Source organism: Ostrea edulis, chromosome 7, assembly GCF_947568905.1.
Source record: "Ostrea edulis chromosome 7, xbOstEdul1.1, whole genome shotgun sequence".
Classification (NCBI taxonomy): domain Eukaryota; kingdom Metazoa; phylum Mollusca; class Bivalvia; order Ostreida; family Ostreidae; genus Ostrea; species Ostrea edulis.
Genome location: NC_079170.1, coordinates 14,071,085 through 14,215,263, shown reverse-complemented (window position 1 = coordinate 14,215,263; position 144,179 = coordinate 14,071,085). Strand labels below are relative to the sequence as shown.

General features: G+C 35.0%; 13 protein-coding genes and 1 pseudogene across 19 annotated transcripts; 11 read left to right on the top strand and 3 right to left on the bottom strand.

Annotated features, from left to right (window-relative positions):
* Nucleotides 1-5,418: 5,418 nt before the first annotated feature.
* LOC125653600 (uncharacterized) lies at nucleotides 5,419-7,177 on the top strand. The gene is made up of 3 exons (XM_048883167.2): nucleotides 5,419-5,834; nucleotides 5,968-6,195; nucleotides 6,773-7,177. Exons 1-3 carry the CDS (start codon nucleotides 5,612-5,614, stop codon nucleotides 7,015-7,017), a joined length of 696 nt encoding a protein of 231 aa, XP_048739124.2. The 5' UTR covers nucleotides 5,419-5,611; the 3' UTR covers nucleotides 7,018-7,177.
* Nucleotides 7,178-12,010: 4,833 nt separating this feature from the next.
* LOC125653602 (uncharacterized) lies at nucleotides 12,011-13,541 on the top strand. The gene is made up of 3 exons (XM_048883169.2): nucleotides 12,011-12,282; nucleotides 12,403-12,630; nucleotides 13,174-13,541. The coding sequence occupies exons 1-3, from the start codon at nucleotides 12,060-12,062 to the stop codon at nucleotides 13,416-13,418; spliced, it is 696 nt and encodes a 231-aa protein (XP_048739126.2). The 5' UTR covers nucleotides 12,011-12,059; the 3' UTR covers nucleotides 13,419-13,541.
* A 4,136-nt stretch (nucleotides 13,542-17,677) lies between these two features.
* LOC125653603 (uncharacterized) lies at nucleotides 17,678-19,279 on the top strand. The gene is made up of 3 exons (XM_048883171.2): nucleotides 17,678-17,949; nucleotides 18,083-18,310; nucleotides 18,879-19,279. The coding sequence occupies exons 1-3, from the start codon at nucleotides 17,727-17,729 to the stop codon at nucleotides 19,121-19,123; spliced, it is 696 nt and encodes a 231-aa protein (XP_048739128.2). The 5' UTR covers nucleotides 17,678-17,726; the 3' UTR covers nucleotides 19,124-19,279.
* Nucleotides 19,280-23,878: 4,599 nt separating this feature from the next.
* LOC125653609 (uncharacterized) lies at nucleotides 23,879-25,298 on the top strand. The gene is made up of 3 exons (XM_056143419.1): nucleotides 23,879-24,101; nucleotides 24,237-24,464; nucleotides 24,949-25,298. Exons 1-3 carry the CDS (start codon nucleotides 23,879-23,881, stop codon nucleotides 25,191-25,193), a joined length of 696 nt encoding a protein of 231 aa, XP_055999394.1. The 3' UTR covers nucleotides 25,194-25,298.
* A 5,111-nt stretch (nucleotides 25,299-30,409) lies between these two features.
* LOC125653604 (uncharacterized) lies at nucleotides 30,410-31,832 on the top strand. Its single transcript, XM_056143418.1, has 3 exons — nucleotides 30,410-30,632; nucleotides 30,757-30,984; nucleotides 31,559-31,832. Exons 1-3 carry the CDS (start codon nucleotides 30,410-30,412, stop codon nucleotides 31,801-31,803), a joined length of 696 nt encoding a protein of 231 aa, XP_055999393.1. The 3' UTR covers nucleotides 31,804-31,832.
* A 7,451-nt stretch (nucleotides 31,833-39,283) lies between these two features.
* On the top strand, nucleotides 39,284-41,101 carry LOC125656705 (uncharacterized; annotated as a pseudogene).
* A 5,943-nt stretch (nucleotides 41,102-47,044) lies between these two features.
* Nucleotides 47,045-48,426, top strand: LOC125653596 (short-chain collagen C4-like). Its single transcript, XM_048883164.2, has 3 exons — nucleotides 47,045-47,474; nucleotides 47,707-47,775; nucleotides 47,942-48,426. Exons 1-3 carry the CDS (start codon nucleotides 47,201-47,203, stop codon nucleotides 48,409-48,411), a joined length of 813 nt encoding a protein of 270 aa, XP_048739121.1. The 5' UTR covers nucleotides 47,045-47,200; the 3' UTR covers nucleotides 48,412-48,426.
* Nucleotides 48,427-52,584: 4,158 nt separating this feature from the next.
* On the top strand, nucleotides 52,585-60,378 carry LOC130047823 (uncharacterized). Its single transcript, XM_056143417.1, has 3 exons — nucleotides 52,585-52,868; nucleotides 59,364-59,432; nucleotides 59,887-60,378. The coding sequence occupies exons 1-3, from the start codon at nucleotides 52,631-52,633 to the stop codon at nucleotides 60,351-60,353; spliced, it is 774 nt and encodes a 257-aa protein (XP_055999392.1). The 5' UTR covers nucleotides 52,585-52,630; the 3' UTR covers nucleotides 60,354-60,378.
* Nucleotides 60,379-63,837: 3,459 nt separating this feature from the next.
* LOC125653606 (uncharacterized) lies at nucleotides 63,838-66,613 on the bottom strand. The gene is made up of 3 exons (XM_048883173.2): nucleotides 66,139-66,613; nucleotides 65,338-65,562; nucleotides 63,838-64,807 (listed from the first exon to the last, which is right to left on the bottom strand). The coding sequence occupies exons 1-3, from the start codon at nucleotides 66,374-66,376 to the stop codon at nucleotides 64,572-64,574; spliced, it is 699 nt and encodes a 232-aa protein (XP_048739130.2). The 5' UTR covers nucleotides 66,377-66,613; the 3' UTR covers nucleotides 63,838-64,571.
* A 1,229-nt stretch (nucleotides 66,614-67,842) lies between these two features.
* On the top strand, nucleotides 67,843-69,667 carry LOC125653605 (complement C1q-like protein 4). Its single transcript, XM_056143416.1, has 2 exons — nucleotides 67,843-68,175; nucleotides 69,130-69,667. Exons 1-2 carry the CDS (start codon nucleotides 67,875-67,877, stop codon nucleotides 69,561-69,563), a joined length of 735 nt encoding a protein of 244 aa, XP_055999391.1. The 5' UTR covers nucleotides 67,843-67,874; the 3' UTR covers nucleotides 69,564-69,667.
* Nucleotides 69,668-81,816: 12,149 nt separating this feature from the next.
* Nucleotides 81,817-93,144, top strand: LOC125653597 (uncharacterized). Its single transcript, XM_048883165.2, has 3 exons — nucleotides 81,817-82,827; nucleotides 90,359-90,589; nucleotides 91,941-93,144. Exons 1-3 carry the CDS (start codon nucleotides 82,599-82,601, stop codon nucleotides 92,204-92,206), a joined length of 726 nt encoding a protein of 241 aa, XP_048739122.2. The 5' UTR covers nucleotides 81,817-82,598; the 3' UTR covers nucleotides 92,207-93,144.
* A 2,194-nt stretch (nucleotides 93,145-95,338) lies between these two features.
* On the top strand, nucleotides 95,339-108,438 carry LOC125654229 (serine/threonine-protein phosphatase 6 regulatory ankyrin repeat subunit A-like). Of its 6 annotated transcripts, none has more exons than XM_048884064.2 (8): nucleotides 95,339-95,420; nucleotides 97,968-98,185; nucleotides 100,705-100,812; nucleotides 101,054-101,126; nucleotides 102,882-103,099; nucleotides 103,999-104,064; nucleotides 104,504-104,551; nucleotides 106,350-108,438. In XM_048884064.2, the coding sequence occupies exons 2-8, from the start codon at nucleotides 97,969-97,971 to the stop codon at nucleotides 107,918-107,920; spliced, it is 2,301 nt and encodes a 766-aa protein (XP_048740021.2). In that variant the 5' UTR covers nucleotides 95,339-95,420; nucleotide 97,968; the 3' UTR covers nucleotides 107,921-108,438. The 6 variants fall into 6 exon arrangements, with proteins under 6 accessions (XP_048740021.2, XP_055999390.1, XP_048740025.2 ...); XM_048884065.2 differs by having other exon boundaries at nucleotides 95,355-95,420; nucleotides 98,029-98,185; XM_048884068.2 differs by lacking the exon at nucleotides 97,968-98,185 and having other exon boundaries at nucleotides 95,351-95,420.
* On the bottom strand, nucleotides 108,362-131,650 carry LOC125654228 (coatomer subunit gamma-2-like). The gene is made up of 24 exons (XM_056143413.1): nucleotides 131,481-131,650; nucleotides 127,961-128,010; nucleotides 127,721-127,801; nucleotides 125,419-125,490; nucleotides 125,134-125,213; nucleotides 124,934-125,009; nucleotides 124,679-124,771; nucleotides 122,083-122,169; nucleotides 121,584-121,700; nucleotides 121,292-121,332; nucleotides 120,411-120,612; nucleotides 119,526-119,636; nucleotides 118,912-119,012; nucleotides 118,498-118,570; nucleotides 115,304-115,382; nucleotides 115,017-115,181; nucleotides 114,747-114,822; nucleotides 114,520-114,623; nucleotides 114,108-114,233; nucleotides 113,796-113,870; nucleotides 112,594-112,736; nucleotides 112,175-112,343; nucleotides 110,917-111,153; nucleotides 108,362-108,795 (listed from the first exon to the last, which is right to left on the bottom strand). Exons 1-24 carry the CDS (start codon nucleotides 131,518-131,520, stop codon nucleotides 108,563-108,565), a joined length of 2,631 nt encoding a protein of 876 aa, XP_055999388.1. The 5' UTR covers nucleotides 131,521-131,650; the 3' UTR covers nucleotides 108,362-108,562.
* Nucleotides 131,651-138,203: 6,553 nt separating this feature from the next.
* LOC125654923 (uncharacterized) lies at nucleotides 138,204-142,375 on the bottom strand. Of its 2 annotated transcripts, XM_048885031.2 has the most exons (3): nucleotides 141,984-142,375; nucleotides 141,639-141,854; nucleotides 138,204-140,483 (listed from the first exon to the last, which is right to left on the bottom strand). In XM_048885031.2, the coding sequence occupies exons 1-3, from the start codon at nucleotides 142,282-142,284 to the stop codon at nucleotides 140,245-140,247; spliced, it is 756 nt and encodes a 251-aa protein (XP_048740988.2). In that variant the 5' UTR covers nucleotides 142,285-142,375; the 3' UTR covers nucleotides 138,204-140,244. The 2 variants fall into 2 exon arrangements, with proteins under 2 accessions (XP_048740988.2, XP_048740989.2); XM_048885032.2 differs by lacking the exon at nucleotides 141,639-141,854 and having other exon boundaries at nucleotides 141,984-142,361.
* Between the last annotated feature and the right edge of the window lie 1,804 nt (nucleotides 142,376-144,179).

The window sequence follows — 144,179 nt, the reverse complement described above, 5'->3', positions numbered from 1 at the left end:
GTGCCAAACAATCAGAGAAGATCCATGCTAAGCTTCGGAACGAAGCTTCCCTGAGCGTAGGAAGTGTAGCGAACAGTATGTAAGGAATTTCTACTGCTTCGCTAGAGAGCTACATGCAGTGTTTCTATTGATATGGTAATGTTTCTCTAAGCAACGGTGAGCGTGTTCAGATCACTGTACGTTACAATATTATTATAGTACAACTGTTAAGATTTAAACCACCTGAACTTCTTTCATTTATCTGACAATTATTAAAAAATGAAACAGTTTTGCAGACATACATACATTGTAGATGAAAATCTTAACTCGATCATATAACATTGATTCATGTTCAAACTTTACAAAAAGTCATCGCAACATCGGATGTACATGTCAGTTTATTATGCAGGAGGTTTACGTTTTCTTTTATCATAAAATGTGAAGTTGTTATACGAGTTTATTCAATCAAACACAGGTACAACACAGTGCGTGCTAATCGTACCGACAATTTGGAATTACATATGCATCTGCACTAATGCAGATCTGTAGCTCTCTTGGAAAATATTTGATCATACTAGAGAGCTACAAATCCACCCCTTATACAAACCTTCGATTTACGGCGCAGGTCGCTGTATTCTGGCATCATAATATCAAAACATTCCTTGCATATTTTCCTAGTATATTTTTGTCCAAAATCAAAATCAAATTCTCATGTGAACCGAATAGTCGCAACTTCGTTCTTAAAGATAGCCATGTTACGTAGCAGTCAATTCGAACCCCGTTGATTTTTATATCTATTCATTCTATCCAATATGAAGTACATATTCGGTCTTCATTTATAATAAACACGAATATTGGACGTAAATATTGAAAAGTAATCCTAGTACATTATGAAAGCCATCAGTATGGCCCCTGTACCCGATGCATTTTTTCAATACTGACATATAAAAACAGAACTGAGCGGAGATGGAGATGGAATTATTTCACCTAAAATATTTAACTAACAAGAGGCCCACAGCATAGCATTAAAGAAGATCTATGCTATCAATAACATTTTAAAAGACATTCAAAAATGGTTTACACATAAACATTATATATACCAAGTTTGGCCCCACCCTGGAGTCAGTACGTTTACCCCGGAGATAATTTACAATTCCGGTAGAGGCCTAGATCTTTATTACATATGTGAGGTTGTAGAGAAGATGCTTTAACATTGATCAATTTTTGTTCCATCCTTAAGGCTTGGGAGGTGCAGGATTGATTGATTGATTGAATATTGTTTAACGTCCCTCGAGAGAAAACGTCACCATTGCCGGTAAAGACCTGCAAAATTTAGGCCTATGCTCGGCGCTTAGTTTATGGCCTTTGAGCAGGGACGGATATTTCTCGTACCACACCTGCTTCGACATGGGGCCTCGGTTTTTGCGGTCTCATCCTATTTAACCGCCTTCTACGACAAGCAAGGAGTACTGAGGAACTATTCTAACCCGGATCCCCATGGGAGCGAGGGTGCAGGAGGAATATATGGGGATATTAGGTCACATAGACTTTACTGTAACAGAAATACTACAAACACTCAGCGTTTTAATTAAATATCTATAATTAAAAAAAAATCATCTTCCTGTAAACATAATATTCACAAGGTATATCACGCCGCCATCTTGGTTTTCTGTTTTACCAGCTACATCGCTTGAAAATTTCGGCGAAAAGTTAATATGATAATTAGACCCCTACCGTTTAGAGGCAACTGTGTCAAGGTCCTACCTCTCGCATCGCCATGGTGAACTGGAAATAAAATCCATTTATCGGCTAAAATCAACTGTCAAATATTCTCTACTGCTTCTCAAACGCCTCTGAGAAATAGTACGAATATGGAAAGGAACCGGAACAACTCGATACTCTTTGGACAACTAACATTTCTGTAGATTGCCTCGGTTCATCGTTTATTCGTGTATGTACAAATATGTCACGAAAAGGTTTTCGTATATTAAGCTTGTGTCAAAGTCAGCCGTAAATTGTAAAAGTCAGCCCTTCTCGCAAAAGTCCATTATTCGTTATCTTCACCTTTCATATGTGACTTATTGCTTGGTAAATTTGTATATTTAGTGAATTCCAAAGTGTTTCCCGGAGGAAAGAGGTGGTTTTCTTTCAATGACCAGTAGTCAAAATCCAGAAAAGCAGATACACGAGTGTCTCAAAGGACTTGACAAATGTACGTAATGTGTTATGCCATTTACATTTTATGTTTCTTAAATTATAGCCTTCACCAGATATCATATAGTACATGTATATTCCATTAATGAATACATTTCACAGTAGCCGTGTGGTTATGTCGATCAGCTAGCTAAATGAGTGTTCGATTCTTGATCGCGGCATTTTGTTAAATCTAAAATGTTAAAGCTGTATGGTCCGAATTACAATATTTTTTTCCATCTCGTAAAAACGCTATTAAATCATCGCACATATGTAGTTATGAGACTGTACGACATATCATAAATTATTTCACCTGTTTTAACCCAAATAATTTGATTTTAAATCGATGTTTACAAATAACCGCGTCACTCTGCCATTTCAAGAGACAGTCACATGACCAGTTCAAACTTTCAGATCATCAGTGGTCTTATCTGTGTAAAGCTGTGTATTTTGTTATAACAGTACTGTACCATAAGTTTAATAGAAATAAAAATATCAAATACCTCTTAGTAATTCGTTGTTTTACGCTCTTTCAGCCTTAAAACTAGACAGTTGCGTATGAGTTAATCCATCATGTTGGGATTCCCCTGACGCGCGTGGGTATATTTATAGACATCTATTATGGGGCGATTTATATATGTAGCCACTATATTTACTTTCTAAATAATATTCGCACTGTTTTCATTTACATGCAGATGTTTTCAAGCATGTAATTAGGGGAAAGTTAAGAACTTTATAAAGTAATTAATCAGCTTTAAAGTAATTATTTACAAAAATAATACATGAACATCGGGTCATACAGCTTTAAACGTAGGTTGTGACAGTTTCTTTGCCATGATTAGAGGTGAAGGTCACAGGTCTTTCTGATATGACCTTCAAAATTAAGATCCGAGACACACACAGATTTAATACGATAAATCGATAAATGAAAGTATCATATCTTTTGGATATGACCTTCAAAATGAGAATTCGTGTCACAGAATGCGTTTGCACGATCATGAAGCTTCATTACGTCAACTAGAGCGCCATTCATAAGTAAAACATTATTGCACATTACGTAAAGCTGGTAGCATTTCTGTAGGAGTTAAACAATAGGAAATGTTCTACTAAAAAATGAGTATCAATTAAATTTTCTTCGTATGTTGTAGGAAATTTTCTGCTCCAGTGTGTATTTTATATGAACGGACAGTACATTTACTTAAGTTTGCATTTAATGTAAACAATAATGACTGTGAATTTAGCAATTCTAATTAAATTTCCAATTGTCCGATATCCAGCAGTGGGTGGTAACCAGTAAATTGCAATAGCTACTTTTTGTTTGCATTTAACGAAACCTCTATAAAGTCAGTGGGTCAGGTGCCAAGGTACTCTTTAGTTTGTTTACAAAGTTTAAAGAAAGTATCCTTTCTCATCCGAAAGTTTTCGTACCAGTCATTTTCATCAAAGCCTTTGAGGATGGTGCTGTCATATTTTTCACTACAACGATATTTTCTACGAACAGATCTTGTTCTGGAACTTGATTTACTTGACTTAATTCCTTCTCTCCTCGTGGAAAATAGGGCCATGAACAAGTTCTCTCCATTTACTTCTGTCTTGGGCTGATCTTGCTGCCTCTGTCCATGACCCAAAACCTAGTTCTTTCCTCTCTCTTTCTATTGTTCTTCTCCACGTTTCCGTCGGTCTTCGTCTCTTTCTTTTTTCTTCTGGTGTCCAACTAAGGGCTACATATGGGTGTGTTCTTTTATCCATCCGTAGCAAATGTCCAATCCACTGCCATCTGCGTGTTTTTATCATAGTGCTGATCTTTGCTACTTGTTCTGGAACATCCTATAGTAATCCCTGCGCCTAGATGATTTGGAAATTCCGAATCGATTTATCTCTATTATACAAGTGAGTTTGATGAGGAATTATTTAGGATATCAAAACTTCGACTGAACTCGTAGCAAATATACTTATTACTTATTCAAGGTGAAGATAACTAAGAGTGATCAATCTCATAACTCCTACAAGCAATACAAAATAGATAGTTGGGTAAACGGACCCCTGGACACACCAGAGATGGGATCAGGTGCCTAGGAGGAGTATTCATCCCCTGTTGACCAGTCACACCTGCCGTGAGCCCCATATCCTGATCAGGTAAACGGAGTTATCCGCAGTCAAAATCAGTGTGACAAGAACGGCTTAACAATCGGTATGAAACACGTCAGACAGCATTTGACCCAATGCGAGGTTGTATTGACGAACTAGATCGTTATAACGACCATAGAATTTACGAAATGCTGACTTCAATCGAGACTGTTGAAATCCCTGTACCATCAACTTGTTTGTCAGTAGCTTACCTCGATTTAAAAACTGACTATACCCAGAACAAGCTCTTGCATATCGAATCAGTTGAGATATATAAACACCATATGCAGGTGATAATGGAATATTGCTACATAAATGTGGGAAGTTGACGATGGAGAGGCTGAAATCATCCCGTGTGTCATACAGTTGAGTTGTTAGTTTCCCTTTAATGTCTACTTTCAATCAAATATCTAAGTATGAAGCAGAAGTTCATTACATAATTTCTGAAGCCATCACTGCATTATGCTATATTACACACACACACACACACACACACACACACACACACACACACACACACACACACACATATATGTATATATATATATATATATAAAATGTAAAGTATTGTTGGAAGTGTTATACGAAATAATTCAAGGATACTTACACAACATATATGAAAAAGGCTTCTATATATTGTTTGCATTAATTTGAATGCTATTAGTAAAACCAGAAAATTCCTAAAACAAATATTAAGAAATTATATCATATAAAATTCTCACATTTCAACCACCAATTTGGAAATGATTAAGAAATAATAGGAGAAATTACATTCCATATGGTAAATCGTATTCGTGTTATTGATAAAAACAAACAAATGTTAATTTTCATTTGCATCCATTTTAAGAGAACAATTTGTTTGTAGAATGTGTCGTCAAGTGATAATGAATTTTTAACAATTTAGAGTTTGTACCTCTATCAATTGTCATTGCGTTTCTCATTGATGTAAACGTTATCTTCATTTGGATGTCAACGTGCCAATGTAAGTAATACACCTTGCATTCCAAAAATGGTAATGAAGACGTGTGTTACCCGTCCTCAGTATATCGATTTCTGATGTGATGAATGAAAATGGGAAAGTTACTCTAGCATTTCATCATGTTCTAGAAGATTCACTTCTGATTCACTCCTTGTTTAAAAATGGCGAACTGTTTGCTAACCACACACCTACAGTGTAAACTGACTTGAATCGTAGGATGGAACATCTTATAAATGGAGTTACAGAGTCTTTGCTGAATAAGTAATACGAAACAACTTCACGTTACGACTTACATTATCTTCTGCTCTGACTGACGTTTTAGAACCAATAATCATGAACACCGTTTTACTATCTGCACTTTGTGTTTCTTTATTCTGCTTTGCAGAGTCCGCTGTACTGCATAAAACAGACACAAATTTCAGGGTGGACCCAGATGATTGTTCCACCTTCTACATTCTTAACGAGGGGAGGGAAGTTTCGTTCAAGTGCCCGGATGAGTTCGTGGTAAATGCAGCGGCTCGATCGTGTGTTCCTAAAGGATCGCTTCTCGACACATGTAAGTTCTAAAAGTCACGTTCTTCATATATCTACTTTTCACTTTGAATACACGTGATGAAATGCCTATATCTTTATCATTGTTTTTAAAATTGTTTGTAAATTAATAGAAATATAACTATATACATTGACAGGCGTAAAAATACTCCAGTCTACTGAAGGAAACTGCACATTTCCATCCGACAAAAAGTTAGAATATGCTGGAAACTGTGCCAGATATTACGACTGTGAAAACAAAAATTCTGAGGGAACACCAAAGCTAACGGAATGTCAATTTCCACTATTATTTGATGTCAAAGCCCAGCGATGTGATCATTTCAGCATGGTGCAATGTGGAAGTCGATATGAACCAAAAGATGCCTGTAAGTTTTTTATTGTCACGAAGTCAATATACATTATATAATAAGAAAATTCATTTGAAGTGAATGATTATTACCTAGAATTAGGATACAAAGCAATTCAAAATGAAGAATAATATCAAAGTTACCCACTACACCTTGAGTTTATCAAGTCAGTTTGGAATTACACAAGCGTGAAAGATATGACATCTGTGAAGGTTATGTGTCAAATGACAAAAACGATGCAATGTTAGATAAAAATCTTTAGTTCAAAAAATATTGCAATGGAGATAAACAAGAAGACCCCGGCGGGTTTGAAATTGAGATATGTTGTTAAGTCACGTGTAACCGATGCTTTATCCTCTTAGCTTTGTTGATAGTAAAAATTCATTAATATGAACAATCTTACAATTACAATACATTTCAATCAACATCTTCAGAAGTAGTGTCATAAAAATATAAGTCTTGGTGTAATGATCTATTTTGAACATGGTAGTTTTTTGTTAGTCAGTATAAGCATCGGGTGCACCTGTAAACTCTATATGAACACACATTGTATTATAACGAAGGACTGCTAAATAAAACGTTGTTTTCGATACAGGTGACTATGAAGGCAACCACTGTAGATCTGCTCACTGTATTCCATGTCACGTCCGCTTCCCAAGCTGTAAAGGATCACCAGACGGCCTTAACCCCTGGAAAGGTCGAGAGAGGTCACCATATTTTGTCGTCTGTAAGGATGAGAGGATGGTATTCCAAGGAAAATGTCCATATGCAGTGGACGACAAACCAAGAATATTCCATCCTGTGCACAATATGTGTGTTGAATATGAACAAGATGACTAATATTTCGAATGTCTTTCCAGTTTTGCATGAAATCACATCATCCTTTTACTGATGACTTACTGCAATGCCTGTATTTATTTGTTTTATTTATTTGTTATGTTATTGCAAATTTTATACATATTTGTTTTTTATACACATTTTGAATAAAATTATAAATTAATTGTATTGTATTTTTGCCAATGGAGAAACAACCAATGCATCCGTCGTGTATATGATAGATATAATTAGTCGTACATAAATTCTACGTGCTAAATTCGGTAATGAGTCTAAAGCAAACAATATCATTAAGCAATGACATTGAAAGTCATTGTACAACTAAGTGTAGCGGGAGTGTATAACCCCGATATTGTTAAAGATTATAATTGATGGATGACAGTGAAGGTGTTATTCTGTAAGATAATGCATGTATAGGGTTGATGCAAATGCAAAGAAATTTCTATCATGCAACTAATATTATTTCTTTTTGCGTTTTACAATGAAAATGTCATTTACTGCATGTATTGAGAGAACTCGCCCATGTAAATAAATGATGGTATTAAAATCAATATTCTCATGGTTATCAAAATTTCTCTTAAAATTTCAAATCGTAAAGGACCACAGGTGTTGCGTTCATACATATTTCTAATCACTTAGAACCCAGTTACATCGCTTTGCACAATGCAGAACAACATTAAGCATTGTTTGTGCATCGGAATTCCTATGTCTACTGTGATTGATTGATTAAAGTCCCGCTCGAGAATATTTCACTCATATGCTGACGTCACCATTGCCGGTGAAGGGCTGCAAAATTTAGGCCAATGCTCAGCGCTTATGGTCATTGAGCAGGGAGGGATCTTTATCATGGCACACATGCTGTGATACGGGGCCTCAGTTTTTGCGGTCTTATTCCAAGGACCGCCCCGTTTAGTCGGCTCTTACGACAAGTAATGGAATACTTAGGACGTATAATATGAATAACAGAAACAAAATAGCATTTACTATTTAAATTCTCCCATCCAGGATCCTGGATTCGGTCATCGTTCTGTAAATTATAAATATCATAGATTAGTAGAGTTAATTTTCACCTTTACGGTCGTTGGCAAGTATTTCTGATTTTGAAGTTATGAAGTTCATTCATTCAGGCCATGAACTATTACATGTATTGTCCATGTGTGTGCCCAACTATCTATTTTGTATTGCTTATAGGAGTTATGAGATCGATCACTATTTGTTATTTTCACCTTTCATAAGCCTTTTTAAAACACAAAGACAGAAATATGATATTATATTCTCTGGTAATATTTTCATTTTTATATTCAAATGTCTTATTAAATATAAAATATAAAAAATGACTTTTATTTTTATCAGGGTCTCAATTAAATGGCTTCACATCAGCATACCTTGTATGAAGGTCTATATATATTACTTTTAGAAATTATGGGATTGATCACTGTTCGTTATTTTCGCCTTTCATATGTTAAAGTGACAACTATTTTCAATTAATAATTCCTTATGTGACTTAATGCCTGGTAAATTTCTATCTGTAGAGAATTCAAATTTGTGTCCTAGATCAATGAAGTAATTTTCTTTCAATGATCGGTATTGAAAATCTATGAAAGGCAAATACGCCAATGTCTCAAATGAGTTGACAAATATACGTACTCTCCTATACGATTTATATTTCAGATTTCTTAAATTATTTCATTCACCAGATATAATATACTACACTGTACATGTATATTCCATTGATGAATACCTTTCACGGTAGCCGAGTGGTTTGGTCGATCAGCTAGCAAATGGAGTGTTTGAAAAAGTTTAAAGTGTCCATTTTGATACGAAAGTTTTCGTACGAGTCATTGTCTTCAAAGCCCGTGAGGATAGAATTGTTATTCCATTCGGTAGAACTATCTTTCCCACGAATATTCTTGTCCCCGCGCTTAAATAATATGGAAATTCGAGGGTTTTTGTATGAAAAGCAACACATTTGAATCTATCCCTCTCTATTTTACAAGTGATTTTTATGAGGATCTATTTACGTTATTTAAACTTCAACTGAATGCGTAGCAAAATACTTGTACTTATATGAGTTTAATTACTCATGTGGACATTTATATACATATTTACATATTCGTCGTATGAATGGGGTATTGAATGTGTATTAAGTTGCAGAAAATTTTTACGATTTATTTCAACTGTATATTATAGCTAATTGACTAAAAAAAAAATCAGCGAAAGAATTTACGTTTAGAAATAGCAAATACAAATATAGACATCGCAACGTTTTTGAAATTGATATTATATGTATCGATGAAAACTTATTGATATATATATTGGTGATTGTAGATTAATGGACTCTCCCCGCTTTTGTTTATTTCCTTTTATCACTCCGTGTAAGACATTTGAAAATGATGATTTATTCATAATTTATCTCCTTGTAACACAATGGCATTGCTTGATGTTTCCGTCAAGAAAAAATGGCTATCACTTTAGATATTGCTACGAACACAATTTACCATCAAGGAAGTTAGAAATACAATTGTATATTAGATATATATGTAAGACTCTAAAGTCCGATGGTCGCTCCAAAGTGCGATGGTCTGCGCCAAAGTGTGATGGTTTGTTAACGTTACGGACGCCAAAGTGCGATGGCCACGCCAAAGTCCGATGGTGCGGAGTCCAGTAACGTTTGTGACGTCACGTCATTGTGACGTCATTCTTAACGTCTTTCAAACTAAAACCGAAGAAATGCAACATATACGACAGCAACGGCAAAATTTACACTGCTGAGGATAGTGAGAAAGGCAAAGTACATTTGTTGTTGAATTATCTACTTCGCCCAAACATTCTTTAATTCATTATCATTTATTACTTTGACGTACATGCATTAAATTCCTGGGGGTATGCTATAATACAAAACATTCTATACGATTTTGCGTTGGCTAATTTTGTGTTTAATAACACGATAACTAGATGATAATGAAATAAGTTCTTATTCTTATTTTTTGTGCATGGATTTTGCACTGACATTTTTGTGAAACAACACACGGTTAGTTCAGTCTACCAAAACACCGTGTCCTTTACAAACCAATGGATTTCGGCTAGTCACACCATCGCACTTTGGCGAATCAGACCATCGCACTTTGGAGCATGAGTGTGGAACATCGCACTTTGGCGTGTCACACCATCGGGATTTGGCGCAGACCATCGCACTTTGGCGTGACCATCGCACTTTGGAGTCCCATTGCACTTTAGAGTCTTACATATATATTGATGAATTATACCGTGATGCTAATTGTGGTGTACATATTTAAGTATTCCTCCTACAATTCATTTTATGTAAAATATCCGTATTACCTTTAGATTGTTCACGATACATTTCTCGCTGAACTATCAGAGGATCTTGACCTATTCATTTATATTGAATATCATTACCAATTTCTGAATCACTTTCAGTTTACAAATTGAAGTATGACAAGCTATCTGCTATGCTTAGTTTTATTAATGTACGTCTCTTTACTTAGATTTGATTAATGCACAACTGGTACATTACGTCTACAATCTAGATTGTTTTCAATTCTACGAGAAATTAATGAATGTAAAACTTATACGGTGCCAATTTTGATGCACCGGATGTGCATTTCGACATATAATGTCTCTTCCGTAATGCTCAAGCCGAACTATTGGAAATCCCGAATAACAATAAATTAAAAAAAACAACAACTAAAAACGAGTGCAAAAGACTGGAGTCAAATTCGTCTAAGGATCAGAGCTTTGCATGAGGGAGATAATTCTTAATTTTGGAATGAATTTCTAAATATTATCACAAGAATTGAATATATATCCGTATTTCCAAGCAACTCTACAGTGTGCAATTGCATAGCATAAATTTTTTCAGACTAGTTTCCTCAAATCAATTTTTGTATATATTCGTATCATTCTCTTTTAAACTTAATTTTATTCTGAATTGAGTTTCCCCTTCGAAATAATTTGTGTCGATTCCGAATCGTTTGGTTTTATATTTATGCTGACAAATATAGTTTGAGCAGCCATGCTTCGGTTGGCCCTGCGAACATCGGATTAGCAAATAAGCTAAAACTACACGATTTCTGAAGGTATTAATGCACTAAACCATGTTACATGTACATGTACATGTGTGAATAGAGAAAGTATTTTGATGTATAGAATTATCGAACGGTATATAGTTAGAAAAATCAATTAACATCGTGTATTGATCTGAGGTCGGATGACTTTTTGAATTTATCTAGGGGAAAATCTAATTTAAGAAGTAGAGAGAATATATTGGTGTGCCAATTCATTCATCCCCAAAGGTAGTTTTAAAAACATCATCAAAACATCACATAAATCATTTAAGGACAAAGTAGAAGAAAAGGTTTCTATGTATTGTTTAGTTTCATTTGGATGTAATAAATGTAAATATGAAATTACTAAAACAAATAATAGGGAATTTTATATTTCTTCTCCATTTCTAATTCAAACATTTCGTTCACTATGTCGAAAATAATTGAGAATTCACTGGAGGAAGCTGTATTCCATACGGAAAATTTTGTTCATTGTATTCATGAAAACAAAAACAAAATGCATTTTGTTTGCAAAATATCTAAGAAAAGAGTTTGTTTGTAGAAAATGAAAGTGAATTTGAACGTATCAATTAGCATTGAGTGGGTTATTAATGAGAACGTTATCTTTATTCTGATATCAACGTGCCGATGTAAGAAATACACCTCACATTCCAAAAATGGTAATGAATACACCTGTTTCCCGGCATCGTCCTAAGCACATCGATTTCTTTATCTAATGAATGAAAATTGGAAAGTCACTCTAGCGTTTCATCGTGTCCTAAAATATTCACTTCCGACCCACTCATTGTCTAAAAATGGCCAACAGATTCCTAACCACACACTTACAATGTAAACTGACTTTAAACGTGGGATGGAACATCTTATAAATGCAGCTGTAGAGTCTTTACCGAGTAAGTAGTACAAAGTATTTTAACTTTACAACTTAGGTTGACTTCAACTCTGATATCTTAAGAACCAGGAACCATGGAGGCCGTTTTGCTATCTGCACTTTGTGTTTCTTTATGCTGCTTTGCAGAATCCAAAGTATTATATAAATCAGACACAGATTTCAGGATGGACCCAGAGGATTGTTCCACGTTTTACATTCTTAGAGATGGGAAAGAATTTTCGTTCAAGTGCCCGGATGACTTTGTAGTAAATGCAGCTTCCCGATCGTGTGTTCCTAAAGGATCACCTCTAGACACATGTAAGTTCTAAAAATCACGTTCTTCACATATTTACTTTTCACTTTGAAGACTCTTTATTCTTATGATTGTTTCTCAATAATTATAGAATTCAATAGAATTTGTATTATATATATTGATAGGCATACAAATACTCCAGTCTACTGAAGGAAACTGCACATTTCCATCAGACAAAAAGTTAGAATATGCTGAAAACTGTGCCAGATATTACGACTGTGAAAACAAAATCCTTGAAGGAAATCCAAAGCTAACGGAATGTCCATTTCCACTATTGTTTGATGTCGAATCCCAGAGATGTGATCATTTCAGCATGGTGCAATGTGGAACTCGATATGAACCAAAAGATGCCTGTAAGTTATATATTGTCATAAAGTCAATATACAGTGTACATTATATAATGAGGAAATTCAATTGAAGTGAATAAATATCAGATAAGAGAGCGATACAAAGCATTTCAAAATGAAGAGTCATATGCTGGTAGTTCACTACTCCTTGAATGAGTTTATCAAATCAGCATGGAATTATTCAATTACTAATGATGTGATATTTGTTAAGGTTATGTGTCAAATGACAGAAACAATGAGATTTTGGATAGAAAATGTGATTTTAGAAATATAATTGAATTGGATATAAACAAAAAAAGCTCTGGAATGTTTGTACTTGATATCTGTGAGTAACTTATGTGTAACCAATGCTTTATCCACTAAGCTAAAACGACAAACCAATTGATATAAACGATCTTGCAAAAAATTAAAACAATCGTGTACTTATCTACTTTTTGGAATATGGTATTTTTCTCATTCTGTTTACGCATCAGGTGCACATATACACTCTATACTGAAAACTTTGTAATATCATGAAATGCTGCTAAAGAAACATTTTCTTCATTACAGGTGACTATGAAGACAACCACTGTAGATCTGCTCACTGTATTCCATGTCACGTCCGCTTCCCGAGCTGTAAAGGATCACCAGACGGTCTTAACCCCTGGAGAGGTCGAGAAAGATCACCGTATTTCGTCGTCTGTCAGGATGAGAGAGTGGTATTCCAAGGAAGATGTCCATCTGCAGTGGACGACAAACCAAGAATATTCCATCCTGTACACAATATGTGTGTTGAACATGAAGAAGATGACTAACATTTCGAATGTCTTTCTAGTTTTACATGAAATCGAATTATCCTTCTACTTATGTTTTTATGTCATGCCTGTATTTATTTGTTTTATTTATTTATTCGTTTATTCCATATGCTATACATACTTTTTTAAATACACATTTTGAATAAAATTATACACTTACTGAATTGTATTTTTCGCCACTGGAGAAACAATCAATTATTCTGTTATGAGCACGATAAATATTATAAGTCATATATACATTTTACATGCAAACTTCGCAAAGGATTCTAAATCAAACGGAAATATTAAACATTGACATTAAAGGCATTGTGTAACTAAGTTTAAAACGGACCGCAAAACCATTGCGTCCATACTCATCTCTAATCACCTACAGGTCATTTACATTGCTTTGCATAATGCAGAATAGCGTTAATATATAACATGCCTTATCATCGCAATCCATATTGTACTTTCAATGTGAATGGGACATATCACGTCGGTTCGTCAAGTAAAAAAAGAATAGCATGTACAATTTAAATGTTGCCATCACCAGACCTGTACCCGCCCCCAGTTCTGTTAATCATTATTATTTACTAACAACTTAAATTTAGACAAACGGGATGATTTCAGCATATTTATCATCAACGTTCCATATTTACATTGCAATATTCCATTACCACCTGCATGTGGTGTTTCTATCTCTCAACTGACTCGATACGCAAGAGCTTGTTCTGCATAAGGTCTGTTTTTAAATCAAGGCAGACTACTATGTCCAGGGGTCCGTGTTTGCCCAACAATCTATTTTGTATTGCTCATTGGAGTTATGAGATTGATCAGTATTCGTTATCTTCACCTTTCATATGCGACTTATTGATTTGTAAATCTGTATATGTAGTGAATTCCTTGAGGAATGAAGTGATTTTCTTTCAATCACCGGTAGTCAAAATCCAGAAAAGCATTTACACCAGTGCCTCAAAGGAGTTGACAAATTAACATAATCTGTTATGCCATTTAAATTTCACGTTTCTTAAATCATATCCTTCACCAGATATGTAATTCCATTAATGAATACCTGTCACGGTAGCCGAATGGTTAAGTCAATCAGCTAGCAAAATGAGTGTTCGATTCTTGATCGCAGCAATTTGTCAAAGCTAAAATGTGTAACGTAGGTTGTGACAGTTTCTTTTCAATGATTGGAGGTGAAGATCACGGGTCTTTCTGATATGTAGTTCAAAATTCAGATCCGAGACACACACAGCTTTAATACGATAAATAAAAGTATCATATATTTTGGATATGACATTCACCATGAAGAATCGTATTACAGAATGCGTTTGCACGATCAAGAAGCATCATTACTTCAACTAGAGCGACATTCACAAGTAAAACATTATTGCACATTACTTAAAACTGGTAGCATTTCTATAGGAGTTAAACAATAGGTGTTTTCTACTCGAAAATAAGTATCGATTGAATTTTAATCGTATGTTGTTGCAAATGTTCTGCTCCTGAGTGTTTTTTTTAATGAACGCAGAGTATATTTACTTACATATGCATTTGATGTAAAGAATCATGACAGCAATTTAGCAATAGCAATTAAATTTTCAATTGTCCGATATCCAACAGTGGGGGGTAACCGGTAAATTGCAATAGCTACTTTTTCTTTGCATTTAACGAAACCTCTAAAGTCCGCGGGTCAGGTGCCAAGGTACTCTCTAGTTTGTTGCCAAAGTTTAAAGAAAGTATCCTTTCTCATCCGAAAGTTTCCGTTCCAGTCATTTTCATCAAAGCCTGTGAGGATGGTGCTGTCATTTCATTTACTAGAACGATCTTTTCTACGAACATCTCTCGTTCTGGAACATCCTATGGTAATTCCTGCGCCTTGATGATTTGGAAATTCTGAATCGATTTATGTCTATTAAACAACCTCACATTGGGTCAAATGCTGTCTGACGTGTTTCATACCGATTGTTAAGCCTTTCTTGGCATATTGATTTTGACTGCGAATAACTCCGTTTACCTGGTCAGGATATAGGGCTTACGGCTGGTGTGACCGGTCAACAGGGGATGCTTACTCCTCCTAGGCACCTGATCCCACCTCTGGTGTGTCCAGGGGTCCGTGTTTACCCAACTATTTATTTTGTATTGCTTGTAGGAGTTATGAGATTGATCACTGTTCGTTATCTTCACCTTGCATACAAGTGAGTTTATTAGGGTATCTAAACTTAGACTGAACTCGTAACAAATATACTTTTTACTTATGTGAGTATATTTGCTCTTGTGGAAATTTATATACGTGAGTAAATTTTCATTGTATGAATGAGGAATTACATGTCTATTGGGGTGGAGGAAAATCATACGATACAGTTTAACTGTATATTAACTAATTCACTAAATCCAAATGAACAAAAGAATGTACGTGTAGAAACAGGAAATAAAAAAAGGATATCGAATATTTCTTGAATCTGATATTATGTACATGTATATTAATTTATAGTGATGATGATATATTAAAGGGTTTTGTCCGCTTTAGTTTATTTCTTTTTACCACTCCGTTTAAGACATGTAGAAGGGATAATATATTCTTGAATTATCTCCTTGTAATACAAATATCAATTTTTAAAGTTTCCGTCGAGAAAAAAAATTATGGGACTCTTTAAAATTTGTGATGAAAACAATTTACCGTCAAAGACGTTAGAAATACAATTGTATATTAGATCTATATATTGATGAATTATATTGCAATTATTATTGTGGTATTCATATTCAAGTATTTTTTCTACAACCCAAAGTATGTAAAATATTGTTCATAATACATTTCCTATTGCACTATCAGAAGAGTTTGACCCATATAAATTTAATACATATCATTACCAGTTTATGAATCACTTTTATTTTGCAAATCGCTATTTGACAAGCTATCTGCCATGCTTAGTTTTATCGATATTCTTTTCTTTCCTTACACATGAGTAATTGCACAGCTGAGACAACATGTCTATGATTTTGATGATTGAATTCTTAAAGATATTAGTTAAAAGTGTTGCAAATGCAAACCATAAACTTATTGAGACCAATGTCTTTACATAAAATTTTATAGATATTCGTATTGTCCTGTTTAAGATTTTAATTACATTCTGAGTTGGATTTCCACTTCCAATTCTGACTATTTTGTCGTATATTTATCAATCGTAGCTTGAAGCATTCAGTACCTTGGAATGCTTCGATTGGCACTACAGAAACTGAATGAGCAAATAAACTGAACCCATTTCCGGTATATACATGAGTCCTTCTTGGCACAACTTTCTATTTCATATTCCCTCTAGGAGTTATGAGATTTATCACTCTTCCCTATCATCACCTTTCATTACATAATTTCTGAAGCCATCATTGCACTATGCTGCTACATATATATGTGTAAACGGTAACTTTGATGTAAGATGGTAGGTATAAAAAGCAATGAACATTGGAAAGTCACCTTAAGTCGGATGACTTTATTGAATTTATCCATGGGAAATATTTTATGTCGGAAAAAAGAAAATGTCACGGCACGTCATTTGATTCAATTTCAAAGTATTGATTGAAGTGTTATACGAAATCATTCAAGGACACTTACAAAACATATATAAAATAGGCTTCTATTTACTGTTTGAATTAATTTGAATTATATTGGTAAAAACAGAAAATTCCTAAAACAAATATTAAGAAATTATATAATACCCCTCCCTATATAATTCTCATATTTCAACCACTCATTTGGAAATAATGAGAAATAATAGGATACAATTACATTCCTTATCGTAAATCGTATTCGTGTTTTTGATAAAAACAAACAAATGTTAATTTTCATTTGCAACGTTTTTTTAAGAGAAAAGTTTGTTTGTAGAATGTGTCGTTAAGTGATAGACAATTTTTAATTTTTTTAGTTTGTGCCTCCATCAATTGCCATTGAGTTTCTCATTAATGAAAACGTTATCTTCATTTGGATATCAACGTGCCAATGTAAGTAATACACCTTGCATTCCAAAAATGGTAATGAAGACGTGTGTTACCCGTCCTCAGTATATCGATTTCTGATGTGATGAATGAAAATGGGAAAGTTACTCTAGCATTTCATCATGTTCTAGAAGATTGACTTCTGATTCACTCATTGTTTAGAAATGGCGAACTGTTTGCTAACCACACATCTACAATGTAAACTGACTTGAATCGTAGGATGGAACATCTTATAAATGGAGTTACAGAGTCTTTGCTGAATAAGTAATACGAAACAACTTCACGTTACGACTTACATTATCTTCTGCTCTGACTGATGTTTTAGAACCAATAACCATGAACACCGTTTTACTATCTGCACTTTGTGTTTCTTTATCCTGCTTTGCAGAGTCCGCTGTATTGTATAAAACAGACACAAATTTCAGGGTGGACCCAGAGGATTGTTCCACCGTCTACATTCTTAACGAGGGGAGGGAATTTTCGTTCAAGTGCCCGGATGAGTTCGTGGTAAATGCAGCGGCTCGATCGTGTGTTCCTAAAGGATCACCTCTCAACACATGTAAGTTCTAAAAGTCACGCTCTTCATATATCTACTTTTCACTTTGAATACACTTGATGAAATGCCTATATCTTTATTATTGTTTTTAAAATTATTTGTAAATTAATAGAAATATAATTATATACATTGACAGGCGTAAAAATACTCCAGTCTGCTGAAGGAAACTGCACATTTCCATCCGACAAAAAGTTAGAATATGCTGAAAACTGTGCCAGATATTACGACTGTGAAAACAAAACTTCTGAGGGAACACCAAAGCTAACGGAATGTCAATTTCCACTATTATTTGATGTCAAATCCCAGAGATGTGATCATTTCAGTATGGTGCAATGTGGAACTCGATATGAACCAAAAGATGCCTGTAAGTTTTTTTATTGTCACAAAGTCAATATACATTATATAATAAGAAAATTCAATTGAAGTGGATGATTATTACCTAGAATTAGGATACAAAGCAATTCAAAATGAAGAATAATATCAAAGTTACCCACTACACCTTGATTTTATCAAGTCAGTATGGAATTACACAAGCGTGAAAGATATGATATCTTTGAAGGTTATGTGTCAAATGACAAAAACGATGCAATGTTAGATAAAAATCTTTAGTTCAAAAAATATTGCAATGGAGATAAACAAGAAGACCCCGGCGGGTTTGAAATTGAGATATGTTGTTAAGTCACGTGTAACCGATGCTTTATCCTCTTACCTTCGTTGATAGTAAAAATTCATTAATATGAACAATCTTACAATTACAATACATTTCAATCAACATCTTCAGAAGTAGTGTCATAAAAATATAAGTCTTGGTGTAATGATCTTTTTTGAACATGGTAGTTTTGTTAGTCAGAATAAGCATCGGGTGCACTCTATATGAACACACATTGTATTATAACGAAGGACTGCTAAATAAAACGTTATTTTCGATACAGGTGACTATGAAGGCAACCACTGTATATCTGCTCACTGTATTCCATGTCACGTCCGCTTCCCAAGCTGTAAAGGATCACCAGACGGCCTTAACCCCTGGAAAGGTCGAGAGAGGTCACCGTATTTTGTCGTCTGTCAGGATGAGAGAGTGGTATTCCAAGGAAGATGTCCATCTGCAGTGGACGACAAACCAAGAATATTCCATCCTGTGCACAATATGTGTGTTGAATATGAACAAGATAACTAACATTTCGAATGTCTTTCCAGTTTTGCATGAAATTACATCATCCTTTTACTGATGACTTACTGCAATGCCTGTATTTATTTGTTTTATTTATTTATTATCTTATTGCAAATTTTATACATATTTGTTTTTTTAATACATATTTTGAATAAAATTATAAATTAATTGTATTGTATTTTTGTCAATGGAGAAACAGCCAATGCCTCCGTCGTGTATATGATAGATATAATTAGTCGTACATAAATTTTATGTGCTAAATTCGGTAATGAGTCTAAAGCAAACAATATTATTAAGCAATGACATTAAAAGCCATTGTGTAACTAAGTGTAGTGGGAGTGTATAACCCCGATATTGTTGAAGATTATAATTGATGGATGACAGTGAACGTGTTATTCTGTAAGATAATGCATGTATAGGGTTAATGCAAATGCAAAGAAATCTTTATCATGCCACTAATATTATTTCTGTTTGCGTCTTACTATGAAAATGTCGTTTACTATATGTATTGAGAGAACTCGCTCATGTAAATTAATAATGGTATTAAAATTAATATTCTCATGGTTATCAAAATTTCTCTTAAAATTTCAGATCACAAAGGACCACATGTGTTGCGTTCATACATATTTCTAATCACTTAGAACCCAGTTACATCGCTTTGCACAATGCAGAACAACATTAAACATTATTTGTGCATCGGAATCCCTACGTCTACTGTGATTGATTGATTAAAGTCCCGCTCGAGAATATTTCACTCATATGCTGACGTCACCATTGCCGGTGAAGGGCTGCAAAATTTAGGCCAAGGCTCAGCGCTTATGGTCATTGAGCAGGGAGGGATCTTTATCATGCCACACATGCTGTGATATGGGGCCTCAGTTTTTGCGGTCTTATTGGAAGAATCGCCCCATTTAGTCGCCTCTTACGACAAGAAAGGGAATACTTAGGACGAATAATATGAATAGCAGAAACAAAATAGCATTTACTATTTAAATTTTCCCATCCGGAATCCTGGATTAGGTCCTCGTTCTGTAAATTATAAATATCATAGATCAGTGGAGTTAATCTTCACCTTTACGGTCGTTGGCAAGTATTTCTGATTTTGAAGTTATGAAGTTCATTCATTCTGGCCATGAACTAATAGATGTATTGTCCATGTGTGTGCCCAACTATCTATTTTGCATTGCTTATAGGAGTTATGAGATCGATCACTATTTGTCATTTTCACCTTTCATAAGTCTTTTTAAAAAACAAAGACAGAAATATTATTGGATTAAACATTCTTTTTGAAGAATTTATCGATGTGTAAACTCCGGACATTTTACTCACAAACTGAATAAAAGTGCGAAGCACTTTTATGTTAAGTTTGTGAGTAAAGTGTCCGGAGTTTACACATCGATAAATTCTTCAAAAAGAATGTTTGATTCTTATAATTCCAATTCATTCACTTTATTTACAATTGCAAAAATTTGAATAGTTTCCCCACACTATGTTATTTGTTTTCAGGCGTGTATGAATACATCGCGTTTTCGGATTTATTGATGTATAAACTCTTGTTCAGTTTTATTTTTGTCCAATGAAAACAATTGTAATAAATAACATTGGGATTATGATATTATATTCTCTGGTAATATTTTCATTTTTATATTCAAATGTATTGTCTATGTAAAGCATCAACGATCCCCTAACAATCGAAATTGAGCGGGTGTAGGTGGGGGGAGGAGGATGTGCAGAATGAGAATAAAATGTAATTATAAAATATAAAAAAATGACTTTATTTTTTTCAGGGTCTCAATTAAATGGCTTCACGTCAGCATACCTTTTATGAAGGTGTATACATGTATATATTACTTTTAGAAGTTATGAGATTGATCGCTGTTCGTTATTGTCGCCTTTCACGTGTTAAAGTGACATAAATATTTTCAATTAATAATTCTTTATTTGACTTAATGCCTGGTAAATTTCTATCTTTAGTGAATTCAAATTTGTGTCCTGGAGGAATGAAGTAATTTTCTTTCAATGATCGGTATTGAAAATCTAAAAAAGGCAAATACGTCAATGTCTCAAATGAGTTGACAGATATAGGTACTCTCCTATCCGATTTAGATTTCAGGTTTCTTAAATTATTTCATTCACCAGATATGATATACTACACTGTACATGTATATTTCAATGATGAATACCTTTCAAGGTAGCCGAGTGGTTTGGTCGATCAGCTAGCAAATGGAGTGTTTGAAAAAGTTTAAAGTGTCCATTTTGATACGAAAGTTTTCGTACGAGTCAATGTCATCAAAGCTTGTGAGGATGGTATTGTTTTACTATTCGACAGAACTATCTTTCCTATGAACACCTCTTGTTCCCGCGCTTAGATAATATGGAAATGCAGGGTTTTTGTATGAAAACGGACAGATTTGAGTCGATCCCTATCTATTTCACAAATGACTTTTATTACGATTTATTTACGTTATCTGAACTTCAACTTAACGCGTAGCAAAATACTTTTACTTATATTAGTATATTTAGTCATGTGGAAATTTTAATACATATGTACATATTCGTTGTATGAATGGGCATTAAATGTGTATTAAGTTGCAGAAAAAATATACGATTTATTTCAACTGTATCTTATAGCTAATTGACTAAAGAAATCAAGGAAATGATTTACGTTTAGAAATATCAAATACAAAGATAGACATCGCAAAGTTCTTGAAACTGATATTATATATATCAATGAAAACTTATTGATATATATATTGGTTTTTATATATTAATGGACTTCCCCCGCTTTCGTTTATTTCTTTTTATCACTCCATGTAAGACATATCAAAATGTTGATTTATTCTTAATTTATCTCCTTGAAACACTAAAATATTGCTTAATGTTTCCGTCAAGACAAAAATGCTTGTCACTTTAAATATTGTCACGAACACAATCTACTATCAAGCACGTTAGAAATACAATTGTATATTAGATGTATGTATTGATGAATTATATCGTGATGCTAATTGTGGTGTACATATTTAAGTGTGCTCCTCCTACAATTCATTTTATGTAAAATATCCATATTACGTTTAGATTGTTCACGATACATTTCTCGCTGAACTATCAGAGGATCTTGACCTATTTATTAATATTGAATAGCATTACCGGTTTATGAATCACTTTCAGTTTACAAATTGGAGTATGACAAGCTATCTGCTATCCTTAGGTTTATTAATGTACGTTTCTTTACTTAGATTGGATTAATGCACAACTGGTACATTACGTCTATAATCTAGATTGTTTTCAATTCTACGAGAAATTAATGAATGCAAAACTTATACGGTGCCATTTGTGATGCATTTCGACAAATAATGTATCTCCATTTATGTTCAAGCCGCAGTATTGACAGTCCGGAATAACATTAGAATTGTAAGAACTAAAAAAAGGTGCAAAAGACTGGAGTCAAATTTTCTTTAAGGATCAGAGCTATGCATGAGGGAGATAATCCTTAATTTTGGAAATAATGTCTCAATATTATCACAAGAATTAAATATACATTCGTATTTCCAGGCTAGTAACTCTATAGTGTGCAATTGCAAAGCATAAAATTGTTCAGACTAGTTTCCTCATATCAATTTTTCTGTATATTCATATCAATCTCTTTTAAACTTAATTTGATTATGAATTGAGTTTCCCCATCAAAATACTTTATGTCGATTCCGAATTGTTTGGTTTTATATTGATGGTAACAAATATAGCTTGAGCAGCCATACTTCGGTTGGCACTGCGAAAATCGGATTAGCAAATAAGTTAAAAACACACGATTTCTGAAGATATTAATGCAGTACACCGTGTTACATATACATGTGTGTATAGAGGAAGTATTTTGATGAAGATAATTATCAAATGGTAGATAATAAGAAAAAATAATTAACATCGTGTATTGATCTTAGGTCGGATGACTTATTGAATTTATCTAGGGGAAAATCTAGTTTAAGAAATAGAGAGAATATCTTGGTATGCCAATTCATTCATCGGCAAAGGTAATTTTCAAAACATCATCAAAGCATCACATAAATCATTTAAGGAGAAAGTGGAAGGAAATGTTTCTATGTATTGTTTAGTTTCATGTGGATGTAAAAAATGTAAATATAAAATTGCGAAAACAAATAATAGGGAATTATATATTGCTCCTCCATTCCTAATTTAAACATTTCGCTCACTATTTTGAAAATAATTAAGAAATCGGTGGAGGAAATTGTATTCCATACGGTAAATTTTGTTCATTGTATTCATAAAAAATCATTTTGTTTGTTACATATCTAAGAAAAGGGTTTATTAGTAGAAAATGACATTAAGTGAAAGTCAATTTTAACGTATCAATTAGCACTGAGTGGGTTATTAATGAGAACGTTATCTTTATTCTGATATCAACGTGCCGATGTAAGAAATACACCTCACATTCCAAAAATGGTAACGAAGACCCCTGTTTCCCGGCATCGTCCTAAGCACATCGATTTCTTTATCTAATGAATGAAAATTGGAAAGTCACTCTAGCGTTTCATCGTGTTCTAAAATATTCACTTCCGACCCACTCATTGTCTAAAAATGGCCAACAGATTTCTAACCACACACCTACAATGTAAACTGACTTTAAATGTGGGATGAAACATCTTATAAATGCAGTTTGCAGAGTTTTTACTTAATAAGTAGTACGAAACAACTTAACGTTATAACTTACATTAGGTTCAACTCCGATATTTTAAAAAACCAAGAACCATGAACGCCGTTTTACTATTTGCACTTTGTGTTTCTTTATGCTGCTTTGCAGAGTCCGCTTTATTGTATAAAACAGACACAGATTTCAGGGTGGACCCAGAGAATTGTTCCACTATTTACATTCTTAGAGATGGCAGAGAATTTTCGTTCAAGTGCCCGGATGACTTCGTGGTGAATACAGCTTCCCGATCGTGTGTTCCTAAAGGATCACCTCTCGACACGTGTAAGTTCTAAAAGTCACGTTCTTCATATATCTACTTTTAACTTTGTATACGCCTAAAAGATGCTCATATTTTAATTAATGTTTTTTAAAATTGTTTGTAATTTAATCCAAATCTAATTATATATATATTGACAGGCGTAAAAATATCCCAATCAACTGAAGGAAAATGCACGTTTCCATCTGACAAAAAGTTAGAATATGCTGGAAACTGTGCCAGATATTACGACTGTGAAAACAAAATCACCGAAGGAACACCAAGGCTAACGGAATGTCCATTTCCACTATTGTTTGATGTCAAATCCCAGAGATGTGATCATTTCAGCATGGTGCAATGTGGAACTCGATATGAACCAAAAGATGCCTGTAAGTTATATATTGTAATACAGTCAATATACATTATATAATGAGGAAATTCAATTGAAGTGAATAATTATTATCTAAAATAACGATACAAAGCATTTCAAAATGAAGAGTCACATGCAGGTGGTTCACTACACCTTGAATTAAACCAGCCTAAGATTATCTAAATGTGAAAGATATGATATTTATGACAAATATGTTTCAACAGACAGAAATATCCCAATTTTGGATTAAAAAGTTAATTTCAGAAACATGATTTCAAAAGATATAAACAAAAGAACTGGCATATTTGAACTCAGGGTTTATGGCTCATTCACATGCTACCGATGCTGTATCTACCGAGCTACGATAATAGATTAAAGAAATCTATTGATATAAACCATTTTATAAATCATTTGCATCACCATTTCGTGAAGAAGTGTTTCCAAAAAATAATTCTTGGTGTAATGAACTACCTTTCAGAACATGGCATTTTTCCTAATTCCAGGTGACTATGAAGACAACCACTGTAAATCTGCTCACTGTATTCCATGTCATGTCCGCTTCCCGAGCTGTAAAGGATCACCAGACGGCCTTAACCCCTGGAGAGGTCGAGAAAGGTCACCGTATTTCGTCGTCTGTCAGTATGAGAGAGTGGTATTCCAAGGAAGATGTCCATCTGCAGTGGACGAAAAACCAAGAATATTCCATCCTGTGCACAATATGTGTGTTGAATATGAAGAAAATGACTAACATTCCGAATGTCTTTCCAGCTTTGCATGAAATCTAACAATCCTTTTACCAATGTTTTTTATACAATGCCCGTATTTCTTTGTTTTATTTATTTGTTTATTGTTTTATTCCATATGTTATACATATTGTTTTACACATTTTGAATAAAATCATACACAAATTGAATTGTATTTTTCACAAATGGAGAAATAATCAATTATTCTATTGTGTGCACGATAAATATTCTAAGTCGTACATATATTTTACGTACAAACTTCGCAAAGGATTCTAAATGAAACGAAAATATTAAGCAATGACATTGAAAGTCCTTGAGTAACTAAGTCTAATGGTAATGTATAACCCATGTATTGTTGGAGATAAACGAATATATTTAATAAAGTGAAAAGCAACCCATTATAATTGACGGATGGCTGTCACAAAATTATTCTAGTAAGATAGTATATGTATAGAGTTAATGCACCGTGTTTGAAGCAAAGAAATACCTACCATTCCACAAATATTATTTTCGTTTGCAGCTTACGATGGAAATGTCTTGTACTGAATGTATTCAGAATCTCCCTCATTTCAATCAATATTGGTATTGAAATTAATATTCACATGGTTATTAAGAATTTCTTTTAAAATTTAAGATTATAACGGACCCCAAAACCATTGCGTCCATACTCATATTTAATGACCTATAGGTCATTTAAATCGTTCTGCACAACGCAGAACAGCATTAATATTTAACATGCCTTATCATCGCAATCCATAATGTACGTCCGATCTGAATTGAACACATTGCGTCAATTCGTCAAGTAAAGCAAATAAAATAAAATAGCATGTGCAATTTAAATCTTACTATTTCCAAACATGAACCGACTCCTAGTTCTCTTAGTTATCATTATTAACTAACAACTTAACCTTAAGACAAACGGGGTGTCCATCATCAACATCCATATTTATAAAGGAATATTCCATTATTACCTGCATATGGTGTTTATATCTCTGAACTGAATCGATACGCAAGAGCTTGTTCTGCGTATGGTCTGTTTTTAGATCGAGGCAGACTACTTAAAACAAGTTGTTTGTGCAGGGGTTTCAACAGTTTCGTTTAAATTCAGCATTTCGTAAATTATATGGTCGTTATAACAATCTTGTTTGGCAATACAATCTATCATTGGGTCCAATGCTGTCTGACATGTTTTATATCGATTGTTAGACAATTTTTGGCACTACGGATTATGTTTGCCTGATCAAGATATAGGGATCAGGGTGGGTGTGATCGATCAAAAGGGGATGTTTACTCCTCCTTGACACCTGGTCCCACCTCTGGTATATCTAGGGTCCGTGTTTGCCCACCTTTCTATTTTGCATTGCTTATAGGAGTTATGAGATTGATCACTGTTTGTTATCTTCACCTTTCATTTAGGACTTGTCCCTAGGTAAATCTTTATATGTAGTGAATTCAAGTGTGTTTCTTGGAGGAAAGAGATGATTTGCTTTCAATGACTGGTAGTCAAATTCTAGAAAAGAAGATACAACAGTGTCTCACAGGAGTTGACAAATGTACGTAATCTGTTATGCCATTTGCATTTCAGGTTTCTTAAATTATAGCCTTCACCAGATATCATATAGTGCATGTATATTCCATTAATGAATACATTTCACAGTAGCCGTGTGGTTATGTCGATCAGCTAGCTAAATGAGTGTTCGATTCTTGATCGCGGCGATTTATCAACTATAAAATGTTCATCGTAGGTTGTGACGCGTTCGTTTCCATGATTAGAGTTGAAGGTCACAGGTCTTTCTGATATGACCTTCAAAATTAAGATCCGACACACACACCTACACACGGCTTTGATACGATAAATGAAAGTCTGATATCTTTTGGAGATGACTTTCATAATGAAGATTCGTGTCACAGAATGCGTTTGCACGATCATGAAGCCTCATTACTTCAACTAGAGAGTCATTCAGAAATAAAACATCATTGCACATTTCTTAAAGCTGGTAGCATTTCTATAGGAGTTAAATAATAGGAAATGTTCTGCTCGAAAATTAGTAGAAATTAAATTTTCTTCGTATGTTGTAGCTTTTCTGCTCCTGTGTGTACTTTTTTTATTTGAGCACACAGTACATTTACTTACGTATGCATTTGATGTAAACAATCATGACCGTAATTTTAGCAATATCAATTAAATTTCAAATTGTCCGATATCCAGCAGTGGGCGAGAACCAGTAAATTGCAATAGGTACCCTTTCTTTGCATTTAACGAAACCTCTAAAGTCCGTGGGTCAGGTGTCAAGGTACCATCTAGCTTTTGACAAAGTTTAAAGAAAGTTTTAAGAAATAAGGTATCATTTTAAAATATTTATCGGGATATAAATACGGGTTGGTCACGTGATAAAATTTGATCATGTACCAACCCGTATTCATATCCCGATAAATATTTTAAAATGATACCTCATTACTTATATTTACATTTTTAGTCGGTAACATTGCTAAATTGTGTTAACAACACGTTTCCATACATTTCAAATTGTTGACGTCCACAACGAAGCGTCATAGATGTTCAAAACGATGACAACACAAAACAAAGTTCCATAAAATGAAGAACTGTTTTAATTATTAAGACGCTAGAAAGCAAGTATATCAACATATACTTGTACATTAACTCGGGAGTTTATAATGGAAAACTATTCCATATGTTTAATCTTAGGGGGTGGGGAATTATGATTTAAACAGGGGTGCGCAATGCTACACTTACAGTTGTGATGCGCTTTCACTTTTAAAAAGGGAAGACGTTGAAGACCGACTTTGAAAGATATTCTGTGGATATTACGGAGTTGACAGAAGACTGAGATGGAGGAACATGAAGAACAGGACGACAGTCGCCAGGCGTAGGCAAATCATTTATAGGCAGGACAGAGAACGCAGCTCAGATGAATCTCCGGAAAGAACTGAACATCGCAGAGAATGTGGAACTGCACGAAGGAAGGGACGGTTTTGATTTGGACATGTAATTGTTGACAAAGATGAGCTAACTGAACGCTTCTTTTGACTCGATAAATTTCTGTAATAGGTTTTTAACGACGTCTCGCTTCGATGTCCCGACTAAACTTGGAAGCCGACATCAATCACCAATGGCTGCTGTGGCACGGAAGCAGTGTGGTGTGTAGGTCTTAATGCACTTTGACGACTTATCGGCCATACATCCTGTGAATGACCTTTTTGCTAAAGCCTAATGTCATCATCTCACAGTAGGTACAATTCCGCATCACCGATGACCAGGGTAAAGTTGTAGCAGATGAAATTTTAGACATACAATAGTAAAATATTGTTTACAGGAATGCTTGTATCAATTATGGATGAAAGTCCACTGCTTGGAATACAAATAAAACCGTAAATACATTTTGTGCTGTTGATTTCATCTATTGATAGATTTCTGTAGTAAGTGAGAGTGATTGCTAGATGTGTATTGCCTTAGTAAAAGTAGTACCTGTTACCTACTCTTAACAAATGTTCATAAGCATAGCATAGTCTGTTGACCCCGTAGTGGATTTATGCAGGGATAAATACGTATTGCTCGTAATAGTGTTATGTAGGAGAATACATTTGCATATATATATATATATATATATATATATATATATATATATATATATGAATTGTACCGCAATGATTATTTGTGGTCTACATATTTAAGTATTCCTCCTACAACCCAATGTATGTAAAATATCCATATTACCTTTAGATTGTCCATATTACATTTCCTGTTGCACTGTCAGAAGATTTGAATCCGTATAAACTTAATACATATCATTACCAGTTTATGAATCACTTTTATTTTACAAATCGCAGTTTGACAAGTTATTTGCCAAGCTTAGTTTTATCGATATACTTCTCTTTCCTTAGACATGAGTAATTGCACAACTGGCGCAACACGTTTACAATTTTGAGTAATCAATTCTTGGAGAAATCAATTAAAAGTGTGCAATTGCAAATCATAAAATCATTCAGCGCAGTTTCCTGATATCAATTTCTAGATATATTCGTATTGTCCCGTTTTAGATTCACTTTAATTCTGAGTTGGATACCCTTTTTTAAAGACTTTGTGCCAATTCTGACTATTTTTGTCGTATATTTATGTTAACAGTCATAGCTTGAAACCGTCAGTACCTAGTTATGCTTCGATTGTTACTACAGAAATCGAATGAGCAATTTAACTTAACCCACTTCTGGTATATCTAGGGTCCTTATTTGCTTAACTTTCTATTTTACATTTCTGCAGCCATCATTGTACTACGCTATATTACATATTGTATATGCGTGTACAGAGAAATAACTTTGATGTAAGATGTTAGATAATAAAAAAAACCAATGGTCATTGGAAAGTCATCTTACGTCGGATGACTTTATTGAATTTAGATATATGGAGAGCAATCTTATGTCAGAGATAGAGATGATATCATGGTACGCCATTTGATTCATATCCAAAGTATTTTCAAAATTATCATACGAGATCATTCATGAAGACGTACACAAAATAGCTGTTAGTTTTTCTATATACCGTTTAGATTGATTTGGATGGATAAATATAAAATTCCTAAAACAATATTAAGAAATTATATATTATATCCCTCTCTATCGTATTTTCAAATTCGAACCACTAATTTGGAAATAATTGAGAAAACCTAGGAGTAAATTACATTCCGTATGCTAAAATGTATTAATGTTACTCATAAAAAAATCTACATTTGCATCGTTTTTGAAAACAAACTTTTGTAGAAAGTGTCATTCAACTTTTAACAATTTTAAGTGTGTGCCTTTATCAATTGCCATTGGGTTTCTCATTAATGAAAACGTTATCTTCATTTGAATATCAACGTGCTGATGTAAGTAATACACCTTGCATTCCAAAAATGGTAATGAAGACGTGTGTTACCCGTCCTCAGTATATCGATTTCTGATGTGATGAATGAAAATGGGAAAGTTACTCTAGCATTTCATCATGTTCTAGAAGATTCACTTCTGATTCACTCCTTGTTTAAAAATGGCGAACTGTTTGCTAACCACACATCTACAATGTAAACTGACTTGAATCGTAGGATGGAATATCTTATAAATGCAGTTACAGAGTCTTTGCTGAATGAGTAGTACGAAATAACTTAACGTTACAACTAAGGCTAGCTTCTCCTATGACTGCTATTTTTAGAACCAAGAACCAAGAGCCATGAACGCCGTCTTACTATCTGCACTTTGTGTTTCATTATGTTGCTTTGTAGAGTCCAAAGTATTATATAAAACAGACACAGATTTCAGGGTGGACCCAGAGGATTGTTCCACGTTCTATATTCTGAAAGAGGGGAATGAATTTTCGTTTAAGTGCCCGGATGACTTCGTGGTAAATACAGTAGCCCGATTATGTGTTCCTAAAGGGTCACCTCTTGACACTTGTAAGTTCTATAAATCATGTTCTTTATGTATTTAGGTTTGGCTTTGAAGACTCTTTGTTCTTATCATTGTTTTTTTGGACAATTATGTAGTTTAATATAAATAGAATTTCATATATATTGACAGGCGTAAAAATACCCCAATCTATTGAAGGAAACTGCACATTTCCATCTGACAAAAAGTTAGAATATGCTGGAAACTGTGCAAGATATTACGATTGTGAAAACAAAATATCCGAAGGAAGACCGAAGTTAAAGGAATGTCCATTTCCACTATTGTTTGATGTCAAATCCCAGAGATGTGATCATTTCAGCATGGTACAATGTGGAACTCGATATGAACCAAAAGATGCCTGTAAGTTTTTTATTGTCACAAAGTCAATATATATTATGTAATGAGGAAATTCAATTGAGATGAATAATTATTACGTAAAATAACGATACAAAACATGAAAATGAAGAGTCACATGGAGGTGGTCCACTATATCTTGAATGAGTTTATCAAATTAGTATGGAGTCATTCAATTATGAAAGGTGTGGCAATTGTTAAGTGTATGTGTCAAATGACAGCGACGATGCAATTTTACATAGAAAAGGTGATTTCAAAAATATTATTGCAATGGATATGTATAAAAAGACTATGGTGGGTTTGGACTCGAGATATGTGGGTAACTTATGTGTAACCGATGCTTCATTCACTGAATTACGATGATAGACAAATCGTTTGATATAAACAATTTTACAATACATTTCAATCAACATCTTGTGAAGTATTGTCATAAAACAAATTAAGTCTAGTCGTAATGATCAACGTTTTAGAAACTCATGTGTTTTAGTTGATTTCAGTATCGGGTGCATTTGTTCACCCTATATTGAAAATCATGTAATATTATGAAAGACTCTTAAAGGAAACATTTTGTTCATTACAGGTGACTATGAAGACAACCACTGTAAATCTGCTCACTGTATTCCATGTCACGTTCGCTTCCCGAGCTGTAAAGGATCACCAGACGGCCTTAACCCCTGGAGAGGTCAAGAAAGGTCACCGTATTTCGTCGTCTGTCAGAATGAAAGAGTAGCATTCCAAGGAAGATGTCCATCTGCAGGGGAGGACAAACCAAGAATATTCCATCCTGTGCACAATATGTGTGTTGAATATGATCAAGATGACTAATATTTTGAACCACTGATGATTTTATGCAATATCCGTATTTATTTGTTTTATTTATTTATTATTTTATTTCATATGTTATACATATTTGTTTTTACACATTTTAAATAAAATAATACACTATTTGTATTACATTTCTGCCAGTAAAGGAACACACAATGCCTCTCTCGCTCGAAGAGTATTTGGTAGGTCGTAAATACTTTCTAAGTGCCAAGTTCGGTGATTATTTTAAATTAAACGAAAAGACTAAGTAATACCTTTGACAGTCATTATGTAAGTATGTTTAGTAGTAAAGTATAACCCATGTGGTCTTGAAAATATATAAGTATGTTTAAGTTATAGATACAGCATGCGATTGTTACTGTTTATTGACTCTAAACATGTTATGCTAATTAGATAAAACATGCACTGCTGGGTTTAGTGCAAAAGTTTTCGACAAAATCACGAGTCACCGTCATCACACGTATACTCTTTCGATTTGTTTTGTGCTGAATGTATTGAGAACTATTTATCATGAAAAGTAGCGATAACGAACAGTAATCATGAAAGGTGAAGATAACGAACAGTAAGCAATCTCATAACTTCTACAAGCAATACAAAATAGAGAGTTTAGAAAATACAGACCCCTTGATATACCAGAATTGGGATCAGGTGCCTAGGATGATTTATAATCCCCTGTCGACCGGTCACACCCGCCGTGAGCCCTATATCTCGATCAGGTTAACGGAGTTATCCGTAGTCAAAATCAGTGTGTCAAGAACGGCCTAACAATTGGTACGAGAGCATTTGACCCAATGCTAGGTTGCATTGGCAAACTAGATCGTTATAACTTTAAACGAGACTGTCGGAACCCCTGCATCATCATCTTGTTTGTCAGTAGCCTGCTTGGATTTAAAAAACAAACTGTCCAGAAGTAGAACAAACTGTCTTGGGTATAAAATCAATTTGGATATATCAAAACCATATGCAGGTGATAACGGTATATAGCTACATAAATATGGGAAGTTAACGATGGAGAAGCTCTTATAAGCAATACAAAATAAAGTGCTGGTCACACACTGACGCCTGGACACACCATAGGTGGGATTAGATGCCTAGGAAGAGTAACAATCCCCTGTCGACCGGTCACATCCACCTAAAGCCCTATATCACGATCACGTAAATGGGGTTATCCGTAGTCAAAATCAATGTGTCAAGAACGGTCTAACAATCGGTATGAAACACGTCAGACAGTATTTTTCATAAAATAATAAAATTGAGGTGGTCAGGATTATATACCTCAATTAGAATTTCAGATTATAAAAGACCATGAAACCTTTGTGTATATGTACATTTCTTATCAATTATACGTAACATACTTAGCTTTTTACAATGCACTGCAACATTAAGAATCATATTCCCATCGTAATCCATAGTATACATCTAAAGTAAATGAGGCAAATTGTTTGACTTCGTCAAGTGAAATAAATAACATATTGCAACGGGCATGTCTGTCCGTTGTTTGGACAGATGCTAATATAAGAACAACAGACAGGTTTAATCTTTTCTTGTTTTATTGTTGTCATACATTCATAAAAACAATGTTTACCGGCAAATACATATTGACTATAGTCTAGATTATGCGACTGTCTATCACTCTCAATCTGGACACAGTGAATATTTCAACCTCTTCAATTTCTACTAACTTTACACTCTCGGCAACAATGTCCCCCTCTCTCTTTTCTCGTACACAGCATTCTACATGTAACATGAAATAGACGGAAGGGTTACCCCGAGCTGTGGCATATTGTGACGTAAGCACGTACAAAAATGATGTTATGACATTGATCCCGAGAATATGAGTATAATAGAATACACTATGTATAAATTAAAGCATAACAATTCATGAAGTGCATCGCAATAGGGTACTTGTTCACCATACATAACATATATTCAACATTCATACACATTTGCTCATATATTAAATGTCAACCATCACAACATGTTGTACAATTTAAATTTCTTCCTCCCCAATCCTCGATCCGCTCATTGTTTTGTGAAATGTGAAGATAACGAACAGTGATCAATCTCACAACTCCTATAAGCAATACGAAATAGAGAGTTGGACAGACACTGTCCACGGATATACCAGGGGTGGGATCAAGTGCCTAGGAGGAAGTAAGCATCAATACCCCCTGTCGACCGCCGTGAGCCCTATATCTTAATCAGATAAATGGAGTAGAATTATTGTGGTTACTTTTCTGTAAAAGTCTCAAACAACTGACATAAAAAACAGGTAGGTTTTTACCTCCCAAAACTAGATAGCGATGCATGCACCTTTGACACAAAACAGCTTTTATACAAATATATCTTTCTGGTGAATATACCTATTATGATTGCAGACAAATTTGGGTTTAAGGAAATTAGCTTCTGAGCTTGATGAGAACAACATTTATGTCCATTCAAATTTTGAATGGGTTTGGCAGGGACTATATTTTGTGGCGAAAGGATTGATTCATCAAAGAGTTCTAAATGTTCATTGTATTACAGTTTCTATTCATCCAATATATCTTCTCTGTTTATACTCCTACACGTGTATTTCAGATTTGTAATTTATAATAGAAGTAGTTGAGACTTTGAACTAGTCCAACTGTTGTAATTTATTAATTTGGTTGCTATATTTTCCCAAACAGAACATCGATTATCAAAAGGCGTATTTTAATTCACTCGAAATTTTGTATAAAAAGTCAATAATTTACAAGTCTGGTCTCTAATCTCCATGTTTTTGGTACGATTTTAAATTTTAAGACAAAATCTTGAAAATTAACTGAAATATTAGAAATGGATATTACTCCTTATATGTCCTTGTAAACTCTCAAATTTGATACCATGAATCATTTTCGTATCTCAAGTGCAAAAGGTTCATTATCTATTTCTATTACTAGAATTATGTTTTATCCGTATGGCTAGACGACATGATTAAATGTATGTATTTTTATCATGTAATGATTTATTTTTGTTGCTTGTGTTGTGTTTACACCAACAGACATATCAAGTAAATCTTGAGTCAATCTTAAGTGGTAAAAGGTCACGTTTAGAACCTTGTAGCATTGCGACACCAGTTTTTATTTTTAATGTTTTAATTCTCCTTCAATATAGAAATGAAAAATACACTTCCAAAAAATTGGTATTGCTCCCAATCCTAGGTGCGATTCTTTAAATTAAGCTATTAAAATTGGCGGCAAGTTAGCAAACCCCTGAAATATGCCAAACTTATCACATTACAGAAAGACCCGCGATACGGTATGGTGAATATATATGGTATTTCTTTACTTACATAGATCATTTTGTGTATCTTTGCGAACACAGAATCTGTTAGCTGTGTTCACTACATGATCATCTGGGAACTTGAAGGACAATTCTTTCCCATCCTTAAGTAGGTGAAACTTGTACGATCTTCTGGGTGCACTCTAAAATCGGTGTCTGGTTTACATAACACAGGGAATTCTGCGATACAGTATATTGTAGCATGAATGCCGGACATTACAACGACTTTCATGATTCTTATAAAATCAGAGAAATGAAGTATGCAACTTCAAGTGACATTAACTCTAAATTCGATTACTTTTTTGTTGTTGCAAAAGTGAGATATTGTAATAGTGTTTTGTATGCACTTTTAATCATAGTCTTTGATGAGATTGAAACTATGTTTAATATTTTATCAAAATAAAGATTTCCATTCTATTGAATACATAACATTATATAGAAACTGATATTTGTATGGGATGACAATAATAGAATTTTACTTCATTCTGAGACTCTGGATAGGTTTTCTAGCACATATATTGATAACAAACGAGGTTTTTTCATTCACTGAAAATGTAAATCCCACTTTTGCATCTAAAATTTTCGACCCCAAAATGAAAGCTAGTATTGCTTTAATAAGTAAACTAAAATTGTTCATTACGAGTTATCAAGGCAAGGCTCCGTCGTTACATTTAAATAAGACATTCCATCCATGTTTAAACGCTGTTTACATTGTAGGTGTGAGGTTTGCAAACATGCAGTTGGCCATTTCAGACAGGGCGGCGGAGGTGAATCTTGTAGTAGATGATGAAACGCTTGAGTAAATTTCTTCCTTTCATACTTTCAGTCATGCAATGTTTATGTTTAGGGCGATCCCGGGTAGCACATTTCTTCATTATCGTCATCGGATTTTAGGTGTTCTTCACGTACCGACATGTTGATTACGTTACATTTATGGACAATCAATATGAGCAAATTTAGAATAATTGTAACATAGTTATATGCACTGTTATATGCAATGTTTTCCCTTAAGTAACTCTAAAACTTCATTGTTATTTCGGATTTCAAACATTTCGGTTGAGCATCACTGAAGAGACATTATTGATCGAAATGCGCATCTGGTGCATGAAATTGGTACCGTATAAGTTTTACATGCATATATAAAACGTGTATAAATGAAAGTGTTTTCTTCACTATAAACATTATGCTCTCTTTCTCATTATTCATTATGATTATGCATTCAATTAGGTTGGGAGTATATTGAATGTGATGAATATGTATTTTTTCAAAAATAATACCATCAGAGGCTTTCATTGGAATTGATAACAAGATCAATAGCGACGTAATGGCTAGAACAACGGGAAAATTCGGCTGAAACTGGGCTCTGGGCAAGGAGGAACCAGGGCCTACTTTATCATGGGTGAATGTTTCTGGCATATTACAAATTCCTTCTAGGGCTTTGTACTGATCACAAATCTAAGGAGCTGGCTCGGCGGTTGTCAATTTTGCTCTTTAAAACTAAAAGCCTTAGAAAACGGACCGTATGGCTGTGTAGCATTGCATTTTCTTGTCTAATGAATATAAAATAAGAAGCGTGCATTTTCATGTTTTTATTGCAAGACATTCAGGCAATAAAGAATATACCAGTGCCATTTTAGATATCCAAGATTGTTCGCATTAGAACAACTGTGCAGTTTTGAAGTATAGTATGTAAAATGGCATATGTAATAGTATATCTAAATTACCGATGTCACGATGACGAAGAGATATAATTCTTAAATCTATGTATAGAAAAACTATGCGGGTATGTTAAGGCAGGTTATGCTCAATTTATGTACGTAAACTGCATTATTTTTAAATTTTGTCCCACACACACACACACAGAGAGAGAGAGAGGGGGAGTTACTAACTTTAGAACAGTTTGTATCACAACAACATGACAAACTTTCGTATGACGTCATTGCATGACTGTTATAAATAGATCATGAACGTACCTTAATAGAAAATGGAAAAGTAGCACATTGCCCCAGGATTTAACTATTGGTCTAACTGGCGATAATGACGGTAAGACACCCATAGTATATCAAAATTACTGATAGAATCCTACCACTTTCAGTAAGAAATAATTATTAAACATTTAAGCACGAAACCATCTAGTCCATGTTTTACATTTTGCACTGATGTTATTCAGTTTTCTTTAAAAGTTTTCTTAACAGACAATTCTATCAGTAATTACCATGTGCATTAGTTTATGACCTTTCACACTGTGTATAAAAAGTCTATAAAAGTATGCGGAATAGTGTGCTACTTTTGCAGTCTTATTTCAATGTATGGCAGAGGAAAATCGAATCGACATGCTAAATGGAATGTTTTCTCCGTTAAACAAAGTTGTCAAATGAATGAAATCATCATACCTGAAGTCATAATATCAATAACTTCTCCGCGTTTCACATATATATACCATTTATCCCATGTCATATATTTCAAATACTCCACATTTTGTTGATATTTACACGGTACACTTTAATGAATTCTTCACATGTGTCAACGTCACTCGATGTATAGTTACAACGTCATCAGTTTACTTTCATATTGATCAGACACAGATTACACGACAGCTGCATAACATTCCATATTTCTTTGGACCTTAGTAGTTGTATGGTTTATTTCATGCATAAATAAAACTTACATAAAAATAACATCGGGATTTGATATATACTTAGTGATATACTTATTTCAATTATGACGTCATGTTATTCCGCGGATTTTAACCGAGTAAAGATTTGCATAATCTGCCTTATAGTAACCGCGTAGCATATTGTTAAGCAATTATTCATGATTATGACGTTAAAATTATTACTATGATTTAACATTTGAAGTATTCATTGATTCTTATTAAAACATTCATTTAAAAGTAGTGGCTCAAATCTACTGATTTCATTTTCCCCCTATTTTTCAAGGCCAGATTGTTATGAATTTTAAAATCCTCACAATTTGATTTTTAGACACATTAATTTGATATAAATTCTATTTTTCCTAATTTTTTCATGGGATAATATGTAGTTATTGAAATAATTGATCTTTACTTGTTTTCATATACAGTGAAAGGAAGGTGAAGATAACGAACAATGATCAATCTCATAACTTTTATAAGCAATGGGAGATTTGGGCAAACATGGACTGCTGGATAAACCACAGTATAAAGTATAAAAAATCCTACAATTGACCCATTCTCTTTATCAAATTCATAGCAGAAATCACTTATCTTTCACTAGTCAAATATGTGGTTATATGCAGAAAGTTTTCTTCGTTATCTCCAATATGGGGTCTTCAAATCAAAATGGTGATATGCGATAGATTCACTAAATATAAAAAAACAAAACATATATAGATCCCCGAGAAAGTTTTCTCCATACTAGCCCTGAAACACATGCTACATGTATTACTCATTAATTAACGAGTGAACATTGAGGTCAGTTACATGTACGGAACTGCCTTGTTATTCCCCCACAACATTAACTAATCACATTCAAGTAAGTAAACAAAATAAAACATCAAAATCATGAAGCTGGCTGTTTTGAATTCTATGACAATACCGCTATGTCCATAACCCTGCTGATCGTGTTTGACATACTTCCAATGGTAAAGTATTCTAGTAATTGCGAAATATATTTAGAACAGAAGGGGTGAAACAGAAACAAAATGCAAAGTAAATAATTAGTGAAGGGATCTATTCACTCTCTATATATCTACCTCCATAGTTATTGAAACATATAAAGTCTGTAAATGGAACGCTATCAACATGACGATAATAAGAAAACGCCCAAATTCCCAACATGATAATCAAGGCATTTGTCACCCGGCACCGTCCTGAACATTAAGAGGTCATGACTGAAAGTATGAGACGGAGAAAGTTACTCGAGCGTTTCACCATGTCCTAGAAAGTTCTCTTCCGACACGCTCTCTAAACTGGTCAAAAGTTTGCTGATAAAACACCTACTATGTAAACCGACTTTAGACGTAGGATGGAATACTTTATAAATACAGACACAATCTAAGCTAAATATACGGTACAAACCAACTTACTTCGCACCTTACTCTCAACTTTCTTTAATTTCAGAAGAAGTATGAAAGTCGTATTTATACCCAGCATTTGTTCTACGTTATACTAGATCGCAGAATCCTCTGTGTTATATAAAACCGGGTGAACACAGAAGACTGTTCCAAGTTTTACATTCTTAAAGATGACAAAGAATTATCCTCCAAGTGCCCGGATGACCAAATAGTAAACACAGCTACCCGACCGTGTGTTCCCAAAGGTTCACAAAATGATCTATGTAATTAAAGAAATTACATTGTTTATTCAACTTATAACATGTACATATATAGATTGTATACTAATTTCAATGACTATTCCATTTAGAAAGGTGTAATTTGATATAATGGCTGAATCGCGCTTTCAATAATTGTGGTAATTTGAGTAGCGTAAATATGCTCAAACCTGCCGAAGGAATGTGTAAATTGACACCCGACAAGAAGTTAGAATATACAGGAAACTGTGCAAAATAGTACGACTGTGGTGATGAGATATCTTCTGATCAACCAAGTCAAAGAATGTCCCTTTCCACTATTGTTTGATGTCGAATCCCAGAGATGTGATCATTTCAGCATGGTGCAGAGTGGAACTCGATATGAACCAAATATTGCTTGTAAGTTATATCATTATACCTCAGTATGATAATTCTATGCAACACGTACTCTGATTGGTCTAGACAGTCGCGTACTAGGGATGACAACACTTCATATCTCCCTCTCAAACGTCATATATCCCCACCTTATTATATACTTTCAATTTCATCTGTTCTGTTTTCTTTAAAAGTTCGCGGGCATATATCACACGATATATGCCCGGAAACATTCCGGCCCGCAAACAATACGTCACAATCAATACCAAGCAAATTACTACGTCGTTAATTTTCATTTTTTTTCGTGTTTTTCATCTTTTACTCAGTTAAACCAATAAAGAAATTGTTAAAACTAAATCAGTGTTAGTTTCTAAATGAAATTGAAAGTATATAATAAGAAGGTTATAAACTTTGTATGGGAAAATATGACAACCTCGTTCTTGTGTCGCGGACGGACTTCCCAAGCTCGGTCCGTGTAACGCCAAAAAACTCGGTAGTCATATTTTCCCATACAAAGTCTATAACCTATAAATATTTACCTTTAGGGCAACCTTGTGCATTTTTCATATATTTTACGGCAAGGTAGACACAGTTTATTGTGACGTCACAATAACTCTGACTCATTGTACTTTCATAGTTCATAAGGTATGAAATATGCGGGTCTCTGATATACAGTTAAATCGCCTGGTTTTGGTTGATACAAAAACAAGCATGTGAATCAACATTCAAGGAGAATGGAAATACAAAAACTGGTTATCATATCTGATTATCAGTGTGTTTCGTTGTTTGTACCTTCTACCGTAATGCGTTAACGGCGCGGTGTTACCGTTAGGGCGATCTCAGCTACATGCCGTGACTCCAATTTCAAATGCACTTTTGTAGTCTTGCTTTGTTTCGATATAATAAACGTTTCATTGCATGCTAGTGAGGGAGGTATGGATATCTATTCAACCAAGAAAAATCATATTCCCGGAGGGCAACGCAACCTGACTTGAATCTATCAGAATATACATGAAATTCAGCTAGATAAAACGTTGTTTTTATTACAGGTGACTATGAAGACAACCACTGTAAATCTGCTCACTGTATTCCATGTCACGTCCGCTTCCCCGAGCTGTAAAGGATCACCAGACCTTTCGACCTTTCCAGGGGTTAAGGCCAACCCCTGGAAAGGTCGAGAAAGGTCACCGTATTTCGTCGTCTCTCAGGATGAGAGAGTGGTATTCCAAGGAAGATGTCCATCTGCAGTGGACGATAAACCAAGAATAATTCATCCTGTACACAATATGTGTGTTGAATATGAACAAGACAGTGAATGGTCGGTACTGTAAGGTACATCCAGTAATTATCTATTATATGGGAATAGTAAAACAACTTACAGAAAAAAATGAAATACAGCGTGAAGTCATATTTGTAAAGAATACCATACAACGACGAAGAGTTGTAAGTGGAGAAGCGGAAGTCATCCCGTTTATCATTAAGGTGTCTAGTTAATTTGCTAATGAAATCTTTGGTCAGTATGGATGATTCTATGGTGTCTTTTATTTACTGGGATATATATCTAATCAGCATATCCTTTCAACAACCGGACATTTCAGCTGAAGGGGATGGTACGAAAACAATCCTTTCAAAACATGAACCATAGATGGAATACATGTTATGCATCAATGAAAATTATTTTTGATATCCTACAAAATGAGCATCGGGATCGGTCCTTTATGGTCCAAAGGCCATGGTGCAGGGGTCACTCCAACAATAAGTATTTATCTTTTTTCGCTTATAGGGTGTATTTTCCACCTTTCTTCCTTCCTTTTGTTTTGGTACCTTCTAATGAGCTTTCTCTTCCTTTTGACGCATGGATTGTGTGGGTTTTCCAACTAGGCAAAATCGGTTTAATTTTAAAGGATGTGTAAGTCTGGAGAATGCTTTCACGAAACTCATCTACGTATAAAATTGGACGGAATAAAACCGAGCCTTTGTTAATTGCAGAAAAACGATAGGATACAACTCTCCCTTCCGACCTATTCAGAATATGTTATACATGTAATACCCTTTCCAGGGCCCGAGTGCGGGCGGGGGGGGGGGGGTGGGGGGTGGTGGTCATATCTCTGTTATTGGCCATCACGCATGTTTACGCTAATATCTCAAGTCCTGTGCCAATCGAGCTTTCTTGTTTAGATAAATTATTATTATTATTATTATTATTATTATTATCATAGATTTGGGGAAAATGCTCTCAAACATTACACCATCTGTTCCCGTTAAATGACAATCCGATTAGCTATATATAAGAGATTTATCACTGGTTTTTATATCTTTATATTAATTGTTCATCACCGCAAATATGCAATGAATAAACAATTGAAAAATAGTCTTAGTAATTTATTAATTCTACAGTAAGTGTTTGAATGTCGTTTGTATGTGTCATGCTGAAATGAATACAGGTGTTATAAATGTACAGTGTATGTATAATGAATTAGTCATTGTTATATTCGTGACGAATACTAAATATGCAGTCCTATTATTATTTGTGTCTATTGGATATCTATGTGTTTACGGGTCATCGAAATTAATTATCAGACACTTAATTTTGTATTCCCACTACACTGTTTACTGACATTTACATTATTTAAATCAATTTTGTATAATCGACCATTTTGTATGGATTATGAAGTTGGTAGCCAATTTTTGCGCAGCGTGTACCATGCAGTCTCAAGAAAATAAATGTTGTTGAAAGCAGGCTAGTAGAAACGAGATACAGCAAAACTATCAATATTTACACAAAGTATAGGGTGCAAGGTGAAGATAACGAACAGTGATCAATCTCATAACTCCTACAAGCAATACAAAATAGATAGTTGGGCAAACACGGACCCCTGGTCTGTTTCAATATCTGATTCCACCTTTAGTACGTCCAGGGGTCCGTGTTTGTCCTACTTTTGATTTTGTACTATATGTAGGAAATTTCAGATTAATTACTTTTCGTTATCTTCACTCGTTCATGAATATGTGCATCGTAAGAACAAACCTCTCAAATATGGGAAGATGAATGATGCGTTATTTTGTTGAATGAATGGAAATCTATCTAAGTCATTTATTTTGATAATACTCCACAGAGCGTTAATTTCAATAATTTGACTTCAGCGTTGATTAAAGATAAATCACCGAATGGCATAAAGATATAATATATACGTTTCATGGCACATTAACAAATGAAAACAATGTGCTTATTATTGACGTTTTAAAAGAAACTGAATGTGGCAAAGGATAAAAATATACTTTTTATTCCCCTCTTAAAGTTCTGAAATATTGAGCAAAATCGAAAATAGATGTTCACATCAAATGTAAAGGATGATATCTTATTTTCTAAGATTGTTGATATTTTCTTTGGGGTATGTTTTCCATAATTATTTTTCAAAATGAATATAACGATGCGGTGTGTAATTTAATCTCATTTAATACCAAATGTTATACGCACTATAACAATTTCTATATCGCAAATTATGGATATAATATTTTTATGAAGCTCATACAGATAGACTTTGTACATGATACACGACGCTACATTATCTTTTAAACAAGCACACCCTATCCTATATGTGTGTTTAGTCTCAGCGATATTCGGAAGTTTTGATTGACTGATTGATTGTATCTCGCTTATCGTCTCGCTCGATAATTTTACACTCGTATGGAAACGTCACGAAGACCGGTGAAAGGTTTTAAACTTGGACCTTTGCTCCTCGCTTAAGGCCATCGAGGAGTGAGGGTTCTTTAGCGTGCCACACCTACTGTGACACGGGGCATCCGTTTTTAAGGTCATCTCCGAGGACCCGTGACATTCACACCTGATGCCGAACGTTTGGTGATGGAACTGTCACTACCTGTTTTAACGACTTAGGTCTGACGCGGCTGGGATTCGAACCCCGGCCTTCCGCATGCGGGGCGAACGCTCTAACCTCTCGGCTACCACGACATAAAACACACTTCTACCTAACACATCATCGGAATCATTTGCCTTTCACAGTAGTTCAGTGTGTTACATTTGTAACAAAGGAAAATAATCGGGAAAAGAAATCTTAGGAGATAATATTTACATTCAAATGAATAAAATAAATGTCAGGATCTTTTTTTCAGCTACCATGCTTGTATATGTGTGGTATAATATCGCCACTCAACGGGAGAATAATTTTGATGATTTTGTACACTGTGAAAAGTGCACAGAGTTACAATGTAAATATCTTTCACATGCTACACATTCTTAGTACAATAAAATGCACCAAAAATTAATTGTATTTCAAATTCATCATTGCTAATATAACACGTAATTTGGAATTAGTAAAACTTTTTATTACATTTACAAATCATTGATTATGCAAGACAGATACATTACGAACAATGTTCACTTTCACATTAAATGAACATTACTATAGCTAAATACACGTATTTATAGACAACCCCACCTCTGGTATAACCAGTGGTCCGTGTTTGTCCAACTCTCTTTGTATTGCTTATAGGAGTCACGAGATTGATCACTGTTCGTTATCTTCATCTTTCATAATGCACGGGTTAGATAGGCATATACACAAGGTATACATATTATTAAGAAAGCAATAAAAACTGCACCGTTTAGTAAATTTTAACTTGGTTTTAACTTTATCTTATGATCTGCACCGAAACCTTGAAAAATATGCATTGAACACACATGCATTACTTACCACTACAGGGCATTAAAGGCAGATGAAGTGGCTAATTGACAGTGTTTGTTATGTGGATAATTTCTGGCGTTACATCTTCATATGTAAATGTGTTCAGACCGTGAGTTGTTGTTCGTACCCTTGGTAAATGTTAGCTGTACATGTACGTATCATACACATGCGTACAACTGGTGCTTTCCCTGCATAAACGATCGATATCTTAGTAACTAGAGAAATAGTTTCCACATATAAACCCTTCAATGGTTGATTGATTGATTGATTTGTTGTTTTCCGCCACACTCAACAATGTTTTAGTTATCTGGTGGCGCCCAGTTTTTTTATTGGTGGAAGAGGGAACCCAGATACAATGTATCTGGGAAGAGACCGCCGACCTTCCGAAAGTAAACTGGATAACTTGATCACTTACCTGCTCGAGCTGGATTTGAACCCGCGCCGACCAGAGGTGAGAGACCGTGTGATTTTGAGCGCGATGCTCTAAACACTCTGCCACGGAGGCCCCCTCCCTTCAATAAATATCATTATATCTGTATACGTTTTACTCCAGAAATACAAGGCCAATGTTCATGATTGATTGTACATTGTTTAACGTCCATCATGAAAATCACAGGGAGATATCAGTAAAACTATAAACTACAAAAGCTGTAATATATAATAGAAAAGTTTGTTACTATCGAGTGTCAAGACAGATCTGAACTGACTCGACCTACGCTGGGTCAAGTCACAAACAAAGCCTTGTATATATATATATATATATATATATATATATATATATACCCAGAAATAAATATACGAAACTCTACACAAGTACTTTTATACTAAATAATGCCGATTGAGTATACTCAACTAGTTTCTTATCTATTCATTATGAACGTTATCATTATTCTCTATATATACGAGGTTTTATGTGAACAGGAATTCCATAGCTATGTGACAAGAATGTGGTTATCAGTCACTAATCTGGGTATGCCCAACTTTAGCATTGATAACGATGTGTAGGAGACCTGCTTTTGACCAATAGACGCGTCGAATGGTTATTTGAGGGATGATATACCTCTCTTCCAACTATACTTTTCCAATTTCTTATGGATTTGAGATCGACGACTGCTCACACGTGTACCTAACTAGCCTCAGAAATGTTCATACTGGTTTATGGTTCAATTAAGTTCGTTTGAAGGAAATTTCAAATAAAGCTCCCCTTGTGTGCGAGCACATTGTCCTGCTGAAGAAATAAATCATTACCTTGGTTATGCTACTGCAGTAATGGTACAAATATAGGCAGCAGAATTCCTTCTGCATGTCGTTTGGCAGTTCGGTTTCCATTCAAAATTACCGAATGTGAGCGAGAACCTGTGTTAATCACACCCCAGACCAATCTGTCCCTTCAAGGACATAATTATCTACATAATTATAATCTACATGACATCCATGCACACGATGATAAACTCGAGCTCCGACGTTAGGTTTGCTAAAGTTAAATATGGATCCTTCGGAAAGCAAGACCTGTGTCTAGTTTTTCCTTTGATTTAATCTCTATCTGACTCAATGCACTCTTTAACGTCTGAGATGCGGTTTAGTCGTAACCCTTTGTGAGGGCTTCTTCAACGGATCTGGTTTCATCATTCTGGATACTTTTCTAGGATGAATATACCTACCTGTTTGTCTCATCCTAGTCGCAACAGTTGTAAGCTCACACCGCAAGTGCCGTTGCCGTAGTGCGCTAGTAAACGTGACATTGTCACAAATTGTCGATCAGATTTGGACGATTATATGTTGATCTTGCCTGACGATATCCGGCTTATTTGTACATAGATGAACTTTAAAGGTCGAACTCCCGCTAACTAACGCCTACCTGTAGCATACTTACATCTTGAGTTTGCATTTCTTTGTTAAACGCAGCATAGTAATATTTTATCTCTATTATTGATCTTGTATATGCAATCACCAGTGATATTGTTCTATCAAGAAAATACTTGTTTTACATTTTGAGTAGTTTTCAAAAGCGCAGAGTAATTCCGTGCAATGCTACATTCCAGAGAACTCAAAATGAAGGTTCTCCTAAAGTCTATACATATATAAATTGAAATGCCTCTAAGTTGAAATTGTAGGGATTTCCAAAACAATCTCGTTTAAAGTCAGCATGTCGTAAATTACATGGTCATTATAACGATCTTGATGACAAATACAACATGCCCTCAGGTTGAATGCTGTTTGACATAGTTAAAAAAATATTAGACTGTTCTTTACATGCTAATTTTGACTACATATTACACCGTTTACCTGATAACGACACAATGCAAACAGGATGCCTGTTCCACCTTGGTAGTATGGCCCCACATCTGGTACATACAGGGTTCTGTATTTACAACTATCCTGATTTTATATTCTTTGAAGGATTTAATAGATTGGTAATTATATATTGACGTCTTCACTGTTTCATAAATATGGGGGTATAATACATATTAGGAAACCTATTCTACACCAGAAGACAATGGTGCCGTTGCAATGCCAGTATGGTAACTTACGGCATCCACTGTCATAACAAACTTTAAACTAAGCGTAAAAAATCAAACAATTCACGAAGAAGGAGTCCAATATATACAAATCTACATTGGTAGTCTAAATGGATGTTTGATAAGAACGTTGTACTAGATCAATTTCTCCAAAGAGATAAGGCGACCATTTCCTCTCACTATATTTCATAACAACGTATCAGCCATGGTCTTCAAAGGAGTAATTGTTTTTGCAGCATGTCTCTTCATTTCAAGACAACAGACATGCATTGGAATGGAACGACAGGAAAGGCTGCTACTGAGCGATCCGCAGGCGGTACAATCCCAAATCAGTACCTTGATACAGAAGGTAAATGCTTTACACACCGAGATGAACGAGGAAGTAGACTCCTTAAAAACTCAACTGACCAATCAGAACAAAGAGATGTCGTACCTCCGGGGTCAGATTTCTGCACTCTCTCAACAGTTAAACTCTCAGGGTAGGAGTGATTAAATCTTGTTGCATATCTTCATCTTTCATTATTCTATTTACTGCAATATCTAGGGATTTTGAATAGTAGATAACTCTTTTGTTTTAATCAAAGTTTAGGAGAGATAAGTATTATGTGCTACATTGTGCATGCTAGATACAAAACTGTTTTCTGCATTAAGTAGTCTGTGTCAATACATGCAATTAGAATACGTGCTTATCTGTCTCTAAATTTATTTTAGGTTCCACCTTTACTGTCTGGGGAAAGAACACTTGTCCGAAGGTGAATGGCACAGAAATGGTTTATAATGGTAATACTCAATCTTTGAAATGTAGTATATACTTCATTGACATTGTTTTCGTTGGAAAAGGTAAATAGAACTTTAATACTGTGGAATACAATTATAGTTAGATAATAGTGCCGTATATGTGTATATGTGTGCGGTCTTTGATTGATTATAACAACTATCTTTGTAGGAATTACCGGTGGGAAACATTTTACAGAACCGGGTAATGGCGCGAACACTCTTTGTATGCCACATGATCCGGAAAAGCTGCCATATGATGTATCTGTAATCAACGGAGATGATTTTGCTCATCTCTATGGTGCCGAGTACCAGTTCTCCATACACCGCGTTCATATACAAGAAGATGTCCCATGCGCAGTCTGTCGAGTCAAAATGGCGTCATCCTCTGTCATGATCCCCGGAAAACGTACGTGTCCGACATATTGGCGTAAACAGTATGCAGGTTTTCTAACGGCAAGTTGGCATAATTATCAGAGCACAGAATATCTGTGTCTGGATGACGATCCAGATTTTATAGAAGGGTCCCGACGAGACGATAATGGAAGATTGTTTTATCCAGTAAAATCGGTCTGTGGAGCTCTGCCTTGCCCGCCGTATGAAAACAATATCCTTGTATCATGTGTTGTTTGTTCGAGATAAACTCATCAAAAATGCTGTTTTCTTTAATACAATAGGTGACGTTATTTGGAAACATGTCTCCCATACGTCAATGGTCGTTCTTTCGAAATGACCAATGTAGCCGTTACATGTACACGGGATTACCAGGCTATGACTAACTTAACTTGGATAACACATACTGTCTATTTATCGTACCGGGTTATCTTTATGAACCTATGGTATTCTACATGCAGAATGATCCTCTTCAAAAGATATGGCGATGTTTCATTCATCAAACATGTAGCGTTGTTGCATATCTTTCCTAAGTCAGTTATTATGACCATTTATGAAAACATCCCTTTCTATACTAATACCCAATATAATCCATGGTATGTTGTTATCATGGTTATGTTAGTATATTATTTATAGGGACATATTGAAGGTAGGTTATCTACAAAGTTGTATACGTTGTAAATACGTTGGAAATTATATGCATGTGACAAAACGGGTCGGAACATACGAAATCGTGCGATATATTGGCTTTTAACAATACACATGTGGCTGAGGATTTTATTTGTTCAATACAAGGGTGGAATAAAATGGTACATATATTTTAGTATTGTATATTACGAAAGTATCGTGGATTATATTTCCTATAAGATCATTCAATAAGTTAAGACTCTATAGATAACACAGTCATTGTACTGTAAGAAACCTCATGAAATTTCATGATACCTAATCTTTATTTGTTTTTACGTATTAATAATTTGCTATTATCAACAGAAAATACTATTTCAAGCAATAGTAAATACTGAAAAGTGAAGGTAACGAACAGTGATTAATCTCATAATTCTTATAAAGAAAACAAAATTAAGAGTAGGGCAAACATGGACCCCTAGGTACACCAGGAGTTGGACCAAGTACCTAGGAAGAGTAAGCATCCCAACAAGCATACACACATACAACTCGTGATATCAGATAGTTCCACAAAGAGAGAAGGGACTAGTCGATTAATCATTTGTAGACATTAAAATATACAAGAAATCAAAACATGAAGTGCGTTACATATAAAGATAAAAAGCAACACAAAATATATATTAACAATATTCATTTTCATTCATACGTCGATTTCATATTTCACTGTGAACTCGAAATAAAAGACACCACAGCGTTGTCTACGTCTGCTTCATATTTAGATATTTGATTGAAAGTATATACCAAGGACAAATTAACAGCTCAAGGACTAACGGGGCGATTTAAACTTCTCCATCATAAATTTATCATATTTATGTAGCAGTATTACAATAACACCTGTATATGATGTGTATATATATCAACTGATTCGATACACAATAGTTTCTGCGTGTGATCCGTTTTCAAATCGAGGCTGGCTACTGACAAACAAGTTGATGGTGTAGGGTTTTCAACAGTCTGATTTAAAGTCAGCACTTCGCAAGTTTTATGGTCGTTATAAAAATCTAGTTTGCCAATACGACCTATAATTGAATCAAATGCTGTCTGACGTTTTGCATACCGATTGCTATGTATGTGTACGGTGGGTGTGACAGAGGATGCTTACTCCTCCTAGGCAAGTGGTTCTATCTCTGATAGATCCAGAGGTCTGTGTTTGCCCAACCCTTTATTTTGTATTCCTTATAGGAGTTATGAGCTTGATCATTATTCGTTACTATCATCTTTTCATATGTATCATGACGGATATGTCAAATTATGTAGTCGTATTCCATATCTCATCGTTAATATTCTCTAAAACACTTATTGGGTTTAGTATTCAGTGAGACTTTCATATTAATATCGATTATTAAGATAATTAACACAATAATCCTGATAATGTTGTATTACATCTGTACCATTTCCAAATTAATGTTCAGTGCAGTGTTTTAGCGTACAGTGTTTTTCGTATATACTCTTTCTGGTTATGTTTTGCTTAATCATTTCTGCATCAAATTTCAAAGACATTTTTTTTATAATTTCATTTAAATGAAAGGTGAAGATACCGAACAGTGATCAATCTCATAACTCCTATTAGCAATACAAAATAGAGAGTTGGGCAAACACGGGACCCTGGGTATCCCAGAGATAGGACTAGGTGCCTCGGAGGAGAAAGCATCCCATGTCGACCGGTCACACCTGCCACGGGCCCTATATCTTGATCAGGTAAACGGAGCTATCTGTAGTCCAAATTAGTGTACCAATGTAAAACTTATAAGGAACTGATTTTGATGCACCAGATGCGCATTTCGACAAATAATGTGTTTTCAGTGATGCTCAACCGAAATGTTTGAAATCCGAAATAACAATAAGTTTTAGAGCGATTTTAGGGGAAAACTGTGTGCCAAAAAAGTGGAGTTATGTCCAAGACATGATGTTATGTCGATATCGTCGATATCGATGATATCGTATCGATATCGAATCGTTATCGTTTCAAGATTTTGTTGTGACATTCCACCAACTATATTTCTTCATTGTTGTTTGTCTGTTTATAAATTTAACACTGACTGAGATTCCCTTGTTGTCGATATCGACGATATTGTGTCGATATCGAATCATGATTGTAAACCAAATGGTTGTACATGTCCTTGCCTGCATCATTCTGATAATTGTGCAGATATTTAGGTAATTTGCATTAACAAAGTATCCCTTGCTGTCGATATCATCGACATCGATGATATCATGTCGATATCGAACCATGATATTTATAAGTTATTTGTGACCATTCTTGCCACTTTTTTTTTTTAAAGATGTGCATGTGTTTAAGTATTCTAAATTTTTTAAGTTTTTTTTATTGTCGATATCGTCGATATCGACGATATCATGTCGATATCGAATCAGGACTGGTAAGCAGTTGGTTGTGAAGTTTTTTGTTACTGTCCTTCTTTAAACTTGTGCTAATGATTATAAATACATTGTTTGGAGTTAAATCTAAAAATCTGCATGAACCTCGGGCAGAATTCTTAATAAATTCATGAAGCACTATCGATATCGATACAATATCGGAACAGTTTTGTCGATATCGACGATATCGACAAAGTACCCAGCGTCATTTATGATGATTGACTTCAACAACAAAATCCATACAACTATCGATATCGATACGATATCGAACTGATATTGTCGATATCGTTGATATCGACATGATAGTTAGTCTGTGGTAAATTTTCAATATTAAATATTTCATAAATCTCAGTCAATAACAAAAAGTTCATGTGGTTGATATCGAAACGATATCGACACGATATTGTCGCTGTCGTCAATATCAACATTACACTCGGTCTTGGACATGTATGGAAAAAGTGGAGTCAAATTCGTCGAAGGATAAGAGCTATGCGTGAGGGAGATAATCCTTAATTTTGAAATGAATTTCTAAATTTTAAATAATGTCTCTTCAGTGATGCGACCTAACAATCGGTTGAAACAAGTTAAGCAGCATTGATCTCCGAATTCCTGAAAGAATAAAAACAACTATGGTAAGGAACTTAAGAAAATATATTTTCCATTAAGTAATCATGTGGAAAGAGGAAATTCCATTTTTTGACTGATATTCCCTAACGGGACTCAACTAATTCTAGACTAGGAACCGTGTCGCCGTCTCCGAATTCCCCAAGTACACTCTGTCATTCCGGATGATAAAAAGATATATTTTCCTTGCTAGTATTCATGTTTGCAGACTTGTAACTACATTATCTTGAGGAAATAACACTAATATGGGCACGTCCTACATGGTAAGGACTTCAAAGAACATAGGTTTTGAACTCCCCACAACATTAACAGTAAAAATTTGCATATGAAATACAGAATGATGGAAACATAACATTGGGCTATCTGTGAATGCACGTTAGTGATGTTCTTTTCATACAGTTTGCCATATTTTGAAATTTAGCTTAAGTTCCAGATAAAAGATAGACAATTAGTAGTAAATTGCGTTTGTCATAACGGTTTATTAAGTGCATTTTCAGCTTAGCACTTTAAGATTACGGTTACCGTATTACAAAATCATACATTTTTTTTTACAAAACTACTGATGACGTTTCCTGCAGTATAATCATGGATATATTGGATTAAGAAGGATCGGTCTTAGAAAAACTTTGTTTTCGGTCAGAAAGGTAGAATCAAATTCCGAAATTATCAAAAGTAGCGGATGCAGGGTTCTAAGGTCATGTGTGTTTGATAAAGAAGTGGCATATGCTCAAAGATAAGAATATGTACATTTATCTAATAAAGCATTGTAGTCCACAACTTTGTCATGTTTCTACAGCACAAATCCACCTCTATCATTGCATTATTTCTTATTTCAGTTTTCCAGCCATGTTATGCATTCGAACGACAGGACCGGCTCCTCCTAAACGATCCACAGGCTCTCCAGTCCCAGATACAGCATCTGGTTCAAGAAATGAATACATTGAAAAGCCAGACCAATGCTGAAATAAACTCTCTGAAGTCTCAATTGGCAAGTCAGAAGCAGGAATTGCACTCTTTGAAAGGCAAGATTATGATAATGCATATTTTTTGTGGAAGCAAATCCCAATATTGCAACTTAATTTCACGAGAATATTAATTAACTGTCTGGAAGGAAAAACTTCAATTGCATTGTGTCACAATCAAAATGGTGTAAATCAAATGTGGATCCTACTTCTGTAAAAACTTTTAGTGAATTTGAAATCATATCATGGATGTTGCTAGATCCCCCCGATAAATAATATTATTCCCGACACATCCAAATTGGGCTTGTAATGTAGATTATTCTATACGTTTATACCCCACCTTACATATTTTGATTCTGACAATGTTTAACCTTGACATTTATTGAATGACTTTGAATCAATATGATGAATATTACTATAAATATTTATGAAACAAATTATGCGCTTTGGAGGGGATGGATCATTTAACCTAATAAGAAATATGATAAAAAGGCAGGTAAACGTCCATAGACTATATCGTCCTAAAACTGGGGAGGGGGGGGGGGTGATTATTGTTTGCCCAACTATATATTTTGTATTGCTTGTAGGAGTTATGAGATTGATTACTGTTCGTTATCTTCACCTTGCACGGTTCAGGTTCTCGTCAAGCCCTACTGTAAGTTGAAAATAAACCGATGCTGTTTGTCTTTACCGTTGCTTGCATCATTGGGATGATAGGAAATAGTGAAAGACACTTATAGACAGTAATTTACATGTACTCTATGATTAATTGGAAAATACTAAGCTTAGGAATAGATGCTTCTCAATCTGTCAGTGTATTAAAGATAAAGAATCCTGAAAAATCTACGATTGTGGCAAACACATTTAAAAGGTGCGAAGAAACAATATGATTTTTGTGTGGTTACATTGACGAATATCATTAACATAAAAACTTCAAACTCTTATTGCAAGTAGATCTATATTTTTCTTATCTAGTAAACGTAAACTAAGACCAATATGTTGTTTATATTCCTATTGTTTATGGGGTGGATGTGCTAGAACATGTCTACGAACTCGATCTAGTACTTTCTCCTGTGGTCGTTTTCAACAATAAATGAAAATCAAACAAACTGAACAAATCTTGCACATTATTGATTTTGTCCTGTAATGGTGTTTTGGGCAAACAGCTGTCGGTTCACCACGGCCTCCTTGTTGAAAAGTTCTTTATCAACTTGATTTAGATGTTCCATTGGTTGTTGTGCTTATTGATAGCTCTTAATGTCAATTGAAAGAATATAGTTGTAAATCACAGATGCCTAAAATGCAAATGTTGTACACATACTATATAAAAGTTTACATCGTCGTATGTGGTTACCCTTCTGTTGTTTAGTTTGATATGTACTGTTTACAACCTTACTTTATATGACAAAAGGTACACCATCGAATATAAGCCTATAATTAGCATTAAGTATCATTTAGAAAGTTTTTTCAACTTTCTCCATTCTCCCTGCACATGATCAAAACGTTTAAGTGATATTAATTTTTTCAGTTGCATCGAGCTTTAACTGCACATGCGTTATAAACAACGATTGCCAAGCATGAAAATTTCATCAACGGATATAATGACTATGTTGTTTTTCTACTCGGCTAATTATGGGAGTGAAGAATTCTGTGTACATATATATGTTATGGATAAATAAGTCGATGGTGTTAAATAGTTCAGAGAAATCAATGTCACCGAGGGCTGAAGTCCAGAGGTGGGGATGTTTTCTCTGAACTATTCAACACCATCGACTTATTTATCCCTTAATCTAGCCCCTGCTGATAGAAACCATTCAAATATTCACTTGCTGAAATAAAATGAGAGTGCTCGTAATAAAGTCAGGTGACAGATATGGTCTGTTACATGTAACCATTCACCTATTCAACAGTAGTATTGTCTATAAAAAGGGCTCTTACACAGGTTTTTTCATCACATGTCCGGGTAGCACAGAGATAGCGCTCTCGTTTCTCACTGCTGCGATCCGAGTCCAATCCCCTTGATCGGCAGTGGTTGTATGTGAGAGGGTATGGTGGTCGCCCGCTCGGACACATGGGTTTCCTTCGGGTACCCAGGTTTCCTTCCACATCAATGACCCCCTAGCGCAAATATCCGTACATCAAAGGACCCCATTGGAAATAAGCTTATCCTTAATATATATGTATGTATATTTGTATATACCGAATAAACTTTAATTTATTTCATGAAAGAAGGGTAATGGATTCAGTTGATGAATTTTTCTGACATAAATTAAATCAAAAGAAGTTAGCGAGGTTAAGGATATAAATAATGTCCTTAGCAATGTTATTTTGGAATTTACAATATGAGAAAAATGAACGTGCATTGTCTTAAGCAAATTAAACTTTGACCTTTCACCTGGTAGTGATATACCTGATAAAAAGTTGGAAATGGGTTCCAACAGAGTTTTAAATCAGTTCCAAGTAGAAAATACTACTACCTTTTCGGAAGATATAAAAGAACACTATTCTTTTTGTGACACCTACTTTTTGATGCATCTTTGCACTTTTGGTCGAGGACCAAAACCGGCTAAAGACAAATGATCCACAGATAAGCCCTTTGGAATGAACATCATTTCTAAAGTTGAGAAAAGTATGTATAAAACATTGGCTTAGTGGAATTTCATTCTAATTCATTAAGAACGACTGTACCTCTAGGATGTAAAACTTATACGGTACCAATTTTGATGCACCAGATGCGCATTTCGACAAATGATGTCTCTTCAGTGATGCTCAACCCAAATGTTTGAAATCCGAAATAACTATGAAGTTTTAGAGCTAAATATAGCCAAAAACAGCGTGCCAAACAAGTGGAGCCAAATTCGTCCAAGGATAAGAGCTATGCATGAGGGAGATAATCCTTAATTTTGAAATGAATTTCTAAATTTTATAACAACAATTAAATATACATCCGTATTTTCAAGCTAGTAACGAAGTACTTAGCTACTGGGCTGTAGAGACCCTCGGGGACTAACAGTCCACCAGCAGAGGCCTCGACCCAGGGGTCATAATGTAAAACTTATACGGTACCAATTTTGATGCACCAGATGCGCATTTCGACAAATAATGTCTCTTCAGTGATGCTCAACCGAAATGTTTGAAATCCGAAATAACTATGAAGTTTTAGATCTAAATATAGCCAAAACAGCATGCCAAACAAGTGGAGCCAAATTCGTCCAAGGATGTACGCCGTTAACTGTCAGAGGAATTTGTATCTGAAAAAAAAACTTGCTGTTCTAATACAGTCGACATGTAGCAGTGAACAGGATGAAGAAATGAGTGACGTGATGCTCGGGATTATTCGTGCATGCAAAATGCTGTGCGATTCAATAAACGTGATAGAAATAACCATGTGGCTATATCACCTCAGTGTATACTGCAAATCATGAAATGTATTTTTCTTAAAATGTAAAAAAAAGATTACGTACACTCTTCAGTTTTCTCCTATTTGCAAGCTTTAAACCAACAGTTGAATAGTTATCGATTTAAGACTAAACCGTTTATTCAATGACTAGACAATAACAATCAGAGATCAATCTCATAACTCCAATAAGCAATACAAAATCAATAGTTGGGCAAACACAGACCCCTGGACATACCAGAAGAATAATTAAGCATCCTCTTTCGAAAGGTCACACCCGCCGTGAGCCTTATATCTTGGTCAGGTATACGGAGTTGTTTGTAGTCAAAATCAGTGTGTCAAAAACAGCTTAACAATCGGTATGAAACACGTCAGACAACATTTGACCCAATGCTATGTTGTATTGGCAAACTAAATCATTATAACGATCATAGAATTTGAAAAATACTGATTTTAAACGAGACTGTTAGAATCCCTGTACCATCAACTTGTCTGTCAGTAGCCTGCTTCGATTTTAAAACTTACCATAAGCAGAAGAAGCTCTTGTGTATTGAATCGGTTGAGATATATAAGCACCATATGCAGGTGATAATGAAATATTGCTACATAAATATGGGAAGTTGACGATGGAGAAGCTGAAGTAATTCCGTTTGTCATAAAGCTGAGTTGTTAGTTTGCTATTAATATTTACTTTCAATAGTAGATATCTAAGTATGAAGCAGAATTTGACGACTCTGTGGTGTCTTTTATTTCGAGTTCACCGGGATATATCGAATCGACATATCAATGAAATGTCTTAAAGTTAATAAATAATACGTCGTCGATATATCTAAATGTCGAATCGAAGGCCACAGCAATATATTTTTCTACTCACGTAGAAGTTTTTGAATAAATTTGAAAAGTGAAAATAACCAACAGTGATCAATATCATAACTCCTATCAGCAATACAAAGTAGAGAGTTGGGAAAACAAAGACCCCTGGGTATTCGAAAGATGTGATCAGGTGTCTAGGAGGAGTAAGCATCCCTTTTCGACCGTATTTAAAATCAGTGTGCCAAGAAATTGATATGAAAAACATCAGACAGCAGTTGACCTAAAGATAGGTTGTATTGGCACACTAGATTGTGATGACGACCATAAAATTTGCGAAATGCTGACTATGAACGAGATTGTTGAAACCATTGCGCCTTCAATTTGTTTGTCAGTGGCCTTTAAAAACTCATCATACGTAGAACAAGTAGTGTCTTTTGCCGTTTCACTAATTTATTGTAGGCAATTCTTGCCGTTCACCATGAAGCTATTCAACTTGTGAACATGTCCCAGGAGCTTGACTACCGATTCAGAAGTCTCTGAATAGACTTCATGTTAAAGATTTCCTCTCAAGCTTCAATGCTCTCCTCGTGTGGAATTTATGTATACAAGGATGTGACGTTCACAGTCATCAATACTGTGCTGTCGGGAAGTTCAGAGGGAGTGCTTTTTAATGTAATCAAGGATGTCTGAGATATGACGGTCAATCTTCTACATGAGGACGGATACGTAAGTCGAGGAATTCAGAAATTATCTTCGTGGAATGTCAGATGACACTTACGTGGCGTGCCTTCCTTGTGGATTTTTGGGAGAAAGTAGAATTGTCCCGATATGCAGTAAGCAGGACAGAGCTGCTTCGTAAACGTAGTGTTCAGTTTCAGTTATGAAGGCTGAACATTCCCCTGTAGGATCTGAATCCAGCTTTTCGTAAAATCGCTTGTCACCTAGCTGTATGTGGATTAAGCTTTTCAAGAGTAGCTCTTTCATCTTTGTTGAAGTCTGAAATACATGATCTTTTAGACAAGATATCTTTAATATCAAATTTAGCTGCGTCGACATAAGATTCCAAGGCCCCATATTTTCCAGATGGAGGATATCAGGGACGCTTAAGTTTGTAGAGTTTTTCTAGCTTAGATCGTTTTGTAAGATTGGAGGGAATGTCAGTATAATCCTTGTCATTCCTAGAGAAGTGCTCCTTTAGTCTCAATCTTCCGGAAAATTCTCAAAGCTTTATCTCTGACTGCTTTGTCATCTACTTCTGGTTGGGTAGGACGAACGTTTAAAGCCTTGAAAAGCTGTGTTGTTCCAGGATTTGCGAAAGTGACAATCGAGGCATTAAAAATTGGACGGATCCCATGCGTTGTCTGCGGATCTTGAGTCATGGCTACAACGTCTGGAGCTACGTTTCTTCGCAATTTGTCGTGAGTTATAAGACTTACTGGAAGATCTACTGCTTTCTGAGGTTGATTGATTTACTTTGTCTCGGAGAAATTTTGTGTTTTGTTTGTTCTTTACGGTCGCATTATAAATAACAATGGTACCCAATTCCTCATCAAAGTCCGCTGATGAATTTTCTTATGACAAAGATTTTTCCAGGAATGATATGTCTTTCTCGTAATGTCTGGGATTGTGGTTATCTCACGAGAGGCAGAGAGACATGGAGCACCTCAGAAGAATGAAATCTCAGCGAACCTGAAACTGTTTGTATACAACAAAGAATTATCGACGAAATATTTAAAGAAATATCGTCCTAAGAAATTCTAGAGGGTTGCTAATGCAAACGTTTCCCCATGGTGTCACGCGTTATATTTGTCAAAATGTTAGATAATCTAATTTGAGTTCTGCATATTTGTGTATTGAAGGTCGTGGATTAAAATCCCGTTCGTACCATGGATGCGTTAACTTCCCTGTTTCACCTAAGACGTAAAAACATGTAATGACTGCTATTTTGTCCAAAGCTTAGCGTTGATAAGATTCGCAGGTCTTGTGAATGAGACCTTAAGAACTGTGGTTCCATTCCGTCTCGCGGTTATTGTCAGGATAAAAAAATCACCCCACAGCCCCAATTCATACATTTATTGACATCCAGTTGCAACTGGAGGCAAATCTAAATGCATGAAGGATCATTGAAGTGAAGTGAAAAGACAAATCAAGAAACAAATTACGTTGAATGAAAGGATTACATTTGCTTTAATACTCATTCTTAATCATATCCTTTGTTTCAATAAAATATTGCTTACATACAACAATAAATGACAAAAATGAATTGCACCTAATGCTGGTGTTTCAGGAATGATGTATTTTATAATATTCTTCTAAAAGAATAATTAACGTTCTGTTTTCAACAGGGTCAACTTTTACAATTTGGGGAAAGAACAACTGTCCAAACGTGAGTGAAACACAGATGGTATATAATGGTAACGTTTAATTTCTTTTTATTTATTTTTTTTTTCATATTTACCCCGAGGTCCGCGCATGAAATATTTAAAAGAGGTCAATCAAATCAATAAGGCAATATACCACTGTTTTACATAAACCACTAACTCATCCCCAGAATTCAATTATATGAATGATCAATGCAAATATATATAATTATTTAGCACCGGAAGGAAAATTAAGTGCAACTGTGTTTTTAAACACGTAGTATCGAATTCGAATAGCAAATATGTTTTGAAATTAAGCATTGCTAAAGGAGCATGTAGCCATAATGTGTTTGATACATATGAGACGCATCGTTTCGAAAACTCACAATGTAAACAACAGAGCATTAATCTTAAATATGAGAATTTATCTTTTATTCATACATCATTAAACCTTACTCAGAAACTGGGTATTCGCTGCTACGTTTATACGAATACAATATTTACACAGGGTTTACTGCCGGAAGTGATTATGGAAACAGTGGGAACGGCGCTAACACACTCTGTATGCCTCATGATCCAGAAAGCCTACCGTATGGTGTTTCTGTGCCAGTAGATGACGACTATGCCTATCTTTATGGTGGCGAGTATCAATTAAACGTAGGCCATGTTCGAATACAAGAGGACGTCCCATGCACTGTCTGCCAAGTCAAACTTTCTTCCACCATCATGATCCCTGGGAAAAGGTCGTGTCCGGTGCATTGGCGAAAACAGTATTCAGGTATTCTGACAGCAGATAGGTATAAATATCATGTCTCGGAATACTTGTGCCTAGATGACAACCCAGATGCCATAGAAGGTTCTGAAAATGATGATAATGGAAGGTTATTTTACCCCGTAAGAACCATATGTGGATCTCTGCCGTGTCCGCCATACAGACAGCATAATCTTGTGTCATGTGTTGTTTGTTCCATATAGATAACATATAAATGCTGACTCTTAATTGTGTTCTTGTTTACGTTCCGATCTTAACAATATACCATTCATGCTGCAAAGTTGCATATTTACGAACTGGGGTAACTTTATACCAAAGGCATGTTTTGAATTTGTCATTTATCAGACGAGAAACTGATGACCCTGTTGCTATTCATCTCTATGTAAGGTGAAGATAACGAACAGTGATCAATCTCATAACTCCTACAAGCAATACAAATTAGATAGTTGGGCAAACACGGACCCCTGGACACAGCACAGGTGGGATCAGGTGCCTAGGAGGAGTAAACATCCCCTGTTGACCGATCACACTCGCCGTGAGCCCTATATCCTGATCATTATCATAATATTGACGATTATTCTATAATAATTTAATTCTTATTGTATCCTTGTCTCTGATTGGTCAAATTCCAATTGAGGAACACAGGTTATTTTTGTATAACCTGGTTTGGTTAGCTGGTTTGGTATGGGTACACACCCCCTTGACAACCAGATATCGGAACTATTTTTCTTTCTCTCTCTCTCTCTCTCTAAACTTCTATGGAATAGAAAGTCAACGTGCACAATAAGATGCTTCGGTTTGATACACATGTTGTTTTCTCGTTGTCAATATTAGCATCTAGGTCCACTTGTACGCAAATCACTTTTGTTAAACATCTTTCTCTGTATGTATGGTCGAATAATACTATTGATAGATTAAAACAAATATATTATATTCGAATTAATGATTTGCCAAGTAAGCATTACCCTGTTCATTTTGAAATACATTTCTCACTGGGGAAAAGAAGGGGGTGCGTTGTTTCATTCCTTGATCCGTCTTTCAACAAAGCAAGCAAAAATTCGTACGTTACATTTTATCACATGACGTCAGACACATTGACATGTGGATGCTATTTGTTACTTGCTTACATATTTTCTTGTGTCGGATTTACTATTAGCGACAACATTGCAGACAAGGGTAAGTTTTCATTTAGTAGAAGTTTTCACAGAGTTGAAAGCTGTAAATTATTGCATTTTCTGATATTTGAAGATTTATTTTGGGTAGGCCTAAACAATGCAATTTCCCGTATTTTCTCAATCTGTCGGAGATGAGCGACTTCAAAGTCGATCTCTATCTCTAAAGGGCAGCGAAATACGCACTACATGGATAGTCTACGCATATTTTCTATCATGATCAACTTCACTTTCGATACAATATTTTGATAAATGGCTAGGCTCCGTAAAACTAAGATTAAAGATGGCGACCTTTGGCTTCGAAGCTAGATCTAGACGCTTCGTGTCGCTGTTGCTAAGTAAATCATTGCGCGGCTTGGTTGACTTGTATTTTTCCGAGTGTATGTACATTTTGATAAACGAAGGATAACATATTTGTCTCTTGCATTAAATTATAAGGAATGACTTTAATTCTGGGGCAAGTTATACGAGTATAACCTGGTTTGAGTTAGTTTACGCTTTTTTATATTCCGCTTCGCGGATTATAAAGCGTAACCTGACCCAAACCAGGTTATACTCGTATAACTTGCCCCAGAATTAAAGTCATTCCTTATATAGGAATTGAAAAAAAAAACCTTTCCAACGATGACATCTATCGTCGCTTTAGAGAAAATGTATGGAAGAAAAACATTGATACTTATGTACCATTCGGAGTAAAGACAAAGGACCATTTTTGTCTTTAATAATTACACAGCGTGGTGAATGCGTCCCGAGTAAAATAACAAGTAATAACAGCATATTCATGTTAAAGTAAAATTCTTGCAAGCGTCGCATATTTTTAGTAAAAATCGTTCGTCAATACATAAACAAACATCGTAGCACGTGAGGAAATCCTTCGCTTAACTATTACGTCGTCATACAAGTGACGTAGAGCTATTTTTATCCGCTGTTTACCTTGGCACAGGTGAAACATGCACTCAAATCATTTGCAGTTTGGGCTTAATATGTCGACATCGATGTGCTAAATTTCAAAAGTGATACGGATCGGTACAATATCCTCTCAAATATAGTAATGTCCATAATCTCAACTCAAATGTTGAGCATTTTGCACATTCACATCCAAATCGTATATAAACGAGCCAAATATCCTATCTTCTATATCAAAATCCTAAATCTGCAACTAATTAGCTTTAAGAATATGCCTTGATCGAAATAACATATCATCTTTCACCTGTGCCGAGTCGATATGTACATGCATTGGTTTTCTTTATTTCAAATGAAAATACAAATCGGGGGCGATTTCAAGGTCACAAAGTAATACAAAGATTACTTTACAGTATTTTGTCCACAAACTATATATACTATATATATATATATATATATACACACACACACACACACACACACACACACACATTGTTGGTTATTTAATACTCAAATTTTCGACGCAACCCGTGTCTTTATCAAGAGACATATATTACATCAACCAATAACACACACCACGAAAAACGACAAGTATCAATAAACTACAATGGTAACAAGAATAATACACTGTTGTACTGGGTGACAAAAATGTTGGTTTTGTTGTAAAGCATGTTTACTGACGTCAGATGGTTTAGAGAGTCTGTACCATGGTCGGGTCGGGATGAAAATGAAATTATTCTTGAAATTACAAAAATCAGATAAATTTAGAGTGAAAACTTCCAAAACAATGTGATTATGAAATAAAATAGTAGGAAGATAATGATATGCAGTGATTAAGTTCAAAACAATATTGGGCTCGTTTAGATACGATTTGGATGTGAACGTGAAAAATGCCCAACATTTGAGTTGAGATTATGGACATAGCTATATTTACCAACAGTGTCGTGGCCTTTTCGGTGTTTTTATGAATTTCTTTACTGGCCTTATATCTTCTCAGATCCGACACTTTAATAAGGTAGAGTTTTCGTGCTTATATATATATATATATATATATATATATATATATATATATATATATGTATATATACAAAGCACCAAAATGACCAACGACACGAACAACGATATATATATATATATATATATATATATATATATATACAAACAAATTGATGGTGCAGGGGTTAGAACAGCCTTGTTAGAATCACCTTTTCGCAAATGCAATGGTCTTTATAATGATCTAGTTTGCCAATACAACCTCTCATTGGGTCAACCGTTGCCTGACGTGTTTTATACCGATGTTAGGCCGTTATTGGCACACTGATTTAGACTAAGGATAACTCCTTTTACCTGATCAAGATAAACGGCTCACGGCGTGTGTGACCGGTCGACAGGGGGTGCTTACTCCTCCTAGACACCTAATCCCACCTCTGGTTTGTCCAGGAGTCTGTGTTCCCCCACTCTCTATTCTGTATTGCTTGTAGGAATTATGAGATTGATCACTGTTCGTTATCGTCACCTTTCATATATTACTTGTCATTTTATATGATTATAATTCAAGAAAATATTTGAAAAGGACTAAAAATAAAGTCATTGTGGAGAAAATAAACTAAACTTTGTATTTATCAAATAAATCATTATTCTTTATTTTACATTTTTTATCAAGATTTTGTGTTAGCAGATATTGATTGTGAGTCTATTTGTACATCAGATATGAATCAAACATGTAACATTCAAAGCAGTCAAATAAATATAATTACATTGTAGAGTCAAGTATAGCAATGACGCATTTTTAAACTATCTATATCAATATTGAAATTCTCAAAACTGGAACATTCCTATTATATCAATAATACATGAAAATGGAGTAAATGCTAAAATTAGATAAGAGACGAATAGAAACACTTGTTATCTAAATGCATTAAATGAATACTATACGATGACTATTCTTAAATGGAAATAAATTAAGAGATGCATTAGAAATCCTTCTTTTGAAGGTTTTAATTAACAACGGGTAAGCATCCTAATAAGCATACACACATGTAATAGTTGATATTGAGTAGGTCCACAAATATGTAACTAATGAGTCATAGACATTAAAATATACAAAGAATCAAACCATGAATTATGCCACATATCAAGAACACAAAACACACAAAATATACAAACACTAAATTGGAATTCTCGTGACTTGAACATTCATATAACAATACATTGATTGTACAATAAACTAAGGAATATATTATATAAACTTGAGATCCAAATTCATTAAACATGTACAATAGGACAATGGTAATAAATAGAAATAATTTATGCAACATATACAATAAACCATGTATTTTAAAGGTTTTAACTAAGATTGTGTACATTCGATTCTACACATTTTAATTGGTCTGGGTGGAAAATCTGCGAATCGGAGCACACACCGTGGAAGAGAACTCTCTCCCCTGAACACAATATGAAATGTGGTGTCCACTCCCGACCCCTCCAAGGGTTCAAACCATCAGGGAAATCGACACAACTGGGATAGTTTGAATGACAGGCAGAACAGTCGTTGTCCTTACAAGGTTTCAAATCATAGTCACCTGGAAAGTAGAACATATTATGACAATTCATCATCGCTTCACTAATTGATAAGCATCACGATGTAACAGTCTACTTTGATAAAGCATTTCTGGAATATACATAAATGATGATGAAAGGCGAATGTAACGAACAGTGATGAATCTCATACACCCCGCAAGGAATTCAAAATAAAAAGCTCGGCAAACATGGTATCAGGTGTCTAAGAGGAGTAAGCATCCCCTGTCGATCAATGATGATATATCGACATGGTACCTTAATGTAGTAAACAGACTTCTAGCAATCTTTCTGTACACAGAGCGCAGGGTTAAACAATGGTATTCCATTCAGTCACCTTTCAAGATATTACAGTAACTTTCAGTCTACATATTGGCATAATTTCGTTCTGTTGAGACGTCAATTTACGTTTCGAGTAGATAGTTAAATGAATCGAAAGTAAATAGAATTGTTTTATTTACAATATAATTGAGATTAGATGATATTAATAATTTGAAGGAATGGAGGTTATGAAGAGTAGTAATGTCTCACGTACATGGATTCTTAGGTTCTGGTCTATCTCCACAAGTCACTTCTGTAAAATATCGACATGACTTCAACTTGGAATCAAACAGATACGGATATGGGCATTCACGTGGGGTAGGTTTACCACGTGACTTGCCGGAACAATCAAAATACTTGGCACAACTCTCAGTATCAGGAAGTAATCCGGTGTCGTACGCTGAACAACGAAGGGATTCTTTATCGAAATGTGAAGAACCTGTTGATGCAAAGTAATGTCGTCATGATTAGAGGTATTTTGCTGGCATAGACCTGCAGATTTTTGAAAATAATGAATAGTTAAGATGATTGGCTGTTAAATATACAGACTATTACTGTTGTACAGCAGCAATTGATTGTCGATAAAAAGTTCTGAATAACAGTAGGTCATTCCTATAAGTGTAGAGTAACAAGTAAGGAAATTTATCTCTGAACCGTGGTAATTATGTTAATTTTTCGCAACAAATAATTACATGATTGTAAACAGTTGCATGCACGTATCGCATTACAACTACACAATACTTCACAATGTTTCAACTCCATATTTTTTACCGTATAATACCTGGTATGTATACATTTCCTCCTAGCTATCATGGTCAAGCAGAACTAAAACCAATTGTTACTTTAACTCACAAGTATATGCATGTAACGATGATAACTTGAATTCAAACCGTGGTACGAGAATCTAAATATCTGGATGTATAAGTTACTTGGGTCGTCAACGTCTAACAGTCACAGCGTAATCAATAAACAACACATGTATCATGATGAAATTAATTTGAAATTAAATACTTACACTTGTCCATTTCCGATCCTCTTCGAACACATGACGTGGACTCGATATCGAAAACTTCTTCGTTGTCGCACTTCATCAGAAATCCTCGTCCATTAAAACAGATATAGTACATGGAACAGTCTTCGGAGTGAAATAAGTAAGACTTCATATAAAATGGTCTTTTTGCGCATTTTGATTGTGAGAAAGCAACGTTGGTAAATATAGCTAAGATATTAAATACTGTTGATAGTTTTCCCATTGTTAAGACTCCCTATGCGTTTACTAGTAGATATATTTTGAGACAACCCTCCAAAATAAAATTATGAAAACTCTAAGAATTATATCACAAGCTCTGATTTTAACCCAGTCTTAAAGAGTCTTTATAGCATTGCTGGACGTGCCTACACACATCATGCATAGTGATTTCACACCTACTGTTATAAGTTGCAGTCCGTTAGACACTGGCTTTCTCTTCCATTTGCGGTTAAAATGGCAAAAAATTATCATTTATCAGACTGAGTCAGACAAAGTTCCTGTATTCAAACGGCCTATCAATAATGGTGAATACAATGCTGTTTGTATACGTACAATTCTAAGGTACGCACGCATGCGTTATTACTGTGAGAAACTCGATCAATGGACAAATGTTGGACGATTTCACGTGCAGGTGATTGTTATGTAGTATTTGTAAAGAGACAAATAAATCAACCCGATCAGATAGTTTAGGATTGTGTTCGTGGATTATCTCATTAGTTACGTGTTGTATTGTGTCTAAAAACAGCCTCGTCTGTTTTAATCCAGGTAAGTTGTAGGAGGAATGATAAATGATCTGGCACAACAAACCGACAAGTTTTTGTCAGAAAGCATGTTCCGGAAATAAAAATGAAGAGTGTCAAGTGATTAATTAAAGTGTTAATTATCCTGTGTCAACCGAAATATTCCACGCCGCACAATTCGCCGTGTAAGACATAATTGATATTTGATATGTTCACCTATAGTAGTTAATGCCGTTGTACAGTGATCACTTATGATAGTTACTACTGCTATACAGAAAACAATTGTATCAGTTAATGCTGCTGTCCAGGGACCACTTATAGTAGGTAATAAGTTTGTACTATTGTACAGAAATCAATTATAGCAGCTAATACTACTATACAGGGGATACGTAGGGAAAATTAATTAGCAATCTGTCCTGTGAGCCGGTATGTTATCTTATAAAATAGCCTGTGAAACTAGTGAGTAAGGTTTAAAGGTACAATTACTATGAAAAAAAAATACAGCTGTAGGAGAGACGAAATTATCAAACGAACGTCTGGAATTCATAACATGAAAAATATAGGCTAAGTCTGATGCCCAATCCCATAAACTAATATTGTTTATTTGATAAATATTGTTTTAAAATAATCTGGAGAATGATCAGGCTATAATCATCTTGGAGAAGTTTATGAAATTTGTTGAGACGTTGAAAATGAGATGACTTTAGTCAGTGCATCCAGAATTTTTCATATGATGACGTTCCAGTCGCCTCATCAAAAGGTTGGCATACGAGTGAAGAGAGGCTGGGAAAACTGAAAAGTTAAACAAAGGGTTCGCATGCAGGTGCATCAGATTGGTAGGTAGGCCGCTCTGTGATAATCGAAGGAGTTCAAGAAATAATCTTTTAATTTATCGTCATAGCAGGTGCAGAATTTTAAGACCAGTCTGCAAATACGTATAAATATTGCAGATAACTTGGAAGATTATTAAAACACATCGTCATGGTCGTCTGTTCACAAGTTTCACTTATTGGTATAATTTTCATCAACTCACTCATTCTGACAACTTGTGACATGGTTACGGTTGTTGGAGTACGCCGTCAGAGACATGAAGAAACACTTAACACGATTGTGAATAGGCAGGGGAAAATGATGAAGAATTTGGAGGAACTAGTTCACAAACAAGGAACCGAAATTGATCATTTAAAGAAAACTCTTTTGGATTGGAAGGACATGAATGCAAAAGGCGAAAATAAAACCACGCCACCTTATGTGTCAACACTGGAAAAAAGAAATATTTTGGGTAAGAACACAACTCAAACTTTAGAATTGACCCTTCAAGTATATTTTTTTTCTATTCATATTTGCATGTTTTATGTATGAAATATTCGTAAGTCATATGTACAGCTTTTGGTGGGTACTATTCCACACTGAGTAAATGCATAATTGTATATCCTTATTCCTTTGAAAGTGAATTATTCGAATTAGATTTCTTGAATTATCAACAAGTCATATTCACTGCAAGATTATTTGATTTTGTTACCGGTAGGTGATTAGGAAATCCAATGCTTAATTTGTCATATATGTTTCATTTTAAGGAATCCCGATACACTGCACACCGGTAAATACAGAAGAGTTTCAATTATCTGACCCTGGTTTACATATTATAGCATTTATTTCTAAATGTCCTGTGGGTACACATTTGTGTACTCAAGAGGTAATGCTAATCAGAGATTGTATGAGTGAAAATATCAACTCGTAAGGATGGGTTCAAATGTAAACGATTACGTTTCTATTATTGTCTTTTCTGCAAAATCTAAAATTTTGTAAGATTTCATATCAAAAACCAGCAACGATATATCATCTTCAGTACCGTTTCATTACCATTTGAGTGACATGACAGGCGTGGTTTTATATACCCAAATTATATCGGGTTAGCGTATCGGGTCTCCTTAAAGGTAACATAATCATTTAAGATTAAGGTCAGTACTTGTCTGTGTCTGAGTAGTACAAGTGTCAGCGTACAATCTAAAAAAAAAAAAAAAAAAACAAAAAAACATTGCTGTGCGTTTCTTTGATGTTTTGTCATTTGTTTCTAGCATACAAGAAACCTTATTACATCTACTATGGATTGATAAGGAAGTAGTAGTATTTTGCAACCAGTAATGATTGGCCCTGTAACTTAAAACAGCTAGTGTTTTTATTCTGCTATCGGTTATTGCAGTAACGCAATCCTCACTAAATAGTGTTTTTCTAGGTTTACCAGCTATTGGAAGAGCTGTAGAAGGAACGATAGCATTTTATGCCTATATGTCTCATACAGAAACCGACCCCGGAGCACATCATATTCTTGTCTATGATCATGTTGTCACTAATTTGGGAAATGGCTACAACAAGCACACGGGTTTCTTCACTCCCCCTGTGTCTGGAGTTTACGTCTTCACGTGGACAACTTTTGCGTGCGGTAATTCATACTTTCCCATCGAAATGACTGTCAATAGCAGTCCATTTGGGGTGACTTATAACCAAGGATCGAATACGTATAACGCCGTCACCGGTGTCGTCGTCGTTGATGTGAATCAGGGAGACTCAGTTGGGATCAGAACCAGACCTAATTATACCCCTGTTGGATCTATTTGTAGCTCCGTCAATATGAGAGTGGCATTCTCCGGCTGGTGTATTTCGTGCTAAATTTAACAAATTTAAGAAATTTACCTATTGAGAAACCTACAAAGTTGAAACTCTGATACGGTGTTTGATTAAACCTGGCTATTAAATGAATTATTGAAATCCAATTTGAATTCTCTGAAATATTATTCTACCTCTAGAGATAGTATTGCTTGGTAAAAGAAAAAAAAAGAACAAAATGTTGCAGGGCTTTCTTTATGCCACACTTAGCACTTTCAATATTGAAAAAAGAAACGTGAACTTGTTTCTTTAACAATTATTATATGACTTCACTTGCTACTTGTTTTTTCTCACTCCTTTTTCAAAATCTAATTCTTATTCTATAATAAACATGATAAAAGGAATAAAAATTTGATCATCAAATTATCATTACTAAAATTTAAAGTTTGAGTTTGATGAATCAAAATCAATATTTTCTTATCAATTATGACTGTCTGTCCTTTTATTCTTTGTCCCACTTTTATGAAATTTATAACTGTAACATTTTTGTCAATGGTCAGTTTTTTCTTTGATGTTTTGTCCTGTGACTTTTTGTCCAGTGTGTTTTTGTATTGCCTATGTGAAATATGACTGAACATATTTTAGTTTACCTGAGCTGAAAGCCCGAGTGAGCTTTTCTTCTTATCACCAGTTGTCCGTCTTCTGGTCATCTATCTATCTATCTGTCTGTAAACTTTTCACATTTTCGACTTCTTCTCCAGAACCATTGGACCAGTTTTCACCACACTTGGCGAAAAGCATTCTTGGGTGAAGTGGGTTCAGACTTGTTCAAATGAAGGAGCATGTCCCCTTCAAAGGGGAGATAATCACTAAAATATTTTTGTCTTTTTGTGGGGTCTTTCAAAAATTATCTCAAGAACCAATAGACCAGAAAAGTTTACATGTACATGAAAGTTTTCTGACATAATGCAAATTCAAGTTTGTTACAATTATGCTCCCCGGGGGTAGCGTGGAGCAACGAAAGGGGATCGACGTTTCACATGGTAATATACATTTATATGAAAACGTCTTTAAAATCCTTCCTTTGGATTACTGACCCAAAAAAGTTTACATTTACATGAAACCTTTCTGGAATAGAGTAGATTTGTTTCATAAAAATCTTATGACAATACCTTTTATTTCATATTATAACCTTAGACCTAGTAGATTGGCATTTGACCTACTTTTAAGAAAGTGTATTCTATTAAACATTTTCAGAAGTATCCAAGGTAGGGCTTTTATATTTTGCATCTAAATACTTTATCACAAGACGACCTTTTGACAAAAACATTTTTGATCTAGTAACTTTGACCTACTTTCTATGAAAACCCTGGCGTAATCAATATTCCCTAGACTATTTAAGGAAGAACTTTTATATTTTGTATGTATATACATTTATGACAAGACTTTGATTTACTTCAATGCTTTACCTTGTGGTCGTTATCTAGAAGTTTGACCTAGGTTTGATAAAAGATCTTACCTATTCAAAATTTCCTCAACTATTCAAAATAGAACTTCCATACACTTTTTACATAATTCTTATGGCAACGCATTTCGTATCATACCGTGATATATGACCTTGTGACTTTTGTATTATCCAGAACAGCAAAATCATGCAAGTCAAATTGTTTTTGAGGCATTCTGTGTTATGTGAATTCATGTTCAGTTATGTTGTGGCTGTTGGGGCTAAGTAGGGGGTCACAATATGGGGTCAACATTTTTCGTGGGAATAAAAGATCCTATGATCCGCTCATCTACTGGTGTAGCGATAGTAGATGAGCGGGTCATACGATCTAATTTTAATTAGATTAAATGCAAACTATTCTAAAGCTCCAACAACTGAACAATGGTAGGGCCAAGGTGGCCTATGTTCCAGTTCTTGTATTGCTTAAGTGGCATACCGGGCCTCTTGTTACCTCGTAATTAGTAGAAGTATCTAAATGATTTATCATGAAAACCGGATAGGCTGATATTTGAAAAGGTAAAAAAAAAACATCTAACTCGTTGTAACGAGTTAAACATCTTGTTGTAACGAGTCTGTATCTCATAACCACGAGTTATTATCTCGTTATAACCAGCTATTATCTCGTTATAACGAGTACATAATATCGTTACAACGAGTTAGCATCATGTTACAACGAGTCGATATCTCGTTAGAACGAGTTAATGTCTCGTTATAATGAGTTAGGTATCTCGTGATAACGAGTTAGTATTGATAGGAACTTTAAAAGCCTTTTCTTTCCATATTATCGACGAAGTGATTAGAAATTATTTAACTCTCCCAATATAACGTCAGTACAATCCCTCGTTTACACATGATTATTTCATGATCACTGTTATGCAGGATTTTATTCTTTTTTTTCGTCGTAAAGATGACAAGAAAAATGTTAAGTATAGCTTTGAACAAATTAACAGGTGATGAGTCATCTTTTTTATTCAACAAAAGCATCTACTTTCCATTGTTAAGAATAAATCCACCTTTTGTCGTTCTAATAACAAGTCCAGTAAATTCAACAATGGTTTGGCAAATTTTGCTAGCTAATTCGATATTTGAGCCAAATATCAGCCAGCCTGGATATGATAAGTCATGCACACTGGATACAGTGTATTATATCGCGTAAACGAGATTTATATCGCATGCATGAAATTATCGGTCGTGCTCATGAAAAGTGATGTTGTTTTTCTCACGATATGCTATGTCGTGCGTACGAGATATTAAGTCGTATACACGGCATTTCATTTCCAAAAACTGTGATTCCTAAATATACCACCTTGCATTTGCATTCTCAAGTACAACAGACACCGTTATGCTCTCCACAAATTTATGTTTCAAGAAAATGTTTCAAGTAATTTCGTTTCTTAGAGTCTCTGGAAAAGCCGTTCTAATAATTCAATACTTAATTGTCATGATAGTATTGAGCACAATTCTGTAAAGATTAAACCATAAATTATTCTATTATAACATGTATTTCACAGTATATGCATGTCAAGTGTATTATAGCCAATTGGACTTCGCAACTGGGAGGCCGTGAGTTTGAGCATCGCTCGCGCCATGGTCACGTCAAACCTACGATGTTAATATAGGCAGTGATTGCTCCTTCGCCAAACGCAATTCGAAACCGATATGAACTTTAAAATGTTTACCTGATCAAGATATAGGGTTCACGGAGGGTGTGACATGTTGATAAAAGATGCTTGCTCCTCCTAGGCACTTGATCACACCTCTGGTGTGTCCAGGGGTCCGTTTTTGCACGACTATCTATTTTGTAGTGCTTATAAGAGTTATGTGATTGATCACTGTTTGTCAACTTCACCTTTCATGCAAGCAGTAACAGGTTATAAAACCCTCACTGATAAGGCTTTAAGCGCTAGATATCAGTCTAATCCTGTGGTACTTCATCTGCAACTGGTGATGTCTCAATATGAGTGACAAATTCTCGATGAGACGTAAAACAAACTTCCAGCCAACTGATCATTAGATATCAAACAACCAACCAACTGACCATTACATGTCAAGCAATATCTGTAGAGGTAGGACGCAGATGACAGAGGAAAAATTCGTCAGACAACGTTGAGGAGTGTACTAAAATCTCCTCATGACAGCTATCAACAGAACGACATGGCAAGTACAAGAAGATCGTCGTCAAGTCTTCACAACGAGCCCGGTGATCGAGGTGATAAGAGTGAGATATCAAGGTGGTTTAACTGAATAATGATAGAAAATAATTATTAATTCTGACTTAAGATTAAAACAATTTCATTCAAAATGCATAAAACTTTTAAGTGTCAAACTTGATAGCACTAATATCAGTGACACTGATCTGATCGTTCATTCGAATAACAAAAATCAAATTGAGCCTCGCGGTGAATTATGAATCGCAATGATACAATGTAATATATCTAAGGTATCACAAAAGCAGCTATATCTCAATGATGTAAAATCTTATACGGTACCAATTTTGATACACCAGATGCGCATTTCGACAAATAATGTCTCTTCAGTGATGCTCAATCGAAATGTATGAAATCCGAAATAACACCACTTGTTAGAGTTACTTTAGTGAAAAACAGAGTGCCAAAATGTGAAGTCAAATTCGTCTAAGGATAAGAGCTATGCATGAGGGAAATAATCCTTAATTTTGAAATGAATTTCTATCATAGCAATTAAATATGCATCCGTATTTTCAAGCTAGTAATGAAGTATTCATTGATGTATCGTTACATATTGAATAAATTATCTATGTACAGTTTATGATAAGGATACAAAATGTAGCAAGAAAGACAACTCTTAATTATCGAAAGAACAATATCAAGTTCAGGGACTACAATAAGATTACATGGTAAACAATCATATTAAACTGCACGAAACAAGGTCATTGTCTCCAAAATGACAAAAATAAACATATTGATACACATGTAAAAATGTTCCGAAATTGGAACTTGACATGTGTAGGCGTATTGTCAAGTAAAAAGAAAATAAATATCGCATTAGGCCAAATCTGTTCCATAACAATTGTTAGGCCGTTCTTTACACATTAATTTTGACTACAAATCACTCCTTCATGTGATTGAGACACAGTAGATGTGGCCGGTCAACAAAGGATACTTACTCCCATGTACTTGATCCCTCATCTGACGTGTCCAGGGGTTTATATTTTCCGTAATCTTTTTTATTGGAAGCAAACATAAACATAAAGATCTGTATACTATCACTGGAAAATGGTGCGTGATATCAGTTTTCTCAGCGCTAAATTGATGTTTAATTCATCAAAATATAAAGCGAAAGTTTTAAGAAATATTCTCTTTTACCAAAACCAATGCAATGATTTTAGTTTTAGCTTATAATGTCCCAAAATGAGCAAAATATTTTCCGATCGGAGGTTACACATCAAAGAAAATACATCGAAAAATATATGCGTAACTTGTAAAAAAAAAAAAAAAAAGCTCAAAAAACAGCTTTGGATTTCGCACATCCTTCATAGTTGGCTTTGGTATTGAATCGTTATTCCCTATGGGATTTCACATTGGGTAACCCACAACACACTTGTGACTCAGTTCCGATTATCTTTTTTCGCCATACATCTTTACAGAGGCGGATCCATGAACTGCGTTTAGGGGGCGCAACTTTATGAGGCAGGGGTTTTGGTACTATCTTCTGTCATTATTGATAGAGTGAAATCAATAAAATTACGCAAACTTTAAGGAGTTTTGAGATAAATGTAAGTTCTCCTAATAAACGTAATTCAATAAATCAGACAGATTTTGTTATTTATTGCCCTGAGAGTGGAAGAAATTATTGCTACTTTTATCGTATGCATTTTTCTAAACAACATACCACAAATTTACCTTAAATTTGAAAATTTTAGCCCCCCCCCCCTTAAATCATTTCTGACCGTATGTATTTTTCATACACATAGATAGCTATATTACATTCGAAAATGTTTTAATACTACATAATTATACACTGTATGTTTTAATGAACTCACTGGGAGGGTACTCTCCTAACAACCAAGGTTTTTATCCCATAGCTTGTATTTGATATTAAATACTATTCTTTGGAGAATACTTTCTTCCATCAGAATATATTAGTTTCTACTGCTTTACAAGTGAAAGGTAGATGTCATTGGAATAAAATATTCCGATTTTTCTACTTCAATAGCACTTAGAGAAATGTGATCTTACGATATTCCATGCTAGGATGGGATACCTCGCTTTATTTCATAAGTGTGCAAGTGAGATAAAGCATTAGCTTCCGGTCCGAACTACTTCTGACACTGTCCCCGCTTGGATGACATATTTTCTGTGTTTATGCATATCGATGCATGAAACAAAGCGTAAAACTTGTTAGTCTGTATTTATTTAGAATTTATTTATAGCAAAATTAAAAAGATGTTGCCCCCACTGACATATAATGCAAGTTACCGGCCAATAAAAATGCCAACGCGGTCAATAACTACCCAAAAATTACGATCAAAAAACAAAAAAAGTATGTGCACACTATTATCATCAACAAGGAATCGACCGCATACTAGACAAGCATAAACGAAAGTACCTCGACATGCTGTGGTGCAAAGTATTCACATACACAGTCTCTTTTCTCTGGAGCATATTGAATGTAACAAATCTCAATAGCTTTACTTACTAGGATTTTCTCTCGCCCTCAGATCCAAAGAAACTACGTAAATTAAATCCAAATGCACAAACACTTCTATTTTTCATTGTAAGCTGTTGAATATTCTAATAATGCTGCATTAAAATATTACATTCATAGATCGTTGTTAAACTTGTTTATTTCAAAAAGACGACGACATCAAACTTTTATCAGAAAGTCAGGCCTACGTCAAAAAATAAATACTCGGTCAATAGTTGTTACTTTGTTGGAATGGCAAAATCATTATTAATCATAAACTATAATCCCTTCTAAAACAATTTTCATCCTTGGTTTCTTTTATAAAAAATGCTCTTTTGTACTGTATATCAATGGATTATAAGCGCACTATTTTTTTTTTGCGTAAGGAAGACAGATTCAGCACGACGTCTGACCCACGGATTCAAAACAATTCAATCAGCTGTTTCTGCCATACTGGGGATCATCTCAAAATTAAGTGAAAAGAAGATGTATGAGCTTGAACTTGATACATTGTCAGAATGGGTTAAAAGCATAAGAGGGATATTAAAATCCCGCATTAGACACATGAAAACAAAAGTACGTAACATCTATCCTTCTGTGTTTAGTAAACCAGAAGTGATAAAAGAATTAGATAGGTTACATGAGGAATATGTTTTGGTTCCAGCTGACAAAGCTATTAATAACATTGTCTTTCTTTGTAAGGCTCATTATTACAACTGTATTTTAAACGAACTTGGCATTAATTCCACTTTTGGTAATCATACTTATACTCCAACAGCCCTTTCAAAAGATGGAATTCTTCAAATCCATGCTTCAGTTCTTGACACATTTAATATTCCAGTCAATGGGTCGAATGAATATGAGTTACCGTGCCTATATTGGATTCCAAAACTACATAAAAATCCTTAGAAACAAAGATACATTGCTGGATCCAGTAAGTGCTCTACTAAGCCCCCATCTTTGCTCCTCACGAAAATGTTAACAGCTGTGAAGGAGAAACTTCAAACTTACTGTGCGACTACATATGCCAGAAGTGGTGTTAATCAAATGTGGATTCTAAAAAATTCTAAAGAACTTTTAGTAAACTTGAAATTGCAGAATTTTTCCCAAATCAATAACATTAAAACCTATTACTTTTCAACACTACACACGACCATTGCTCACGATAAATTAAAGACTAGACTTTTTGCCATCATAGACAGTTCCTTCTTCAACAAAAACGGAAAACGGAAATATTCATATCTAGTGATCAGTCATTCAAAAACTTACTTTGTTAAACACCACTTTGATTCCACGCACAAGTACTCTGAAGTTGAAATTAAAAAAATATGCTAGAGTTCCTCATTGACAATATTTTCGTGGTCTTTGGTGATCAGGTCTTCCAACAGTCTGTTGGAATTCCCATGGGAAAGAATTGTGCTCCTTTGTTAGCTGACCTGTTTTTATATTCATATGAAGCAGAATTTATTCAAAAACTTCTACGTGAGAAGAAAAAATACCTCGCTGTGGCCTTCGGTTCGACTTTAAGATATATCGATGACGTTTTGCCTATAAACAATGATAGCTTTCATTCATATGTCGATTTGATATATCCCTGTGAGCTCGAAATGAGGGACACCACAGAGTCGTCCACTTCTGCTTCATACTTAGATATTTTATTGAAGGTGGACATTGACGGCGGACTGGCAGCTCGGCTGTGTGACAAACGGGATGATTTCAGCTTCTCCATCGTCAACTTCCCATATTTATGTAGCAATATTCAATTATCACCTGCATATGGTGTCTATATATCTCAACTGATTCGATATGCAAGAGCTTGTTCTGCGTATGGTCAGTTTTTAAATCGAGGTAAGCTACTGACAAACAAGTTGATGGTACAGGAATTTCAACGGTCTCCAATTGGGGTCTGCGTTTCGCAAATTCTCTGGTCGTTGTGGCGATCTACTTCGTCAATGCAACCTCGCATTGGGTCAGGTGCTGTCTGGCGTGTTTCATACCGATTGTTAAGCTGTTCTTGGCACACTGATTTTGACTGCGGATGGCTCCGTTTGCCTGATCGGGATATAGGGCTCACGGCGGGTGTGACCGGTCGACAGGGGATGCTTCCTCCTCCTGGGCGCCTGATCCCACCTCTGGTGTATCCAGGGGTCCGTGTTTGCCCAACTATCTATTTTGTATTGCTGATAGGATTGTGAGATTGATCGCTGTTCGTTATCTTCACCATGCATGAGATAAATAGAGCATCTATAATAGCGTATTTTGATATTTGGTTTATCCAACTCGTTGATATTGTGTATTTATTCGCTCGACAAGCCTTGCGAATAAGTACACCATGTCAACTAAATATCAAAACACACAATATATATATCCTCTATTTATCTCACCTGAACTTGTTAAAAGGTTACACATGTACATTTGACTCATGATAAGTGACTTTGGACCATCGCATCTTCATATTCTTTTACAAGGTTCCAGGAGCAACGGATGGACTATTCTTTAAACAATCATGGCTCATTTCTAAAGTGAGAAGACTATCATTTACAAATATCATTATGTGAGCTGCAGTTCGTCGTTGTATATCACTGATTTGTTGTTTTAAGGTAACAACACTCGCATTATTATCTGATAAAAGTCTCCATATGGGTAAAAAATCTCGAGAGAGACATTCAGCAAGATACAATCAATCAGTCAATCAATCTGACAAAAGTATCAAAAATGTATTCATTTCCATTTGTTAAAGTTATAACTAATAAGTAATATAATAAATATATACGTCATTGCACTTTTTAAGATGCGAGACATGCATAAGGAGAATCATACATCAATATCAGAAAATTGCAATTTTCCTTAAACAATATTATAAAACCTTGGTTATAACGATATAAACGTATTCATAACAATTTCATGAAATAGTTATCGTTTGGATTCAATATTTTGAAACATATAATTGATTATTCGTGTGTAACGAGGAGTTTTGAATTTGTTTATGCTTAAGGCAGTGATTGCAAGGCATCACACGGTTTATATTCATGTAGTATCTAAAGAGAGACTATGTTCGTTTCTGATTCCGGAATACATCACGCGCTTTAGCATCAGTAATAACAGACGATGGGAACAAAGACTTCTCAGATATAACCGGACACAGGGCAAAGTGAAAATATGTTTAGAATTATACAAGTAAAAATAGAATACAAATGAAAAATCCCTTATATTTTTATCATTTTTTAAATAACAGTCCTAAGTCTCCATGTAACCCCCCTCCCCTGTTAATTTTCTGTCTTAGAAAACGTAAATCTAATTCTCCAACCACTGGGCCTATTTAAACCATAATATGTAAAACTTATACGATATCAATTTTGATGCACCAGATGCATAATGTTATAAATCTCAAAACATGTGTACAGTGTTCGTACACATAATCTAGAATGCTGGATATCTATAATATCCAAGGGAGGCTGTAGGCCGTGGAAACACGAGTTACGTAAACGCGTCATTTTGTAGGAAAATCTATTTAATAGTTCTTAGCATTTGCTGTTAATATCTTTTTCTCAATTAGTTCGGTTAATTCTTATAATGTCAAAAATAAGAAAGTTTTGTTGTTGTTTATAAACGCTTGGTTTAAAAGGAATGAAAAACATCACAGGTATTACGACGTCACAATGCACATTTTACATCATCTGCATTATATTTCCTGTGTTTTTAACACACATTTACAGAGCACGAATATATAAGTGATTTCAAACAAAAAGTAGTATATACATCCCCACAGCAAGAGTACAATCATTCTATGTGGGATAAATTCAATAATAGCCATTAACACATTTTTATAGTTATGATACGAGTTAAAATATATACATGTAACATGCCTATTTATATCACCTACAGCATTTATATAAGGAGGGGAGGGGTGCAACTATAGTGCTCATAGCGCCATGGTAAACCTGAAAACCAATATTGATACTTTCAGGAAACATTCCTACTACATCGTAACATATTTTAGAACATAAGTAAAAATAAAAGGAATTCATTAGTTGTTTATTTCTCTGGGGGCTGAAAATATGTCTGCTTTGGTGAATAATTGCCTTCTAAAAATAGCAAAACTGTTCATAAGCAGCCGTGGTTCTCCTTCATATGAAAGTGAATGAACATCGTCATGCAAATTATATATTAATTAAAGCTTTAAATTTAATTTAGTATAAAATATTATCACTTACTCTTTTTGTATCAATTTTAAACACCATCTGAAACCCTTGTACCATTTATCACGGAAATTCTACAAGAGGGGTTACTATGACAACCACAACATCACAATCCCTGTGAAAACCATATAGAATATTTTATAATTAGTTACAAATACTGTCAACTATAAAATAAATAAAAATCATAGAATCATTAATTTTCAGTAACCCATGCAATCACTACCTTTAACAAGATTTTTATAATAACTACCAGAAAAGATTTCAATAGAATTCATGTTCATTTAGCATGCAACTGGGTCTGTTGTCATGGAGGTGTAAGATCAGGATATAGGAGTCTAGAAGACTATCAAAGACTAACGCTTCTCTAGATGGCGTACATTATACTACGTCTACTCATGATGAAGTGTATTTGAATAAGCACATTAGAGTTTAGGGTGTTTCACTTACCCATATATGGACAGTGTATAAACAGTATGAATCGAAACCAAAATAGGGAATCTTTTCAAACAATCTGCTGCAAACATTCACAATTTATTGCATTGATGTTCTGCGTCTGATCAGTTTTTAAATCGGGACCGGCTACTAATAAGTAAGTTGATGTTACCTGGCTTTCAACGGGGATATACAACCCAAATAATATTTTTCTGTAATGAATCTTCATTTTGTACGACGTTTAAATCATACATGTAAATTCCCAGTCATTTATTTCCAACAGGTTCTCCAAGACTTAGGGCTATAAAAAGTGTGCAAGCCCTGCATGCTTCATGCACGATAAATTGAGATAATAAGTTAGTATTGTATACTTTGTACTGCATATGCGTGAAAACAGCGTTATTTCCTGCAGATTTTTCATGATTTTGAAGTCCCCAAAATGAAGTTTTTGACGATTGATACTAAACCTGTAAAATGATAACCAACTCGTCATTTTGAAAACAAAATAGTATGAGTGACAAAAACATTTTAAAAGCCGCTTACCTGGCAATCTTAAAGTGAAAATGATTACATTTGATATTGATCACGGTCTGTATACTTTCAGGGTCGGGCATGGTTACTCTGGCACATATGGTCATCAATGTAGGACGCCTTAAGGAGGCTTCATACAAAGGATGGATGTATTGGTTGATATGCTTCTTTGGCTCAGTTTGGTTGTACATGTAATTAGTACATCTGTAACATTCCTATAAAAACAAAAAGGACTTACAGATTTTCTTTGATGTCCAAACACTGAAATATTTTCGCCACTGTTTGGACTCATTGAAAATCATGGGAATAGAGTACATTCCTTACGGTAAATGGTATTTATTGTACCTGTAAAATAATTGATTTAATTTTTAATTTCCATCATCTTTTAAACAGGTGGTATGTAAGAAGTGGTGTTAAGCGTTTTTATTTTTATTAGATTTTGTCAGGATGATTAGCGTTCACACACATCAACAATAGCTCTAACACTCCATTTTAGAGTGTCCTCAAATAAAGATGAAGAAAGAGTAAACTCTGGTGACTTAATAGTAAATTTATTTTGAAATTATATACATGTATAACGTAATTGTAGTGCTGTATACCCAGGTTAGAAATAAAACAAAATTCGCCAATCCGAAATACGATTGCATTTTGAGCCCGCCTTACGTTCATTCATGTTTACATTTCCAGGTTTTTATCTTTGATATCTTTAAATAAAAATTGTAATGCTAATCATTTACTTATGAACGCGCTGCATTTGTAAACAATGCGCTTATGAATACAAAAGTACTCAATAAAGATAGTACGTCACTTTAACGGCTGAGAATACCAATGGAAATGAAAGTAGAATGTAGAACGAACATTTGAAAGGTGATGAAAACGAACAGTGATCAATTTCATAACTCCTATAAGAAATATAAAATAAAGTGTTGGAAAAACACGGACCCCTGGAAAAACCAGGAGTGGGATAATGTGTCTAGGAGAAGCATGCATCTCCTGTTGACCGGTCACACCCGTCATGAGCCCTATGTTTTGATCAGGTAAACGAAATAATCCGTAGTTAAAATCAATGTGCCAAGAACGACTTAACAATCGATATATGTGAGGTCATTAAATGCGACGCCTCACAACGGCACACATACATCTATCATGAAATATGACGACGTGAAGCATCGCAATTCATACGCTCATGTATTTTCAAAAATGGAATACATTTCTTAAATAATCCCCAAAAAATAGGTAATTCCCAGATGATTAATTTTATTAGTAACATTTAAATATAAGTGTTGAATAACTGATTGAGACGTATACAATACAAGAATTTAAACTATTCACTTGATCTGCAGTTGAAAATTTAATGTGATAACATTTACCTAATTCACCATTTAAGAGGAAAGAAATGCCTAACAGCGCAAATATTCACCATGTCAGTAAATTAATTAAACTTTGTCACTTGCGACTGTATAACAGAAGATTTCTGCAATAATGAATGTTAATGATGAAGTTTTTGACAGTGCAGGAAATTTCCTAGTGCATTAGTTTTGTAACATCACTTAACGCATAGCCTATATATACATATCAGCTAACCGAAATAGCTCTTCAGATCTGTCTTGTGGGTAAACAAGTCTTACGCCTGACTCCCTGTGTCTGTGATACAAACACAATATCGTTTATCCTTATTCTTCACGTGGTGGACTACGCAGGTTTTGTGATTTTGTATCACAATACAGTACACATTCGTTTGAATCTTTCGGATTTAGATTTGTCGAAATGAACAGGCTAATTTTGATTTTCTGGACTACGTTTCTCTACCCTGCAGAATTCCGTAAACTTTGCCCAAAGTCTGTAGACAAGCCGCTTAGATTGAAAGACCCGGATGACTGTACAAAATACCATTTGTGTGTGGACATGAGGGAGTTCATCATTACATGTCCGGAGCAATATGTAGTTAGTGACCACTCCTTGAAATGTGTCCCAGAGGGTTCAGTCTTCGACACCTGTAAGTACTACATATAAATAAAAATTACTATCAGGTTTTTTTTTCAAAGTTTATAATTCAATTTTCAGTATTCTTAATTTTGGTGAATTAACACAAGGGGATCATCCTGGGCGTGTTTTTCAAGTAGAGTGAAAATAATTCCACTTGAGTTAATAATCGTGTTTGGAGGATTGTAGGAACTCGAAAACCTTAAATGTTTACTACATGTTTAATGCATAATTTATGTTTTGGTCTATATTTACCTAATCTTGTTGGTGACGAATAGACATGCACTGCATCTTAACATGTATGAGTGTAGTCTCTGTATCACTAAAAAGGAACAAAGGAATAATATCAATGAGGTATTGTATCAATTTTAATGACACTTAGGATAGAATAGAGAATGTACCCACGCTCGATCAAAATGAAGATATGATTAGATTAAATGCAGTGAGGAATAATTCCTTATAAATAATAACAAAGCTAAAGAAATTTTAGATCATTGTTTGTTATAAGATGTCAGCACATCGATGTTCCTATCACTCTGTCTTTTAGCATTAAGATATACCAATGTGCATTTCAAAATGATCCAAAGATCATGCGTTCTAAGATCAGGTTCCTCTTTTAAGTAAGGACATCATGTAAATGAGAAGGATACTAGAATGTGCTGAATCAAGGAAACTTTACTGTTTTTGTCTTACATTTAATAATTAATTTAGTATTTCTTAATCCATGTATATTTTATTTTGGATTGCATAAATAATGTCACAATGGAACATACTATTTTCTGTATCATGCTGCCATTTGTAAGGTAATTGTTTAAGCAAATGAAATTGCTAACTTTTCATGTTTAAATATATCAATGTTAATCGCATGATACTATTTGCTTTAATTTCAAACGTACATTATTCCAACTAGAAAAACATGACACATAGAAATCATTTACACACACCCTTTTATCTGCCCAATTTGATATGTACCTGGTATGGACGAATTCAGTAATATTTATAGGAAATTACAACTTTGACTGAATTTAGAAAAGGACAAAAATAAACACGGTAAGAATTACCATAGATAGATTTTCCTATTCTGCCTAAATTGCAGACTCATATTTTTTCTTTCCTTTTAATCAAAAAAATTATTTTCAAATCAAAGAAAATATCACATGCAAAATCTGCTGGGGTGGTTTATGACAGGTGGAAGATCTATGTTTTTACAAATTAGATTAATTTCGTTCCCACAAAAAAAAAAATCATTCCCACAATTATTCTAAAATTACGGTATTCAATGGAAGGTGAAAATAGTTAACAGTTTTCAATCTCATAACTTCTATAAGCAATATAAAATACAGAGTTTGGCAAACACAGACACCTGGACACACCAGAGGTGGAATTAGGTGCCTAGGAGGAGTAAGCGTCTACCATTGACCGGTCACACCCGCCATGAACCCTATATCCGGATCAGGTAAACAGAGTTATCCGTAGTCAAAATCAGTCTACCAAGGACGGCCTAACAATCGATATGAAACACGTCAGACAGCATTTGAACCAATGATAGGTTGTATGGCGACCATATTTCATATCTAGTAAGTGGATGGTGGCAATTTTGTAACCATGATATCGTTTTGAAGAGTTCATCAAATAAAGTTAACCCACCATAGGAATATTGGAAATGTTTCTTACTGTTTGATTTACTTCACCTAGAATTTTTCATTTAAGTCTATAGGAAGAGCATGTTTTATCATATTATTTTGTAAAAGATAATACATTTGCATACAATTATCTTCGTAAAAGTTACAAAGACTACTTCTTTTTGAAAATCTGAAATAAAATTAATAATTCACCGCACATTTAAATCATTCGAAATTGTTTAATATCCTTTCGTTATACATTGAATACCTTAAAATCAGGTTTACATTAACTTCCATTACTTATGGGTAATTCAATACATGAACCCTAATTTGTTATTCATTTAAATTTATTTAGGCTAACACACAGTATGTCTCACAATAAATTTGTAGCAAGTTTAGTAACTTTAGTTCATACATGTATATCATATACTGGCAGAAAAAAGAAACGTAATTTCGGTTTTTGTCATAAAACTTTTAAACACGTAGACGAATTTTAATTAAATTTGACACTGAGATATCTCCGTGTACTGTGAAAATGTTCTTCAGTGAAAGTTCAGCCGACCGTGATACTACTCGATGCTGCATGCTTTCAGCGGAGTTTTCAAGAAAGCGTGCCTGCACCATATCGGCTGGTGAATCATTTCAAATGGAACATTGATGCAGTACAGATCATCTACACAACATTATTTTTCGAAGTGATTGTAGACCGAAATTCCGCGATTGAATGAAGTCGATTGGGGTAAAGCCATTGCTCTTATGATGCAGGGGCATTCGCAACGTCATGTAGCCCAGCAATATGGTGTACATTATATTAATAGAATCCTTAGTACGACTGTGGGATAGGGAAATTCCACGGAGGGGACAATATTTACGGTCTAGGACGAGGCTTTGCCGACAGCGAATCTTGTGTCAGAGGTGGAATTTCCCTATCCAACACGAGGGAATAATGAAGAATCATTTTTCTCACATTTTACCCACAGTTGATTGCATAAATTCAAGAGCTTCGAGAAAATTCAAATTGATCAAAATCCTTTTCTGAATTTCAATGCAGAAATGAATTAGACAGCCACAAGATGATATCCGAAATGGTTTGCAGTATAAGTGTAAAATAAAAGACCCAAGACTGTCCACCCGAAGCAAAATAGTGTTGCAGTTTCGATGTTGTTATTTAGACTAGAAAATAAATGTTATAGACTCGGTGAATTTCACAACCTTAGTAGTCCTTTGACAAGCGAATTTTCAGAATATCTTATTTCGTGGGAATTAATTTTATTTCGAGGTAACGAATTTCATTTCGTAGGAAGAAATTTTATTTCGAGGGAACAAATTTTATTTGATGGAAACGAATTTGATGTCGAGAGAACGGATTTTGAATAACTGAATACCATTCTAATTCTATGCAAAAGTACTCTGAAGTAGCTATCAAAATGATGCTGGAATTCCTCATTGAAAATATATTCGTATTTTCTGGCTATCAGGTATTGCAACACTCTGTCGGACTTCCTAAGGACACGAATAGTTTTATATTCTCACGAAGCAGAATTTATTCAGGAGCTTGTAAATGAGAAGAAAGAAAATTCTTGCTTTGGCCTTCAACTCGACATTTAGATTATCGACGACGTTTTATCAATGATCATTTTCATTCATATGTCGATTCGATATATTCCTGTGAACTCGATAAAAAATCATCACATAGTTTTCCACATATGCTTCATACTTACATATTTCATTGAACATAGATATTTATGGCAAACTAACAACTCAACTTTGTGACAAACGAGATAACTTAGGTTCTCGATCGCCAACTTATCAATGTAGCAATATTCCCTTATCGCCTGCATATGGTGTTTATGTGTTTCGACTTATTCGATGCGAAAGAGCGTGTTATGCGTATAGTAATGATCATTTTTGTTAAATCGAGGCAGGCTACTGACGAATTAGTTAATGTCACAGGTGTATTAACAGTTTCATTTAAAGTCAGTATTTTGCATTTTGTGCTCGTTATGATGATTCGATTTACCAATACAACCTGTCATCGTGTAAAATATTATCTGACTTGTTTCATGCCAATTATTAGGCCGCTCCTTACACACTGAATTTGACTCGGATTACTCCCTTCACCTTATCAAGATATATTGATTCGTGTTTCCCTACTCGTAATTTTGATTTGTTAAAGGAGTTTATAAGGGTGATGTGGATATTTCATGTTATATACAATGTACAAGGCATTTATACAAGTATTTAAACATAAAAACGATACATTAAATGAGATGATTCATAGCGATCTATCTGTACAAATGATATACGTGTACACAATGGACATATAGACATGGAAACAGGTGTCTATTGTAAGAAATTATAATTACACGCATACCTTAATATACTATTATTCCACTTTCTGCTTTCAATGAATATACGCTAAATATGTATGATGTATTAATACTCACTAAATCTGTATGATGTATGGTTTTGTAATTATCCGTAGATATTTGAAAATAACTAAAGTTCTGCAGGTTTGCCTCTTCACTTCTTAAGCAAAATGATCACGTGTTGTTGTTATGTACATATATACGTGCTCTTATGATAGCGTTTCCTACTTTCACTTATTCTTTAGAAGTATTGTGATACTTTGCTCTCATCAACGCAAAGGACGTTTATATACTTCAATATTTATATGATACCCCTACTGAAGCTTTATAATATTTCTTTATTCATAGGAAATTTTCTGAAGCTTTCATTATTCATATGACATACCAAATATAGATTTCTAAGCTTTTCTTATTTACATATTGTACTAATATATTTCTATAAACTTTTTGTACCTATATGATATACCTAGCATACACGTAACTTTATAAGCTTTCTTTATTTTTATGTTCTATCTAACAGAGTTTTATAATCTTTCATTATTTATAAGAAATGTCTTTGATAGTTGTTTTTTTTAACTTTCATCATTTATATAAAATATTTGCTATAGTTTTATAAGCTTTTAATACTTATATGGTATGCCAAATATAGTTTTATAAGATTTCATAATTTATATGAAATACCTACCATAGTTGTATAAGCTTTCATTATCTATATGATACTTGTCTACAATAGTTGTAAAAGCTTCCATCAATCATATATGTCAACTATAGTTGCATAAGTTTCCGTTATTTATATGAAAGGTCTTCATGTTTTATGAACTTCCATTATTTATATATGTCAACTATAGTTTCATAAATTTCAATTCTTCATATGAAAGGTCTATATGTTTTATAAACTTCCATTATTTATATATGCCTACTTTAGTTTTATAAGCTTTCTCTATTTGCATAAAATACCCATTACAGTTTTCATAAGCTGGTTTTTTTTTTTATTATTTATTTATATGAATTTATTTAGATCTTATAAGCTTCAAATGTTCTAGGTAAATTTCATTTTCAAACGTAATTCTAAACGTACGCGCATCCCCAATATAAACATTCTTTGGGGTTTGTTATGAAAAGGATACCCTAGATGTATATCATTCAGAGCCTATGCCCCTCAATGGACAAGGATTAGGTTAACACAAATATTATAAACCGTTCAGATATAGTAAATTGTATTTTACAGTAGAGCTGAATAACCGCAAAAACATCATTTGTTATGTCAGGAATTAATTAATACTTAGTTCTATTAATGTAGTAATTAAAATTTGGAATATGAAATGTCAAACACGCGTGTTGAAAGAAACCATCAATGTTAAATATGTTCTAACAAAAGGCTTTCTTATGAATGTGTGTAATTTATAGTTACCAATTTCAAAAGCACTGTTACCATTTCAACAACGCATATTTACTTTATTAATGAAAATTTAATCTAAGATAGTGCCTCATTTTAAAGTTAAATACTATCTTAAATACATTGTGAAATAATTGCTTTCTGTAAGTTGTTTCTCCATTTAACACATCCAGCTAATTCAGCATACTTGACTGGTAATGCTTCCCTTATCAACTCTAAATTCCATTGAAACTTGAAACGCCCAAAACAAGGTCTTCTCCTTATTCGATTTCGTAGAGTTTGTACCAGATAGATTTTGTTTGTTCCACTGATAACACTTTTTCTTCTATTTTGTTGGGATTAGTTTGAAGTTATACTGTATATTGGGGTGACTTATTTAAAACACGGATCCTTGAATCTACCAGGGGTCGGGTCAGGTGTCTAGGAGAAGTAAGCATCCCCTGTCCATCGATCATATAGCCCTATGTCTTGATCAGGTAAACGAAGTAATCCGTAGTCAAAATCAATGTCCTTAGAACAGTCTAACAATCGGTATGAAACACGTCATACATCATTCGAAACAATGTTAGGTTGTGTTCACAAACTAGATAGTTAACACGACCTTTGAAATCTCGTAATACTGACTTTAAATGAGATTGTTATAACCCCTGCGCCATCAACTTGTTTCTCAGTAGACTGCCTTGATTTAAAAAAAATATTATATATGGAACAACCTCTTGTGTATCGAATATATTGAGATATATACAAACCAGTCGCAGGTAATAATCGAATATTGCTACATAAATATGGGAGGTTGGCAATGGAGGATCTCAAACCATCACGTTTGCGATAAAGTTGAGTTATTAGTTTGCCGTTAATATTCATTTTCAACAAAATATCTAAGTATTATTTTTTATTTCAAGTTCACAATGATATGTAGAATCGACATATGAACGAAAATCATTATTGTTAATATGTTTCTATCTCTAGGGCACTTATACTTTCTGATTTCAACAAATTATATTATATATATCCTAGTAGGATTAGGCAGAGCGAAAATTAGCCTGATACTGATGTACAACGTCACTTGCATTATTTCTCTTTTGACACTGAATTATGTTTCTCCTGCATTTACCAAAATTTAAAAAAAAAAGGAATTATCATACATGCGGCACAATCTCACCGCAGTTCTGTTTTTTGTTGCGTAAAGATCAATAAAATCAACACCAATGTAAAGATGAAATATGTCATTTATTGAAATAAAAATAGGTGTACAAAACATGATAGGGGATCAGCTAGTCATATCATACAAAATAGTATTTCTATATACTGATCCCCTAAAACTACTAATGTACAACATATACACAAAATACAAAATACATAAAGTATATATAGCAAAGAGATGGCACGTCAAAAATCAAAACAAGCATAGCAGAATGAATCACATTTAATTCAAGTTAGATAGGAAAGTTGGGGGTGGAAATGGGTGTGCCAAATCGTATTTGTTTTCTTGTGAAACATAGTTTTGATAGTTTAAAGTAAGAAAGAGACTCTTGGAAACTCTACACTTTAATGACAGACCATTTTATACTCTGATAGTAGAAAGGGATAATGGATTTTAAAACAGAGAAATAGCATAAAAACGTTGGTTACTCTCTGCTAATAAAAATAGAGAAATACATGTATGTTTACTCCTCCTGGGAACCCGATCCCACTTCTGGTATATTCATGAGTCCGTTTTTGCCCAACTCTCTATTTTGTATTGCTTATAGGAGTTATGAGATTGATCACTGTTCTTAACGGTTCATATTCTAATTAGATGCATACCGGTCGACAGGGAATGATTACTTCTCCTAGGCACCTGATCCCACCTCTATTGTGTCTCCGGGGGTCCGTGTTTGCCCAACTCTCTATTTTGTATTGCTTATAGGAGTTATGAGATTGATCACTGTTCTTAACGGTTTATATTCGAATTACATAAATACAACTACAATTACGTCCAGGATAAATATCCTAGTATAAATTTCCTCTCTCCTAGCTTTTGTTCATTGGGATATGTTTTAAGGATTTTTGGATGTTGATGTTGCTTTTGTTTGTTTCTTTGTTTCCTTTTGAATAAATTATAATTATCAGGAAAACATTGACGGTGTAATTGATTGTGTTTTGTCATTATTTTAGGTCCCGCAGAAGAAAAATGGCGCCGAGGTCTATGTCTTCGCTTCCCAAATATCACCCTAGAACACCCGTATAACTGTGCGAAATATTATGTCTGTGATTCTAAAAATCCCATCGGAACTATGGCACGGATCAAGGAATGCGACTTTCCGTACTTATTCAATCCTAGATCAGGACGATGTGAACACTACAGTATCATAAAATGCGGACAACGATATGAACCCAAAAACCGATGTAAGAATTCTCTGCAAAGTCTGTGTTTAAGCACTGAAAGAAAGCGATGTGCAGAAGAACTGAATGTCTTTTAATAACATGCAATGTCCATACGTCTGATCACCGCTTGGCACTGTTTAATTTGCACAATAGATGTAAACTGAAATGATAATCCAATAATGCTTATACATACATTTATTGATATTCTAGAGAATATTAATTGGTTTTTGAGAATCATTGTGTATCTCAATGGATAATAGTCACTGCATTACTAATATATGCTCCATAAACATTAAAAAGTCTAATTGATTCAAATGCATGAATTACGTATGAATGAGCCGACGCCTGTCAAAATATATAGGTGTATATAGCATTGTTTTTTATCGTTTCTACGGCGTCAAAAATGAAACCTTTTGCACAATTTCTTTAAAAGGCAGCTTAACATTCAAAATATCCACATTTTCATTAAGCATTCATAGAGTACATGCGTAATTAGAAAGCAAATGGTCATTTTACACCTTAAGGTATTCAACGACTAACGATCATATTTCATATTTATGAAATGGATGGTTGGATATTTGTTATCATGGTATTATTACAAATAGTTTAAAGCAAAACAGTATTCCCTGGTAGAGATTTCCAAAATTGTAATTACTCCTTGATTTATTTCAACTAGAATTTTACATTTAAGTGTATGAGTAAAGCTTGTTTTACTAAAAATGATTTAAGCAGAAATTAAATTTTCATACAAATTTCTCGGTAAAATTATATATAAACCTTTTATGCAAATATGAAATAAAATTAATCATTTACCAGATGTATTTTTCGAAAATTAGATTTGTCATACTCTTACCAAGGGCGGATAACATTCCAACACATCTCAAGTGCAAAAATGTCGGCGTCTGATCATTTACCAGTCATGTGAATTTGATGTTCGCTTCAATCGTTGCTTAACGATATTTTTTTTATTCATTCAAAATTGTTCAATTTCCTTTCACTATACATAGAATACCATAGATCAGTAAACGGTGTTTGATCACACCTGCGCTTTGATTTCCAAGCAAAAATATAAACAGACCAAAAATATGAAATATTATACTTTTACTGAAAGTTATAATGAATACGAACTTGCATCATTTCCTTAACGTTCTGACAAAACCTATTGTTGTTTTAGGAGAAAATGTTATTCTTATTTTCTATAAATATAACAATTCTATTGGAGGTAAAAAGCAATCACCATTGCACAGCGTTATGTACAGATCATGCATATTGATAGCAATTTTGATGTAGACAAATGTTTTAGTTTAATTGAACACAATTTAAATCAATTCAGAATACAAAGATGTTAATATTATTGTACATTGTTTTGAAGGTGAATATGATAAATACCTGTGCGAGCATGCGCATTGTCCACCTTGTTTTCTACGGTATCCAAGTTGTTATGGACTTCGCGAAGGTTTGAACCCCTGGCCAGGCAAGGAGGGTACCCCGTATTTCCTGGTGTGCAGAGATGGACGAGTTCGCTTCAGTGGAACATGTCCAGACACACCAATGTCACATCAAATATTTGATCCATCTAGAAATATGTGTGTAGAACATCGTCAGTATCGGCGTCATCGGAAAGATCACGGTGATTGAGAAAACCATTGTGCGACTAGACCTTTCTTTACAGTGTATACACTTTCATTTACTTTGTTTTTGTAAAATGTGATTGTTTGAAATACGAGAAACTCATTTTTGATCATCTCTGTCAGTAATTGGTAGAGTTATTTAACTACTCCACTGATGTATGGGAATGGCGATGTCACCCTCCCTGTCCCCTCCTACTCAGTGAACCTCTCTCTGTTGCCCTTCTAATCCATAATTCCATTCCCCGCCCCTCCTGCTTACTCTGCCCGCTCCTAATGTGTCATTTTATTCAGCGCTATCAAATTTACACTTACATTGAACATTTCAAGCTGAAACAGACCAATATTTTGCACTGCAAAATACAGTATCTCTATGAAACATGAAATTGGTTTATTCATTTTAAAAGATCATAAAAAAAAAATGATATTTCCCTTCGGCGAGTTTGAAAAACAACGTTTTATTCTTTTAATCTAAATATCAGCTTGATGAATGATGTTTGTATACGGGAACAGGAATCGATCTGTAATTCTGTGATTTATATGTTGCAGAATAAGGAATTTGAAAGCTTAAATCCCATTTCTCTCATTAGACTCCTCTGTTCAATCTCGTGTCAATACATTGTTCCTTGCTGTTTGGTTCATTTTACGACATCTCTACCTAGCTTGGTTCAGTGATATATCACGTCTCCTCGTAAGATAGACAGGTTGTACAATAATAACCCGCTGAATAAATGAAAATGCAGAGAAAATGAACAACGAAAATCGGTAAACAATTTGTTAACATTTTGTGTCAATGTTCGTTATCCTTACCTTTCATATTATAGAAATGTGCAGTGTTTTTTTTAATTCAAGAAATATATTTAATTATCTATCCTTTTTGCATTTTATATAATATATATACATTGATGTATGTATGAAATCCTTTCTGCAATAAAATTATAAACCTTACGTTTGTTCTGTTACATTATCAGTATCATCTACAGCAATTATATATTGTTAAAATATCATAATTTATGGAGTAGTAGTTATCTCAAATTTTACAACATGACATAAACACTCTAGCCCTTATAGAGTGGTATTCCATGTTCTTATAATTTGCTATGACCTGTAAGTTCTACATTTATAATATAAATCTGAGTGTACAACAGTTAAGAAGATTATATATATGAAAGTTTTTTTTATACATGCAAGTAAAGAGTCTGAAAAAAAGTCATTACACAATAATTATAAAGCACCTTCATTGTGGCCTTAGTAAAAATCACTCTAAACCGCTGTACTGAATAAAAACACATAAATGAAATATATATTACATGTAGATGAAAGACAGACAAAAATTATAAGGAAAAAAACCGCAATATTGAATGAAAATTAAGAATATTTTTTTGTAATAAAAACTTGAAATATGAAATACAAATTGATATACGTATGATTTTATAAGGTGGAATGACAAGGCATGCAGTTAATAGTTTATGAAATGAATGTCACCTTAAATTCATATACACGAGGTTTAAGATGCATTTCAAAATCGATGTTTGAAGGCATATAGTTCCAAAACGACCCTGCGGCTACATTTAATAGTCTGTTGCAATACATGAAAGATCAAAATTGCGATTTAAGCAGAGCTAGGTTATTTTCGGATCCAAGATATAGTCCAAATTTGGTAGATGATTATGTGCTCCTCAATGTAGGCGGCGGAATGGTGTGTATCTTTTTGTATGTACAAGCAAAAAATGCATTAGATGCGTTGTTCAATTGGAAGCCAGTGTAGTATCATTACACGGTTCCTTTCATATCTTCCGGATTTTGGATTTGAATAACCCTGCAAAGGAGTTGATCAGCACTTCCCGGAGTTTTAAAACTGTTTTATTGTCAGGTAAAATTATGACTAGTGTTATTTACTCAATGTTTGCTGGGGGTCTCTGTGGCCGAGTGGTTAGAGTATTGCGCTCAAAATCACAAGGCCTTTCACCTCTTTCGGCGCGGGTTAGAATCCTGGTAAGTGAGAAAGTTTCTCACTTTACTTTCGGAAGGTCGGTGGTCTCTTCCCAGGTACATTGTATCTGGGTTTTCTCTTCCGCCAATAAAAACTGGGTGCCACCAGATAACTGAAAAGTTGTTGAGTGTGGCTGAAAAGACCAATCAATCAATTAATGTTTGCTGGATATCTTTACCTGTTCGTTATGCTAACAGAGACAATGGTGTCAGTAGATGCGCTGTAAACAGTTCATTGGTGAAGGATAGAAGTTATCTTGTGCACGCTTTGTCCTACAGAATGGACAATTGTCTGCCTCCTAAAGTAAATCACTGATATAAAGTTCCACCCTGCGGCACCACCTTTATTGTCCACTGGAAATATACTCGGCATGAACGTCATCAGGTTGAGTTTATGATACAAGTAGTTCAGATTTGGAGCTAGTTCCAATGTTATAATCTATCAATTTGGTAGGTATATTTTGCCAAAAAGAACACTGATTCTTAAAAAAACCCATTATTTTATTCGAAATTTTGTATAAAATCAGGGCTTTTTTCGCCTGTAATTTAAGAATTTAATCTGTAACCCCTTTTTTGTAAAGTTTCATTTTTAAATTTTAACACAAGACATTGAAAATTAAATGAAATTTTAAAAATCGACATTTCTCCCAAATCTGTCCTTTTAAACCCTCACATTTAATATCATGTTGTTGTTTTTTCGTAATCAAGGGCAAAGAGGTCATTATCCATTTCCATCACTAGCATTAAACGTTTTTCTATGTAGGAAGACACGGTTATGTATCTATTTTATGTAATGATTGGCTTGTGTTGATTATGTTGTGTTTACATCAACTGACAAACCAAGTTTAATTGAATAAATCTTGGGTAAATTGTAACTGCAAAAATATTATTTAGAACACTGTAACTCAATGTCAAGCATTGTGACTCGGATTTTATGTTTTTAATTTTCCTAATTCTCCTTCAATGTAGAAATCAAAATAATGCTTCCCTCCCCCCAAAAATGACATTATTCCAAATCGCAGGTGCGATCCTCTTTAAAAATACAAAAAAACAAACATTTGGACCAAAATTATTAGCTAGAATACATGTGGGGGGGGGGGGGGGGGATAACCCGGTAAACGATGGTTCAAGTGTCCAACATGCGTTACCGTATATTAGTATTGTAAAAAAGCTCTTGAGTGAATCAGACGGAATGATTTCATTTTTGTTCCTGGATACGAGCAAACTATCAAGTAAGGATTTATTTAAAAGTTTATACAACACTACAAAGAAGACTTATTGTAGCTTTTTAAAATGCACCAATCATTCAATGACATTCAATAATTTATTTCTCTAGGTTTAGCATTCAGTACACAAAACGAAAGTTGAAATATGAAAACCCGTTTGACATTTCTCATAATCTAAGTCTTGCGTGTCTTTTACTCTCGCGTAAACGTCTTCATTCTCTTTAATTTTAAAAATGCTTCAAAATTGCAGTCAGAGAGTTGGTTGATAATAGTGATAAGAAAAACACCGCTCCTCTCGAAGAATTAGCAAAATTGGATTAATGGCGCGCCACTCATTGGTCAAACAAATTGATGTAAGGAATACAAGAGAGCTGACTAATAGTATGCAACGTACTAAAGCGCCAGTTTATTAACGATCTAGTTAGACTGGGCAGACTCTGCAGACAGCAAGTGGCTATTGGATAAAAACAAAAAATCCATAAATGCTCATACTGACCAAAACTTGGAGTAGAGTTATGTGACCTTAAAAGAACAGATTCATGTAACAGAGATGTGTTGATGCATTTATGTTTGGTTGGTTGATTGAATATTGTTTTACGTCCTTCTCAAGAATATTTCACTCACATGCAGACGTCACCACTGCCGGTGAAGGGCTGTAAAATTTAGGCCATGCTCGGTACTTATGGCCACTGAGCAGGGAGGGATCTTTATCGTGCCACACCTGCTGCGACACGGGACCTCGGTTTTAGCAGTGTCACCCGAAGGACCGCCCCATTTAGTCCTCTCTTAAAACAAGCAAGAGGATACTCGGGACCTATTCTAATCCCGATCCCCACGTGACCATTTATGTTTGGGTGTTACATTTTGATACATCTTAGGCGACGACTATCCTTCCTTTAAACATTTCCCCCTAAACAACACATTCGTAAACATAACTTTAACAAATAAATATGCTACGATGAAAATAATTTTATGTAATAGTATTCTATTCCCTATCTTTACTCCTTGTGAAAATATTAACTGCTGTGAAGAAGAAACCTCGGGTGTATTGTGCCAAAAACACAGAAGTGGTGGTTAGATTCTCAAAACTTCCAAAGAACTTTTAGTGAAATCACATATCTTTTCCAACATCAACAGCATCGAAACTTCTCCTTTTTGCGAGGAGCAAAGATGGGGTTTAGTTTACATTTATTTGACCTTAAGCCAAGTTAATATCTCTAGGATTTTCGTAAAGTGTTGGAATCCAGTATAGGTACGGTTATTCAAATTTTTCGTCCTTAAAGTTATTAGATTGTTAGATATCTTCAAAACTTAAAAGTAAGTTTGAAGACGTTCTTATTTTCGATGGGAAGTTAGAATATAACTTAGATTATTAAATGCAGTACAAGAATACTAAGATAGAAACTTGCATACATGTAGCTGTAGTGATAATGATATATATGGTGAAGTCACCTGCAGTACCCAGGAGGTCATCTGATACGAATGAATTGCATCCTTCAAAATAAAAAAAAGTTCACGCAGAAAATAGCTATGGGTGCAGTATCTCTAACTGCGAAGATAATTGATGAATAAGCTAAATCAGTGATAAGATAGCAGGTATATCGATAACTTTAAATTACGTGTGTGCGGACTTCAATGAACAGTGATAAATCTCATAATTCGTATAATGAATACAACAAAGTTGGGAAAACACGGACCCCTGGATATATCAGAGGTGAGATCAGGTGTGGAGAAGCAACCCCTGTCGACCAGTCACACCCGCCGTAAGAACATTTTTATATTTTATTGTTTATCTGAAAAACGCATTTGCTTTCACACAAAGGACAATATCGTCTTGGCAATCCGCACGCACAGAGTATTAATTCGAACTGACAATCTGTGTTGATGGAATAGTTATGTTTCTCATATTTTCTGGCAACTCTTGCGTAAAGGTAAATAAAACTACATGTTTAAAAATCCATTGCCCACCCTTGGTGATATTACCGCACAATTTAGACCTACCAATGCGTATAACATTCACCTGTGACTCAACCACCCTAAGTGCTGCATGACCCGACGCTCATTTGTTCTTTTCTTATCTATGTATGTCCACCATTTTTATGCCTATTGATAACGAATGATAATTTTTTGTTTATTGATGACGAATGATAATTTTTTCTGTCCATTGATGACGAATGATAATCACGCACCTAATTAAAAAAAAAAAACACGCCTAATATCTACGTAATGTAGGCATTGATTTTGAAATATTTTGATCTTATTCACTAACTTGGTTGCAATTCTATTATATGTACGACATCTATAGAAGTGGATGGAGTCTTAAGAGTGGAATATTGCAAAACATTTTTTTATCGTTGGAACATTTTACAGCACAAAGGCTCTAATTTATGTTATTTATTCTACGACGATTATTGCAATGATCAAAGTAGGTCGTTTTAAAAACTGCAATGCTAGTGCCTCGGCTTTTATATTTCAAAACACTTCCCAACTTTACCATGGACCTGTTCGGGTTTTTTTTATTTTGTTTTTTGTGTTTTTTTTGTTTTTGTTTAGAATGGATGGCATATCCACACCGATTTCTTCATACCTACCAATGATAGCATTTATTGTTCAGAACTGTCCATCAAACAACATAGAGTGGATGAAAGCTTCTGAAAGACTAAACTGTAGTGCAATTGAAAATACTCTGTTGTACCACTGTGTGCCAAATGAAAATTTCTCATTCCTTGTCGAGTTTTGTTACAACGCAAAGCGAATAGGCGTTCTACAAGGTAATGCCATACTTATTATTTTTTAATTTTGATTGATATATATAATATTTTCCCCAATATAACAAAATATTTTTTTACTATATTGCCCAGACACCGTAACATACTTCCTGATTGAGGAAACTTAGTACATGACTAAGGGTGGATTTTTATACTGTACAATAACTTCCAATATCAAGAAATTGTTGGGAGATTGAGATTCTCACTGTACAGTAGATTCCAATATTAAGATACTAATGATTCATTGATACAACTCCATTGATGTCATCTCGTTAATCATCAATACTGAACAACGGAAGCTTGTTGTCTTTGCAAACTTGTCACTTGTAAAACTTATACGGTACCAATTTTGATGCACTAGATGCGTATTTCGACAAATAATATATCTTCAGTGATGCTCAACCGAAATGTTTGAAATCCGAAATAACAATGAAGTTTTCCAAGGACGTGACTTTTAAAGTCGGGGTGAATGGTTGTGTTGCATTCTAGTCGGCGCAGTACTTCATTAAACAGTTTGGATTATGGTTAAAATCGTTAGATTTGGACTGACCATGGTGTCCGATCAATTAGTGAAATTATCCGTTATTGTAAAGATGCATATGTTTATCCGAGGTATCATTGATAAAGGTCCAATAATATTAACGGAAAGACTGTCCATTGGTGCTCCTACTAAGATGATACCAAGTTTTCAACTGTATGACAAACGGGATGATTTCAGCTTTTCTATCGTTAAATTCCATATTTATGTAGCAAATTCCATTATCACCTGCACATGGTGTTTAAATCTCCCAAATCATTCGAAATGCAAGAGCTTGTTCTGCGTATGGTCAATTTATAAATCCAGGCATGCTACGGACAAACAAGTTGATGGTATAAGGGTTTGAACAGTCCCGATTGAAGTCAGCATTTCACGAATTCTATGGTCGTTATAACGATCTAGTTCGTCAATACAACCTATCATTGTGTCAAATGCTCTCTGACGTGTTTCATGCCGATTGTTAAGGCCGTTCTTGGCACACTGTTTTGACTACAGATAACTACGTTTACCTGATCAGGATATAGGGCTCACGGCGGGTGTGACTGGTCGACAGGGGATGCTTACTCCTCCTAGGCACCTGATCCCACCTCTCGTGGGTCCAAGAGTCCGCGTTGTCCAACTCTTTATTTTGTATTGTTTGTAGGAGTTTTGAGATTGATAATCTTTCATGAAATATATTCTAATTTATGATAAACTTGCCATTGACCGCATATTGTATAACATGTACATTTTTGATATTTATAAATGATGATACATATAACAAGACTTGATGGAGATGTCGGTACGTTTACGTTGCTAAAGATTTGTCACTAAACCCTAAGCAACTCTAGTTCATCGTGCAAGGTGAAGATAACGAACAGTGATCAATCTCAAAACTCCCACAAGCAATACAAAATAGATAGTTGGGTAAACACGGACCCCTGGACACACCAGAGGTGGGATCAGGTGCCTAGGAGGAGTAAGCATCCCCTGTTGACCGGTCACACCCGCCGATAGCCCTATATCTTGATCAGGTAAACGTTGACGCTTTAACATACTATAGTTTACTTCTTTCATCACAATGAAAGACAAAGATAACGAATAGTGATTAATCTCATAACTTCTATAAGGAATACAATTAAAGAGTTGGGCTAACACAGACCCATAGATATACCAGATGTGGGATTAGTTGTCTAGGAGGAGTATGCATCCCCTGTCGACCGGTCACATCTGTTATAAGCCCTATACCTTAATCAGGTAAAAGGAATTGTTCGTAGTCAAAGTCAGTATGCCAAGAACGGTTCAGCAATCGGTATGAAACACGCCAGACAACAATTGACCGAATGATAGGTTATATTGACAAACTAGATGATCATAACGACCAACTAATTTGCGAAATGTTGACTTCAAACGATACTATTGAAACCCCTGTAACATCAACTTGTTTGTCAGTAGTACATCTCAATTCAAAGCCTGATCGTACGCAGAAAAAATACTGCGTATCGAATCGGTTGGGAGATATACATGGTACTATTCCAAAACCATTGATACATTAATCTATTATGAATACATGAATACATACGAGTCAAACACATTTTGTTTATTCAACTAATATAACTTGGGTAAAAGATTTTTTATCATTCTGAATGATTTGATTTAGACAATCTTTCATAGTTTAATTTACTATGGTAATGTTTTTCATGTGTATAGTTAGAGATAATATGTGACTTGTTAGCTATATTCTAATTATCATTCCATATTTTCCAAGGGACTAACCAGTATTTTTTTTTTTCATTATACTATTTCTCAATTAAAAAAAAAACACCCACTGACATGTCAGTGATCTTTCAGCTTGAAATAGAAAACATCTACATGCGTGAGGGATTAAGAGTAAATGTTTGATTGTTTGTATCATGGAAACGTTCAACAACAATATTCATTCCTTTTTACAAAGAGTGCAAACGTCTTTGCGAATCTCTAAAATCAACGCTGCTTTCACCTACAGATAATTGCTTAAAGCTAGATGACAGTGGCACGCTTCAACCAACAGAATGTAAACAATTCAAGCACGGATGCCCAAATAAATTCTACTTTAGTAACACAGTGTGGCAATGTAAGTACATAAAATATTATTTTATTACATGTAGCATTTATGGACTAGCCTATGGTTTTTCTTATTTGAGGGGGACTAGGAAAACCATTTTACAGATAACCAGTCTGAATCAATTTTTTTTTTAAAAATATATGTACATTTATAATACACGTACATGGACATTTTTAGAAAATATATTTTTCTTGAAAGCGAATATTTCAATAATTCAATATATGTTACATAAGTATTTGATTCCTTACAGATCCAGAATGTCTTCAGATCAACGAGAATATCAGGTGTTTTCGAGCAGATGAGTCATGTCAACAGAGTAGCAGGTAGATATACCGACTATGTACATGTAATTAAAACCTGAGGACCAAGATAAACTAATTGCGGACAACCGCCGTATGATTGAAACCGGCAACCGCCAGCGAAAACATTTTGCTAATAATGACTCCAACGAAAATACAATTTCGCATGCGTCATCAGTTCCCCAAAGTCACCATCTAAAAGGAAAATTTCATTTTTACCACTTTAGGCGTTTTGAGTTGATTGTGTGTGTTCTAGATGATTTATTTGTAAAACAACACCTTTGCATTGTCGCCATACCCGGAAATGGACAACCCATAGACTGACACGTAAGATTCGAGCATACTTGTAAATTTCGGCATTTAACTCGGCTAGTTGCTGATGAAAGAAGGGGATAGCTCATTCTGTCACCGCAAGACGACAATCAAGGGGCATAACTCAGATATCTATAATATGAAATGCCGTTGTAATTTCGACAACTCAAAAGTGACATGATATACACATTAATATTATCCGATGTTTTTCGATAATTTCCAAGTTGATATTTTTTTTTACATCTCTATTCTTTTCGTTGAATAGGTTGTACTGGCAAACTAGATCGTTATAACGACCATAGAATGAACGAAATGCTGACTTTAAACGAGGTTGTTGGAACCCCTGCTCCATCAACTTGTTTGTCAGTAGCCTGCTTCAATTTAAAAGCTGACCATCAGCAGAACAAGCTCTTGCGTATCGAATCAGTTGAGATATAAACACCATATGCAGGTGATAATGGAATATTGCTATGTAAATATGGGAAGTTGACGATGGAGAAGCTGAAATCATCCCTTTTGCCATAAGGATGAGTTGTTAGTTTGCCGTTAATAGCTACTTCCAATAAAATATCAAAGTATGAAGCAGAAGTGGACGACTCTATAGTGTCTTTTATTTCGAGTTCACCGGGATATATCCAATCGACATATGAATGAAAATTATTTTTGTTAATAGATAATACGCCGTCAATATATCTAAATGTCGAATTGAAGGCCATAGCAAGAGATTTACTTCTTCTCATGTAGAGGTTTGTTGAATAAATTATGCTTCTTGGGAATGCTTTTTATTGCATTTAAAATAATAAAGTTCCATATGTCGTTCTCTCTGAAACGTTCTACGTCTTTCGAACATCTAAATGATCACATTAGATACAGTGCTGTGGACGGTATTCGGGGTGGGGGTGGGGGAGGGGGATGTAGGGATGCATCCCAACCACTAAGGCTGAAAATTTAAACAAAGTTTATTTGTGACATCATGTGGAACTGCAATTGTCCTTGCAAGATAGAAAAAACACCATTGTATTTTATTGACATCTTTCTTTGCAGTTGTTGATCTAGAGTGTCTCATAAAAAGAGCAGTTCAAGATGTGTTTCCTTTATAGTCAAAATCAACGTGGGTTCTTAACAAACCACTGTCTCAGTTTTCTATATTGCTTATATACGCTTCGGACCTAACCTATTCCTCCACAAATAGGAATCCTGCACCTAAAATTTACGAAACTGCCCTTTGATTTGGATTTTTCAACGTAGAATAAAGTTTCAATCGTCAATTCACAGAGAAAACATCAAATGTTTTGTGTCATAGTACTAGTGATTATCAGCTGTCCCATGTAGTAGTCGTACTACATGTAGTATAAATGATACATATGTTTGTATTATCTCACATTAACCACGCTTGTGAGAGTTCCAACTTGTTTTCTTGGACATGCAATTACAGTCTCTATATGTATAATACGTTAATATTAACAGTCTATCGGTAACTTCCACTGGAACTAACGAGCCCGGATACAATGAAACAACAACCTTTTTGTCAACTTTCAACACAACTACATCTTTTCTAATGGTGACTGGTGATAGAGATGACGAGACCGGTGGCAGAAATGAAGAAAAACTTGATGTTTGGATGATTGTGTCAGTCTTGTTATTATTGGGGATCGCCTCGGTGACTTTTCTCTACACTCTTCTTCGTAAGTAGACACGTTATATATGTAGGACTCCAAAGTGCGATGTGACTCCAAAGTGTGATGGTCACACCAAAGTGCGATGGTCTGCGCCAAACCCCAATGGTGTGGCACGCCAAAATGCAATGGTCCATACTCATGCGCCAAAGTGCGATGGTGTGACACGCCGAAACCCATTGGTTTGTAAAGAACACAGTGTTTTGGTACAGACTGAACCATGTGTTGTTTTACCAAAACATCATTGCAAAATCCATGCACAAAAAATAAGAATAAGAACTTATTTCATTACCATTTAGTTGTCGTGTTATTAAACACAAAATTTTCCAACGCGAAATCGTATAGGATGTTTTGTATCATAACATACCCCCAGGAATTTAATACGTGTACGACAAAGTAATAAATGATTATGGATTAAAAAATGTTTGAGCTAAGTAGAACAAATGTACTTTGCCGTTCTCACTACCCTCAACAATGTAAACCTTGCCGTTGCTGTCGTCCGTGTTGCATTTCTTTGGTTTTATTTTGGAAGACGTTAAGATTGACGTCACAATGACGTGACGTCACAAACGTTACTAAACACTTTGGCGTGACCATCGCACTTTGGTGTCCGTAACGTTAACAAACCATCGCACTTTGGCGCAGACCATCGCGCTTTAGAGTCTTACATATATACTGTACATTAAAAAAAAAAAAAAGAAACTTTTTGGGAAATAAAGTTGCTTTAAAGACTGTCATTTGTTTCTTAGATACATTTATTAGAAGTTGTTCCATTCCTAATGAAATGCTATTAGCATAACGAAATGATTTAGTTTTGGTGTATTTTATGCCTCGAATTTATTACCGGGGGTATTCATTCATTAATTTGTCATTTATTGTTATCATCATATACCTTACTCCCTCTTTAGGAGTTATCCATCGACGCAAAGTAAGATGTCCATCTGGGAATACCTATAGGGAAGATGCTGATGAAGGTAACAATTCCCACGTAAAATCGCATTTAAGGAAGGTGCTGCACATGCTTGTTTGATTGATTGAATATTGCATAACGTCCCCCTCGAGAATGCTTCACTCATATGGCCGACGAAGGGCTGAAAATTTAAGCCTATGCTCGGCGCTTATAGCCTTTGAGCAGATCCGTAGTCAATATATATATATATATATATATATATATATATATATATATATATAGCATGCCGCTTTAGTAAAAAGAACGAGAAAAAAAAATGAACGGTGCCCTTGAATAGGTCAAAACTGAAAAAGTAGACCTACTTCTATGATAAACAGAGTTAAAAGTTTGAGGTATCAACAAGCATATATCTGTAAGAAATAAAAATGAAACATGATGTTCTAGCAGTATCACTCGGTAATGTCTTCATTGCATGATAATAACTTTTTAAATTTGATTTACAGAATATCCATTCTTGCCATTGATTAAAGAGGAAAAAAAGTTCGAAGAAGGTAAGGTAAAAAAGAAAAGGTAACAAAGTACTAATCATGTCTCATCATCATACCCATTATCATATTAAAAAATCATAATTTGTAGTTGATAAACTTTGGTATTCTACCCTGAACCAGCTGCAAAGATATTTTCTTTAGAAAGAATTGATTGATAGATTATATATTGCTTAACGTCCCGCTCAATAATTTTTCATTCATATGGAGACCGTTGCCGTTGAAGGGCTGCAAAATTTAGGCCTTTGCTCGGCGCTTTTGACCTTTGAGCTGGGAGGGATCTTTATCGTGTCACACCTGCGGTGACACAGGCACTCGGTTTTCGCAGACTCATCTGAAGGACCGCCCCATTTGATCACCTTCTACAGTGTACCCCGAGGACCTATTCTAACCCGAATCCACACGGGAGTAAAAGGAATGAAATCAAGCAAAATTAATGGATTTCGTCACACACACACACACACACACACACATATATATATACACAACAGTGCATCACTCTTGTCACCAATGTAGTTTTTGCGTGTTATTTGTTTATGTAATATATGTCTCTTGATAAAGACGCGGGTTGCGTCGAAAATTCGAGTTTTAAATAACCAACAGTGTCGTGGCCTTTTCAGTGCTTTTATAAATTTCTTTACTGGCCTTGTATCTTCTCAGATCCGACACTTTAAGAAAGAGAGGCATTGAATGTTTGTTTTACGTCCCGTCGACAAATTTTCACTCAAGCCAACGCCTGACGCGACACTGGACCTCGGGTTTTAATGTCATATCCGAAAGACCCGTGATTCTCACTTCTTAATGCCGATCGTGATTCTCACTTCTTAATGCCGATCGAGCGTTTGGCGATGGGGGAATCGCTACCTATTTTAACGTCTTACTTTGACGCGGACATGGCACGAGCGGGATTCAAACTATTAAAGGCATTTTTAGGAATTAGAAATAATAAAGCAATGAAGTTTGGGGGTGGTGGTGGGGGGGGGGGGGGGGGGGGGGCTCCCAGTAAAAAAGATTACAATTATATCATTGTAAATTAGAATAGTAAAATTATTAGGTTTTTTTTTTAACTTTGACAAAGGAATATAACTCTTACGGTTAACATTAAATGCCAATTAGGGTTTGTATTCATATATTTTATTTCATAAAGTGGTATTGGATGTTATCAGAAAATAAACAACTTCAACATAGTAATACAATGTAGACCCTAATTGTTTATCTGCTGAAAATAAAAAAATACATGTATTATGTTATGAGATTGATCACTGTTCGTTATCTTCACCTTTCATGCACCACTTGAATTAGGGACATGGCACTTTCAAGTCTAGTTTAGATTCTGATGTATGGTCGGTTGTTGTTGCACCTCACCTGAAAATATCCCCTGCTTTACTGCAATGCAAAAAATAAACGGTCTAATTAAAACTACTACACCACGGTATTTATAGTGCATCAGTGGCAAAAAGTGATGCTCTCACTTAACAATTTTCAATGAGTGTATGTCTACTGGGGATTTGCTACAGTATTGCATGGTAATCAGGACAATCATATCTGCAGAAACTTCAAAAACTAATACAGCTTCAATTTCAAACGCCATCAGTTGGCAATGAAAAAGTGGATAAAACTATCAAATATACATGTAGCGTAGAACACAATTACACTGGCAGATATCCAACTCATTAATGTTGGTGATTTTCTAATTTCCCTTGCACACCAAATACTAGTTGTTGTGGAATAAATTCGCCCCATGTTTCACTGATAGGTATAAATTTGGCGTGCTACTTTGTCCATTTTGTTATGTGTTTTACAGATAGTGACAAAGAAGCATTCTTTAAAGCAGCCAGAAATGGCAAGGCAGAAGAAATGGAAAAATTGCTGAAAAAATCAGCGGAAAAACTGAAGAACCCAATGGAAAAGCGCAAAGACCCGACACAGAATCTTGCGAATTCAAGGGATCGAATTAGAAATTATAAAACTGCTCTGCACATCGCGTCTGAGGAAAACTATTTAGAGGCAACACAACTGTTGATCGATTATCAGGCTGATGTTAATCTTACAGATACTGAAGGGAAAACAGCTTTGTATAATGCTTCTGAAGCGAACTTTGAAGATATAGTAAAAGTTCTTTTAACTTGTAACAATCTTAGAGCTGACATCCCAGACAAAATTGGACGGACTGCTCTTTATCAAGCAGTTATTAAAAACCACCCAAATATTATAAAACTATTGTTTGAACATGGAGCAAATATACACTACCCCGACAAAGAAGGGCTGACGCCCCTGATCATCGCCATTCGGAACCAAAATATCGAGATTGTGAAAATGTTCACTTCTGGGCCTTTGAATAATCGAGGAAGAGAGGGTGGAACAAATTTATATCACGCTGTCGACTCTATGGGTCAGGAAGAAAAGACAGACGATTTAGAATGTGTCCGTCTGCTGATTCATCATTGTAATGCAGATGTAAATATTTGTGATTATCAGAATCGGTCGCCGCTACTTCTAGCGTGTAAAAAAAGACGTTGTGATGTGGTTGACTTGCTACTCAAAACTGGAAAATGTAATACCAATCAAGGAGAAATCAAAGGAGGATGGACCCCTTTACACGAGGCCACCTCGAGTGGTAATAATGCCATGACAACAATGCTCTTGGAACACGGGGGGCATCCCAATGTTAAAGACAAAGGGCAAAGAACACCTTTACATTTTGCAGCAAAGAATGGAAACAAAATTTTGCTTCAGAATCTGTTGGATCATGGCGCCAATATTTATGATGTTGATATCGAAAATGTATCTGCTCTGCATTTTGCTTGCATGAACAACAAAAATGGTTTAGATATATTGCAATATTTCTGGACAAAAAAATACGACTTTGTGTGCACACTAAAAAATTCTGAAACTTGCAAATCCCCAATTTACTATGCAATCCGAGAGAACGTCACTGAATTAGTAAATTTTTTGCATGCTGAGGGATTCGGATTACCTACATCTGACGGTAAAAGTTTAATACATTCAACCGCACACAGACGCAATCTAGACAATTTGAAATATTTGGTAGAACGGGCTAGTGTTGACGTTAACGAAAAAGACAAAGACGGTAAAACTCCTCTATACATTTTGGCATCTGGGGCCGATATGCCCTTAATAGAATACCTGATAGAAAAAAATGCTGACGTGAATCTCTCCAACCACAGCGGTAGGTCCCCACTTCACGAGGCTGTATCAGGAGGACACTTTGAGGTAGTTAAGAAGTTAATAGTACACCAGGCAGATGTGAATAGAGAAGACAATAATGGGAACACACCACTACAAGAGTCACTGGATAAGGACTATCAGTACCAAGACATAGCCATTTACCTCAAAAGTTTATCAGTCAGTTAATACAGAGCAGTGTAAACATTGTATATAACTTGGCTATGTATTCTATTCAGTGCCTTTGGTGAGAACTTCCCCTACATCAAGTACATTGACAGACCTGTGTATTTCAGTTGTAGTATTCTGTGAAAGAACTTCTTTATAGCAGGAAAAAAAATAAAAACACACTTTCCTGATATCTTAAGTATTCTGAACTCTGCTGCATTTTCACATTGATTTTCAAGAAAACTCGGTACATTTCTTGATGTCAAATAAGATTCAATGGGTCTCAAGTTATCATACAATCGCTAGTCCTCAGAGAGGTATGCTATTCATGGTAAGACAAATAGCGTAATCAGAATGGTACTTTCTGAAAAACTTCACTCCCGGATATGGACATGGGTATTCAATGAAGACGAGCAAATTCAGAGATGATTTGTCATTCATGCATCAAAATAATGACTGGAGTTTGTTAAAATCTACATATTTATTTGTAAACATGCAGTATATTAAATTAACTATCAATAAATGACATGAAATGTAAATATTTATCATTCTTCAATTCAAAGAAGTTCTTCCTTATCATACAATAATGAAAATTTTGACAAATGAAATACATCCAGGAATATCAATTGTCACCAAAAAATAAAAGTCTATTGAAAATGTCAATTAGCCAATGGCAGTGGCAAGTACTTCAGATGCATCTGGATCAGTTGATCTGACAGTTAATTGCATAGTGACCCCACTATTTGTCAGTGCCAGTTTGGCGCGTACCAGGGCATCGTGCCCCCCTCTATATACCCCTGCCAGATACAGGGAATGAGAACTCTTGCCCTCGGAGATCTTGTCTGACCTCTCACATGGCTGCATACCCATAAACTGGATTATCTGCTTCACTGCATCTGCAAAATGAAAAAGACAATGATTTAAATGAAGATGTAGACAGTTCTTTCACAATTTACATTCAACAGAACAGTGAGGTTAGAAAATATTTGCTAGACTAAGTCTATAGAACCATCTCCATGATGGCAGGGTGGTGGCAAGTTTACCCAGCTCACATGTTCTATATAGACATATAGTCCTCTGCAGAATCATGATTAATTCATCGATAATGAAATGAAATTTGATTTAGGCCATGCCAATTTGTAATCTAGTTCGTCGGATTCGCCGCTTCTATTTGTAACAAATCCAAATTATAATATTATCAAAAAATAATATCCGCCCGCGTGTTCAAAAATATCCGTAAATATTTTTTTTTTTAGTTTTTACAACAAGCGCACAAATAACCTTGATGTATATGCTGACAAATGACAGAAGCGCGGGCTCTCGAGAAATTTCCTAACAGTGTAATACGGTTAAGTTATTCATGATGTCTATCTTAATATGTATGATACTTCATAACACTGGATTGGAAGTTGTTCCTTATGCTGGAATCGAACTGGAAGCCGATGAAACTTTTGAAGCGCTATTCGATGCCACTATTTAGAGAACATTGATAGCGTATGATTGATTGTTTGATTAGCCTATATATTGACTGAAGTCTCTCTTGAGAATATTTCACTCACATGAAGATGTTACCATTGCCGGTGAAGGGCTTCAAAATTTAGGCCTATGCTCAGCGCTTATGGCACTGAGGGATCTTTATCGTGTCACACCTGCTGTGACAAGGATCTGAGTTTTTTGCAGTCCTATCTGAAGGACCGCCCCATTTATTCGCCTCTTACAACAAGCAAGGGGTACTGATCGATGACTATTTTAAACTGGACCGACAGTTAACGACAAATTCACAAAAGGTTTGGTGATGTCATATCAAAATTCAATAAAATGTTCAAAGTGATGCAATGGATATTGCATTTGCAATGAATGTCAAAACTGGATGTGTCCCTAGCAATATGCATATCTCTGAATCGAAAGTTTGTAGAAATGAAACTTAAATAAAATTCTTCAAAAAGACCTTATCAGTTAATGTTGCAAAGTACATGTATTAGGTATAAAGAAAATAAGTCTTTGAAACCTGAAATACTTCTTATTTATTGTAAACTATATCAACAAAGTTGAAAAATATTGTTTATGTGGTAAACAAATGATATCTGATGATTTTATATCTTTATTTTTAGGCGCCCGCTTTTTAAAATCACACTCAATTCAATTAAAAATATTTATATTTCCTGTATTCGCTCTCCTCATAATTTTTATCTCCAAAATTAAAAATAATATTTGTAAAATAATTTCGCCCTCTCGCCTCACTTTTTTTGTTTGAAAATCCGAAGAACTATTTTACAAATTGGTGTGGCCTTAGGAAACAATTCTGTCAATGTTTAAATCATTTTCTTGTGCGATGAGAAAAAATGTCAGTGCACATTTTCTGCTTTGAGTATCATGACATATCTAAATTGTATTTTAAGCACGGATCTAATTTTGGTAATTTTTATGAATATTTAAGAATGGTTAAAATATTGATATTTCATATTGTTATACTGTTAGTTATAATCCCTTACCCTCCAATTCTTGACAGTTAGTTATAATCCCTTACTAACATCTTCACAGTTATAATCCCTCACCCTCCAATGCCGAGCTATAATCCCTTACCCTCCAATGTCTTGACAGTTATAATCCCTTATCCTCCAATGTCTTGACAGTTATAATCCCTTACCCTCCAGTGTCTTGTCAGTTATAATCCCTTACCCCCCAATGTCTTGACAGTTATAATTCCTTACCGTGTCTTGTCAGTTATAATCCCTTACTCTCCAATGTCTTGACAGTTATAATCCCTTACCCTCCAGTGTCTTGTCAGTTATAATCCCTTACTCTCCAATGTCTTGACAGTTATAATCCCTTACCCTCCAATGTCTTGACAGTTATAATCCCTTACCGTGTCTTGTCAGTTATAATCCCTTACCCTCCAATGTCTTGACAGTTTTAATCCCTTACCCTCCAATGTCTTGACAGTTATAATCCCTTACCCTCCAATGTCTTGTCAGTTATAATCCCTCACCTTCCAATGCCAAGTTATAATCCCTTACCCTCTAGTGTCTTGACAGTAGATAGGGCATAGGTATCCTCCAGTTCATTCTCTGGTCCAACTTCCTCCCAGGAGGCGCTGAAGTTTGGCTTCATCACCCGCTGTACATGGTCAGCCACTGTGACCTCAACATCCTCAAGGACATATTCATCCTCATAGCCCTCGTCATCTGGTTCTCCGGTGTTCGGGTCACAGTCCTTCACTATAAACTTCAGGGTACAGCTAAAGGTTCCTGTTACTGTTAAAGAAAATAGTCCTTAGTAGATACTGCATGTATTCAACACACAATACATATATATTATTACTACAGTAACTTGATCCAAAGAGTCGGATCACGTCGAGTTGACAGGCGCGGATCATCAGATCACACGAGACGCGAAGCGTCGAGTTTGATCTGATGATCCGCGCCTGTCAACGAGACGTGATCCAACTCTTCGGATCAAGTTACTGTAGTAATGATAAATTTATTATATACCCCCTTCTGCATTTTAAATCCACATTTATAAGATGATAAATGTAATCCAAATTATCAAATACACAGACATACCATGAAATTATGTTTTGTGTACGTAGTTTTGTTTTGTGACACGGTCAATATTTTCCACAAATAACGTTGCGTTGATGCATTGTGACGTCATTGTGACGGCATCAGTTTCAGAGGATACTGATACGGAATCAGAAAACCACAGTGTGGTGATCCGGAAAACCGGATCACAATCTGTGAAATCCACAGTATCAGAGAACGATACACTGATGGGTATATAATAAATGAACATCTCGATTTGAATATTAACCATACTTATTTCATACTGAATTTCAGATTTCATGAATTGTGCAATCTGATATAACTCAATTATTATTTTTTTTTTTACTTTTAATCATGGGCGAGATGATTATTTTATAAAACAATCAAAATGACAAAGATTCTAATATGAAATAACAAATATCTAATTTTACAATCAATGCATCCCATTTACAATAATCTAAATTGTGAAAGTCTTGGCTAATCACACCTGGTATCTTCACTAAAATGTGAAAATTTTGGCTAAATCATTCCAGACATCTTCACTAAAATGTAAAAATCTTGGCTAACTCACACCAGACATCTTCTGCAGAGTACAACAGTACCTGCTCAGTTAACTAAGAAGAGATTACCAAAGCAGGCTGTCACAAATTCAATCCAAGGTTGTAGGATCAGTCAATTGTCAACATTTACATATCAATCATTGCTACACCCGATCTAAATACATATTCTCTACCTAGCTGTGCGTCCTCTGGCAGTCGGACCAGCGTGTATGTTGTTCCCGGTTTGTTGTATGGCAGCGAGGGACAGGGAACCACCTTGATGACGTCGAATCCATCAGCGGGATCCATTTGTACTGTCACACGCTCCAACATCTGGTCATTCAGGGTGTTGGTACAGTCAAACTACAATACAGAAATCAAAGTGAGAATCTGTTCCAATCCAATTTCTTTCTAAAAACAGAAAGCCAATTCAAAACGTAAGGCTATAATCCTTTTATCCAAGTTCAAAGAGAACATTATCATTTTTTGGATAAAACCATTGTGCTATTTCAAAAAGTACAGTATACATGTATATACAGAAATACATCATGTATTTAAATAATACATATACTGTACATAAATGTAGTTACAAACACTTAGGAGATATCTTTACCTGAAATACAATGTATCGTCCAAATGTATGTTTGATGCACTGCACCATATACTCTGTCTCTGACTCGGTCAGCTCCACAGGCAAGGAAGAGGACTTGAACAAATTTCCCAAATTAGCAAACTCAGGTATGGCTCTCAGTTGTTCTGTAATCATACAAGTGAAACTTTACTATTGCTTATCATTGATCAATATCATCAAAATCACATACAGGTGACTCTCGATAACTCAAAGTTCAAGGGACCTTGATAAAACTTCGAGAAATCGAGAGTTCGAGAGATCAAAATTCGGAAATTGAAGGTCTGCCGGTATGGTTCAGATTTTACAGTAACCGGAAATGTATATCAACAACATCATATGATATCGTTTTGAAATGTTTTCCTTCATATTTGTCAGGTACTTTGATATCAAAATAAAAAACCTCATTTTGCATTAATAAAAACATTTCAAAGTTTATGTATTTATTTGTTCTTTAATCATGCTTAGATAGGCGTACAAAACCAAGTTCCGATGACGCTTTACTATCGCAAACTAAATAGTGCACAATGTCGTTTTACCCAAAACACAAATTCTAACGAATGAGTAAAACGATGTTTTAGAGTAACTTTACACAAAGAACAAACTCAAGAAATTTAACAGTCTGTAGATCTTTAAATCATGTATAAAACTTACTCTCTCGTTGTCACGTCAAAACAAATTATAGATTATACTCAGAGTCGGATTATATATCATTTTAATCATCACGACTCAAAACCCCAGTGCAAGGTGTAAACTGACCAATTAGCCAATTATATACTCAAGAGTGTCACCTCCACAAAGAAGCACCAGCAATGTTTCAACTATGTAAACACCTAATTACCCCTCCGGCATTCAACAAAATCCAGGTAAGGCCCAAGCGGAAATTATTACATGCTTGCGTAACGGTGGGTATACGCTACCACCACTTCGAGAGATCGAGAGTGAAAAACAATGAAATGTGTTTTACGGGACCCAACTTCACTTCGAGAGATCGAACGTTCGATAGTAAATTTGCTTTGTTATATAGAGAAAAAAGTCGGGACCATGATTTCACTGCGAGAGACCGAGAACTTTGAGAGATCGAAGTTCGAGCCATCGAGTCACCTGTACTTATGATTTTCTACATGTATCTACAGGAGAGAAAATGCAAACTTCCTTATATTAATTGTTGACAAGATTTCCCTTACCCGCATACACATCTTGTCTAGAAGCTGCCACTTTCTCAGTTGCTTTGGGAGCATTCATTTCACCTGGTTCTCTCACTGAAAGTATAGAGACAAAAATCAAATCATGCCTTTTTGTTATTACATAAATCTATCTCATAGTGCAAAGATTGCACCTTTAATACAAGATTTCAAAATTGGCATTCAGTGGAAAAATAGCATATTTGTAAAATTCCATCAATGCTATCTAGCTGGTATATAAAACTACCCGAGGAATAACCCAGACACAAAGTTTTGAATTGCTACTTTCATGAAGGAATGTACTCCATTTCTTACCAGTTCTCTGTTCACTCATGGGTTGTGTCTCCAGTGGCACCGACTTCATGTCAAACGGTTGTTCTGTGGGCTCCAGATTGTAGTGATGAAGAGCTCTCTCTAGTCCCACTACAGATACCTGTAGGCCTGTATAACAAGACAACAATATGCTGTTAGTATATCAACTTATCATATAATTCATCAAAGCCCTCCCTATACAGCTGCAGTGTCAATGGTTTTTGCATATTTCCCAACCAATTTCACAAATTCCTTTTCCATCATTTATTTGAAATGTTGATTTGATAAATCTATAATTAGGACTCCTTAAAAATCTCTAAATGCAAAAAAAATACCAGAAAGTAGTCGCTATCGAAGATGTATTTCATTGTATCATACCATTGAGAATGTAGGCGGAGTTAAGGTAGTAGCTTACCATTCAGAATGTAGGCAGAGTTAAGGGCCTTTTGTTTTTGGTGGAGTACATGAACATAAAACGTTGCTCTGTCTCGGACTTCATCATCCGTGTCCAACAAACACCTGGTTAAAGAGATAGCAAGCTGCCGATTAATCTCATCAACCATGAAAAATACAGACTTAATTAACTTGTATGCAGTACCAGAATTTGTCAATAAAACGGAGATGCACAAGAAACAAGCTTACCTCTCTAACAAAACAATGCAGCTGGGCAAAAGCTCGTCACAGTGAGCCCCAAACTTAGCCAGAGCGGACACCGCAGCTTTAAAACAAAGGAAAAAAATGATGTTATAACCTCATATCATGCCACACAGACCTTTCAAATACATAGAAATTATAATTCAATATACTGTATGTCATATTTTTATTGATCAAATCAAGCACATGTATGTTCTCTTCCTGCTTTTCAATATGTACAGTATTTAATATTTCGTATAAAAATAATCTCCATCTCACCTGCTCTGACAGGGGCATGTTCCAGTATGACCCTGTTGTAGATGAAGCGAATGTACTTTGAGGGGGTGGGTGTTCGGGGCCCCTCTCTCCCCAGGAGGTGTAAAATTTTGGTGGCCAGGACAGTGTGTTCACAGTCCTCGATGAATTCACACAGGTGGGCTAAACCTGTCAAGCAATGGAATCAAACGACAATCAGACTTTTTATTACTTTTTTTTTTCTTTTTTTTTTCAAAAATGCATACAAACAAATAAAACTAAAACCCAAACAGCAGTGTTTAAAATCATACCTGCTTCCTTGGCCTCTGCATTCTCCTCTATGATTGTGATGATGCTTTCACAGATGGCTTTCTTATAATCGAAACCTCCCTATAAACATCAATGTAAATTATGTGAAGAAGGAAACTTTTGCCCCATGTAATTTTTTAACCTGGGTGCACTGACACACGATTTTGTCCTGTTCTAAATTTGTGTAACATCAATATTTGTTATAACCATTAATGAGTAAATCTAAATTCACCAAATTTCAAAATTGCTCATTTTGGGTAAGGATGAAATGGACAAATCTATTTTCCTGTACAGTAAAATACAAGTAAAGCAAGGTGCTGGGGACAAACAATGTGTACTTCTTTATACTGAATAAGTTCATAGTATGTTTAAAGCCAGCGGATTTTTTTCTCTACCCACTGGTACTGGTACCGGTACCCATTCAATTGGGAAAAATAGCGTCAAAATAAAACAAATTGAGAATTTTCTACCAATGTATCGGTAAATGATTTCAGATAATAAAATAAAGAACAAAACAATTTTTTACGGTCATATTCACTGTTGTGAAACATCAGGAATTGTCGTAGGCTTGTTCTAGATTAATCGTCCTAGCTCTACAACACGCACACTGCCATGATCTGTACTTTCGATTTTAATAACGGAAGTCAACATTTTAGCTGACTCGTACAACATTTCAAACTAAATAAACTACAACGTCAGCGGTCTATTTTTCGACAAGTGAATTGGGAATTTTTAATCTCAAAATTGTGAAAATTCAACGGTTTTTGGCATTTGATTGTACCGTTTATTGGTGCCAGTTATAAAAGGGGGAAAAGAAAAACGCTGAAAACTATACACAATGAAAATCACTTCACTCTAAAAGTGAATTTATTAAAAGCAAGTTTGTTGTCACTCATTATTTCACACCACGCCTATTTTCCCATTCACACTACATCATAACTGTGGTTGTAGGAGTAGAAAGCCATAATTTTATGAATATTTATGTTCATATATCAACCAATCACGGAACTCCCTTAATTTTTTGGATTGAAAAAAAAAAACACTCAGAGGTCATTGCATGGCTCATAGCTAAATAATCTGAGGATTGCTGAATTGGAAAAACTGACTCAATAGCCAAATGAAATAGGTCTATCATAATTTGCAAGCAAAGCTTCTGTTGTTAACATGGGTTTCATTTAATATATAGCTACATGTATATACTTGACTTGCTTCTAAAAGAGTGATCTGTAACCTTTCTCTTTCCTGTTATTATTTGTAAACAAATGCTACATGTGGGTGTAGCCATTAAAATATCGAGATCTGTTATTGACACTGCAATTGGTCAATAAATGATGGTTTCATTTCATAAATATTTGTAAAAATCGAGGGTTTCATTCACCATACAGCCAGATTTGAGGTAGGGTAGGTACAGTACCCGCAACGTTATTCTTGACATTCCTATCGTGTTCTATCATGCGTGTATCCTATCGTATCGTGTGTGTATCCTATTGTATCGTGTTTTGCGTTTATCAGATTTTCCGTTTTCTATCGTGTTTTGCGTTTATCAGGTCTATCGTGTATCGTGTTTTGCGTGTATCAGGTTTTCCGTTTATCGTGAAAATCGTTTAACGTGTAGCTTCGGAAACTATCGGGATTGTATATTAAATCTATTGAAAAAGTATGATACTTTTCGAAAGCTTTATTCGTTTTGTTAAAGAAGCTATTTTTAGGAATCGAAAAAAGACAGTATATTTGAAGGACAACATAAAGCTGTCAATTTCAAGGCCGAAGAAGAGCTATTCGTCTGTCCAGAGAAGGGGAAAATTTATCACAATTTCATTCTAAGTAGTCTGGAAAGTAGGCAGTGGTTTGTCGAGCAAACCGAGGACAGTAAATCTGAGAGTTCGTTCATCTGAAGTTCATAAACATTTGCTTGTTTGTAATTAACACTAACAGAGAAATAGGAAGTTCCGATTTGAAAGGAAAAATCAGTAAATTACATTGTTTATTACATATATCTTAATAAAGGCTCTTTTTCTTCCAATTTTTTCCACCTGTGTTCTATTTATAGATCAGCTATTGAACTTGGGTGCGTCTGTGTATCACCCGTGCTTTGACAGCAAACATTCTCAGGGACATTGTATTTCACACAACTAGAAAATTAAGTTTTAAAAGGGTGCAATGGTTTTGCATCTCCCAAAAGTCTGCTCAACTGGGTAAGACTCCACTGTCATTGTAGTTTTTGTTACTTGTACATATACACTTGTACCATGTACAAATAGTCGTATGGGTAGATGCTGGAAATTTATGCCGGTCTTGAAAAATAAAAAATTCTCTTAATTTTAAAAGAAAATATATAAAAAAAAAATTCATGACATTCCCCCCCCCCCCAAATAAAAAAATGAAATTTTAAATTGCTGGAAAAAATTATCAGGTAGGAGTAAATTTGACGGGTCGGTCGGAATACATCAAACAAAAACAAATCCATTTTTATTTTTGACCTTATATTACATTTAGTTAATTCCCTGTATATTTATATATTAAACATTAGGTGACAATATAAGTTTTAGAATCATTGGCTGAGAAAATTCATATAGATATCAAATAATGAATTAAAAACCATGTATACTTTAGTTTTCTGATTTAGCTGTAATGACGTAAAAAATTGAATTAAAGATATTCTTTTTAAAAGTATGACAGTGTATTAAAGAAATTATACGTTTTAGGCATAAAATGAATATCAAAATCCTTCAGTATTATTATCAACATATCAAAATTTCGTTCTGTCTAAATTGCTTTTAAATTTACAACATTTCTATCAGGTTTTCCATTTATCGTGAAGACCGTTTATCAGGTTTTGCGTTTATCAGGTTTATGATGTATCCTATTGCATCGTGCGTGTATCCTATCGTATCGTGTATCATATCGTATCGTGCGTGTATCCTATCGTATGTGTATCCTATCCTATCGTGCGTGTATCGTGTTCTATCATTTATCATGTCAAGAATAACGTTGCGGGTACTGTACCCCATGATTTAATAAGTATGGCTAGCAACAATGGCTGTAACTGTTTTACTGTTTACAATATACACTTGTTACAGATTATCAAGAATAAAATATTGCTACAGCTTCAAGTTCATTGATAGTGAATTACAAAGCTATCTTTACATGATCCCAATGCAAAGACTGGCACATAAAACCACATACAGAGACTTACCTCATCTCTCAACATAGAAGACAAAAAGTTCATCAGCACATTGTGTTTTCTTGGGAATTTCAAACACAGGGACCTGAGGATAAATTAATGTCTTGTATTTTCCTTGCATGTAAAAAATCTTTCACTTTAGAAATAGAAACCTTATGAATAAGCAAGATAACAATTTAGGTTTGATTGCTGAAAATCATACACAGAAAAAAATTGCAATTTTTGAATACTTGCGATAAAATATAATTTTTGTGAAAATATTCTAGTACAATTAATTTACAGGAATGCTTAAATTTCAGTAAAAACTTAATCCAACTGATCCATCATTCACAATGCAAGTACTAAGGACAACTGTTTTATTAGTTAGCGTCGGTGATTATCTCTGATTATTTTGCACGTGTAAGTTTGTTATCATAAAGTACTCACTGTATAGCCTGCACAACCACAATCTTGAATTCATCTGAAATCTCATTCATAAAACTGGAGATCTGCTTCATGAGTCTATCCACACTGCTCTCGTTCCCAGTCTGAAAACAAAGAATAAAGAATATCCTCTGGTGTCAAAGTGCATGTCCAAAATCTTTGGATTGAATAGTACACATAAAAATTACCAACCACAAAAAAGTTATAAGAAAAGCATAAACTGCCATCAATGTAATTACAATCAATCACAAGGTGTCAGATGAAAATGATCAATAATCATACTTTTCTTTATTTATTTTTTTTCTTTCATGGGTTTGAAACTGTTGTTTATCAAGCTGAAGTCTATCAAAGAGAGACAACAAATGAAGTCCCAAGTCGCAATGGAAGTAAGGAGAGTTACCTACCTTGAGTAGAGTGGTAATGGCCTGCATGGCTATCTCAGTGATTAAATGATTAAGGGGGGAGAGTTGCCTACCTTGAGTAGAGTGGTGATGGCCTGCATGGCTATGTCAGCGATTAAATGATTAAGGAGGGAGAGTTACCTACCTTGAGTAGAGTGGTGATGGCCTGCATGGCTATGTAAGTGATTAAATGATTAAGAAGGGAGAGTTGCCTACCTTGAGTAGAGTGGTGATGGCCAGTGTTGCTATACTTCTGTTGGAGTCAGTAATTAGGTTCTCCAGTTCCATGTTGCAGGCTGTCACAGCTGCGGGGTGTTTCATTGCAACCTGAATAACACAGACAACATCAGTATCACACATACGTTTGTACTTACTGTACACTTAAATCCCCTGAAGAACTTGCCAACTCTGAGGGAAATGTTAAACCCATGCAATACAGTAAATCTGGATATTTTTGCGAATTTGAGTAAAAAGCCTATATATTTATTTTTGTGTGTCTTATTTTTGCGAATTTATGGTGGAGCTATACTGCATTTTCAGTTGAACAGACTGCTCCCTTTTATTAACGTATTTTAAAATTGACATCTATGTCTTAAAAATCTGAGTTAAAACTGGCTATCGATAAACTACTTATAACCCACCAGATTAGTTACACACAAGTGATATCAAATAAATCACCAGTATTGATCACTATTTATACAACTAGGAGTTAATACAACTGACCATCGAATTGGTGGATCTAGATTTTTTTTACGGTAGAGTTATTTTTGAGAAAAATATTTTTGCGAATCCAACTGACTCGCAAAAACGCTAAACTTAATCGACAGCAAAAATAACCAGATTTATGGTATTCTATAATTCAAATTCTTTTAGCAATTTTTCAACTATATCTATCATAAAACTATGGTTTAGAATTTTGAAATCATAAATGAAAAAAAAATAATTTTGAATATTTATCAATAATTTAGTTGCTCTATTATATCAAATAAAAAAATAAAAATTCAGCTCTCAAAACATGACATCAGGATATTTCATTATGCATATTACACCACAAAGAGAGAAAAAAAAATGTATATCTTGTTATTAATTATTTTTTCTAACCTTATTCAGGGTTCTGATGGCAGCGAATCTGAGTGTAGGTTTTGGTGAGCTACAGAACAGCTGAAGCACTGGGATCGCAGAAGCCAGCTCTTTAGCCGACGTGTTCTTCAGGTTAACGATGGCATGAGCAGCCTCATATATGACAATCTCGCTCTTGTGTCTGAGACAGTTCTCAATGAAGTCAAACATTGGGCTTTCAGTCCTGTAAGAAAGAAATAATCAAATATCAGTCAACAGTCTGTGGAAACGGAGTCCCCCACCCTCACGGTGGCTTGTAAATTCTTTCCATTGTTACTCCATTACACTTTGTATTGAGAAGCGGATGAGAGATATATTTTATACCAAAGTGGTGTATACTACTAAGCAATACATCTTGGTATGCTTGTTTCCTGTCAATTCATTTTCCAGAATCAAGTAGTTTACTGTGGATTTTGATTAATATTGCTTTTATATCAAATGTAGATTTGATAGGAAATTTCTGGTTGAATCATTGTCTTATTACAATTCAATACTTAGTATACAAAATCCTTAATGCTGAGCCAGATTTCTTTGTGATTTCCTGGCAACATCTGGAAAGTTTCTACTCAGATTTTCTTTAATTCTATCAATTTTTTTGTTCCCACAGTTGTGCCTGACAGAATCAAGTGATTAATGAAGAACGAAAAAAAAAAAAAACCTTTCTAAGAAGTGTTTTCATAAAATTGTTATTTTTTGACAAACATACGAAATTCAATGTCTATGAAAATTGAAATAAAACAACGGTACATGACCACTGGACCAAGCCAAACTTAGAAATGTCCAAAAGCTACCCTGGCAACGTGCATCAATTCAAACAAAGTATGTCAAATACTTCACTCAAAGAAATCAAAAATGTTACTAACCCTGCGCCTTCTTCTTCCATCAGCTTACTGGCAATACGAATCTGAAAACCAAATCAGTAAGCAAACACGTAACAAGATTTTGATACAATTAGCAATGAGAGTATTAAAATAAAACAAGAAAATGAAAATCAACACATATCAAATCAAAAATTTGTTGATAACACAGCCTCTGTTTAATACAGATTTCCCTGGACTTACAATGTGTGATATACACCTGTACAGACAGTATTGATACTTGAAATGATTTACATCTGTACAGAGAGTACTGATATTTGAAATGAAGGTGACGTACCAGCAGACAGTAAGCGTATGGTGACTTGAGAGAGTGTTTGCTGAACTTGCTGACGAGTTTAGTGACGGCAAGACGGTCATACTTCCTTATGTGATACAGAAGTCCCAAGGCATGGTACTGAAAGAGAAGCAATCTTTATCCAAAACGAAAATCATTTATTTCAAGGTTTACAATTTTCAAACCCACTTTATTGTAAACCAATTATTTGAAAATCACCTATTCTATTTGTTAGTACGACTTTTTTTCGTGTAAATCTGCGAAGTTGCCTTGATGTTAAAATAAGTTTAACTGAATATATCTGACAAGAATAGATGACAGCAATAAAGTCTTGAGAAGCATGTGATTTGCAAATTGTCTATACATGTACTTTAAAATTGAATTCAGGGATTACCCGAGAATCAAATTTCCATGACAAGAAAAGAAGAACTCACATAAGAGATTAACAGAACACTTGATAGATTGTCCTAGAGAAACAAGAAAAGGATGAAATAGAAATTACCTGGACCATAACGTTATCGCTGGACACGGCCTCCTGTGCCTCGTTCACCCATCGCTTGACCACTTCAGAGCTTCCTTTACTCAGGTGCTACAAGATAAAATATTGCAACTGCATTCATTGTTTTTGTTAATTAAGCACTGTCTATTGTTTTACTTCCAATGTATGGGAAGCAGAAATTTATCATCTCTGTAACGTATATGTCATATGTAATTTTAATTCTTCTTTTCCTTAAATTGTATTTTGCATTTTTCTCATGATGGATCACATGATACAAAACAACAAACAAGCACCTGTTGCAGAAAATCTCCATCTATAAATTACACTTACCAGAGAAGACACTAGGGCTGTGCTAGACAGGGTTACACTTACCAGAGAGAACACTAGGGCTGTACTAGACATGATTACACTTACCAGAGAGAACACTAGGGCTGTACTAGACAGAGTTACACTTACCAGAGAAGACACTAGGGCTGTACTAGACAGGGTTACACTTACCAGAGAAGACACTAGAGCTGTACTAGACAGGGTTACACTTACCAGAGAAGACACTAGGGCTGTACTAGACAGAGTTACACTTACCAGAGAGAACACTAGGGCTGCACTAGACAGGGTTACACTTACCACAGAGAACACTAGGGCTGTACTAGACAGGGTTACACTTACCAGAGAAGACACTAGGGCTGTACTAGACAGAGTTACACTTACCAGAGAAGACACTAGGGCTCTACTAGACAGAGTTACACTTAGGGCTGTTCCAGAAATGATCAAATGGGGGGGGGGGGGGGGGGGGTCGGGCGGCAAATGATATTTTTTTGTGTGGGTGGTCGTATTTTTTCATATTTTAATTGGTCCGTGGTTGGTCTGTTAAAAAAATATTTATTATGGGTAGTGGGTAGTTTCTATTGTTTTATTTTGTGCCACGTGGGTGTTGAGTTTTCAGAATATTTTTATTGTCGCTCTTGTCGTGTTGGTTACAAAACGTCGGAGGGAAAATTGAAAACGTGCTTTCGAAATCGGAAGTAACATAGAACTATTTGAGTTGTCGCTCTTTGCAGCGCATAAATTTCCATTATGGCACTCTTCAAATTAGAGGCGCGTTTAGTAGGGTCCCTTTGGACGTGATGGCGGCGAACTCTGTTCTGTAGATTATTACAGTTTACAGTGCATCGATTTTGGGAATATTTTGAAACCAATAGGTATTCTGTTTTCTAATAAAAATAGGCAAACCTTAGTTGATTTATACGAGGGTACCGATGCGTTATATTTATCAGTCGGTGTGATGGTGATATAGAGGCCTCCGGGCGCGGGCTCCATTAGAAGATGAACGATTCGTGGAAAAACATATCCATACCCATTTCATGATAATAGCATCGTTTTTCCAACATTCCCGCCATAGATGCCTTTGATTGTTGATGTGACATCGTTTCTTCAGAACTACTGTGATACAATGTCGCACAGGCATTACCGCGTCATTGACTAGAATGTTTGTCCCGAAAACCTCGCGAGATTTGTACCGTTTTCATTTTTAAAAATATTTTTGTGGTGGGTCTGGTTAGTTTTTTTTTTTATTAGATGGGTCATTGTAAAATGAGTTTATTAATTTGATGGGTCATGGGGTAATTTTTTATCTTTTTTTATGGGTGCTTGGTATATACAAAAGGTGCCTCCCCCCCCCCCCTCCCCCCCATGTATTTATTTCTGGAATAGCCCTTACCAGAGAGAACACTAGGGCTGTACTAGACAGAGTTACACTTACCAGAGAAGACACTAGAGCTGTACTAGACATGATTACACTTACCAGAGAAGACACTAGGGCTGTACTAGACATAATTACACTTACCAGAGAAGACACTAGGGCTGTACTAGACAGGGTTACACTTACCAGAGAAGACACTACGGCTGTACTAGACAGGGTTACACTTACCAGAGAAGACACTAGGGCTGTACTAGACAGAGTTACACTTACCAGAGAGAACACTAGGGCTGTACTAGACAGGGTTACACTTACCAGAGAAGACACTAGGGCTGTACTAGACAGGGTTACACTTACCAGAGAGAACACTAGGGCTGTACTAGACAGGGTTACACTTACCAGAGAAGACACTAGAGCTGTACTAGACATGATTACACTTACCAGAGAAGACACTAGGGCTGTACTAGACATAATTACACTTACCAGAGAAGACACTAGGGCTGTACTAGACAGAGTTACACTTACCAGAGAAGACACTAGGGCTGTACTAGACAGAGTTACACTTACCAGAGAAGACACTAGGGCTGCACTAGACAGGGTTACACTTACCAGAGAGAACACTAGGGCTGTACTAGACAGAGTTACACTTACCAGAGAAGACACTAGGGCTGTACTAGACATGATTACACTTACCAGAGAGAACACTAGGGCTGTACTAGATAGGGTTACACTTACCAGAGAAGACACTAGGGCTGTACTAGACAGAGTTACACTTACCAGAGAAGACACTAGGGCTGCACTAGACAGGGTTACACTTACCAGAGAGAACACTCGGGCTGTACTAGACAGAGTTACACTTACCAGAGAGGACACTAGGGATGCACTAGACATGATTACACTTACCAGAGAAGACACTAGGGCTGCACTAGACACAGCATGGTTCTTGTCCACAATGGCCTGCTTCATGTACCTCTCAATGCTCTGCAACATCGTGTTCTGAAACATAATGAAAATTTTAATTTCTGTATGGCACATGAAATGAAAGTTCTAAATGCACACCTTTCTAATTCTCTACACTAAAATAGTGTTACATGTAGAAGACTTGCAGTACAATCAGAAAGTGTTCGTTCTTTTTTTAACTTAATCAGGCCTGCTTACATCAGTGATTGAACAGAGAGCTCTGATAGCTGGTCCCCTAAACTGGTCATCTTTTCCTGTCATGTCCTTCATCAAACTAAAACACAAAATGAAAATCTATGTTGGAGTATTATTCATTTTGGTGTTTTCACTATAACACGTATCACATCTATCTTTTGAGAACCCTGGTATAGTATTTCTGACTATCATATATACTGTACCTGCTGGTAACTATAATCACATCCTGGGCAATCTTGGACATCTCTTTAATTCCTAAGTACATCAACCTTCGCAGAATGGGCTAAAATACATTATTCAGGACAATTTATTTAAAACCAAATCATACTCTCATATTCATAGTTAAATGAAATCACTCAAGGTAAGCCAGGGTTCAAAATTAACGTATGCCTGTCAGTGCCTCTGAATCACAAACGTTATACACACTATGCTGTTATAATTGTTTTTTATTGCGCTGTAGAATTAATGTGAACCATTACTAGTCTTACATCCTTGGCTTGAAACAGCTTAGTCATGGCAAAAAACGTCTCGGTAGCCTCAGTAGATCCAATCTGCTCTCCCTGTAACGAATCATCAATAACACATGATTATTACTTTTAAATGTAGAGCTTAACATAAGACTTAAGATTGAAAACTACTGTAACAATAGCTGGATATTGCCAGTGTTTAAAATTAACCATAGACCGAGTCTATGTCAAATTACACTGGTCTATGCCAATTGCGATTGTGATAGACCAAATTGTCTATGCCAATTTTCTGGATTTAAAGCAATAAAATTGTCCCAAAGGAAAGGACCCTGCATGGTCAGTCGATGTCTGATAAACATTATGAGGAAAGGAGGATATTGTTATGGAAAGAAAATACGCTTTCTAAGTACATAGAAGTAAATGAAAATGTTTTAAATTTGCGTTATTTTTTTCTTCTTCAATTTTGCGGTCCATGTCAATTCGATGAGGTCTACATGTCATCGTATTTTGGCATACACCCATGGTCTATACCAAGTTTTAAACCAATTTCTAACACTGTATTGCTATGGGTTCCTCAAATAAAAGTGTTGTTGCTGTTACCATGGTTACATGCACATGAACTACATTGCAACAGGAAAGACAACTTGAAAAATCACACATATTTTTTAATATCTAAAATGTAATTTCATAGACAAAAAGATCAAAAGATTTAGCCAATCTAATATTTTGGTTAAATGATCTTTTCTTTAAATGAATTCCTTGGTTTTGCGAAATGAATATACATGTAGTTTAGGTCTTTCAAAGTTGGCAAAAAGACAACGGACTACCAGAAATCTCCAATGAATTTTCAAATTGTTTGGTAAAACTCAGAACCTGATCTGACAAACTGTCCAATAGATATTAGCCGACAAAAGTAAAAAAAAAATATGATCATATCTGTGTTATTTGTTGACTTTATGTAAACAAAACTAATTCTGATAAAGATAACTTTCTTTTACACCATGACCGTCAACAACTTTCTTTCCTGGAAATCGTAAGTCCACTCCATGCGTGTACGTTTAATATTCATGCAAGTCATTCTACTTCTGATTATACTACGATTATGTAACCAATCAAATGGTTGAGCAATTGTGGCTCAGACGGAAAAAAAAAAGAAGAAGCCAAAAGTGGAAAAAGATTAAATGAAATCAAACTACAATAAAATTCATAAGTGTGGTCAAAAAATTAAGAACTATTGAGAATATGTTAATGTTTTGAACTGTTGTAGTAACTGCTTGAAAATAAACGAAGTTGAAAAACGAAATTTCAGTTGCTTTTCTATTCTTTCTTCTGCCTGGAAATTCTAACTTCTCTAATAATTTTCTAAATTACCCCTGATCTACAGGACATAATGTCTGAGTAGTATTTTACTTTACGCTTTTGCCAGCTCTGGTCTTTACTTGCTTTTAGCCTCATATCACTAACACATATATCTGGAAATCTTAAAATTCGAAAATAATTAATTATGACTTCTATCAATCAAATATTTCTGACACCCGTTCTATTCATTATGAAATACTGCATGCCAAAATGGTCTCTCTAGACTAAACAATTGCTTTAATACAGGTTTAAATAACCACCCTGACTTTCGTTAATCGTACTGACTACAATAAAAACAAGAGGTACTGTGAGCAATGCTCACTAAGAATACCCCCCGCTTACCCCAATCTCCCAAAGGGTGTTGGTAATAGGTATAAACTACCTCTTTTCTGAGTGTAAAAAACAAATGGCATGACAAACCGAACCATATTGCTACTTCAATGTCCAGTACGTGTGACCTTTGACCTTTTGAACCCAAAATCGATAGGGAACATCTTCATCCCATGGGTAGTCCATATGTATGATATGGCGACTGTAGGTGGAAAGGATAATGCTTTAGAGCCCGGAAACCATATTGCTACTTCGATGTCCAGTGTGCTTGACCTTTGACCTTTTGACCCTAAAATCGATAGGGAACATCTTCATCCCATGGGTAGTCCAAATGTATGATATGGTAACTGTAGGTGGAAAGGATAACGCTTTAGAGCCCGGAAACCATATTACTACTTTGATGTCCAGTGCGCTTGACCTTTGACCTTTTGACCCCAAAATCGATAGGGAACATCTTCATCCCATGGGTAGTCCATATATATGATATGGTGATGGTAGGTGGAAAGGATAATGCTTTAGAGCCCGGAAACCATTGCGTCTACAGACGGACAACCCGATTCCAGTATACCCCCCCACAACTTGTTGCGGGGGGTATAATAATTGATAATACTGTATATATAGGTAAAATACCAACCTGGTTTATCAAGTAGAGCACCTTGGTCAAAATATGACTGCATTTTCTTGCATTGATAGGAGTGTCATTAAATGTCCTTGCCTGAAATTTATAATTTAGTACAAGTAAATATGGAGAGAATTTCCTCCTTTGAATGGTGAATACACACAAAATCACATCAGAATCCCCTATCACAACAAATACAGCAACTCCGAGGTAAACTACCGTAATCTATGAGAGTACCATGGTGAGGTAACTCACCTCTTGCAGGACGGAGGTTTTCTCCAGATTGTGGTAGGGGTTTCCGCCACCTGTGAACAAATAAACAGAGTTTAAATAAATTAACACAAAAACAAATATATCTAATAATTAAATGTTACCTTTAAATATGACTTAGTAATTGCACTATCAGGAAACATAATTTGAAAAAACTTTGTTCACATTTTAATTTGATTTGTACGAATTATGCATTGTTACTGTATGTATAGTCGACAAAATTTCACCCTAAAACGTTTCATTCCCTTCTTCCCTTCATATGAAAAGGGTCGAGTGGTTACTATGTAATTTGTTGACATTGTTTCGGAGTGAACTGCACTACCAGTACTACTGCTGCTCTTGTTCATTCGCACCTGAACGCTTACAGCAACAGAAATTACTTTGTGTCAAGCACTTTTATGATGCAGATTAAAACCAATTCGGTTTTAATAGTTTCAGATTATGCGAAACGATATCGATTTATTTGAAAGGAATTTGAAACCAGGAAAAAGTGAAAGTCCATGACCTCTCTCAAAATTCCATGACCAGTCTTCGACGTTAACCGGTGGCCCGATGCCCGAGGCCAGTAAAATCGGGATCGGGCTTCTAAAAATATTTAACCCAGGAGTCCGGCGGGCCTGTAAATGTTTTATTATATGTTTTGTATATATTACAAATAAAGCGCGAGATTGTCAGGACGTCAAATTTCGCATCAAAAAACGATCAACCATGCTGCTTTTTCTAAAAGTATTATTGGGAGGCAAGGGCACTGATAGTTAATGTAAATATATAGTATGTGCATGTATAAAAAATAGTACATGCACATACTATATATTTACATTAACTTTCAGTGTCCGTGTAGGGAGGGGGCTCGTCCGTGAAATTCCAGACCTCACAAGCGTATTTTGTAATCACAACCATCAGATCCAAATAATAAAAAAACCGGTCGTACAAGAATAGAGAACGAAATTTCATGCCCCATTGGACCGAGGGTGGGCCTTTACTGTGATTTATTTCTGGAGAAAACAAAATGTTTTGTATGTGGTGTTTACAAAACAAAGTAGAACATGAGCTGCTGTGGTATCTTTGAGATTAATATGTTGAAAAATAAAATAAGATAATCCTTTTAAAGTCAGCTGTTCTCTAACTATGATCATCTTGATATGTATTTTCCTACATTAGAACATACATGTATCTTTAGTGTAGAATCAGCATGCAACACCTTGCAAATGACAAGTGGTCAAATTAGAAAAAACATTTTGGGCCATTAAAATATTGTTCGGGCTTGCAAAACTATTATACTGGAAAGCCCGAAGGGCCTGTGCTTCACAAAGTTTTTCGTGAAGAATGCATGACTTTTTAAGACTTAAATCCAAATTCCATGACTTTCCATGACCAAGGTCAAATTCCATGACTTGTACCAACCATGCATACCCTTATCAAAGTGATAGCCAATAAACGTATTTTCAGTTAGTAACTTGTCACAAAACGGGGAAAATGAAACGTCTAGTATTTCACATATGGATAATCTGAGACCAATCCATTCCTTTAAAATATTTATGAGACAGGGTTTGACATTTACTTTTTTGAGCACTAGACCAGTCGGGCTACTTCAAATGATTTTTACTAGACCTGACTTTATATCCACTAGCCCTGACCAACTTTCCAGAAAAAAACCCTGATAGTTTCTCCATGTTTAAATACTTCAACGTTAAGTTTGAACCAAAACGTATTTGTCTCAAAAATATCTTATTAGTCTCGTCATTCAATTTGATTTTTAAACACGTTTTCTGTTTCTTTAAATTTTACCCAGCACGGATATTCTTTAATCTATTTAGTATAAAATGACCTCATCCGGCTTTTTATTTCATTTACATTTCATAAGCCCTGCTTTGTTTCTTCTTAACCTTTTCTTTTTTCTCCTGGGACGTCTTTCCTTGAGGACGAGAAGTTGTATTAAAATATAGATACATTCCCGCACACTATGTCAACACCGATAAATAGTCGTTTACGACGTAATTTATTAACTTGATAAACACTTTATTATAGTCAATTCAAATAAACTGTTTAAAATTAACATCGAGTAGATGTTGTAAAACATCACTACCGACCGCGACTTATTTATTAGAACTAAAAATAGAGATTATTCCATCGCACGGTTCAAGATTGCTTGCAAATTCTTTACAGTTATTTTCTTTTTAGTTAAGAATAAAATATCTTACTGTTTAAAGTAAAGTTTCTTGTTTATTTTTAACACGACAAGTCGGACTAGTAAATCGACATTTTACCCGACCGGACCTATCATTTAGTAGACTCGGTCGGTCGGACGTGCCTTAGTGTCAAACCCTGTGAGAACTCTTAATTTGTGCAAGAGGGTAGTGTCCCCCAACACAAAAGCTCTTCCTAAACACTACACCTTTGTATACAAAAATATATGCCAATACGGCAGATTATATAAAATCAATATAGCAGGTCTCTGATACCAAAACGTTGAGTCAGTAACATACGATTCAGTTTCATGTATATACTTGCAATTTAAATCTTGAATAGAATCATGTTTATCATAATGAGAGATTAAATATTGTAAAACATTTTTTTTAAAAAGTATAGATAAATAAGTATCATCCTTCCCAAATAAATAAATAAATGTATTACGTATTGAAAACACCGATTACATGCCTTTCTTGTAACAGATATAATAAATTCAGGTTGCAGTCACTAGCTTCTGTGCACGTGTTCATCTTATATACATATTTCTACCATTAGGAAATAATGAAATGAAACGAATGCATACTTCTGAAGTCAGATTACTGTCACTACTATTCTCTTTAGAGAAGTCGAGAGGCATAGACTTAATTGGCTTCCCTTCGCAAGCATTCATGTTTTGATTCAGGAAAACGTGTAAATGACAGAGTCAGTGACGGTTTAAGCTTCTACCGACATTTCAACTCAGATGTGCCTGGATTTACGCAATAGACAACTTGTTTTCCAACATTTAACAGTAATGCACAAAACTGTCACAAGGAAATCACTTACTTGCTTTTAATCCATTTTCAACATGTCCCCTGTCCCGGGTTTACGTTAACTGGTCTTGGGAGCTGTCACAATACGGCACCAGTTAACAAGAGAAAAGCAGGCTGACGTAATCAGAGTTGTGACTTAAGCCAGGGACAGGGGCATGTTGAAAATGGATTAAAAGCAAGTAAGTGTTGATTTCCTTGTGATGGTTTTGTGCTTTGCTGTTAAATGTTTGAAAACAAGTCCATTGCGTAAATTCAGGCACTATGATCTGAGTCGAAATGTAGATCGAAGCATAAACCGTCACCGACTCCGGCATTTACACGTTTTCCAGAATCAAAATATGAATGCTTGCGAAGAGAAATCGATGAAGGCTATCCCCTCTCGACTTCTCTAAAGAGAATACTATCACTACCAGTACCACATTCCTTCGTGAATAGAAATAAATTCATTTAAATAACATACAGTCTAAGCAACATCAAACAATGCTGAAGAATGGATTGTTTACCATCTTCCTCTTCCTTTTTGTCTCTCCTCATGATATGCATTTTTCACTCAGGATCTTCAAACTTTGCCTGATAAAGATATTTTATTGATGATGTGGAACCGGCGACATTAACAGGAAGTTAAACCCCTCTCTTCCCGCATGCGCGAAGTAGATTTTCCGGCTGTGGTTTTGTGTTGCGTTCCCGCATTTATAAAATTCAATGACAAAGACGCAGTTGAGAATCGACTTATTTCCCCAGTCCCCAAGAAAATAGAATGCGGCCGAAAGGACATAAGTACTCGTTGTTGAAGTAAAACTACACCAGTTACATTGTAAATCAGAGTTTTTGATAATGATTCTAATATGTTTTACGGCGTGACCGTGTTTGAGGGCGAAGCAAAAAAGTTTTGACATTAGTATCTATATCCAAAACAGGACAAAAAGAACCCGAAGTTAGCACGCGGACGGAGCTGTATCAAAGCATCCTATATTTTTGGACATTTCATCCACCTATATATTGAACGCGGGAAATATAACGCAATTGATGTAAACAGTATATATTGTGACGTCATATTCAGCGTCGTTATTTAGGAAATTTACAAACAAAGCGTTTGAACCACAACAAAAAACATGGCGTTAATCGTGGAGTGATTATAGAGGGCGAAGCCCTCTCACGGCCCTTCGGGCCGTGAGAGCGGAGCTCTCCATATAGGTAACACGTATATACATGTTTAAAAGGAAAATATAGGAAAACAATGAAAAATTAAACCATACCTATGGAACTTGAAAAGTTTGGTACTAATGGCGTCGATTCGAATACTATCGCGTGGACATGTATTTCTCCATTTTGAATCTCGTCTACCCTAGTTCACGTCGTTCTGAGATGTTACAAAAATTCGTAAAAGCATGTAAATCTTATTTTCTTAATCATATATAATCACTCCACAATTAACGCCATGTTTGTTGTGGTTCAGACGCTATGTTTGTAAATTTGCTAAAATACGACGCTGAATATGACGTCACAATGTACTGTTTACATCAGTTGCGTTATATTTCCCGCGTGCAATATATAGGCGGATCAAATCCTGCTAACTTCGGGTTGTTTTTGGTCTGTTTTGGATATAGATACTGATACCAAAACTTGTTTGCTTCGTCCTCAAACACGGTCACGCCGTAAAACATATTATATGATTAAGAAAATAAGATTTACATGCTTTTACGGATTTTATGTGTAACATCTCAGAACGACGTGAAGTAGGGTAGACGAGATTCAAAATGGAAGAATACATGTCCACGCGCTAATATTCGAATCGACGCCATTGGTACCAAACTTTTCAAGTTCCATAGGTATGGTTTAATTAAGGTCTTCCGTAGCAACGGAAGACCTTCTACTTATTGTGCTGGTTAAGATTATTCTTATTATTCTTTTTTTTTTTTTTTCCTAGACGCTAACTTTGAAGCTTCATATCTCGCTCATTCCTCAACCGATTTTGCTCAAATTTTCAGCTTTAATACATTTTACTAAAGACTTTCAAAATACTTTTAAACATTTTGGATATTCTCTTCCGCTTGCGAGTTATTTCCCTTTTAGTGAAATTTTAGGGGCTTTGGTTTCCAGATAAAGGCTCCGAGACTATAATAATTGGAGCAGAGAAAACACTGAATTGGCAAAGTAAAAGCGTTGTAGTTGTGCACATCATATTTTGTTTTTTGATTTCGCCATTTAAAATGGCGATAGAGAGGGGTCAAAAATCAGGACGCCTGAAAGAGCGAAAATTTGCACATAATTTCCTTTGTATCTTTTAAACTAAAAATATTTTGTTAAGACATGTAGAATAAAAGTTGTGTAGAATTTCAAGAGCTTTTATTTGACACCAGTAAAAAGGGGCTGGCCCCTTAAATTAGGGATCTACGGCCCCTAAAAGTTTTCGCTTTATAGCTCAAAAACGGCAAAGAATTCGATATGGCTTCCGATGGAAAAGTTGTTCTTTAACATCTTATTTATCTCATAAAATTGTTATTTTGTTCGAATCTTGTGTTATATTAGAGTAAAAAGGTATACCCGTAAACAAGTAGCCATTTTCATTTGGCAAGTGAGCGAGAACTCTTCATGCGTATAACTGAAATAAACTTGCTAAAAATAACATACCTGACTACAATAGATACTAATATTCATTTTAAATAAGGTTTATAACATGCTCTGTGGTTCAAATACAAATTATTTAATGATACATTTCTCTTTTTCTTTCGTTTTAACATAAACAAACCTTCAACAACAACAAAAGGAGAGAGATAAATTATCTTTTATTTGTTTCATATTAGAATTAAAATAAGTAATATACATAAAAATAAAACGTTCAAACGTATAATAAATCATGGTCAATAACTGCAAGCTCTTTACATTCTTCACGGTCAGCGTTGTTTATACAGTTATGTAACCCAACTCTCGCCTCGCTCGCAGGTGGCCAGAGTGACAAGCTTGCATAATCAAAACAAAAACATCGAAGCTAACTCGGCTTTCGTCCATCGCATAAATAAACACATCAATTACTGGAAAATTATGTTTGAAATCATTTTGAATCCTTTTACATTATATCATACTTAATTAACAATTATATTATGTTTTATTTCAATTATAAAGTAATTGTAAAGATGCTACCGCAAACATTTCGAGTTAGTGATCAATGGACCTCATAATATTTGTGTCAAGTTATACATACATTTAAAAAAACCTACACAATTTTCCTGATTATTTATCGGGTTGTCATTTTCCTCACAATAAGTTTACGGTAAGGGTATGTGACGTTTCTAATTGTCAGAAAAAATCGTACTAAATAAAATGAAGTAGTTTTAAGTTTTATTAACTTATAATTGTCTGCATACAGAAGGATTTATTTGTCGGTTCATTTCATTTCATCTAAATACAATCATGCGTGCAAGTAGATGCGGTTTTTATAAGTGAAATGAAAAAGGCAAGAGCGCCCCAAATATATATATATACATCTCAAGCGTCTTATTGTGTTTAATTTTGGAGATTCATCACATGTGGACAAGCAATCTGTGATTTAACTCTACTTTAGCCAGTTGATACACAAGCTTTCTGCATTCTCTACAAAGTGAAAAAAATGGATCCTTTTTGTAAGCATAACAAATAATTTATAAACTTTATTTTTTAAATCACGGGTTCTTATCATGATTATACCAACTCTAAACATGTATAGAAAATCATCAGAAATCCACATCGAATCAGTCTCATTTCATTCAGTCATTAACTGCAAGCATTTTACATACACACCGGGGTTTGTTCTTGTTTACAATTACGTAACCCATGGCTCGATTGCCCGAGTTCGGAGCCATCGCATGTGTCTAGCCAAACTATCGTCTAATGTATATGCTGGTTTTTGTTGGTTTCTTTTTTATGTAAACTTGTCTTATAACTCTCTTCATGTATGTCCATCCTCTAATATTCACTCCACTTTTCATACTGTATACATCTTTTTTGTTTATACTTTGTAATTGAATATGTATTATGCTGATGAGCCGTAAGGCTTAAAGCCAATAAACAATACAATACAATACCAGCGATCAGCGGCAATACATGTACACACAAAAACATTACCGTTTTAATGTAATTTGCAAACACAACGATTTACAGAAAATTATGTTTTTAATAAAATCGGATTTTTCAAATGATTGGTGGAAGGACAGGAAGTTCCAGTTCCCACCCTCCAATATTTTTGCCAACATATGCTTGACAGTATACAATACAGATCGTTAATTTACGGTCATGCCCTTTCCAGGCACGTAAAACCCGGGGGGGGGGGGGCAGGAAACCTAACGTTTTACTGTTAATTTACTATGAAAATGGTCATTGGAAGGCCTGTTGCCCCCCCCCCCCCCCCCCCCCCCCCCCCCCCCCCCCCCCCCCACTTTTGTAGTGAAATGCGCTAATGTTATGTAAAGAACACATTTTTTGGTGTACAGAAAAGTTGGAACCTACCCCCCCCCCCCCACCCCCCCCCCCCCCCCCCCCCCCGAAATAGGATTTTTGACTTTGGGAAATTGTCCGTTTTCTTTCTTTTTTTTTTTTTTTTTTTTTTGCTTGTCAAAGATTTTTTGGTAAGTGGAATTTTTTTTTTCTGGCTGCCCCCCCCCCCCCTCACTTTCAAAAACGATGTTACGTGCCTGCTTTCAATCTGCCTTATGTCTACCTCTTTTGTTTTTACCTATTGAGGATTTTCTGTTTGGTTGCCTGCCTCTAACTATATTGCTTTTTTATGTCACACAGCTCCGACGGAAGACCTCTCGTTGCTTTGCAACGAGCTTTGCTCTAGTTTTTCATTATTTTCCTATATTTTCCTTTTAAACGTGTATATACGTGTTACCTATAGGGAGAGCTCCGCTCTCACGGCTCTTCGGGCCGTGAGAGGGCTTCGCCCTCTATTATACCGGTAGAATACTTAGCTAAAATTTAAAAAAAAAAAAAAATCGTGAATTAAACGACTAAAGAAATCGAAATTGGTATGGTATAGACAGGGAATCCACACATATCGGAGAAATAATCACCGTAGAAAAATCAAAAACACCATTATAAACACATTCTCAATACTGAGTTTCAAAATTTGAAATTATGAACGATCGTTAATTTTGTCTTTAATCAACTGTTCGGCATGGCGGATCACACTTGCTTTCGTAAAATCATTATCTTGTTTTCAATACGGAGAAAGATCATTTAAGTTCCATAAGGAAAATTTAATTTGGTGCTTCAAGTGACTTTCTTAATAATCAAGTTTTACCTATTGTATATATTATATCAATATATACAACACAAAGTACCTAATGCACGCAATTACAATTATATTTTCTTCTTTTTTCCTTAACTTGAATTAAAGATATCGTTTATTTCAATTCATGTGTGCAACATATTCAAACACACATCAAAAAGTGCTTCTACTGTGCAATATTATTTGTGATATCCCGCGCTCGCGCAGGGTTTCATCTAGTACTTTAAAAGATAAGCCAAACTTTAACAATTCTTAATTGTGGTTTGTTGGGGTTTTTCATCTTTAGAAAAAGGTATTGGCATCCTAATCTTTAGTGGGAAGTTCCCTGATATCTTCCGCTAGTGACAATTAACAGCTGGCACATGGTATGCACGTACCATTTTACTGTTTATCGTTGCAATAGATGAATTAAAAGTAAAAGTGACAAAACACTCAAAACTATTCTTTTTCTAGTTTTAAGTTAAAGCAAGTGTTTCAAATGTTGACAAATAGGATAAAAGTTATATTTCTAATTCTTGTTCATAGATAGGGCAGATTGCTCAGGGAACCTGCAGATTTTATGAAACTGTCTTTGACGGAAGGTTTGGTTTTCTCCATCTGAGTTGTCACCAACATGCATATTATGCTGAGGTGGTCATGTCCAAACAGGCACCTGAAGTATGGACACTATACCACCCCTCACCCTTCTTATTACTGAAATACCACTGAAATTTCTTGTTATATCTTTTGGAAGCAGGTGATACATGCTTTTCAAAACAAAAACAAAAACCAAAAATAATTACTACATCCATATGGGAAATAAAAATAACAATATCGAGAGGGGTGGGGGTGGCCTTGCGAAAATACGTTGCGTCATGTTTTAACAAAGACACTTTTCACTTCAAATGCCTATTTTGATTTATTGCTTCTATTTACTTAATTGATTTTTACATAGTTAAAAATAAAAAGAAATCCTGAAAAATATGATATATAAATCGTATCCTATGCCCGTAGTTTCAAAGATTTAGAGAGACTCCTTTTGTGCAGTCCTGTTTTTATATGCTACCGGTCACGTCGATCGCAGTGGTAGAGAAAGCGTTGGGCTTTGGCTTTCTGTATTCCGTTTTAGATTTACTGCGCTGGGTATCATCTTTGTAGTAGAGCATCTTGTAATTCCGCCAAGCGACTGTTTAAGATTTCAGTATCGGAAATAATTGTGCAGAGGTGATCGTGTTGCTAAATTGTATGGAATATATTGTTTCCAGTATGTTTAGTGTGACAGGAATCAAGCATAAGATATTGTTTGGTATCTGTTAATTTGAAGAACACGTCTGGATCTAAATTTTATTTCAAAAACCGGAAGCCAACGTACAGTGAAACCATCCACGATGTGCGCGTCTTCCAACATGTGGTAATTTGTGCCGCCTGTGGAGATAATTATTTCGGCCAGACAGGCAACACCCTACAACACGGGATGACCGTACACCGTCAACAAATAAGGGAGCCAAAATACCATTGTACCCAAGTCAGTAAACACATTCCAAACTGTGCCAAAAATCTCACTGCGAAGTTTGCCATCTTTCCCTTTTACAAATTCCTGAGAGATACCACGGAAACAGCATAAAACGAAAGAAAAACGACTCAACCCAGCATTACGTTAACGCTACATAGAATACAGAACTTTATATAATTTAAAATAGCCTGTCCACGTTATAAAACTGTTTTATTTGTTTGTTAACACACAGATCAGAAGGTGACTGCTACAGTGTATGTGAACTTCTCAGTGAAGTATAACTTATTACCGTTACTACTGTACTTCTAGTATATCTTACACATTGCGGAGATTAAAAAAAACTGCTCGTATTTTTATGTAATGGGGTGATTGTTTTGAATTTCCCATATTTTTATTGTTACTTTTCCACGAGTGTAATGGGATTCCAAGTCACGATATCATAAATGAACACAAAAACCTTGATTTAATTTAGATATGATTTATTAATAGTAAAAAACAACAAAACAACGAATAAAACAGGCGTATACATAGTGGAAACTACATGTACATTTGTAGGTAGATTTGTAGAATATGAAATACTGAGCAAAGAATTTAGATCCGAATGCCAAACTATGTAAAAATATGTATATAATGAAATAAGCTATCGATCTGACAGTGTTTTGTATATAATGAAATAAGCTATCGATCTGACAGTGTTTTGTTTTGATAATTTTTTTTACAGATAGAAGATCTTATGTCATACTGTCATTTAATTTCATTTAATATGCCAATTTCGAGATAAGAGCTCTTCCATGTAGGACGTGCATTTAGTGGAATTTTGAATGCCTAAGTGGGACAGAGTGGACATACTCTGGAATTATCATTGTTCGGTGGGGTTGATATTCATGGATATCGTGGTCACTCTTACTCATGAATTTACGTGTACTCGAACATTTTGTAACCAAGTAGAGCTCTCCTAGTGACATCGTATCGCTTACCCGCGAACATTGGTCGTCACGAATTAATCTGATTCCACATTATAAATTTATGTAGTTTAGTGAGGAAGACGATACAACATATAAAAACCGGCCTCTCTTTAGATTTGTAAATGTAGGAAATACAACATCATATATAAAAAAAAATGTTCTACTAAAGTGGGGACATAAAAGCGATTTGTAAGTAATATTCTGGATATGATACGTACGACAAAAGAAATAACGTGATATCATAAGAATTCCAGGTATTTGATTACTCTCTGAATATTCATCACTTACTTAGTTTGTGTATCACTCGAATTCGGGTGATGGAATTGTGTGTGGGTAACTTACTGAACACATTCACTTATGCAGTGGTACATATTTGTACCACTCCCGCGTGTAAACACGTTGTTTCGCGCTTTATTTTGTACGAGAGTTATCCAAAGGGAAATAACTCGGACGTATCTCGAAACTGGCGTATTGCGTTTCAGTGTTGCATTCCTCCTCTTAATCCTGTAAACTGCATTAAAGTAATTTGTTTTATATAAGGTGCTATAATTTGATTATTGTTACCATTTTTTTTTTATATACCACTGATTTTTCAACCAATGAAGTAAGCGTGTAACTTGTAAAATTAAATGAAATGTATATAACACGTCGTACGTTGGCTATTTCAGGAATGCATGGGGAATTATGAAAACAATGAATTAAGAAAAAAGACCTCACTAAGGAAGGACCTCGCCGAGACCTTAATCCATATGTCACATGTACTAGTACTATAAACTATGTGTGTGTTCTTTTATTGCTTAACTACCTTTGTATAAAATATGAAACGTTTGTCTTATTCTCGATATCAAGTCAGTTGACGTCTTCCTGTAATAATAGACTACCTTTCTTTCGCTCGAATGGGATGTAAAACATCAAGTTATACATTGAAACTTTTCAAGAAATTGTGTCACAGTGATAGTTTATTACGCTTGGAGTGAAGTTTTGCTGTGACCTTTGACACCACAACCACAAATTATATATAAGTGTCATTCTTTAATCATCAACTACCGTTGTATATAATATGAAAGATCTAAGTCTATGTCGAAAACATTTCAAACTTATCGTGTCACAATGAGAGAATAGTAAACTTATAAATATTGAAAATATGTTATGACCTTCACCGTTGGTCCCATAACCGTATAGTATATAGATGTCTTCCTGTTTTGGCCAACTACTTTTCTATACCCCATGAAAGCTTTTTATTTGAAAACTTTTCAAGATATCTTGTCACAACAAAAGTGATAATGAAAAAGCAAATACAGAGACATTACAGAAATACCTTGTGAACACTTTTATACTATGGAAACTATTAAATGAGGTTAACATTCTAGCAAGTTCATATGAAACTTTGTATAGGTAGTATTGCATTAATTGTAACAACATGCAAGAGTTTGTAGTTCGTCGTAAAACTTTGATTTACATGTATACATGTATAATGATTCTAAGATTTTGATAGAATGTTGGGCGGCGGACCCAACAGATACATATGTATCCCAGTCTATGGTTTACACGACGATTCCAGCAATGACAACTTCCTCCAACACCAGCCAATTTGTCCCATTCACTGTTATGTTGTTCGGTGTAACAATTTTCACGGTGACAAACATTCCATACAAGAGTTTCTCACACTCTATGACGTGAACTCCTCCCGTCACACTAGGTCCCACAAACATTCCACAGGTGGACATCTGAGTCCAGTCAGTGGAGTTCCCAACCCTGGTTTCAACGTCATGCAGCCATTCACCTAAAAATAATGAGTCATATAGAAGGAGTACTATTATTTCCCAATTGTAAGATATTTACAAGAGAGAGACGTATCGCCACACGTAGAGTGTTAACGGGTACAATAATTGTGTTTTCTACACGGGACAACTTAAAACGTCAGACGGGCCATTTTTCACTGTATATCTGCATATGCATTCTCAGTATTGCTGATGCACCCTTAGCAGAAAGAGCAATACACACTCCCACACAAATTGTGGACGAAATGGGTCTTCAAGTTTGTCCTCTATTCTGACATCCACTGGTCCAAAGATATGTTTGTGCAAGTTTAAGCAAATGTCTGTCAAGAAACTGTGAGTTTAACAGTCAGGCTTGAATTTAACCGGATTTGTTTATTCTTTGTGGTAGAAACATGCAGTTTTAATACTACAAATACAGCATGAACAATTTACATGGGGTTAAAAGTAATTACCCTGCCATTTAGAGACAGCATTAACATTTCTAATATTGTTTTCATTTAAAGTGCATTTTGATGCATTTCAAAATTTATCCTGTCGTGGATATTTAGAGTAGTCATACCTGGTAGTGTTTCCTTCGCTTGGTTAGTCATTCATTTATTTACAATTACCAGTATTTATTTGCTCTTAGTAGGAATAGGTAGGAGTTTCAACAGTTTCAATTGAAATCAGCATTTCACAAATTATATAGTCGTTATAACGATCTAATTCGTCAATACAACCGAGCATTAGGTCAAATGCTGTCTGACGTGTTTCATACGTGTTAGGACTTCGTTTCTGACGTGTCGGACCGTTTTGGCACACTGATTTTGACTACGAATGACTCCGTTTACCTAATCAGGATATAGGGCTCACGGCAGGTGTGACCGGTCGGCAGGGGATGCTTACTCCTCCTAGCCACCTGATCCTAACTCTATTGTGTCCAGGGGTCCGTGTTTGCCCAACTATCTATTTTGTATTGCTTATAGAAGTTATGAGATTGATCACTGTTCGTTATCTTCACCTTTCATCTAATAGAATTATAACTAATAAAAGTCTTTACGCGTTTTACCGATTAAAAGATATTTTCTCTGTCATCACTGCAAATTACATAATATTTAATCAAAATGAACGACCTAAAATCAAAGATATAAAATTACTATGTAGTATTACGGGCTTACCGTCGCGATCGTTTCTGTTATAGAGTGTGATGCTCTTCACGATGCTTTGTCCTCCCAGTATAACAGTCAACCACGGGTAAAGTTCAAAACCGGTGTGAAATAATAAATTGAAATCGGTGACACGTGTTCGTCCATCGACCACATTTTGCAATCCTTTTGTATTATTTAAAAGATAGGAACTTGCGAAAACTGCCTTTCCGAGTGCCAAGTTCGTCACTGTAAGACATGAAAATTAAATACATGTAATTTGGAAATTAAGTATCCCCGTCACGCTGATTTGAGTTTTAGTACCAAGAAAAATCTTATTATCTGCGTATTTATTTTGATTAATTTGAGACTACATACCGTCAAGGGAAAAGTACCTCCATCCTGTTTCATCTTTTGTGATGTCAGCAGGGTTACATGACTGATGGATATGGCACTTCTTTAGTTTGGGATTAAAACCAAAACATGCACAAAGTTCTCCACATATAGCGGAACACTCAGGGATGGATTCCGAGTGATGTTTTGATATGAGGTTGCTATTCGACACCTTGTTGTGAAGTGAAGGTTCCATTGTGAAACTTTTGGATATTATATCTGCTTTTGACAAGATACACAAAATCAAGTACAGAAAGCAGCGAATGTTTAGAGTGATGGCTTTCATTTCGTTATGTAGAGATCCAGCACAATTATTAAAACAATTCAAATCAAGTAATGATCAGAAAAACTCACAGTCCACGACTGAAGTACTCACTATCTGCGGTCTGACTTATAATCGCTTTATATTCATATGCTATACTTGCATTATTAACGACTTCGAATATCATTGTTTTTTCCTCCCATTGTTTTATACGATACCCTAACGCCATGACAAATGCTTCACATTTCCCAATAGGCATAATACATATATGACATGTATATTTTTATAAAATCTTAATGTGAAGTATTGGAGTTTAGAAATTGCAGAGGGGATCATTTCTTAAAATCTATAAAACGTTTTGGATATTTCCGCAAAACACAATGAATTTATCAGTAAATCATACAGTAACAACAAAATCGTTTAGTCACGTGATAAAAAAAAAGCTTCAATGGTTATGCCAATACGACATATCTACCGATTATAAAGCCTCTCCAACGAAGTACTGGCTGTATTACAGTGGGCTTTTTCTGAGAAGTACTATTTCCTCCCACATTGATAACTGTCAAACCAATTTTTATTTAATTTAAAAAATCTAGATTACATACTTTGAGGTTAGAAAATTTCAAAAAAATGCCTTTGGTTCCTTTAGTAAAACTGGTGTCACATGACCTTGATCCCTGTTCGTAGGTTCCAACATCCTCCCATCACTTCTGAATAGCACATATCTCTATCAGTCCAGATTCTAAAGTTATATAAGATTTACTCGTCAAGGTCACTGGAGTCGCTTGGCCTTGGTACTAGTTTTCAGGACCCATCATCCTTTGATCATTTCTGAGGATTTCATGGCTATTGGTCCTGATTCTTAAATAATATGAGTTTTTTATGATGGACAACACAGGTCAAGGTCACTGGAGATACTATATTGTAGGCCACAGCATCTTTTTTTTCATTTCTGAAGATTACACGTCTATATCAGTTCTACTTTTAAAATAATGCGAGTATTTACGATCAAAATAAAAGGTCACGGTCACAAGTGTCATTTGATCTTGATCCCGTGGGGATAAAAAAAAACCCGAGGCCCCTTGTCGCAGTATGTGTGGCACAATAAATATCCCTCCCTGCTCAAAGGCCGTCTTGAGATGGACGTTAAACAATATTCAATCAATCAATCAAGCATCCTCTTATTATTTCTGTTCATGATAAATACTAATTCGTAGGTCAAAACGTCATTTTTGAAGATCTCATTTCTCTTTCAATTCCAGTTCTAAGTTATATCGGTTTTAATATTCAAGGTCAGAGGACAATATCATATGACCTTGGTGCTAATCCCATCATTCGTTCGTAATTTCTGAAGATCTCATATGCCTCTATCAAACCTGGTTCCGGAGTAATACCACTTTTTTTATAGTCCAAGGTCAGAATTCAAGTTCACTGGATACACTTGACCTTGATACTAGTTTGTAGATCCTGTTATTATCTTCCCTTTTCCGAAGACTTCAGAACTCTATCATTTGCTCAATTCTGGAAAATAAGAAATCTTCCTTGAACAATTTGTGTTACTGTCTTTGATACCCCAAAATGTACCTTAACCCCTTTCATTTTGATAACAAAAATATTTCTGCATAACTAGATACATTGTCCCATCATATCCTCGAATATCAAATACTTTCATCAATGGGTTACGTAGAGCAGCTGTGGACATTTTTAGGTGCGAGAAAGAAGAGAAACCGAGCAAAAACAATAAGTCTCAAAACTCCGTTTGGGAGACTTAACTAGTTGTCAGCGTATTCATTATCGTAAAATCATCTGTTTTGGACTTGGATTCTTTAATAATTTGTAACAGGTAATAATTAATTTTGGAATAATGGTTTACATATTGTAGATGTAAAACAAAATCATGGGAAAAGTCTTTAGTAATG

Excerpts from the sequence above, each read along its gene's own strand:
- LOC130047823 (XM_056143417.1), top strand. The coding sequence starts at position 52,631 with ATGTTTCTACAGCACAAATCCACCTCTATCATTGCATTATTTCTTATT. Across the intron at positions 52,869-59,363 it reads GGAATTGCACTCTTTGAAAG|GGTCAACTTTTACAATTTGG; the intron begins GCAAGATTATGA and ends TGTTTTCAACAG. Across the intron at positions 59,433-59,886 it reads AACACAGATGGTATATAATG|GGTTTACTGCCGGAAGTGAT; the intron begins GTAACGTTTAAT and ends ATATTTACACAG.
- LOC125654228 (XM_056143413.1), bottom strand. The coding sequence starts at position 131,520 with ATGCATATCATGAGGAGAGACAAAAAGGAAGAGGAAGATG. Across the intron at positions 127,802-127,960 it reads AAACCTCCGTCCTGCAAGAG|GCAAGGACATTTAATGACAC; the intron begins GTGAGTTACCTC and ends TATAAATTTCAG. Across the intron at positions 120,613-121,291 it reads ATGGAAGAAGAAGGCGCAGG|GACTGAAAGCCCAATGTTTG; the intron begins GTTAGTAACATT and ends TCTTTCTTACAG.
- LOC125653605 (XM_056143416.1), top strand. The coding sequence starts at position 67,875 with ATGGTCGTCTGTTCACAAGTTTCACTTATTGGTATAATTTTCATCAAC. Across the intron at positions 68,176-69,129 it reads GGAAAAAAGAAATATTTTGG|GTTTACCAGCTATTGGAAGA; the intron begins GTAAGAACACAA and ends GTGTTTTTCTAG.
- LOC125653603 (XM_048883171.2), top strand. The coding sequence starts at position 17,727 with ATGAACACCGTTTTACTATCTGCACTTTGTGTTTCTTTATCCTGCTTT. Across the intron at positions 17,950-18,082 it reads AGGATCACCTCTCAACACAT|GCGTAAAAATACTCCAGTCT; the intron begins GTAAGTTCTAAA and ends ATACATTGACAG. Across the intron at positions 18,311-18,878 it reads ATATGAACCAAAAGATGCCT|GTGACTATGAAGGCAACCAC; the intron begins GTAAGTTTTTTT and ends TTTTCGATACAG.
- LOC125653600 (XM_048883167.2), top strand. The coding sequence starts at position 5,612 with ATGAACACCGTTTTACTATCTGCACTTTGTGTTTCTTTATTCTGCTTT. Across the intron at positions 5,835-5,967 it reads AGGATCGCTTCTCGACACAT|GCGTAAAAATACTCCAGTCT; the intron begins GTAAGTTCTAAA and ends ATACATTGACAG. Across the intron at positions 6,196-6,772 it reads ATATGAACCAAAAGATGCCT|GTGACTATGAAGGCAACCAC; the intron begins GTAAGTTTTTTA and ends TTTTCGATACAG.
- LOC125653596 (XM_048883164.2), top strand. The coding sequence starts at position 47,201 with ATGGTCTTCAAAGGAGTAATTGTTTTTGCAGCATGTCTCTTCATTTCA. Across the intron at positions 47,475-47,706 it reads TCAACAGTTAAACTCTCAGG|GTTCCACCTTTACTGTCTGG; the intron begins GTAGGAGTGATT and ends AATTTATTTTAG. Across the intron at positions 47,776-47,941 it reads CACAGAAATGGTTTATAATG|GAATTACCGGTGGGAAACAT; the intron begins GTAATACTCAAT and ends CTATCTTTGTAG.
- LOC125654229 (XM_056143414.1), top strand. The coding sequence starts at position 97,831 with ATGATCAAAGTAGGTCGTTTTAAAAACTGCAATGCTAGTGCCTCGGCT. Across the intron at positions 103,100-103,998 it reads TTTTCTCTACACTCTTCTTC|GAGTTATCCATCGACGCAAA; the intron begins GTAAGTAGACAC and ends CTCCCTCTTTAG. Across the intron at positions 104,065-104,503 it reads TAGGGAAGATGCTGATGAAG|AATATCCATTCTTGCCATTG; the intron begins GTAACAATTCCC and ends TTTGATTTACAG.
- LOC125654923 (XM_048885031.2), bottom strand. The coding sequence starts at position 142,284 with ATGAAAGCCATCACTCTAAACATTCGCTGCTTTCTGTACTTGATTTTG. Across the intron at positions 141,855-141,983 it reads GAGGTACTTTTCCCTTGACG|TGACGAACTTGGCACTCGGA; the intron begins GTATGTAGTCTC and ends CATGTCTTACAG. Across the intron at positions 140,484-141,638 it reads TAACAGAAACGATCGCGACG|GTGAATGGCTGCATGACGTT; the intron begins GTAAGCCCGTAA and ends CATTATTTTTAG.
- LOC125653606 (XM_048883173.2), bottom strand. The coding sequence starts at position 66,376 with ATGGGAAAACTATCAACAGTATTTAATATCTTAGCTATATTTACCAAC. Across the intron at positions 65,563-66,138 it reads AGGATCGGAAATGGACAAGT|GTTCTTCACATTTCGATAAA; the intron begins GTAAGTATTTAA and ends TTGCATCAACAG. Across the intron at positions 64,808-65,337 it reads ACCAGAACCTAAGAATCCAT|GTGACTATGATTTGAAACCT; the intron begins GTACGTGAGACA and ends TCTACTTTCCAG.
- LOC125653609 (XM_056143419.1), top strand. The coding sequence starts at position 23,879 with ATGAACGCCGTTTTACTATTTGCACTTTGTGTTTCTTTATGCTGCTTT. Across the intron at positions 24,102-24,236 it reads AGGATCACCTCTCGACACGT|GCGTAAAAATATCCCAATCA; the intron begins GTAAGTTCTAAA and ends ATATATTGACAG. Across the intron at positions 24,465-24,948 it reads ATATGAACCAAAAGATGCCT|GTGACTATGAAGACAACCAC; the intron begins GTAAGTTATATA and ends TCCTAATTCCAG.
- LOC125653602 (XM_048883169.2), top strand. The coding sequence starts at position 12,060 with ATGGAGGCCGTTTTGCTATCTGCACTTTGTGTTTCTTTATGCTGCTTT. Across the intron at positions 12,283-12,402 it reads AGGATCACCTCTAGACACAT|GCATACAAATACTCCAGTCT; the intron begins GTAAGTTCTAAA and ends ATATATTGATAG. Across the intron at positions 12,631-13,173 it reads ATATGAACCAAAAGATGCCT|GTGACTATGAAGACAACCAC; the intron begins GTAAGTTATATA and ends TCTTCATTACAG.
- LOC125653604 (XM_056143418.1), top strand. The coding sequence starts at position 30,410 with ATGAACGCCGTCTTACTATCTGCACTTTGTGTTTCATTATGTTGCTTT. Across the intron at positions 30,633-30,756 it reads AGGGTCACCTCTTGACACTT|GCGTAAAAATACCCCAATCT; the intron begins GTAAGTTCTATA and ends ATATATTGACAG. Across the intron at positions 30,985-31,558 it reads ATATGAACCAAAAGATGCCT|GTGACTATGAAGACAACCAC; the intron begins GTAAGTTTTTTA and ends TGTTCATTACAG.
- LOC125653597 (XM_048883165.2), top strand. The coding sequence starts at position 82,599 with ATGAACAGGCTAATTTTGATTTTCTGGACTACGTTTCTCTACCCTGCA. Across the intron at positions 82,828-90,358 it reads GGGTTCAGTCTTCGACACCT|GTCCCGCAGAAGAAAAATGG; the intron begins GTAAGTACTACA and ends TCATTATTTTAG. Across the intron at positions 90,590-91,940 it reads ATATGAACCCAAAAACCGAT|GTGAATATGATAAATACCTG; the intron begins GTAAGAATTCTC and ends ATTGTTTTGAAG.